Below are 121896 nucleotides of genomic sequence, written 5' to 3' on the forward strand. Positions count from 1 at the left end.
CTGTAGACAAGTCACTTCTTAGGACTTCCATTTTCTCATCTGTAAAATGAAGAAGTTACACTAGAGTAGAAGAATAAAAAGATTGCTTTGTTGTGGTAAGACCCTAGATTATTTTGTAGCCTGCAAATTTGCTAAAGCGATTAATCATTCCAGTCAGTATCTTTGCTAATTCCCTGGAGTTTTCTTAGTAAACCTTCATGTCACCAGCAGATAGGAATAGTTTTATCTCCTCCTTACCTATCTTTACCCCTTTAATTTCTTTCTCTTATTGCTATTGTTGGCATTCCAGAATCATATCAAATAATAGTGGAAAGAGTAGGCATCCCGGCTTTCCTCTCATATCGATCGCAAAAGGTTCTAATATGTCTCCATTACACATGATACTTGCTTTTGGACTCAGGTAGATGTTTTCTATGATATTAAATTAGGGTTGTTGGTTTTTTTTGGGGGGGTTATTTGTTTGTTTTTTAGCATAAATTAATATTGTATTTTTTCAAAGGCCTTTTCTTCATCTCTTCTGGATAGAGCACTGGGTCTGGAGTCGGGAAGACTTGAGTTCAAATCCAGCCTCAGAAATTTAGCTAGCTGTGTGACCCTGGGCAAGTCAGTTAATCTCTGCCTGCTTCTGTTTCCTTATTTGTAAAATGAGGATAATAATAGCACCTACCTCCCAGGGTTGCTGTGAGGATCAAATGAGATAATACTTGTAAAGTGCTTAGCACAGTGCCTGGCACATAGTAAGCACTATATAAATGTTAGCTATTATTAATATGATAAATTTGTTGATTGTTTTCCTAATGTTGAATCATATTTGCTTCCCTAGTATAAATCTGGCTTGGTCAGATTGAATAATTTTTTTGATATATTGCTGTAGTCTGTTTGACAGAATTTTATTTAAAAATTTTTGAATTGATATTCATCAATAATCTTTAAAAAGTTCTCCTTCTGTGTTTTATTCCTTCTTCATTTAATGTCCCCTCCCCCCCCCAAAAAAAAGAATCTGGTAAAGTGCTTTCCTTCTCAATTTTTGAGAATGATCCGTTTAATATTGGTTCTAACTGTTCTTTTAAAGTTTGATAGAGGGGGCAGCTAGGTGGCGCAGTGGATAGAGCACAGGCCCTGGATTCAGGAGGACCTGAGTTTAAATCCAGCCTCAAACACATAACACTTACTAGCTGTGTGACCCTGGGCAAGTCAGTTAACTCCACTGCCTAGCCAAAAAAAAAAAAAAAGGAAAAAAAAGTTTGATAGAATTCTCCTGTGAATTCATCATGACCAGGAGTCCCGTCCCCCTCCCCCCCCTTTGGTAATTCTTTTACAAGTAGCTCTATTCCCTTGTCTGAAATTGGGTTATTTAAGATCTCTATTTGCTCTTCTGGGAATATTGGTATTTCATATTTTTGAAGTTATTCCTGTATTTCTTTTGTGTTCTCAGTTTTATCATATAACTGTGCATAAGGTTTTGATTATTCTTTTTTTTCTTCTGCTTGTGCTGTGATTTTGCCTTGTTTGTTTTCTGTTTTGTCAATTGTATTTTTCTGCTTTCTTTTAAAACAAATTGGCTAAAAGTTTATCAATTTTATTAGTTTTTTCAAAGAGTAAATTTTAGTTGTATTTGTCATTTCTATAGGTTTGTTTTTGGTTTCCAGTTTATATGTTTCTCCTCTAATTTTTAATATTTCCTCTTTTATGATTATTTTAGTTTTTTAAATATTGGTTTTTTAATTTTGAAAATTCATATTCAGTACATTCATCCTTTCTTTTTCTATTTTGTTAATGTATTTTTGTAGATATGTTATTTTTTATCTGACTGCATCCTGGAAACATTGATGTATTGTTTCATCAGTATCATTTTCTTTTACATGATTATTGTTTCTATCATTTGTTCTTTGACACATTCATTATTTAGGATTTCATTGTTAAGTCCCTGCTTTGGTCTGGTTTTTTTTTGTTTGTGCTTTCTAAATTGATAATGTTTTTTATTGCATCTATAAAGGATATATTTACTATTTTTGCCTTTTTATATGTTAATAATATCTCTAGTACATATTAAGTTTTTGTAAAAATTACATATGCATTTATTCTTTAGCAATCTCATTTTTAAAACTCCATGAATCTTTTTTAACTCTGGTTTTTTCCCAACTATTTGTCAAGTTCTTTAGTTTTCCTTTTGTTCATCTTTCTACAGGACTTACTCAGAATTGAAAGAGCAGCATTGAAATGGCCACTACTGTGTTTCTGTCTGCATTTTCTTGTAATTCAGTATATCTTTCCTTTGTGAAGTTAGATGCTAAGGCATTGGAAGCATGTAAGTTTAAAATGGATATTGGTTTGTGGTCCATGGTTTCCATCAGCGTAATTTAGTTATCTTTTTATCTCTTTTTATATTTTGAATGTTTGTTTTTGCCTTGTTTGGTATCATCATTGCCACTTCTGCTTTTTTGGATTCATTTGAGGCACAGTAATTTTTTTCCAGTCCTTCATTTTAAATTCTGTGTATGTCTTTGTTTTTCTAAAACACATTTTCCTGTAAACATTGTGGGATTGTGGGATTTTCCTTTCCTATCCAATCTGTCACTCTCTACCATTTTATTGGATTGCTTAATATGTTCACATTTAAAGTTAGGAGAGTTGTTTTAATTTTCTCCCATTTGTTTCTAATTTTTTTCCCCAAATTAGTATTCTCCCCCTCCTTTATAAACACAGTACCATGTCTCTTATTTTAGCTTAATTTATTTTAAGAGAACCCTATTCCCCCCAATTTATTCTCAAGTCCCACCCCTTCAATTTGTTATCCTTTTCCATAGTTTAGGAATTTTATTTAACTTATTAGTTTTTTTCTTTCTTAATTGTATAGAGTTATTTAATCCTTCTTCTATTTTTCCTTTATTTTAAGTAAAATAAAATCAGCCTTCCTGATATCCCCCTTTAACATGTTGTTAAAATTTACTCTTCTGAACCTTTTCCCTAGAAGCATTTCTTACCCTCATTTTCTTCATTATTTATTTTCCTTTTCCTCTCTGTTCTAGACTCTTATTCTTTGATTCATGGTCCTTATATTTATTTAGTCCTTTCTGAGTCCCTATATTCTTCACAGAATAGAACTTTCTGAGGTACCTATGTCGGGTTCTTCTAAGCAGTTTCTGCTTTTTCCTTTTAGATTTTGCTCTCCAGCCCGCTCTTTTCTCTTGTGCCTCTTAGAGATGCTAGTTCTTGCAGGTGTTGGGGTTTTTCTATGTCCCTGTTTGTATAATTCATTATTGACCTTTGCCTCCCACTTGGTTATTTCCCTTCCAACTGCTTTGACATCTCCTCCTTGGGTCTTTGCCCTTCCACTCTTGTGGGTGTCAATTGCTCCTACCTTTCTCCTGAGGCCAGACGAATGGTCTTCTTGAGCTATAAATGCTTGCCTGTTATGCCTATTGTTACCCCCTTACTATTTTTCCATAGGCTCTTTTTTTCCTGAGAGACTATAGGCAGTTAATTTCCCTTCATTGTTGTATTGTTGGCAGTTTTTACTGAGCTTTGATTTTCTCACTTTTAAAAGGAGAGGGTTGGACTGGATGGCCTCTGAGACTAAATTTATGATACTCTGATGTTCTCAGGAGGATAGGTACAGTTGGTAGAGTTGTAGAATCATAGTCAAGAGATCTGGGTGTGACTCTTGCCTTACTAGCTATGTGGTCATGGGCAACTCATTTAACCCCTCTGAGCTTCAGTTTCCTAATCTGTAAAATGGGATTAAGGGAAAAGTAGGTGGCATAAATGGATAGAGTTCTGGGCCTGAACTCAAGAAGACCTGAGTTCAAATCCAGCTTCGGGCACTAGTTGTGTGGTTGTGGAAGTCATTTAACCCTGTTTGCCTTAGTTTCCACATCTATAAAAGGAGATGGAGAAGGAAATGGCAAACCATTCCAGTATCTCTACCAAGAAAACCCCAAATGGGTCCTGAGAAGTAGGACATGACTAAAACAATGGGGAAAAGTGGTATTAGCCTATTACATATAGCTCACAGGCTTATTACGTGATAGGCATTGTGCTTGGCACTGGGGATACAAATATAAAAAAAAATTAACCCTTATTCTCAGGGAAGTGCTTTGAAATTTTTTAAGGACTATATAAATGTTAGCTGTTATTATGATTATTAATGGTACTAATAGTAGTGATGAATTCCTTGAAAGCCAGATTCCACATTCCAAAACCTTGACTTTTATCACATACATGAGGTGAAATGAAAGGCTTAGTCTTTGAAAAGATGTTCTACAGGTATCAAATAAAAGTGGTTTGGCAGATAATTTGCTAGAAGAATAATTTTATAATTCTATCAAATGAACTGGAGCACTTTGTAAATGAAATGCTCCATCTGACAGTCTTCCCTTCAAGTGGAGGGCTGCGTCACCTAAGGAAAAATCATGGTAAACATTTTGCAGCTGGAGCCTGAATTAGCAATTTAATCACTTCAAACATGAAAACATCTGGCACCAGCAGACTTCATGTTGAATCTTAAATGGCTTTCAAAAATAAGTGGAAATAGAGCCATAAACAAGCCATGTTTTTACCGAGGGGAAAAACAGGTTCTGTGTGTGTGTGTGTGTGTGTGTGTGTGTGTGTGTGTGTGTGTGTGGGGGGAAGGGTATTGAGGGTGCAGCTGCACCATAAAAGTGGTTGATGGAGAAGGTGACCCAGGAAAGGGTGCCCTGGCAATGGAACCCTGGGAGTGGCAGATGCCTTCCATAGCACCTCTGGTGGTACATACCGGGGTCAGCAGCTGCCCAGAGGACCAAGAGATTAGCCGGAGGTTGTCTCATTCTGGGATAGCCCAAGGAGGAAGCATGTAACCCAGCAGGAAGCCCATTCTACTGCCACCATGACTGAAGGTCTAGGACCAAACCCTGTTTGTTCCATGTTAGTTATGCTTCTGGGCAGCCACATGTTGCAATCGAAGAACCCTGTTTCTGGAGTCAGAGAATCTAGATTATAACCCCAGCTTTGCTGTGTGTGTCTACGTACACACACACACACACACACACACACACACACACACACATATAAGTCACTTAACTATCTGGGACCTCAAGTTGCCTCACTTTTTTGCTTTTCTTTTTTTTTTCCCCCTTTTGGCTAGGCAATGGGGTTAAGTGACTTGCCCAGGGTCACACAGCTAGCTAGTGAAGTCTTATGTGTCTGAGGCTGGATTTGAACTCAGGTCCTCCCGAAGCCAGGGCCAGTGCTCTATCCACTGAGCCACCTAGCTGCTTTAGTTGCCTCATTTCTAAGGGCAGATCTTCTCTACCTGTTCAGTCCCCTTGGAAGTCTGGGAGCTTGTGTCTGATTATGATGACTCAGGGTTGGTACTGTGTGTGTTGATGAAAAGTCTTCTAGTTGGCTAAGGAGTTTGGACAACTGAGGATTCAGAAACTCCTAATCCAAAGTCGAGGGTACAGTAGGGGGAAACAAGTTGCAATTATTTCCTCCTACCTCCAAATCTCTTACTTATTTCCGTGTCAGCTTGGAGTCAGGGGAACCACTTCTAGGTGCTGAGTTGGACAGAGACAGCTAGTTGCATTCTCCCACCTGGCCACCTCATGTCTGTAGCACATGGTCCCTGTTTGTACACGTGTGTGCACGTATGTATGTGTGTATGTTTACTCTCTCCTGATCTTAGGCATGTTCTGAGGTATTCTGAGATGAGTCTTGTCAACTTGAGATGGAAGTCTTATCTTGTCAGCCTGAGTTGGTGGGATCTAGAGGTCCCATGGAGGATTGGCTAGCGACTGGAGTTGGTAGCTTTGCTGGAGCTGATGCCAATAGCCACAGCCAAGCAGTGACCTTGAGATGGATGTGTCCAGGCAGTGACCTTGTGGGAGGTGCGAAGTCTGGAGAAATTGCAGGCTGAGAAATGGAGTGGCTGAGCAAACACAGCAGAGCCATCTGGTGAGGGAGGAGGTCTGGTCCATCCCAGCAGTAGACTGACCCATCCAGCCATGCTCCCATGCCCTGGGAAGAACCAGCTCAGTTTAGCAAAAGAGAGAGACTAGTCCACCATCAATGTCCCACTCTACTGCAGACTTGATTTGTGTATTCTTCACTACCATTTACTTTTAAGTTTGAGATTACTCTCCCCAGGGACCCTGTGTATGCAAGGGGAGAATGTGCTCTAATTTGGGAGGACTCAAAAATTTTAATTAAATTAAAAATTAAATTAATTATTATATTATATTAAATTAAATTTAAAAATAACTAGTGTTCTCACTATACCTTCTCAGTAAATACCTTTTCTAAGAGTTGGTGGAGTTCATCTGGTTTATTGCTAATGGGGGGGGCACACCATTAGGGGCCAGTGAGTCTCTTAGAGTTACCCATGGAACCATTTATAAGGAGTAGCCAACTAATCCTCTGGAGACCCCAACATGTGAATCTGAATGCAAGTGGGGAGAGTGATCCCAGAGGGGGTGCTGCATATGTAATCATGGTATTTTCTGTCATTTTGACAAGAATGAATAAAGCATTTATTAAGTGCTTACTATGTGCAAAGCACCAGGGAAACAAGAAAAATGGGCTATTTTACTCAGATAAATGAAGCTCTTTCTGTGCTAACAGGACTAGAGTTGACCATGGAGACTTAGTGTCCAGTTTGAATAGATCCTTTGAAAACCCGGAAAGAGAAGACATCAGCTAGGAGATCTGAAAGCGGCAGTGGGGAGCAAGAATTATGCTAACTCCTTTTGGCTAGGGTGTAGGTGGTGGGCGGTAGGAATGAGAAAAGGTACAACCCACAGTTGATACAGTGATTAGGGATGAGCTTTATTTATTTATTTTTAAAAAGAGGCAAGTTTCCATGAGAATCAGAAGACAGAAAAAATGTGAGATGAAGTTTTCTAGGCTGGGAGGGAAGGTTCTTAAGAGTAGAGCATGAGATCCAGAGGGTATGAGGAATGGGTGAGCAGATGACTGAAGTAGGAGTGAGGTGGATAAATGTTCAAGAGCATGAGGAGATGTTAGCAGGTGAAAAGGACTTGTTTTTTTGCCTTAGGAATCAGTGACTTTGACCCACAGGGAGCAAAGGAGCAGGATTGAGGAGTTTGCTAGCCATGGGACAGGGAAGGAACTAGTTAATTAGGGCCCCAAAGTATCGGGAGTGACCACATGTTACATCAGTGATATCAGCTCCTACCCCTTGTTACTACAAACAGCGGGAAGATGGAAATAGAAATGTCCATGAGCTCTGGCTGGGCAAGTAAATCTGAAAATCAAACAATTAACCAATAAATATTCATTAAGTTCCTGCTATATGCCAGTCATTGGGCTAGGTGATGCAAAAGCGAACAATGAAGCCATCCCTACGTTCAATCTGACATTCAAATGAAGATAACAAGAACCTAGATCGGCATATGTAGCATAAATATAGAGGGCATAAATCGAAATAAGTGTGAAGCAGTTAACTACAAGACAGTTTGAAGAGGAGGGACCTAGCAGTTGGGGAGGTCATGAAAGGCTTTCTGCTTGAGCAATATTTGAAAGGGAGGAGCTCTATGAGATGGGTCTAAAGGAGGGAGTGCGATCCTGGCATATGGAATGGCCAATGCAAAGGCACAGTGATGGTATGAGAACCTCATGATTGGACCCTCAGACCTGATAGAACTCATGCTAGACATATTTACAGGCAGGAGGAAAAGAAAGAGCAGATCCAGAGACGCTGCAGATGAAAGAAAGGGTAGGAACGACATGCCATCACTCTGCAGCTTCATCTCAAGATGGCCGGGAAGGAGGCACACCTGAGAGATACCCAAATGCAGTGCACAATCAACTGCCCCTTTTCAGTAGTTCTTGGTCTCTAGCACGACAGTCCGTCTTTGCTTTTGATGCTTTTCTTGATGATTCTAAAATGTTCTAGAAACCAGGGCCCAAATTCCTTTGTTTTTTAAAATTTTTCTGGGTGGGACTAATCCTGAGGTTCTGGTAACCTTAATTATGTCACCTCTCTCTATGGAAAGCCCACTTTCCCCTCCCCTCCCCTCCCCTGTTGGGAATAATGTGTCATGAGCTTCTTAGAGGGTGAAGCCCCATGGGGTGGCTTCGATGCACAAGATACCAGCTAGGGCTTTAATCACCAGCTGTGGGGCCTGAGCTATCCTGTGCACGTGTCTCCCCAGGCTTTTCCCTCTCAGTACTTTCATTACTTGGTTACAGTCAAAGAGTAAAGATGTTCTTATTACAATTCACTGGCCTCATTTTGGCCTCCTTCCCATTTAGATCACTCTCTCTTTTCTTTTCTGTATGTGAACGCAGCAGGTTTAGGTTAAATAAATGCACATGCAGAACAAAAAGTTATTTTGTGGGGGGAGTAGGCAGCCTAGCCCTCTCACTCATCTCTGAACCTGGGTTTCACAGGTCTACCCAAAAGACAAGCATTGCCTTGCCCAAGGATCATAGGTAAAAGCAAATCATCTCCCTACCCTCAGCTGCTCCAGGCGACCCTCTCCTTAAATCCCCACTCATGCTCTGAGCCGAGGCCCCGCTTAATGCCCTCGTGGGATGGTCAGCTTCCTTCTGGCCAGTCCACAAGCGTGACTGACCATCTTCGGAGGACCTGCTGTGAAGACAAACCCCAGTGCCCCAAGGGAGGTATGAAGGACTCTGTGGTACTTTTAGAGGTTCCTCAGGCATATCTGGTGCAACCTTTTGTAATTCCTTTACAATAATCTTCTGAAACTATTTAGCCTCATGCTTCTTATTTCTTTGTTGCCTCCAGATGTGGGAAAAGGAGGGGGAAACAGGCCAGCTGCATAGTGGGAGGTACCTGTAACAAGAGTAACATCTGTGCATTTTCCAGTTATTCCCACAATAAAATTATCATCTAAGCTTGTTTTTGATGTCTACAATTTTATTTTTAACCATATTGGTATTGGTAGCTTCTATTGATGATGGAAATTTTCAGATACTCTGTTATCTCCTTTTAAACATTGGTCATTTCCCCCTCATTAGCTCCTCTCAATATTTTTTTAGCATCTTTAAAACTCATTTTAAATTTCCAAAAGGTCTTCTTTTATTTGCTCTTTCGATTTTCTTCCTGGGGTTAATTCTTGCTTGAAATCATTAATTACAAATAATATGTATTATTCACATATGTGAGGATATCTATTGATATATCTTGAATTATTTTTTTCTGTCTTCATTGCTTTTGATACTTTAACTATTTCATTTGTTCCATGGCATTTTTTTTTTGGAGGTGGGGCTAGGCAATGGGGTTAAGTGACTTGCCCAGGGTTACACAGTTAGTGTAATGTGTCTGAGGCTGCATTTGAACTCAGGTCTTCCTGAATCCAGGGCTGGTGCTCTATCCACTGAGCCATCTAGCTGCCCCTCCATGGCATTTTAAAAACTGTACTGGCACTCTGCTTTATTCATTTACTTTTTGTAATACCATTGAATACTGTTGTGGATTGTAGAATTGGCCTGCCAGAATCTAATTTCTGCTCTTTCCTCTCCTCTGGTAGATAGGGGCAGAGCTAAATCTTTCATAGATTTATTTATCTCCTTCCTGGGTATGTATGCGTATGTGGAGGGGGGGTAGGTTAGATATGATCTTTTTCTTTTTTTTTTTGGCCACCTCCCTCTATTTCCTATCATGCTTGGGAGTCAGGGTGGGGAGAGGGATTTAATCAGCTATTATCAACAGTTACATTTGTTTGGGGTTTTTTTTGGTAAAGCAGTTGGGGTTAAGTGACTTGCCCAGAGTCACACAGCTGGTGTCATGTGCCTGAGTCTGGATTTGAACTCAAGTCGTCCTGACTCCAGGGCCAGTGCCCTCTCCACTGTGCCACCTGGCTGCTGAAAGAAGTTACTTTTCAACCTATTTTTCAATATGGTGGCTCTTAGATCCATATGCTGCCCTCTTCTGCTGTTTTATGGAGTTTATAACAAACGAAAAGTTAGTGGTACCATCATAATAGCTCAGAGACCCCAGTTGGGAAAATTCTTAACATTCAAATTTCAGTTCTCTGCTCTAATTTAAATTTTTGTGTCATCTCCAACTAACCCCTCCATGTACGAGGCATAATTAAGACACAGGAAACATTTAGATAAAAGAAATGAGCACAATGTTATAGTATCTGTTACTAGTGAGCCATGGGAAAGGGTAGTTGGAGAAAGATCAGACCTGCCCTCAGTCCTTGAAGAGGTAAGTATGACTTTTAGCTGCAGCCTGAATTTTCTATTCCAAGGTGTCTGTAGGGACCCAATCTCTTCCTTCTGTCACACCTCTGCCCTCTTTTGGTTTCTCCTGTTATTGTCCTTTGCATCACTAGATGCTTTCTAGTTAGGCTCATTAATTCCTGGAACACGTTAGAGGTGCTGTCTCTCTGCTCCCTCCTCTCAGTCTGCTCCCTCACATGCAGTTCCCAAGTATGATTCATATCCTCCTTCCGAACTCAAATCAAGTTAGCCATTTCTGCTCAACACCACCTCTTGCTCTTGAATCTCTTGCCCCCATGCGTCATGGATACTTATCTCTCGCCAAACTCAGCCCTGGAACCCTCACCTACTGCCCCTACCTCTACTCAAGAGCTACTGAATGCAACGGCAAGTCTCAGAACCACGTTAACTGAATTGATCACAAATTTGTGTCAACCAGCCTCAAATAGGTTCTCATTGCAACAAAGCTGTCCTTTTATTCTTCCCTAATTTATTCCGTCTCACTCCCCTCCATAAACTATTTCAAACATTCTCTTCCTCAAATCTCCCGCAGCTCCATTTAACCCGTCGTTAGAGGTGCTCACTTCTTATTTTCCTGGGAAAACAGACCATTCAATGTGACCTGCCCCTTTTCTCATTCTCTTCATCTCAAAACCTTTCAACATCATCTCCCATTCCCTTCATTTCCCTCCCACCCCCAATCTCTGACAACGCCTTTCTTTTTGTCAAGCCAACCTCTCTGCATGTACATTTTATCCTATCCCCTCATATCTTCTCCAACAAACTGCATCCTCCATCAACTTCCCCCACCCTCACTTCAATTTCTCTTGCCTCGACTGCTTTCTATCCAGATTTTTTTCCTATTGCCTTCCAATATGCCCCATCCTTAAAAATATCAAAATCTTCATAAGACCCTACCATCCCCTCAAGGTATATCTACTATATCTCTCTTCCTCCCCCCCCCCCCCCCCCCCCCGCTTTCCCCAAACTCCTTGAAAAACCTGTCTATACCTCCTGCCCACACTTCCTCTCCCTCACACCACTCTTTTCTGGCTTCTGACTTCATCACTCAACTGAAACTGTTCTCTCTAAAGTTACCACTGATTTCTTAATTGCCAGATTAGATAGTCTTTTTCCTTTCTTAATCCTATCTGCTGCCTTGATACTGTCGACCATCCTCTCCTGGATACGACGCTTTCTCCATTTGTAGCTCCGCTCTCTCCTGGTTCACTTCTACGACTTGCTCTTTCTCAGGTTTATCATCTACACCGCATTCCTTTGAGTGTTTCCCAAGGTTTTATTCTAGGTTCATGATCCAAGAGATAAATGGAATTACAAGAAATTTTCCTAACCCTCAATAATTTCTGAGACCATGGATTCTGAATGATTGCGAAACACAAAAAGAATAGACTTAATGTTACAAATCTATTGTAACATACACACATACATATGGAAAAACATACATTTACACACATATAACACATATAGGTGATATATCTGTGTCATTTAACCTGAAACCTTCAGTTTCCTTATCTGTACAATGAGAGATAGGACTAGATTCTCTGAGATTCCTTTCACTTATAAATCCTGTGATTCCATATCCTTGGATATAAGCTTCAAGTTTTTCTATTTCACAGACATCTTCTAGACTCTACAACAAAAGTGAGGAAGAATCTTTTTTCTAAGAGCCACTGAGCCTCAGGAGAAAAAGACAGATTATTTTTTACAAATAAAAAGTAATCAACATAAGACATTTTTGTTTTCAAGAGAAAACAGAACCTCAGAATTCATCTAATTCTGCCTTCAAGAGGCTGGGGCAGGAACCCCCAAATACCAACAAACTACAGGTAGTTCCACAATCCTGTCTGCAGTCCTATTTCATTACCCTAGCTGGAACTTTCCTGGATCAGAGTAGAGTCCATTGAGGAACTCCAGATGCTCACTTAACCTCTTCTCTCTACGTGAGTTTCAGTTCCCTGCTAACTACTTTGTTCTCCCCTTTTCAGTCTGAAAATCATAGGATGTTAGCTTTGGAAGGTTATTATTGAAATTGAATCAACTTTCCTATTCTGCACACGAGGAAACTGAAGGCTATAAAAAAAAATTATTTGTACACGTTCATACTGGTTCCAAGCGGGAGAAAATTTTAACTCAGGCCTTTTGACTCCCAAATGCAGTATGGTATCATAATGCCTCCCTAAAAGTAGCCCTCTCATTCTCTCTCTACTCCACCCCAAGAATAATTCTAGCCCTTAATTACCAATCCTTTTGCTCCCAACATACCTTTGTAAAGTAGAGAATGCAACCCTTTTTCATCCTTTTGATTATCTTTGGCTACAGACCTTCAATAAATGTTTGAGAACTCAATGAGCTCAAAACATTGTACCAGGGATAAAAGTTGTTAGAACCCTGCCAGAAATTACAAGATAGATACAAAAATGCCAAGTATCTATCTCTCCCCCTTCTGTTGCTCAGAATTTAAGTTCTTTAAGGGCAGGGAGCCTCATATTTGTCTTTATAGCTTTAGAACCTAGCAAAAGCACACATAATACATAAAAGGAAGTACTTAATATATGTTTGGTAAATAGAATGGTGTAGAAACGTGAAATATGAATCTTTAGTTCCACATCTTTGAAGTGCACAGTCCAAACTGCATTTAGCATACAAACATGCTCACGTCATTGTGCACGAGGATAAGATGTTTTGTTTACACAATATCTTCTGAGAAGAACCTAATTTCTACAGCAACTTCTCACAGGCACACATTATCCTCTGAGTATCTCATTATTATTTTTGGTTTTAAACTACTATATACATATATATATGTGTGTGTATATATGGGTATTTATGTGCATATGTGTGTGTCTATACATGTCTATGCATATACACATATATGTATATGTCTATCTACATCTATATATCTCCAAAGCAACCTGATGTTTCGGCTCACTGTCAGGAATACTCTCCCAAGATTTTTCTTTCAAATCATTTCCAGTCAAACGTAAGTCTTTTCCTTTTCAACAAGTATCGTTGTAGGGGCAAATGGTATCGATTTATCTAATCTATCTCAAGATAGGTTAGATGGAAAGGGTGCTAGATTTGGAGTTAGAGGACCAGGATTCTATTCCTGACTCTGTATAAGCTTGGACAGGCCTTTCTGGGTCTCAGTTTCTCTATAATGAGGGCACTGGACTGGCTGGACCTCTGGCTAGCAGAGACTGCTAGCTCTGAGCCTACGCTTCTAAAATAATCCTACAACTGAATAAGTTTATAAAAAATCACAGGTTTTCATCACACTTACACGTTTTCCTTTTTGCTTATGCATTTCATTCAGCAGATACCTTTGTGTTAAATTTCTCTTCTAGTTCAAAATTAAGTGACCTCACCCTTATGAAGGAACCTTTCCCAGATAAGAAATCCTGGCTCAAGACTTCCCTTCACTAAATTTCTAATTGCCTCACTGATATGCCCAACCCCACCAACAAAACAAAATGACTATTAGTAGCCCTAAAGGGTAGAGCCGTGTTCTATTCACATTAAATCCAAGTTTTTGTGTGGGCATTTAATGTACTATTCAATCTGGTCACATTGGTCAATGCCAAATACTTCAGGGAGACCTTAGAGGAAAGCATCAAAGTGTCCACCACCAATTTCACATTTCTCTTCCCTTCTGCCTCTCCCCTCAGGTAAATTTTTATTTTACTAAACACACAGAACTACCGGGGATCGACATCACTGGCTCTCCTGGGGTGAGGTGGCCTAAAGGCCCTACTAATCAAGGGCCACAAGCAGTGGCTGAAGCCCAGAACCCTGCCTACCTGCTTAGTGGTCCAGATGAGAGGATGTCAGTGAGCAGGTAGAAGGTGCGTCTGTGGCCTCCAGCATTCAAAGCACAGAACTGGATATATGGTTATACAAATTTCTGGTGCTGAATACTGCTAGGGAATGGACATCAGTCAACTGGGAACCATTTGTTACTACTTATCTTTTTTTTTTTTTGCTGAGGCAATTGGGGTTAAGTGACTTGCCCGGGGTCACACAGCTACTAAGTGTCAAGTGTCTGAAGCCACATTTGAACTCAGGTTCTCCTGACTCCAAGGCAGGAGCTCTAGACACTGCACCACCTAGCTGCCCAGGGGTATACTGCTGGGTGACAGAGCTAAGTACCTAGAGCTACAAGCACCACCTATTTCCACAGCTTCTCCTTAAAGCCAATGCAGTGGCAGAGTGAGCAGTCATGACCAGTTATGGGCCTCAGGGTAAACCTGTTCCATGCATGACTCGTGTCCGAGCTTTTTCAGAAATCAGGTAGTTCTAAAGCAAAGGAGAAGGGTTTCCACCTCAACAGCTGCAAAGGCCAGGATGGAATTTCTAAAGGGACAGAAGATGTTTACATTATGAAACTGCTGCTTGGTTTGGATTAGCCCAAGAGGGAAGGAGTGGGATGAGATAGGTGGCCCTGACAGAGACCTAAGATGCTAGAATTGGTTACCTTGGAACTTGGTCACTCTCAGTTACTTTTCCAAAGTATTAGTCTAGAACTGAAATCCCAACCACCCCACAACAGTGACCTCTGGTTCTCACCATGACTTTTGTGATGAGTAAGTGATGCATCCCCAGCCTCCCTCCTTGTATTAGTCACTCATTTAAATTAATCATACAACAGAACTGATTATCTAAAAGAAAATTGAACACCACCACACATTAGCCAACATGTAATGCCCTGGGTTTATTTTGTGAGAGTTCTGTCACAATTTTTCCAGGTGGGATTAAAAACCTTAAGGATAGTGTACGCCGTTGGCCTGGGCATTCAGACTTCGGTACTGACAAAGCACTAGTCTAGTAGTTGTCTGTTAAGTACCATTCTCTTCACAGAAGAGAGGTCAATATTTCCAAAGGAAGGCACCCGATAGTTGTGGTTCTGGCCTTGCAGCCTTCTGGAGAATCTTAAAAGGAAAAAAGCTGGCTGGCTGTTTTTAGAAACTGGAATGATGATACACGTACAGCAATTACTGCATTCTTCTCCCTTATATCCTTTTTCTGAAGAACAAGTAAAGAATGAAGTCTTTTAAACAATTCGACAATTAAAAAAAATACAATTTTGTGTGCTAAAAAAAGGGCAAGACAACATAAACTCCAGTTGTAAGGACTCCATTTGCATACCTGATTTAACACTTTTTGGTGTAGAAGGAAATGGGACTACTGGGCTGTTTGCGGAGCAGCAACATAACCTTAGTGCTTTCAGTACCAGAGACCACCCACAGCTTTGTGGGTGAGTGGGGATGGGAAGATTCAAGAGACTTCATCTTTAGCTTGTTACTTATCTTAATGATAGTAGACCAGGAAGATCCCCATTTAATAGTACATTCCCCATTTTAAACTGATGCCTTTTTTTGTTTAATTCTGTATGTATGTCACCATTTTTTTTTCACATGATACACAGAAAACTCAGGGACCCAGAGGGGAACCAAGTTATGTTATACCATTTACAAAATACCAAGGAGTCCACAGCTACCTAACACATTTACTACAGCACAGGAACCAATGAAGGTACAGTGTACAAAAAACTGTAAACACGGCACAATAAATAGATAAAACAGCAGGTTCCGCACCATGCACATGATGTGATGACACTTCATCTCTATACAATCTCACATCTCACACTCTTTGTTGCAATTTGTTTCCCTCCCTCCCTCCCCCCACCCCAAGTGCAAAGCATCACAAATGAACATTTCTGTATTCAAGTAACATATATACAAGGGTATTACAAATATGCAGTACTGTACAGATAATTGCTGTATGCTTAATTTACAGATGTTGATTCTTTCCTATTAACAGTAAGAAAAGAAAATCAAAGCATGAGAGATGTGCATTGCTGTCTAGTCCCCACAGCTGCCACGAAACGCATGTGTTGCATTCCATCATCCCTTGCATTCAAAATGCTACTGATGCATAGCACCTAATCAAGTCCCCAAGGCTGCAGTTCATTCCTGTGGAAACTACGTCACCTCCATTGCTACTGTATTGTCTGCTATGTTGTTCAGTGCTGGCTTTTCTGCTTCATGGTTTTCCCTGTTAAAAAGAAGATGCATTGTTTACTTAACATATAATATAAAAATTCAAAAGACCAATAAATTTTTCACCACAAAATCTGTTAAAGTTGTACAAAAAAAAAAGAGAAAGGAAGGAAGAAACAAAGCTGCTATCTCAGAATATTTTGCTCATACTAACCCCTCTCGGGGTAAGTTATAAACAATATAAATATTCATTAATAACCAGTTAATCAGTATTTAATCCCCTATGAAACTTAGTTAACAATGTTGCTGGTAATAGTATACTTGAATGACATAGAATTTTACTAAAAAGGTAATTATTTGAGTTCTAATTCATAATCTCAATTTTCTACAAAACCTCTAGATATTGCTAAATGGCACAAAAACCATGTTGTTCAACCTTTAATTTTCTTCATTTTGACCCTAGTAAGGAGTATCAATAAATGAATGAAAAAATGTGTCTAAGTAAATAGGAGAAGGGGCAAACAAATAGCTAGACCGTTAGAACAGTCCTATCCTAAAGCTAGACTTTAGAATAATTAAGAATTTTATTTAATGGAGTTTTGAAAACATTCACTATAGAGACTCTGAGCATTTAAAACAAAAGAAAGGGAGTCCAAAATACATATGATATTAAATAACTACATTTGGGGTTCTGGTTTAATATTTATTACAGCTTACCACACCAAAGAGATTCTTTAAAAATCACTTTTCTAACATACTGTATACTTGTTTCAAAAATATATCCTACATGGCTATATTCAGAGAAAAAAAGGCTTCTTTGAAAACAACTGAACTGAAGTAGGATTCAGAAACTTGGATTTTTAGTTCTGGCTCTCCTAGCTATGTATCCTTGGACAAATTTCCTCATTTATAAAACTGACAGAACTACAGTACGAAATCCCCAAGATCTCTGTCCAGTTCTAAAATTCTATTACAGCAACAACCACATCACTTTTAAGTAAGATAGCAACATGCCTTCTATGCCATGAAAGATTTAATCCACCCTCTCAGGCATTGTAGCAATGGTACAAAGACAAAGTGAAGGTGGTGCCCTAAGGGAGGGCAAGCTATTGTTTGACGAGGCTTCATGAGTGAGTAGAGCAGAACCACTCTTGGGGGGGTGGGGGGAAGGAAGAATGAAACAAGGCAGATTTGTCAGCATCACTGTGAGAGCCAGTGAGGGCAGTCCTGACCACGACAAAAGGGAAGAATTCAACTATTACATCACTTCTGTCATTTTAAAGACAGCTGCCGCTTCTTAACAGTACTGTTACAGGGTATATTCTGCTTTGTGGTTCACCACAAACCTGAGAATTGGTTTGGCCAATCTCTTACTTTTTTTTTCTGGATGTGAATTACATATATCATTTGTTCTTATCAGTTCCATTATGGACAAAATAGAGAAGATGAGCTGAAAATTTAGATTAGTTATAAGCAAGAATTTCTTATTTTAAGGACTAGAATGTATGTGAAATAATGATGATAATAATAACAACAATTAACATTTATATGGTACGTACTAAGTGTCAGGCTCAATGATAAGTACTTAACAATTACTATCTCACTTGACCCTCACAAAACAATCCTGCTAAGTAGGTTCTATTATTATTCCAATTTTACAGATAAAGAAATTGAGGCAAACAAGTATTAAGTGATTTGCCCAAGGTCACACAGCTAGTGGGTGTCTTGAGGCTGGATCTGATCCTGATAAAGGATGTTTCTTTCCCTTAAACCACATAGAACAGATATGGGTAGTCTTGCCTGGAATCAGGGAGATGGACTGACATTTTGAGGGTAAAACTTCAAGTCAAAAACCAGTCCAGTATCTTTGCCAAGAAAACCCCAAACAGGGTCATGAAGAATAGGACGTGACTGAACATTATGTTTTCCCATTTCTGCATTTTCATACCTACTGTTCTGCCTTCCCAAAATGTCTTCTTCCCTTTTCTCTACAGCTAAGTTATGAGGCAGTTAGGTGGATAAAGCACCAGACTGGGAGTCAGAAAAACCTGAGTTCAAACTCTTCTACACAGGTTTATTGGCTGTGTGATTCTGTGCAATTTGTTATCACCTCTCTCAGCTTCAGGTTCTTCACCTGCATCATCTCCTACCTTATAAAGGGTTTACATATCAGGCTGAAATAGGTGGAGCACTTGGCAAACCTTAAAGCACTGCACACTAACCTTTTAAGAAAAAGATCAACAAAACAGGAAAATGCTAAATGTTGGAGAAGATGTGGGAAAATTGGAACACTAATGCATTGTTGGTGCAGTTGTGAAATGATCCAACCATTCTGGAGAACAATTTGGAACTATGCCCAAAGGGCTATAGAAATGTGCATACCCTTTCACCCAGCAATACCACTTCTATGGCTGTATCCCAAAGAGATCATACAAATGGGAAAAGGACCCACATGTACAAAAATATTTATCGCAGCTCTTTTTGTGGTGGCAAAGAACTGGAAATTCAGAAGATGCCCATCAACTGGGGAATGGCTGAACATGTTGTGGTATATGAATTTAATGGAATTAAGAAATGATGAGCAGGCAGATTTCAGAAAAATCTAGAAAGACTTGTATGGACTGATGCTGGGTGAAGTCAGCAGAACTAGGAGAATATTGTACATAGTAACAGCCATGTTGTGTGATGACTAACTTTGACAGACTTATCTATTTTCAAAAATGCAAGAATCTAAGACCACTCCAAAAGACTCACAATGGAAAATGCTATCCACATCCAGAGAAAGAACTATGGAGTCTGAATGCAGATCAAAGTATACTATTTGCTCTTTTTTTTCCCTTCTGTTTTGTTTTGTTTCTTCTCCCTTGCGGTTCCTCCTACTGGCTCTAATTTTTCTTTACAACTTGACTAATGTGTAAATATGTTTAATAGGAATGTGTATACACCCCATCTTGGGAAGGGAGGAGGGATGGGAGGAGGAGAAATTTAAAACTCAAAAGCTTATATGGAAATGAATGCTGAAAACTAAAAATAAAGCAATTAATTACCAAAAAAAAAAGAAAAAGATCAAATGGAATCTGGAATCTCCTTTACAAATATTTCTCTGCCCTCTCCCTCTATCCCAGACTAAAATGAAGGCTCTTTCTTCTATACAATTCATTTTGTAATTATAGTGATCATTTTAAGAAATCTCTTCAAATATCTATTTAAATATTTTGTTATGACTATTTTTGTGATTTTATCTTATCTTCCCAACAAAACTCTTAGCAGTAATACATAGTACCTTAACAATTCTTAGCAGCCCCCAAATGTTTAGCATAATACCAACACCTAGAATCCACAGTCCAATACATATCTGCCAATTTCAACCATAGCCAGATTTACTTAAACAAATATTCTGGACTCAATGAACACTGACCAGAAAACAGTATTACCAAAGGTTGTTGCAAAGAAAGCATCTTGGTAGTGGAAGAAGGGGGGAAGGAAAGGGAATAAAAACATTGATATGATATCTTTTATGTGCCAGGCACTGTGCTAATAAGCGCTTTACAAATACTATCTCATTTCATAACTCGCAAATACGATTTGTAAGTCACCTTCAACAATCTTTCACAGTTCAGAGGGAATGGAAATGGTACCTCAAAATTGGAAAAAGCAAATTCCCCAAATTTCAAGGGGAAAAAAAAAGAGGAGAATGCAATATGCAAATCAGCCCAGTATTAAGACATGGTTGACTTACCTTTCCTAATTGCTGCAGTGAGAAGGAACAAATCCAAGAAATGTACCCTAAGGACTATTATTGGCCTTAAGAAAAAGCAAAGGCAGAAATACCCCAGAATCATGATAGGGATTTAGAAAAAGTGGTAAATATTTTGATGAAACAAAGGAAAGTACACATGTAAGATGTATATGTGATGCCTCATGGTACTGCCTTAAAATCTAAAAGAGCATTATCAAAATATTCCCCAATTCAATCACCAAACCAAGTGAAGAACTCATTTTAACCTGTATTTTTAAAAAAATTGTTGTCACTGTTAGGGGTGCCTTCGGGAGCATCAATAATCAGCATCGTTTAAATTAATAACTCTCATTTCCAAGACACAGAGCATGCATTTCCTACTCACCTTGGAACTGTATCAACTGAGGATGCAGACGGGACCTTGGGAATCTGACAATTTGCTGCTGCAGACAGCTTTAAGGCAGATGATGGAACAGCACTTATAGTCCTAGGTATATGTCGTGCATTTAAGGTGGTGATAGAGTTTACAGTGGCAACTGACGAGGGCACAGTTAATCGAATGTTGTTCCCAATCAGAACCTGAGTTGTTGCAGAATTGGCAGCAGTCACTTGATGACTCAGTGCACTGTGGGAACTTGAAGTCTGTGTTATATTAGAAGGCTGTAACAAGGTTGAACCTGCTGTTGATGATGGACTTGTATGTACAAGTGCTGTTGGTGTAGTACTACTGAGGTGTAAGCCCTTATATACTCCTAGAAAGAAACAAAGAAATACTTCAGAAAAAATGTAATTCTGCTATACCTAATGCAGAAATGCATTTTTAAATGAGAAGATCAATGTGAATGTCTACATCATGTTACCTGAGGCTTGAAAGATGCCATTCATTCCAATTCCAAGCACCACATCATCCTTCATCTTGAATCCCATCAGTTGTTCTGATGTCACCAAAGCAGAAGCAGCAAACTGAGCACTAACGGAATCCAATGTCTTAGAAACAAAACCCTTAAAGAAAAGCACAAATTATTGTACCACTTCCTCACTGCTTAATGGATACTTAAAGCTGCACAGGACAGACAAACCACAGTTAGGGTAGAATAAAAATAAACTTGGCAAACCAGTAAAACCTAATGCTTTCTGACATTCAGAAAAATTTGGTGAGAGATATAATATTATTTAGGAAGACTTAAAAGCTGTGAATTTTATTCTATTATCTGAATGAATAATAATCTCTTTAAGTCAATGACCCAATGAATCTCAAGTATGCTCAAGTAGTAAGTGGAATCTGCAATAGCTCACTTTAAAGGGCTATATGAGAAATAGCTACTAAAGTTATTAAAATATTTCACAAACATAAAAACCACAAATAAATGAAAAAGTAATCCATCTTCAATTTTAGGGACAAAAATAATACCTCTTCACCCCTATCCCCCTCCATATTCCCTCCCCAAATGTACTTCTGAAGTTCCTTTGAGAATTTAAAAATGAGATAAACATCTTGGGGGCAAAGGCTGTAGAAGGCTTTTTTCAGAGTGGGGAGAGGATGTAGAGATGAAAGGGAGAGATCACCACCTAAGCACAATGTTTTACACATAGTAGGTGCTGAATGCTTTTACTGAATGATAATAACCTTTTTAAGATTAGCCCAGATATACCAGAAAATAGGCCCATTTAAAACCAAAGCCAAAGCCAAAACCAAAACCAAACCAAACCAAAATGAAAAAAAAAGTTCTTTAAAAATTCTGATTTTCATAGGCCCAAGGTTTCAAACTTATCTTTTTCAATGCAATAAGGACCAAAATCTCAGCTTTTAGAAATAAACCTATGCTATGTCAGGATTTACTATGTTCTAGGCTTAAAATCAATTTTCTTAACAGAAGAGATGGTATCATATAATAAAACCAGTAAAACAACATATACATGTCTATGATAAAACTTAAGTGCTTATGATAAATAGTATGTGGAGTTCTTTTAAGAGGTATAGTAGTGGACCAGAGGTCCACTAATCTGGAGACAAGGTTCTACCTTATTTAACCACGTTCTTAAGTTTTGTTTTTTAAAGGAGGGAGCAGAGGCAACGCCTGCCACACTCACCTGTGGAGTCCCTTCTAAACCCTGTACACAATGGCTATGATGTAGATTCAGGCGCAAGCCACTTTTCTGCTGGTTAGATGCAAGGTTCTATGACAACAGGTGACAATTAGAGATGAACTCTGGCGGGAAACAATGAGGGATAATCATAAGACAGACAGATCCCTCACCTGTGGAGTGTTGGCAGAGGAATGACTGTGTGCTTGCTGTTGATGGATTTGTGCAAGCTGCTGTTTCTGCATGAGTGCCAGCTGCTGCTGATGTTGCTGGTATTGTTCGGCTGTAAATGCTGAACAAAATATAAAATGAGAAAACACTGCATCAAAAAAGTTATAAAAATTTTGAAATCCTAAAACACAAAAGATTCCAACATCACAAAAAAGCCTTCGTGTATAAGATCAGAGTCCCTAAAAGGTTCATAATCCTGCTAAAGATCACCTCCAAACTAAATTTATCTCAGTTTGCTAGAGTTGGCAAGCACCCTGTCACATTTTACAAGAGTGGCTCAAGTCAAAATATCTTCCTGACCTAATCCTAGGAAAGTGAAATGCTCATTTCCCAGGCTCCAGACAATTAGTTCTGTAAAGCGGTGACACTTTGCTAGACAGTGTAAAAGGTTAACACCAGCTTTCATACCCACAGGTTTGGATTTAAGTTTTCAAGAGCTTAACAACAATAAATTTGTTAATTAAAACCAGTTTCTATTTCATCCACATTACATTTCCAATGTATTTGGATGACCCCTAACAGTTCTGTTACAGGTATTCATCATTTTACATTGTTTCCAATTTTACTTGTCACATAAATTCCCTCTATATGAAGGATACAAGGTTGTTGGTTTGTTGTGTTTTTTTTTTTAAAGAATTCATCCTCTAAATATAACAGGAGGAAAGGAGGCTCCAAAAGTAAAGGTTAATTACCCAATTTTCCCCACCCAATTAACCCACCTGGAAAAAATCCAGTCAATAAGAACGGAGTTGTTTATGTTGATTTACTGTACAGAATGATGTCTGAGGAAAGACACTGTGTTATGCTACTTATGTTTGTCTATGGAGAGCTCAGTTCTAAAAAAAACAAACAAAAAAATTTTCATTTATTACCCCCCAAAAAGGGTGTGTGCAATTTTTAAAGGAAACCTTTCTTGCCAATTAAAAAAAGGAAGGAAAAAAAGCATATACATTCACAATACATCAGGCTTAAAGGCTTCTTTAAGAAGTCTGTCATGGTCGGGTAAGAGTTTAAAAACAAAAAAGTTACCATGCATTTATATCTAGTGATTGCAGGGAATCTGTATTTCGTGCAGATTTCCTGAATCCAAAGGTTAATGTTTTCAAAATACGGTTTTTACTAAAAAAAAAAGAAAAAGAAAAAGAAAATAAAAAATAAAAATAGCATAATTGCATTTTGATAAGGTTAGCCAAATATTATTTAATCAAATTTGAAGTTCTTCAAATGTAACTCATGAAGGATTTCTCTTCCCCAGGACACAGCTCCAATCTAGCAAACACTACTAAGTTACTCCTAGTTGGGTATAAATTCTATCATTTTTTGATGGGATTAGAAAGTAACAGGTACGCTATATCTCTGGCCATTTGGTGTATATGTATGTGACTTTTGTATGGTTAAAGGAAAAACAATAGGGGAAAAAAAAGATCTGTCACTATCTGTTTCTACTATCTCTTATGTAACAGATCTTTGAATGATTTTTCTTCCCTAACATTTTCTTTCTATTTGAACTTCTGTAAGTAGAATTTTTGGTGTTTTATCTCTTAATGTTAGCAGATAAACAGGTCTCCCATCTAACAAGACTACTGCTATAGAGCTTTCTGAAATGGGTTGTGAGGGCTCAGGAAGGTATACAGAAAGAAAAATAACATAAGAGTCTCTAGGTGTTGTAAAGATTTAGGGTTATTTCTGCTGGCAACTAAAAGCATGCATGTATGCTTAAAATAAGGTGTTCTCAATTCCTTAGTATTACATTTAAAGGAAATGAGGGATAAATCTGAATTTCTTAATTATAACACGTCTTACTTCCTAGTAAATGACCACCTAATGGTCAATAATTTTACACTATGACTTTTAAAGAAGGTCTCCCCACTGCTTTTCTATAAAAACTAATAATGAGACTCTATTCAGTAATAACTATCAATGATTTATCTTTTTAAAATTTTGATAAAATTATTTCTCAAGAGTACCCAAATGTAAGATATGTAATAAATAAGAAGGCTGAAGTCAAGGAAGTGAATTTCAATATTATTTCTGTCCTATTTAAATAAGGGAAATAAAAATATTATTCCCACATTCATTGGTTACTATCTAAATCCCAATTTAGAAAGGCATACCTCCATAATATGGGTTTTGGGTTTTTTAATTGCTTTAAAAAAGCCATTTTCTATTAATGTGGATTTAGAAATAAAGGCACAATACATTTTATTTTTGGCTAGGCAATGGGGTTAAGTGACTTGTCCAGGGTCACACAGCTAATAATTGTTATGTGTCTGAGGCCGGATTTTAACTCAGGTCCTCCTGAATCCAGGGCCAGTGCTCCATCCACTGCACCACCTAGCTGCCCCCCACAATACACTTTCGATCAACAGTGACCATCTGTATGACAGTCATGCCTTTTTCAGTTGATGCTGGAAATATGAAAATTAAATTTTAAATTTCAAATGTGTTATCTCCAGAAAAGGGGTTACAGGACAGGGAGGCATCACAGGCAATCTTGAGGCTCATCTTCATACTATGGCAACTTGGCAGAATTTGTAAATAGAAAGGCAGGCTCATTAAAAACCTAACTGGAAGGAATATAAGAATCACAAATTCTCTAAGAGGGCTCATATCAAGCTAACTTATGATTGTATTTGGGAAGGTGGGTAAATAAGTAATCTGGATATAGGAAGCTAGGTTGTTTTTGTTTTTAAAGAATTATAACAAGCTTTAAGTCTAATGCCTGAGAAAAACTTGACATTAGATTGGGATAGGTGGATATATAGGTTTACAGGAGGAGTTGAAAGGTAGGTATAAATGTAGAAATGCTAACACTGAAACCCTACTGAGGATCTATGTTTGCCCTGTTCTCCATCATGTATATAAGTATTCTAAAGAAGGAGCACACAGTAAAAATCTCCAAGTTTGCATGTGACAAATTCCTTGACTGAGTGTGACTCCGGGCAAATCACTCTTCCTTTCTTGGCCACCAACTGATGCCACTGGACTACATGATCTCTAAGAGCCCTTCTAATTATAAAATTCTGTTTTATAAGCACAAAAAATATTGGATCAAGGCTGTGGAATCCCAGCTCTACCTGTCCTGTGTGATCTACGGCCAATTATTTCACTTCTCTGGACTGCAATTTTCTCATTTTATAATGTAGGGGCTGTACTAGATGATCCCTAACATCTCTTTCTAGCTATAAATTTTGTGGATTTTCCCGTATAGTGAATCAGGGGATGTATAACTCAGCAGGAAATGGTAAATGTGCTTTACTATAGACAAAATAAGAAAATGCTTTTAGTTATTTTAATTTTAGATTCTCCATTTTGACCCAGAAGAAGAAACTTGGAGCCTTAGAAAACTGGCCTAAAGACAACAACTGTTACATACTTATCAAATTTGTGAATGTCAAGTTGGAGGAGAGAACATGAAAAAGCAGAAATCCAATCAATACCTAGAAAGATGGTCCAAATCTAAAATCAATGTTAATAGGTATAAATGTAATCTGCTCTGAGTAAGATGACCTCTAGAAAACAATTTAGGAAGGAGACTGACAAAGTGGGGTAGTTTATAAAGGGTAGTAACCAGACTTCAAACAGCACCATACCAGGATTAGCTGAAGGAACTGGGGATGCTTAACCCAGTGTAAACATTTTTGGGTAGGAATCTGACTAGGCACAATTCCTCCCTCAGTCCCCTCGGGCAGTAGGACTGTCATCTGGAAATGAAATTAGACATGTTCTACTTGGCCCTATAGTGCAGAATTACTGTATCAATAGGTAGAAATTTCAAGGAGGAAGATTTTATCTAAATATAAGCCAACACTTCTCACTATTAGGGGCTGTTCCAAAGTAAAATGAGTTGCCTTAAAAAGTAGCAAATTCCTTATTACTAGACATCTTCAAGGGTAAACTGGATGTAAACTTGGGGATGTTATTGAGGAGATGCATGTTTCAAAGAGGGGACTGGACTAAATAATGTCTAAGATCTGTTTCAACCCCAAGATTCTATGGAAAAGTTTATACATTTTAAAAAATAAAGATCTTTTTGAGAAAAGTAAAAATAAAAGGACCTTTCAGATAATTTATCAAAAGGTCTTTGGCTTCTACTTATTTAAAAAGCTATGTTTGGAGCATTTCGGGGTATGTTTGAATTTCCACTTTGAGGACGTATACTAGAAGAAGGCATGTTAATTAAATTTACGCAGAACTAGAAGTACATCTTCTTTCTTTCTTTTTTTTTTTTTGGCTAGGCAATGGGGTTAAGTGACTTGCCCAGGGTCACACAGCTAGTAAGTGTTATTTGTCTGAGGCCACATTTGAACTCAGGTCCTCCTGACTTTCAGGGCTGGTGCTCTATCCACCTAGCTGCCCCTAGAAGTACATCTTAAAGACCAAACAATCAAGATACAGAGTGATCTGTGTAGGCATCAATGAAGGCTACAAATCAATAAGATTGAATTTTAAAATGATAACTATTAAATCATACACTGGAATTAAAAATAAAAAATACTGCACCAGTAAAGAATGGGAGAGAATTAACTAGCGTTTCATATGAAAAAGTGGAAGGAAGAGGAAAAATCATGATAGCTTTTGTCAAATATCTTAAGGACTGATTTGGGAAAGAGAACTAACTTAACCTTTGTTGCTCTAGAGGACAGAACTAGTACTTGTGGAAGTTTCAAGGAAATTTTGGCTTAATAGGAGGAAGAATTTCCTAACATCTGTGGCTTAGCTGTTCAACAAATGAACAGATAAACCACCAACACCTCATCTTGAAGGAATGTTATTGAAGGGACTTTTTTTTTTTAATTTGCTGGGAAGTTCGATGAGATAACATATGATACCCTTTTTCCAATTCCAAGATTCCAAGATTCTACCTTTTTCACCAAAACCATGATTTGCTTGAATCTGGAAGACTGTGCAGCCCTGGCTGCTATATTTCAAGACGGATAAAGGAGACCTACCAAGAAGTAATGAAGATCTGTGGGTAAAGAGACAGCAGTTGCTGTATAAATAGGTAACCAAAATTTTTGATATTCAGTGTGCAATGGTAAAACTTGCCAAAAAAATTTTCAGTGTCTATGATATGAAAGTTATGGGTAAGATGAACACAGAGTATTAGAACAAGGGTTTGAAATATGAAAAGTCAATTTAGAACAAATACAGGTTAAGTACTAATTTATATTCTATTAATTACCCCAGGAGGTGGTATAAATTGGAAAACGTCAACAGACTCTAGTAAATTCATGAATGACAAACCACAAAGAGAACAAGGGAAAAAGAATGATTTAGGAACATATCTCTTAAATTTTGGTAGACAATTTTTCCCTCTCACAAACTGTCATTCATTATCATGGTAAGAGATATAATCCTGGGCTAGATGCACTAGAGCCTCATACAGTGTTCAGACATTAAATGTTCATTTTAATAAAAGAAGATTTTTAAATCACTGCCAAGAAGAGATTTGGAGCTAATGTGCCAGACAGCTGTTACTTGTGGCAAATATACAAAAACCAGGCATCAGGAGGTACTTCTGAACCAGAATGCTCTTTTGAAGAGCTTATAAATTTTTTTAAAAGAAAAAAAAAAAGATCTTTGAGGAAGTTAAATAATTTACCAAAATGTCTTTAGCTTCTATTTATTTTAAAGTTTGGGTTTTTTGGCGGGGGAAGGGGATGTCAAAATTTCTGCTTTGGGGACATGCGTGCAAAGAATATGACCACTGAAGAAGTCAGTGCTTTTTGGAATTATTTTTCCCAATTAACATTTTATGTTACAATGTTTTATGCTGCCTGATATCCTAAAGCAGAAGTTTACCCTGATGATCACACATAAAATCTCAAATACACTATTTTGTTATGATGGTTCAAACTGATCAAGACTAACATGACAGCTGGAAAGCTCTAGGTTGCTTGGGTTATTCAGAAAGTTCTTTATTAATGGCACCATTTAAAATTTAAACTAATTTGGGTATAAATTTAATTTCTTTCTTATAACATTAGATTGAACACTTGTGATAACTGTGCTAGGTTGTCTATACTTTCAAATAACTCTAGCTAGTTCTTCCTTTTATGACTCTAAGTTACAGCACAACCGTAGCATGTCCTAACACAAAAATAGATTGTTATTCATATAGTTTACTATTTGAAAGCAAGTTTAAAATATTACTAAAATTTATAATTGGGAATGAACCAAATAATGTCATAAAACTAAGAAGCAAAATTTCTGTACTCTACAATGAAGGATTAGAATCGCAAAACCAAAATGGCATTAAGCTGAGGTCAGGAATCAAAGTGGCTATTATACACTAAACTAGATTTTAAAGTAAAATTTCTTTCTCTGTGACTTGTTTGACTTAATTTTCAAAAATTAATTTGTTCACATTCATAAATATAAAATTACATCACTGAAAATGAAGATATTTCCATCAATGGCTAGACATTAGGACTTTTAGTTACTCGGACCTGGAACAGATCATTCTAGCTATAAATTTTATTCACTGATGAAAACAAACACAACTTTAGTCAAGACACGAAGGTTAGAAAACAAGTATCTAAAACGATGATGAAATCTCATGACTGGGAGTTTGAAGTTTATACAGACAATCTATAATTTCTAAAAGTCACTATTCTATTACAAAAGTGGCTTTCCCCCATACATTTAGACTTCTATATAAGATGCCACCTAAATTAAGACTGATATTGCTGGGTGTGGTGGCACCTGTAATCTTTGCTATTGGAGGAGGCTGTGGCTGATGGCTGCTTGACTGTGGAAGCTCTGAACGTCAATCTGGTGTCCCCTCTAAGTCTGGCACCAATGTCATAAGTAAGCCTTGGAAACAGGGTCCTGTTGAACTGCCTAAAGAGGAATGAATCAGCCCAAGTTGGAAATGGGGCAGGTCAAAGTTTCTGAGATCTAGTCTCAAAAGACAGATTTATGAATTTATTAACAACTGGCATGTGATAAGCAAACAAATCAATCTATTTCAAAAGTCCAAAAATTAACAGTAATTTTCTATAAGTGCTTCTCAATAAAAATATTGCTTGCCACCTATGCGCTAGCAAGATACTAAATTAAATGTTATTAAGAATGCGATATTCTCTTCCTCCCCCCCTGCTAATATAGTTTAAAATTTGTTTTTTTGTGGATGATGAAAAATATTATAATCTGGAAGACATTCTTTGGGGATTGTAGGCTAGAATCTGAATAATGATGACCTATAAAGTTTGAGCTTATGATTTTACAGATACACAGTTATTTACCACATTGCTATTAGAAACTAATTTAAATCAGTGCTTTTAGCCCACTGATATGGACAATTAAGATAACAAAATCCACTGGATATCTAAGAAAAGAAACCTATATCAAACTTTCAACTTAAGATACCAATGATATCACTCATCCACCATGAGGACCTAACAACTGGCCTTCAGCAGTTCTGGATGTAGACTAAATAATAAGCCTGTACCCAATTTCCTTTAATATTAGTTAAAATTATGGCATCATACATCTGGAAAAATAAAGCTAATTAATACCTTGCTTATCCAGAGGTCACTTATCAGCTGTCTCACCTATCCAGAAAAATAGGACACCCGGCATTACCGGGGGGAAAAAAAAAAGTTAAGCCAAAACAGACTTTACCAAGACTATGCCATTAAAGATCATGCCCCTTGGCCAAAGGGAAGACCTTCAAGTTAGCACTTTGACACCTACTTTCCTCTTACTTTGCCTATAATTCTAACGAGATTAGTCATCCAGCTGGTTAGCAACCTAAATGATTAGGAATAGCACAAGTGGGGTGGGGCGAAGGGAAGGAGCAGTACACATGCAAATAAAGTATACAGACAGCAGAAGTGACATTTCTAGGAAGGGAAAGGAGACTCAAAAAGCCGTTTGAGATCTTTTAGCATAGGGTCAGCCAAACATCCCCTGAGAGTTTTTACACAAATGTAGTACAAGAACTGACTGATGACGAAAAGATTAAATTATGTCCCATATAATTTAAGAAGGCAATTGGGGAGTATGTAATATTTGAAATGATAAAAATTTTCTTTGTGAAAGCTGTAAAACCCCAAGTATCTAGAATCTTTACTTTGAGGAATATTTCATTCCTAGATAGTGCCAGACAAATGAAGTATTATTGTGGATTAGGTACCCATGATACAATTGCCTTAAATATACTGGGAGCCCTAAGCAATAGTTAGCAGTGATATAGAACAGATTAAACTATATAAGAAAAAAATGTTTTTGCTAGCTAGCCCACTTAAATCATGTAAGTAAATGAAGCACACTCCTAAAAAAGAGGACTCTGCGTCATTATTTAAGGCAAACTACTGAAGATATTAGAGCCAGTTTTTTGATACTTTAACCTAGGACTATCCTTCTCAATATTCATAAGAAAAGCACAATAGAATTCATCAGCTGATTATTTTTAGAACACCAATGTCTTGCTTTGGCAGCATATGAAATACTGTTTACAATGAATAGGATATTACAGGGACACCATCATCCCAATTTTAATTCCTCTATCTTGATGAGGAAGGTTTTCTTTCCTATGGTACATGTGCCTTTTCAGTAAAAAAACAGCAGAATAATTTAAAGAGATCTTTCTTAAAAAAAAACACCTTAGAAATCTAAATACTCAGGAAAAATATTACTGGATCTGTTGTCTTATGAAAGACAAAAAAAAAGTAACTTAGTCTACAATGTAACTTGTGCAAAAACGATAAACTGATTTAATTTTTAAACTAAAACAGAAGCAACAATGTTAAATTTAATAGAACTGTATGTTAATAAACATTTACATGCAAATTACAAATGGAATTGTTAGGTCAAGACAAATGACATATTCCCTTTTAAGCAGAGTGGCTTCAAATGTTGGTCTGAATTATTACTAGTTGACTTTTAAAACAGTGTTCTTAATGGTGCATGACAGTAGCAAACTTTCCCTAAAAGTTCAAATTTCTTCATAGTAAAGGTCATTAAAAACACTGGACTAAATTATTGGAGGACTTGTAGAATATATTTCTCTTGAAGTATTTAAAAAATACAACAGATATTCATGTTTCTGGGAAGACTGAAATGTAATCCTGGAAGTTGTGAGAGGGATAAGTTGGTCCAATTTACAGCATCTTTCATTCTATATTTGAATTCCTCTGTGGTGACAAAAATCTGTGGTAACATTTCTTTTCAGTGAATTTCTATATTCTATATGTTTCAAATTATGAAAAAGTTTTAGACAGAATTTATGTTTATATGGACAGTTTGTAAGGTAGAGAGTATTTATTTGCAGACATTCTCTACAATGATATATTAGTCATAAGAGAGATGTCATATGAAAAGAAGTATGGAAGTAACCTTTTATTTAAAAATATTTCATCATCCAAAAATTATATAGTTGCCCCTTTCCAAATTATTGTTATGCCTATCTTTTGGCCTATCTCAATAAAGGCGGCCATAAAAATCATTACTAATCTCTGCCTATAGCTAGACAAGGTGAAAGCCTAGAGAATTACCCAAGTACAAAAGAGTAACAGTTTAGAGACCACACTAGGGTGACTTTTGACATAAAATTAAAATAGTTTATTTATCTTATAATTTATCAAGTGCATTCTAGAGAAGAATTTTATACAGAAAAAAAAATAAAAGCGACAAATTGACTGTGTATATAAACTATACAAAATGTTCAAAATAAAAACTAGATCCCAAATGATTTTTCAGTGGCTTAGAGAAAATTAAGATTTACCTTGAACAGAGACTACAAAAATGATAAAACTGATGAGCATATTTTAAAGTGTCTACACTGAACTTTACATTTCAACAGAAACATGTATTAAAACAAACATACCAAAGTGTGCTGAAGCACTGCTACTTTTACTTTGTGTGGAGGTACTGCAGGTCTGGGTCCCAGGTTGTGCTGTGCCTGTCCGATTTATACTCCTGTATAATTTCCTACACGAGAGCTCATCATTGTCACTGTCATGTAGGGAAGGTGTCCGAGGCCTAAAATGCCGCCATCTACATGATTTGATATTGACTAGTATCTGACTGAGGTCTTTAGAGAAAGATTTGTCCGAGGTATTTGTTTCTGAGGTATTGGCAAACTGATTGATTGGAGAGTGTTGTGGGGAGGAAAGCATTTCCAAATCCAGCTGGCGAAACATACTATCATAGTCTGAATGAGTTCTGTCCAGTAATACCCTAAAATAAAAGCATAAAATTTACACAGCTATTTAATAACCAAAGGGGAATAATTTCTTCTTCTCTTATTAACTATTAAAAAGAACAATACAGTCAGAAGTAAGCTTCAAAAAATGATTACATGTAACCTTTAGTTGTATCCTGGTACATGTCCTAATTTTCCTTACATCTTGTGTAAAAGTAAATTTTCTTTCTGACTTATGAAAATTCAACTTATCTAATGCTAACATATAGTACTTATTAAAATTAATTCAAACACACAACATGTTACATGGGGGGGGAGAGAGGGAGAGAAAGAGAGCAAGTGAGCATGTGAACAAATTTATTCTGGAGCAGTGAGTCTTTTAGGCATTTACTCTATCTATGGCCTGTTCTTGTTCTATGGCAAGTCGTCTAAAAACATGTGCAGTGTTTTCTTTCTTAAAACAAACATAACTTTTCACTGTATTTTGATTTCCATTTAAAAGCAACAGCATATTTCAAAACATGCCCATCATAGTGACCCAGGAAAAAAATCCCCAAGATTTTTTTTTTCATGGGGTAGGGAGAGGGAAACTGACTTGAGAAGGGACAATGGCAAATAGGAACAGGTGATCTCAAGTCCCAGTTCCTAGGAGATATCTTTTATACTGGCAAAAGAATTCCTTTCTGTATGAATCCATCTCAAATCATCAATGTTGTAACTAATTAAGAAACTTTTAAAAAGGTTTCCACAACAAAGGACCAAGAGAATTTTCTCTCATGGACACCATCAATCTATCAACAAACCTTGGAATAGTGGTTGTTATACACAGTTTAATAACCCTTTGAGCTAATTCCAGACACAGTTCCACCAACAATGTATATTGTGCCAGACTTTGCACAAAAGTAAAAATGGAACTGTCTCTGCCCTTAAAGAGTGTACATTCTTATCACATAAATAATAATAATGCACAGCATTTCACAGCAACTACTGCGTACCAAGCACTGTGCTAAATGCTTTACGATTATTCTAACTTGATCCTCAGAACCACCCTGGGAGATAGATGCTGTTATCACCCCCATTCTTATAGATAGGGAAACTGAGGCAAACAGGGTGGCCCAGGGTCACACAGCTGCTAAGTGTCTGGTGCCAGATTTAATCTCACATCTTCCCAACTCCAGGCCCAGCACTCTACATACTGTGCCATCTGGTTGACCCTATAAAAACATATAAATACACTATAAATGTGGGGCAGGATGACTGGTGGGGAGGCATTAGCTGCTGGAGAGACAAGGAAAAACCTCCTGTAGAAGGCAACATTTAAGCTGAGCTTTGAAGAAAACTAAGAAGTAGAGGTGAGGAGGGAGTAAATTTGAGTGGGGGTGGGAAAGGGTTGGGGGGGCTGTGAAAAGGCATGAAGATGGTAGACAATGTTGTGTGTGAATGAGAAAGCCAGTTTGGCTGGACACATTGTGAATAAGAGTAAATTATAATAAAGGTAGAAAAGAAACAGAGCACTGGTTGTTTAGGACTTCTGTTGCAGGGGGGGGAAATGTGCTTTAGAAAATAAGTTTGTTCAATTTTAAAGTGTTCTTACACTTTCAATTCTGTTCAAATGTTTCTGAAATAAGTATATTTAAATGAAATAAAACTTCAAATACAAAATAAAAATTTAACAGCTTAATATCCTTTTAGCATATTATTGGGAGAAGAGAATTATCTCACTTATATACTCATTTTATTTACTTTCTCATATGCACTAGCTTCTCTTACATAATGCTGGACTTTATCTCTAAGAAAGGTAATCCGGCCAAGGATAGCGAAAACAGCTATAAATGATTTCCCTCTGATTAGTCCAGATGAAGACAGAATATAACCAAGTTATGGCCACCACAACATGGTCCCTGGAAGGTTTCTTGCCAACAAGGTTGAACCTGGTTCCTGCCCTCTCCAATCCAGTCTTGATACTATTTCTAGAATAATTTCTTTAATGTCATTTCTAAGCTCAAAAAGCCTTCAGTAGCTCTCAAATACTACCAAATCAATACAATTCTTTTATCTAGTGTTCAGAAAAAATGCTGGATTTAGAGTCAAAGGATCTGAGCTCACATTCCAGCTTTGCTCTTACTATCTTGGGTGACGTTGAGAAGGTCATGATTCTCTGGGACCTGGCTCCTCATCAACAGAATGAGAGACTAGCATCAATGGCCTGTGGTATGACTTCTAACTCTAAATCACTTTTGTTTGTTTGTTTTTTAGCTAGGCAATGGGGTTAAGTGACTTGCCCAGGGTCACACAGCTAGTAAGTGTCATGTGTCTGAGGCTGGATTTGAACTCAGGTCCTCCTGAATCCAGGGCCAGTGCTCTACCCACTGCGCCACCTAGCTGCCCTGACTTCTAACTCTAAATCCATGATCCTATCATAATCACTCCCCTTCACATGTTCTACACTGTAATAAAGAGGGTCTACTCTCTGCTATGACTCCACTTTATCTTCTCCTGCATTTGTGGCTTGGGCCCATGTTGGTCTCTGCGTTCAGGACACGTTCCTCATTATTTGCCTATTGAATGTCTGTTAAATGAATGGGCTCTCTTTCTCCACAAATTGAAAAAAAAAAGATTTTTTTTAAAGTCTGGCTCCTGTTCCTATACACTAAGAAAAATACATCTTTAAGGTCTTGGTTTTTGCTTTCAATATAAACTGCAGACTCACAAAGGGACAGGAACAAGGTGGCAAATACTTCAGCCAGTTAGTGATCAAACTGAATAGGATACCTAGAAGATGACTCTTGAAAATTACAATATAGAAATTACAAAATTATCTAAAATGGTCTTATAACTATATTAACAACTTAATCACATGTTACCTTCCACCACGCCCAACCCGTCTTCGTGCAAATCCAATACACCTCTGCGGTATGGTGAGGGTAGTTAAGCAATATCGATAGCGAACGTCCCCTAATCCTCCATCTTTAGGACTAGTCCATGGCCAATTGCCAGTTTGGTCTAAGTGAGGCTAAAAAGACAATTAATACAAACTAAGTATTTTATAGTAATGTTAACAAATTTAAATCATTAACTAAAAAGAGAAGTCTTTCACTTACAGCATAGTACTGACAGCCTGCTTTCCTACGGAAAGCAAAAGGGCCATCAGGATCATTCTCTTCCTCAGCTTCAGAAGAACCAGACAGAACCTTTGGACACATCAAATAAAGAGGGTCAAAACATGACAATGATACTGCAAAATTCCTCCTCGATGCTGATAACAAAGATGTTAAATCTTACCTGGGAGAGGGGGTCTTCATCCGAGCTGGGAAAGTCATACTGATTTAAATCTTTAGCATTAAAGACTGGCAGTGCAGCAGGGCTCGTCTGTTGTGGAGCAGCAGCAGCAGACGAGGCTAAGACTTTGGGCTTTTTCTCATATTTCCTTTTCGGTCGTATAAGATCAGCTTTTTCTTGCTACAATAAAATCACAAGTTAAGTGAAATCCTAAAGCTGTTTAACTAAGCTAAAGTTTTCTGAAAAGTCTATCAGAAAATGAAAGTGATGTATTTTGAGGTTTTTAATCACATAAACTAAAACTGGCTTAATAAAGCCCACTATGTTTGACTGCAGTGAGCCTAAAGAGGGTGGTCTGGGGTATATCACACATATCAATTATATATACACAAGACCCATAATTAGTGCTATAAAACTTTCCATTTTATAAAATGCATCATAATAGTGTATAGTCAGTTACATTTGAGTACAAACTAGGAGAGGGCAAGAAATGGCCTTTGCCTTCAAAGAATGTCATCTATATAGTGAGAAAAGTGGTAAGAAAAACTTAACAGCCATACAAAGGAACTAAAGTGAAAACTGAGTAGGAAAAGCTAAAAATAATTGTATAGTTGCTCAATATTATGGATTTCTAGAGGATGAGAATTTTGAACAGAATTCTGAAGGAGAAAGACATCAATTAATGCTGATTGACTTGAATACCAAGAAAATGATAATATATACATAAAACACACAGAGAGAAATAAGTTGTATTCAGCATAACAGACTAGACAATAATTCAATACATATTCAGTAAACGTAGCCAAAATTAGAAAGAAAACAGAAAATTGGGGATGGGGTTACGGAGTTTTTCAGATAAAGGTCTCATATATCAAATCTATAGAGAACTTTGTCAAATCTGTAGGAATATGAATCATTCCCCAATTGAAAAATGGCCAAAGAATATGAACAGGCAGTTTTTCAATAAAGAAATCAGAATTATATGTAGTCACATGAAAAATGCTCTAAATCTTTATTGATTAAAGAGTTATTAAATAGTGTATAACAACCACTATTCCAAGGTGATCAGGAAAAAACGAAAAGAAGCTACAGGTTCTAAATTACAGCAGCTGTCTTTGTGGTGGCGAAGAACTGGAAATTGAGGGGATGCCCATAAGTTGTGGCATTTGACTGTGACATAAAGAAATGATAAGCTGGTTGATTTTAGAAAAACATGGAAATACTTGCATGAAATAAGGAAGAGAGAAATGAACAGAACCAAGAGAATGTTACATATAGTAACAACAATACCATCTAAAGAACAATCATGAATGGCCAAGTTATTTTGAGTATTATAAAATTCAAATCAACTATAAAGGATTTATGAAGAAAGATGCTATCCACCTGCAGAGAAAGAAGTGTATGGATAGTATGGTTTTATACACACACACACACACACACACACACACACACATATCTGTGTCAAATGGTGGCCTTCTCTAGTGTGAAGTGGGGATAGAAAAATTTTTTATTAAGTTGCTTTTAAGTTGCTGTTATGCACAGAATACTAACTCTAGGTGGGGAGCATATAAAGCTGAAGTAAGACAGTTCCTGCATTCAAAGTTCACAGTCTAGAAAGGTAAGTCACAAACACAAATAACACAAAATAGGCTTTAGGGAGGTCTGAGAAAACTGCTATGTGAGGTACAAGGACAGATAAAAGTCATGACCAACTACTGGAGATCAGAGAAGACTAGGAGGAGGTAGCATTTGAGTTGGGCTTCAAAGGACTGGTGGGTATTCACAAAGGAAGCATATTTCACGGACAGTGTAAGTAAATACAGAACACTGAGTAGGCCTACTCAATGAGGAAACTGGAAAGGGAAACTAATGTTATGTTGTAAAGGCCTTTGAATGCTAGGCTGAGTGTGAATTTTATTTGGTAGGCTACAGGGAAACATTTAAGGACTGCAGCAGAACAACATGGATAGACACATTAAGAAAGTTAATTCTAGAAGCAACATGAAAGATAGTAGAGATAAGGGAAGTAGTGCTGGGAAGATCTACTAGAAAACTACTGCAATAGACCAAGTAAGGCAGTCATGTTGTATAAGGGTAATGGAATGTGAAGAGACAGACAAACATGGATGCAAAAGAAATGCAACAGAATCAACAGGGCTTAGGAACAAACTGGCTATGAGAGGTGATTGCGACAAAAGAATCAAATATACACCCAAATTTACACATGGAAGACTGGTTGACAACACTAGCAGATACAGTCAGAAAGAATAAATTTAAGGAGGAAAAGCTAATAAAATGGATGCTGGACATGCTGAGCTTTAAAGCTGAGGTCTCAAAGCAACTGCAGAAGACATCTCTGAAGTGTGAAAGAGAAGTCAGCACTTTAAAGAAAGGAATAATTTCTACAGTCATAATTAAGCCCGTGGTCCTGAATGAGGCTGGCAAAGGCACAAGTGTGTAGAGGAGCACTGATTTCCTATCAATTCTACCATTTTGCTTTCCAAGTACAATTTAAAGGCTTGGTCTTATTTCATAAGGTCTTATGTATGTAGTTTGAAGAATAATTAATTGAGATGTAATTTTACATGTTATGACTAAGTAAAGCAAGTCTTGTTAGCAATATCTTGACTTAAATTAGGAAGAATCTGAAGCAGAGTATTTTCTATAGAGTTCATATTTCTGAAACAGGGAACAGTGAAAGCCTTCAATCTGACAACAATAAGAGCTTAAAGATAAAGGGTACACCATTAAAATTATAAAATCATGAAAAGTATACATAAAATGAACATGACTTCATTTAAAAAAAATGACAGAATACTAGAAGTGGGAACCCGTTTTAACTCCACTCAATATCTGAATGTACACTAAAAAACAAGACAGTGTGTCGCATTAGGTAAAGGAAATAGTAGAATGTAAGCTCTTTGAGGGCAGGTAGCATTTTGATTTTGTCTTAATATCCTCAGTATTTGCTTCAATGCCTTGTTTATAGTAGGTACTTAATAAATTGCCAAAATGTCAGTTAAATGGTGCCTCTGTCCTCAAGGAGCTTACATTCTAATAGGGATGAATGAGGCAAGCATATAAATAAATAGCACAATTTGGAAGAGCAAATAAAGGCACATGGAGTTACCTTATTAACTTTAAATTCCTTAACATCCATCGCTTCCTGATGTTTAAATTGATTGCTATTACCAATAGGAATGATGGGGATAGCATAAGTAGGTTTTATTGGTTGCCTTTGTGCCATAACCTCAGACATGATCTCTCCATTGTAGTCGCCCAAATTATACCTGAAATGATCACAAAAAGACATATTTCTGAAGGTTACTTTTGTAAATACTTGAGTTGATAATCACTTTACAAATGATTAGGGTACAACTTCAAGGAAGAGCTACGTGTCACAGACAACAAATTAGAAGTGATGAATACTTTAGAAATCATATCAACTAGCACCTTTGTTTTACAGACAAATGGGTTCAATTCAGTTTATGGAAGAATCAAGCCTCGAAGCAAAGTTCTGAATTCTGAATACTAGGACCAGTGATGTTTCCCTCGCACCATGTTGTCATGATGTCAATTTAAAGCTAAGCAGAAGTCAGCCAATAAACTGTTACTAAGTTATTAGAATCACTTAAAGATTAAAAGTAACCCTCGATTATTCACTAACTAATTACTAGGCTTACGAATTTACTCAGTTCTTTTGCCTTTTTTTCCCTTCCTCTTACTTGGCTATTCTATAATTTAATGATATCTATCCTTCCAAAAGGGACAGGTATGAGAGGGAAGTAGAGGTTCAAATCAATTGAACCTGAAAGTGTAGTGAAAATCTGATGGGAAGATTAAAACTGATAACTAAAGTTGAATTAAACACAGTGAAATATTTACATGCAGTCATATTTTAAGTGTAAGACTATAGGGTCCAAAACAAAGAGTGAAACAGAGCGTACTTTAATTTCCTTGAATTGGCCACTCTGGAAATATAGATGAATATATTAACAAATATATAAATGTACAAATTAACATTTAAGGTGACAGTTAAATGAGTTTTGGATAATTACTCGTTAAGTGATTTAGATGAGAAAATACTTTTACCTTTTCTCCATAATTTCCAGTGTTAAATGTAATAGTTCCCTCTTACTTTTTTCTCTTCTTTTTATCATTTCTAGAATAGTAACAGCCCGACTCAGATCTCTACGCAATTTAAGCATTTTTTCATATGAAGCCTCATCATTTTTACGATTCTGTAAACATGAAACTGTGTTAGTTTCATTCAGTTGTATATTTTATTCCAGAAAAAAATAAAAGTATTAGTAGTAGTTTACTTTAAAAAGTACATATTGGAACTGCATAAGTTTTTATACTTGTTAAATGTAACAGGGTAATCACCAGGAAAATAACCTATTACAAACTCTTACACAGATTAAAGTGAAAAAATATGTCCACAGTCTTGAGAGAATAAAGCAAGACTTTGCTTTAATTTTGTAGAAAGTCACTTCTAAATAACTACAGTAAAAGTTAAACACAAAATAAGAAATAAATACTGTAGCTCAGACTTGCAGTAATAATTTTTCTTCTTAACAAAGATGCTACCAAACTGACTTACTTTTCGAGTCTGCATTTTTTCAGTACGCCTTCTGAAAGCCACATAAGGATCATTTGTGCTGGAGCCATCCCTCTTCTCTTGTTTTACTGTTGGGATAAGAGACAGACCTCGACAGTTTTTCCTCTTCCTAATCCAGTATTCATATACTTCTTTAATCAATTCATCATCTTCTTTCAGCAGCAGCTTAGCCTCCTGCAGACTGACTGGCTAAATGTAAAATCCACAGTGTCATTTTTATATGTGCATACATCTATGCATATGCTCATTGTACTTACATTTTAAACTGAATCTGCAATAGAGCTGTACCTGTTGGCCACTGCCTTTTTCTAGCCGGTCAATCATCTCTTCAAACTGCAAAGGAGAGATGTCCATTTTCTTCTTCAGCTTATTCACAAAGGCTTCATCTTCAGAATCCAAATCATAATCAGGCTGCTCAGCATCCAAACTAAAAGCTAACAGCATAATGAAAATCTTACATCACCATTCAATTACTCCTTAAGCCACAATAAAACTACATAAGCATGTGAAGAGAAATCCCAAAATTAAGATCTCACTTACACTCTGTTTTGGGAACCATGGAAAATCTAGACAAGACATCAATATGCTTTCAGTTTTAAAGCACAGCGTTACTTATCTTTTATGGTAGTGGTTTTATATCATCTCTTTAATACAGGTAAGACTAATGAAAGAAAAAGCCTGCAGATATGACCTTTACAAACACCAAAAAAGAAACAGGACTTACAATGCCAATAAACATTTGTTGTTACTGTTCAGATGTTTTTCAGTCCTGCACAACTCTTTGTGACCCCATTTGGGGTTTTTTCTGGCAAAGATGCTACAGTGGTTTGGCATTTCTTTCTCCAGCTCAGTTTATGGAAACTGAGGCCAACAGAGTTAAGTGATTTGCCCAGGGTCATACAGCTATAAGCGTCTGAGGTTAGATCTGAACTCGGGTGTTCCTGACTCCAGGGCCAGTTCTCTATCCACTATCCCACACAGCTGACCCATACAAATAAAATAGGGACCTATTTTTAAAAAAATCCTTACTTTATTAAAAGGGCTTCTGCTCAAGGTCTTAAAAAAATAAATGTTGTAGAATATTTAGCTATTTGTTTATAGGTTATACTATCTTAGAGAGAAAAGAGCAAAAACAGGAAGTCACTGCCAAATGAAGATCAAGAAATATAGAAATTTTAAATGTAAGCCAGTAAGAGGCAGTATGGAAAATGGAGTGGGTCCTAGCTGGGTGATCTTGGGCAATCATTCAACTTCTTAGTGCCATAAGCCACCCTACAACTGTCAATTGCACAGCAGATGCTAATCTCTAGAGAAAGTTTTTCCCTGGGAGCTCCTCATTATGCCAATGAGTTTGAAGTTAGAATATCTGTTTTCCTGTGATCAAGAAGCCAGAAGAAACCTTAGAGAGCTAGTGCAACCTGATTACTTTAAAGAAGAGAAAAGAGGCCTACAGAGGTTTTAATACAAGACTTTCCTCGGATTAAAAACATAGCAATCACACAATATTTGTGTTAGTATCAGTAAATTAGTAAACTGAATAAATGAAAATTAAGATAATTTCCCTTTTATGGCACCATCTCAGTTCTAAAGCAGCCCCTGGCACTGGTTTTCTCCTGTACTGATCACACTACACTCACTGTTAACTTGTACATGAGGCTGGTAGAAAACAAAACAAGACATCCTGAAAAAACCTTCACTCCTCATCTACTGGCTACACAACCTAGAGATTCAAATGGGTAGGGAATGGATAGGCAAGGTCCTGTTACATCTATTTAAAAATTTTTTTTTATCACTAATTATTACTACTAATTCATATTCTAGCTTAGTGTAAGCCTCTGGAAAATCTCCATTTAAAGTGCTTCCTTAAAAAAAGAAAATCAACGCATAAATCACAGCATATACATAAATCTATATTATTAACTAAAAAAACAAAAAACAAAAAACAAGCAGAGCCTTGTTGTAGCCTCTGACCTGAGTTCATCCTCCACCATCAACTGCCTATTAGATATTTACACCTGGATGCCCCAAAGGCATGTCAAACTCCAAACATCCAAAACATTATTTTTACCACAAAAAAAATTCTCATCCTTCTTCCAAAGATCCCTAAAAATTTCTGTGAAGGGTAAAAATCATCCTTTTAGTCTAGATACTCTGGAATTATTCTCTATTCCTGAACTCCCTTATCTAATCAGTAGCCAAGTCATCTTCTACTCAATCTCAAGTGAAATGATTCTCCCAAAGCATATGTGACCAAGTCACAACTTCCTTAGTCAAACTCCCCTGGTTCCCTATTAACTGTAGGAATACTACAAACTACTTTCTTAAAGTCCTTCACAATTTGGCTCCTATCTACCTTTCCAGACTTATTAAAACATCAACCCCTTCACATACTCCATGATCCAAATTGACCTCCCTGCTGTTTCTCATGCATAAAACTATATCTACATCTGTACATTTGCACAAACAGTCTTAAAGGCTTTCTCACTTTTGCTTCTTAGAATCTGTAGTTTTTCTCAAAGTTCAGCTCAAACATCACTTTCTACATGCGATCTTTCTTGATCCTCCAATCTGATAGTAAAGATTCTTTTATGTCTTCCTCATCAATGTGCTATTCTATTCCCCATGGGAATTATATTTCTCACATACAGATCTATATCTGAAGTGTATTTATATGTGCATGTGTCTCCTTGCATTTATGGGTAAGCTACTTCAGAAGAGGCTGTATCATTTTGTCTTCATATCCCAAATGAGTAGTAGGGCCACCCCTAGAACACAGCAAGTGTTTAATAAATGGCGAGTTTCCATGTGGCACTCTTCCATTTCAAAAGGCTAAAAAAAACCCAACTCGTTCTCGAATAATGAGCCATAAAGGTCATCAATCAAATCTCATTCTACTTTGGGGGGAAATGTGACTATTTTTATGCATGCTGTCAAAAAATAACTGTGGCTATTTATTTTAAGGCAAGATGTCTTTCTCATAAACACCAAATAAACTTAAACTTTGTAGGTTCAAATACATTTTCTTAATTTCTATTATTGTAGGATCTGATACGACTTCTACAAATCTAATAACCAATGGTTGTCATTTTAAATCACTGCCCAGGCTAAAGGGCAACTCTGGGCACAGGTGAGAGAACAGACACACTGAGTGAAGATCATTTCATCACTCTCAGAAACACATTGGGGGGGGGAAGAGAGTTGAAAAAGTCAGGAGGAAAGACTGAATTGTTTATTTTTGTTATCTAGAGAAATCATTCTTTTAAAAAAAACCAAACATGTCATTTACTTGTATATTTCTCTCACAGGCAACATCCCTATACATTTCTCAAAGGAAAAATCAAAAAGAATGTTTTCCCCAAATACTTTCTTTACTCTCCCCTTTCTTCTTGATAAAAAGAGCTACTATGGCTGCCAGAAGAGATTCCTTTCAGGATTTAACAATCAAGTTCAAGCTGGACATGAGCCAACAAAGGGCAGTCCAGAACTGTGAGGTTGGGGGAGCAGGAGCAATTTGGTGGAGAAGATATAGGGTGTGCACTGAAAGGCTTGCCTTAGCAAGGAAAAGGGCCACCTCCTCATGAGATGAGGTAGGTATCTGAGAGATTTGGGAGGACCAGAAAAGAAGAAAAGGAGTTCTGAGACGGTTTTTGATTAGAAAAGATAAGGTTCTTATCTGAAAGGGTGGAGTCAAGGGGTGCTAAGTGAAGCTGGAAGAGGGATAAAAAGCACAAAGAAGTTTGGAACAAGCTGTGGTGGGGAGTGGAATACAAAAAGATTAGGAGTTGTAAAAGGACTGTCTTCCAGAATTTTTGCCCAGCTGATATTATTTAATTTAAATTTGTTAGGAATGCCTTCAGCATGGTTATGTGAGTTTCAGTGAAGGCAGCAGCAAGGTGAGAGTAATCCAAAGCTGAGGTTTGAAAAGGCATGACTGATGATAGGACCAGGAGGTAAAGGATTAGCTGAATTTTGTGGAGGTAAAAATGACATCACCACAAGATGTAAAAGGTAAGGAAGTATAGCTAGTGCAAACATGATGGCTTGGTAAAGAACAGAGGAGTGGAAGTGGTTAGATGCAACAGTAGAGATGGGGGTAGCTAGGTGAGGCAATGGTGCTCAAGTGCTGGGCCTGGAGTGAGGAAGACTCATCTTCCTGAGTTCAAGTAGCTGTGTGACCCTGGCAAGCTAATTAATCACTCTAGAGTCTTTGCTAAGAAAACCCCAAATGGGGTCATGAAGAGTCAGACACGACTGAACAATAAAAAGAGGTAGAGAAGGTTAGGGGAAAAAACAGAATGACACAAGATTTTAATTAGATAAAGGAATTTGAGAGTTCATAAACACAGAACTGGAACATTTGTGAGTGAAGGCAAGGTCTCCAATACTTGTACATAAAAATCTGTAAGGAATAATTTGAAAAGTGATATACAAGAGGTACAAGCAGAAGTTCTGTGAAAGCATTAAAGTTGGGCCTTAATAAGGGTAGGCTACGAATAAGCAAAGACTGGTGGGGAGGTAATGTCAGGCAGAAGAAATATGAACAGCCATGGGGAAAAAAGGAAGGTTACTGCAATATCTGGAAAATGGCTAGTAGTCCAATTTGAGAGGAGCACATTGTTGGTATTGAAGAGCACTGAGAGGTAAGGCTGGAATGAGTCTGGGTACATACTATAAGAAGATCTTAAAGATAAGCCACAAGTTTGAGCTTTATTCTGTAAGAAATGGGAAATTACTGTAGGTTGAGTACACAAGTATTCTTACATACCCTTTACTAATTAGAAAAATAAGTCTATTATTATCTTATTAGGAAAATAAAGAGGTTAAGTAACTATTCTGTATGGGAGGCAGAATTCAAATTCAGCTCTCCACTCACTTTTAAGTCCACTACTCTTTCCATTACACTGCATTGTCTTTCCATTGAAGACTTGGATCTACTTGCTTGAAAACTGTACTTTAGGAAGAGTTAATCATCTGGTGGTGGGTATAGAGTGACTAAAGGTTGGAAAGACTACTGCAACAATCCACATGAGAGACTAAGATAACTGGAACTTGGGCGCTGGCAGTGGGAATGAAAAGGAGTGAATGGCTATATAAAACTTAACAGACATGGTATAAAACAAGGCAAGGGATTATGTGTGGGAGCAGAAAGAGGAGACAAAACAATGAATCTGAAAGCCTACCTACTTCAAGCTAAGATGGGAAAAAGGGAACTGGGAGATTGATCTACCTTGGGTTTTTATTCATAAAGTTTTGAAAAGCACATAAACTTTTCTGATTGGATCACATCCTACAGATGCCCAATGGACCGAAAAGGTTTTCCAACATATTAAAGTGATATGATAAAATAAATACCTAATGTAACAGATGGCAGGTAATTTTTTTTTAGCAAACAGTTTTCCAACCTCTTCAAAAAAAGAATGAGGACAGTACCAAATTATATAAATTCAGTAGCTCCTCCATTTCCATTTTCCCCTAACATGTACAACTTTCTAAAAGCAAGGTGCCCCAAAACATGCAGTTTGCTCCCAAACATGCTGTTTAGATGTTCCACGTTTCCAAAGAAATGTTCAGACTATCTAGAGACAGTATAACTCCAATTTAAACCACCACAGGAAATTATTCACTCAAATGTAGACTAGCTAAAGGAATATTTACTTCAAATGTCAGAGACTATTAGCACTTGAAAAGTCTAACATCACCATTACTCCAAATTTCTTTTTTTGTTAGTTTATTAAGATTTCTCTAGCATAAACTCAGATCAAGAAATACAGCTTTTTTATTCCATTAATATGATTAATTTATTATTCAGAAGAAAGATTTTGATCTTAATTACCAAGCAGCCTAAAACTATGATTAACTGTAACCAGAAATTCAGTGTGGTTAACATGTCTTTCATTAAAATCACTTTAAAGGGGGCAGCGAGGTGGCACAGTGGATAGAGCTCTGGCCTTGGAGTCAGGACGACCTGAGTTCAAGTCTGACCTCAGACACTTAATATTTATTAGCTGTGGACCCTGAGCAAGTCACTTAACCCCGACTGCCTCACCAGCCCCCCCCCCCCAATCACTTTAAATCACCATTGTTAATGAGCATCCTGTTCAATGTGGGAAAATGGCTTTAGAACTCAAAACTAATTGTGTGCTAAGCTTGGTGGTCAAATATCTTAGCATTTAAACACAGTTGTAGGAATAATTGTCAACAAAAACACCTTCACATACAGAAAAAATCCCCAATGACTTAAGAGAATCAATATTTCCTCTCCTAATTATCAATTCAATGCCAGAAGTGAACAAAGCATTAAAAAACAACAAAAAGGAACAAAACCAGAACAGCAATAAATGAAGATGCTTTGCAGAAAGTTTTTAGAAATTATAACAGAATAATTACTTACGCTGTATGTGAATTAGCTGCTTTGGCATCTTAAATTCCCCAGGATATATAGATTCATAGTAAGCAATATTACTCTCTGCCTCTGGGACGGGAATAACCATATTATCCCTCTTCTCGCCATATACCTGCTGTGCTGAAATAGCCCGCTGGAGATGATGTTCCTAAAAACAAAGGTGGAAAACAAATATAAAGCATATTTAAACATTACACACCAAAAATCTGAAATTCTGCTATTGTTTTAAATAGAGCTGGAATGTCAAAGTCAGTACAAAATGTTATAGCACATAAAAATGGATCTCAAAGTTGAATAGTCAACTTTTGAATACCTATTGGGATTGACCACATTGTAGCTCATGTGGATTGGGTAGACAGGGAAGATGACTTGCTTGTCAAGCTTGATAATACCTAAAATTTGCCAAGGTTTGATGACCCAAGGCATGCACAGTCTTTACTATAGATTCCTGTTGCTAACATTACTTAACTGGCACCAGATTTTATTTCTACCTATCACATTAAAAGAGAAGCCCTAAAGAATCAAACTACTTTCCTTATACTAGATAATGTTTGGGAAGAGGGCAGCTCTATTTCATATCAGAATCGGAAATGACTGTCTATTCAGAAGGGGAAATGAAGAAAGGAGGAGAAAATTGAGTACAACAAACCAGGGGAACAGGAAAGGCTTCCCACAGGAGGTTGGGATCTAAACACAGCCATGAAGGAGGCTAAGAATTCTAAGTAGAGGGAAAGTACTATATTCTACCAATAGGGGGTGGGGGCAGAAAACAAGGCCAGCCTGGATAGCAGCACAAGAGAAGTTATGAAATATGTTAGGAAATAACATCAATTTTTATATAGAGGGATTTCTGCTTTGAATTGTAAGCCAGACTTAAAAGGTAAAATAATGATTCCGAAACCAAAATAAATAAGACTATTCTTCAAGAATAACATCAGAAGAGAAAATTCATTTATTAGATAGATTCCAACCACACGTAAGAATTGGGTCATCTGTGTGCTTCATTCAATATCTACCTAACTCATTCTATTAAAGATCATACAATCTCCTAAATTATTGTTGAGGTTTGAGAAAACTAGACATGCTAATAAGCTATTAACTCCAAGTTGTTAAATTTAATTTTGATTAAGATGAAGATGGAGTTGGTCTACAGGCATTCATTTAGTGTAATACTCAAAGAATACTCAATATTTTGAATGTGAACCCAATGTAAATAAAGACTAATTTTCAACAAATGTACCTCAGAAAAAAGGAAGAAGCTAACTTATTTGTTAAGTTAGAAGTTAAAAAATACTTTAACCTGGAAAGACTTGCATGGGCTGATGCAAAGTGAAATGTACTGTGTACAATGTAACAGCAATATTGTAAGATGATCAGCTGTGAATGACTTAGCTATTCTCAGAAACACAATGATCCAAGACAACTCTGAAGAACTTATAATGAAAAATGCCATCCCCTCCCCAGAAAAAATGGTGTCTGAATACAAATTGAGGCATACTTTTTAAAGCTTTATTTTTCTTGAGTTTTTTTGGTCTATGTTTTCTTTCACAACATGACTATTATGGATATGTTTTGCATGACTACACATGTATAAAGCATATCAAATTGCTTGCCTTCTCAATAAGGGGGAGTGGGGAAGAAGAAAGGGAGACAATTTGGAATTCAAAGTTTTAAAAATGAATATTAAAAATTGTTTTTTGCATAAAACCAGGGAAAAATAAAATGCTAAATTAAAATAAAGAAATAAATAATGTATGAGGTTTATGCAGTTTGACACTGAGGCTCTTAGAGAGAGCTGGCACTGGAAATCAGAAGTTGTTCAGTCATTTTTAGTGAGGTTTTCTTGGCAAAGTGGAGGGGTTTGTTAATTCTTTCTCTCTTAATCACCTATCACTTAATAATGATGAGGAAACTGAGGCAACCAACATTAAGTAATTTGCCCAGTGTCACACAGCTAGTAAATGTCTGAGACCAGACCTTCCTGATTCCAGGTCTGGCACTTTATCTACTGCGCCACTAAGCTGAAATCCTATCTCTGATAAATACTGGCTGTGTAACCCTGGGAAAACGGTGTCAAAATAAATTAGAAACAGGGTTCACTAAATAGTACATAAGGGTCACATAATGACTTAGTTTTTTTTTTTAAGGCAATGGGGGTTAAGTGACTTGCCCAGGGTCACACAGCTAATATGTGTCAACTGTTTGGTCTGAGGCCTGATTTGAACTCAGGTCCTCCTGACTTCAGGGCCGGTGCTCTATCCACTGTGCCACCTAGCTGCCCCTATGACTTAGTTTTAAAATGTAATATTATCTATGTATTTTTATTTTATTAAAGACTTCTCACTCACAGTTTACTCCAATTTGGCCTCCTTAGGAGCCCTATGTTTTGACATCTCTGCTCTTGGCAACTATCTATGATTATGAATTGCAGAGAAGGTGCACTGGTAAAGGGAGTTTCCTTATAAAGGAATGTTCTATACTAAAGAACTCACAGATCCAGTCCCCATCTCTAATATCAAGATAACAGAAATTTCACTTTTGTATTACAGAGACAAAATCATTTAAATGACTCCATAACATTCCAGCTAACAAACTGAAATACACTGCAATTTACCAGGCTAGAAACAAAAAAGGATTTTAATACTAATCATAATTACACAAAATACATCCTAAATAGGATATTAATACTGCTTCATGCAGGGTTGTATTAGCAAGGATGCTTATAAAAGGCACAGTAAAAAATTGTACTTCTTTTGCAGTTTTAACTTTGAAAGGTCATATACACTAACAGGCTGAAAAGCTCCATCACTCTGTTATACTTCATATATAGCCTTTTTATTCCTTGTGTTTCCTTTCTTCTTCCTCTGATATTGATTCCTTTCTTATTGTCTTTACCCCCTCTCCCAATCCTCTTCTATTCATCATTCACCCTGTTTTAATCAGGCACCAGATGGCATAATGTTGAGCACAGGGCCTGAAGTGAGGAGGACTTGACTCAGACTCTAGCTATAAAAATGCTACCTATTATTACTATATTATTATCAGTCACCTATTTCTACTTAAACTAAACAATTTTCTCTCTTCCATCTAAACATTTTCTTTTCTTCCAAATCCACACATTTATGCTTAGCTACCCTCCCCATCTTCCATTCACCCCCAAATTTTCTCCCATCCAACATAGCTTCACTTTTTGTTTCATTTCATCACCCTGTCTTAAAAGCAATTTTTCCTTTTTATATTTCCTATCTTACCTATGACACTCATTTCTTCTCAATTCAATAAACCTTATATATCATGTGTAAAGTACTGTGAAGCCCAATAAAGAAAAAGGCACAGGACCCTGTCCTTTAGGGGTTTATAATCTAATGTGAGAACATAATATATACATACAAAAGTAGAATGCAGGTAGAATGTAATTATAGGCATAGACAAGATCCAATATTATCTGACAAAAATTTGAAGGGGAGATCGATTTCAGCTGGCTTGGGGGTGGGGGTGGGGCTGTGTGTGTGTGTGTGTGTGTGTGTGTGTGTGTGTGTGTGTGCGCGCGCGTGTATGTGTGTGTGTGTGTGTGTGTGTGTGTGTGAGAATAATAAAAGGAGCCAAAATGCAGCGATGAGGAGGTTCAGAGCACTTCAAAGGCAGGGAAGAAAACTTGAGTAAATACTCAAAGCCAAAGCAGATCAGGAACAGCTAAAACTAGTTCTGTCTGGAATATAAAGTACATAAAGAAGTTGGAGTGAAACAAAGCTTGAAGTCTGTGGTGGATCTTTTAAATACTAGGCTACAGAACACTTTATAGGCACTATGGGAGACAGTTTTGAAAGACAAATGAATGAAAATGCATTTATTAAAACAATTACTTTGTGCCAAGTACTGGGCTAAGCAATGGGATACAAAAAGAGAAGATGACATTCAATCACAAGAAGCTTACATTCCAATAGTGGAAGACGACACACATTAGAGAGTTCCACCACAGTCTGGATGGAAAACCCTGGAGATGCCAAGGATGTAGCTGCATTCAAACCTGGGCATTAGAAAATATTATTTAGGCAGCTACATGCATGAAGGAGCGGTTGAAGTGGCAAGACTAGAAGCACTTCTGAGCAGCGAAGAATACCTTAACAAGAATGGCAGGTGCTGTGAATAAGGAAGAGGAGACAGACACAAAATGTGAGCGTGTAAAGCAGACCCCGCCCCCACTTAAAACAGAATTGGGAAATATTTAACAAAATAAAAATACCACAGAACACACAGAGATAATGTTAACATGTGGTTTTCTAAGTCAATATACAGTTTAGTGGCCCTGTTTCTATATGAGTTTAATACCACAAGTGAAGAGGTAGATTAGCCATGCTTTGGCAATTGATTTTAGGAGGGAAGTGAGGAAGAATGAAGAATGATAATGAGGTTTGGGGCCTAGATGACTATAGGATGGTGGTGCTATGAACAGAAATAGCTAAATCTGGCAAATATGTTTTTGGAGAGGACGACAGTACAGTTTTGAATGTGCTGAGTTTCATGTTCTATCACTATAGCTTACTGAATAAGTTCACGAAGTGGTTGGAAATATGGGACTTGGGTTCAAGGGTTAGATGAAGATTAATATAGAGATTCTGGTGTCATCTTAATAAGTGACAATTAAACCTTCGGGAGTGGAGGTAAGAGCATGTAGTAAAAGGTATTTTAGGGCTAAAGAGTATGTGTAAGCACAAAGACCAATGGTATAAAAAGGGGGAAAGACTGAAGATGTAATAAAGAGAGAGGGAGAAATGAATTGTTAAGATCAAAGGACCTAGAGATGGAAAGGGACAAAATCAAGGCCACAATAAAATCTTAAAAATCCTGTAGATCATCTCACATACTGCGGCTGATGTGAAGGAAGAGATCATAGGCAGGTTTTGAAGTGCTGAGGACAGATGAGAGAACTCAAGACAGGTAACTACAATATTATTAGCAAATACAAGGCAATAAAGGTACGGGAGGGCAAAATTTGGAGCTTTAAGAGAACACTAGTCTGGATCACCTGCTGTAGGGATCAAAGAATCTCAGAGATGGAAACAACTTCAGAAGACATGTAGTTAAACATGTTCCTGAAGAATCCTTTGCAATATCCCTAAGTATTTATCCAAAACCTCTGCCTGAATATCTCAAAGACATATCACATCCCACAGCAGGACATTCCACTTTTGGATAGTGCTAATTCTCAGAAAGGTGGTTTTTTTTTTTTTGTTTTTTGCATTAAGCCTAAATCTGTCCTTATATAATTTCCTCTTATTTTTATTATTTCTTCTGTCCCTTGGGTCCAAAGAGCATCAGTTTACCAGTCTGTTCCTCTTCCACATGACAACTTTTCAAATGTCTGAAGACAGTTATCAGATAGGTCATCTCTCCTCAAGGTTAAGCATCTCCATTTCCTACTGCTGAGTTTCATATGGCACGAGTTCACAGTCCTTCATCATCTTCTATGCTCTCCAGCTTGTCAATATCCTTCCTAAAATGTGGTACCTATAAATGAGCATGTTGAGAATCTATCATAAATAAAATTCTAAAATGAAGTGTAGCCAGGAGGGCCCAGTTGAAGTCAGATAAGAGAGCATGAATCTCTTCATGAACTCCTCCAGAACTGCTTAGTCTATCAGGAATAGGAGTATCAAAGGCAGATGGTGGAAGTGATCCAGACAGAATTATCAGGGCTGGATAAAGGACAAAGGGATAAGAAACTTGAAACTAGAGAAGAAAGCCTTGTTGAAATGGTTATATGGCTATAAACATTCAATCAAAACAAGGATAAGTTGGGAGGATACGGAGATTCTGATAAACCAGAAGTCATTGTTGTCAGTCCTTCCTTATCAAAGAGAATCAATGACATCAGCAGGAGGAAGTCTTGATTTGCCAGTGAGTGGGATTTAAGTGAGGCAGACCTGTGCAGTCATTAGCCTTACTCTGTCCTCCATACTCATCAGAGTCATTGGCAAGATGACCGGTGATGGCTGTGGATGGAGTGGGAGACCGTGGCCTTTTTAAGCTAAGCTCTGGCAAACTAGGCCATACTTTACCTCAATTTGCACCTATGCCTTTAACTACTGAATGGACATTGCCTCAGACCAGTCCTGAGAAAGACCTGAGCTTAAAAAGGCCATGGCCTCCCACTGCATCCGGGGCCATTACCAGTCATCTTGACCTATGTCTTGCCACTAGGACCAATGGCTCTGGAGGAAAGAGTGAGGATGATAACTCCGCACATCTCTGCCTCACTTTAATCCAATTCACTTGCAATCAACATCACCCTGTTGCTAAGAAAGAATAAGTTCAGAAGAAGGCTGGAGGAGAAAGAATTGATAGGACTGACCAGAAAAGAGAACTTCAAACTGGATTTTGGCAATAAAAGTTTCTAGAAACGTTATGGTCTAGAGTGGCTATTCTAAAGGTGGCTAAAGCAGAGACAGAGCTAGAGATCATGGGTCATTTATACAAATAATGAAGCACCAAGAATGATGGCAGGTGTTGGGATGAAAAGGACTATAAGTTGAGTGCTGAAGACACTGAGGAAGATAGGAGAAAGTCCTAGAGGCTGGTAGATGATCAAAATAAGAATGTGGAAAGGTGACAACTGATGGCACAAACTTCAAAGTCAGGCTGGTTGTTGAGTGAAAATGGCTAAGCATGAGTAGAGAAACAGCACATGATGCAGAACAAAGACGATACCTTTTTTTAGGGCCCTATGATTAGTGCGTGAATGAGTGAATGAAATGTTTATTAAGAACTTACTATATGCAAAGCCCTGTGCCAAGAAGCTGAGGATAGTAATAGAAAAGACTGTTACTGCTTTCAAGGAGCTTATGGTCTAATGGGGAGATAACACATATGGAAGATCTCAGCTGCAAATCTCACGATCCTTAGGGCGCAGTGGAAAAGCAGATTGTAATGCCTCTTCTTTAATGGCATTTCCACTGGAAAAAATGAACCAGTTTTTGATACTGGATGATTTGAGAGTGCCAAGAACTTTCTTTTCTGAATCAATCATTAGCCATGGCTGCAGCATGCGCAGGAGCAGGTGTCGCTTCCCTGGGTGATGGCTGGGGCACTGGGTAAGGAGGGAAGTATGGCTAGTCCCAAGGCTCAGAGTCCTCAAGGGCTATTCTCATCAACATCTGAGGGGAAATGGTGGTCGAGGGAGCAGTGGCGGTCTGATGTGCCTGACACGTGCTGACTTCTGCCTTTCCCCTGGGGTGCCTTGCTACTTTTGTTACGCTGGTTTGCTGACCCTTTGTGGCAGCTGGAGGGGATGGCTGTGAGGGCTGTGCTGGAAGCATAACCAGTAGACTACAAAATAATGCCACTCCTAGGGCTCTTGTGCCTATTACGAGAAGTAGCAGCTAATACTGGAGAAGGCAAGAGATGCAGTAAAAGCCAGGTTTCAATCACTGCCATGAATAAAAGACATAAACGGGGTATTTGTTAACAAGAAAGGAAGGAGGATGGACACCCCTCCCATCCTCCTCCCCTCCCCCTGCCCTTTATTCTGGTGAGCTTGGTGGAAGGGGAAATTAAAGGAAGAAATATAGTTGAAGCAGATATAGAGGAGAGTATGAAGGTAGTCTGGAAAAGGGATTTTCAGATGATGGCTGTGAATGACAAGGATTATGAAAGTGTTTATTAGATCCAGCAAGGGCTAATATTACATATGTGAAGTCTTGTAGGAAAAAATCAGCCCCAACGTTTTATTTTGGAACAGTGGTGAACTAGAATCTTCCCCGATTTCGTCTCCCCTCTCACTCCTTCAGATGTGATTGTAGCAGAGAGGTTCTATGTTCTGTTCCCTTTACTTCAATTGGCATTTTGTGCCTAACGGAATAAATGAACATGAAAGACTTTCGGTCACTGATGGATGTAAGTCAAAAAGTCAACTCTAAGGATATATCACGTATACAGTACAGTGTGAGGCATGTTAGATCTGATTAACAGAGAACCTATCCGAATACTGCCAAGAGCATAGTCAGGACAAAAGGAACAAGTCTGGGTAACTCAGCGGAACATCTGTCTTTCAATACTAATTCCATAGGACTGATGATGAGGTATGCTACCCACCTCCTGAGAGTGGGGACATCAACTCAGGTGTCAGAATGGCCATACATTTTTTGGACACAGCCAATGTGGGAATTTTTTTTCTTTATTTTCTCAACTATGGAGGAAAGTGGTGGGGGTCTGTGTGCAGAAGGAGGGTAGAGGAGGGAAAGTGAGGTCAGGGAAGGAGTTGCCAAAAAGATAAAAGAAAAGATAACAAATACGTTTTTGCAGAACAGAAGGAAAGTCAGAAGGAATAAAAGATAAGCAGAACAGCTTTTAAAGTAACATGTTGAATTTATTAACTACTTTTAAAAACCTCTCTTCTATTCTGCTTATAAAGTGCTCACTTAGTTGATGTTTTTGTTATTTTCAAAATCTTTTAAAATGAAAAAGAACCTATCTTCTAATTAGTAAATGGCATCATATATTGACTGTTGGTAACTGTTTTAAGTGTCTCAACTGTCAGTGTACTCAAAAAGAAATGGCTCATGACCTAAACAAACAGTTAAATTCCACCACTAAATGAAAAGCCAATGTTATTTATTTCTCTTGCTACAGGATCAAATAATAAAGATTTACATTGAGTAAAAGCATTTTGGTTCATGAATGGTACTAACCATCAAAATTCCTCATGCAAAGAGCTATTCAACCGGTTTGCAGTGATTTCTGCACAAAGACCCAATTATGACTCACTTGATCCTGAAACTTAATTTTAAAGAAAAAGCAGTCTATTTTCCCAACAATTCTAACTAAGCCTTGCTTTGTTATTATATAATTACAATAATGCAGTTTCAACCTCCTTACATGCAAAAGATGAGTGAATATTGGTGGATATGACCTACCTTTTGTGTTTCTGAAGCTAGGCCCTTCCATTGCACCTACAGCAAGAGGCTAGAGTTGAGATGTTCTTTGGCTACTCTCTCTGCTTGAAAACCTTAAGTGTCAACCCATCAAAATATAAACGAACGACACCGGACAGATTTGAGTTCTAGGCATAAATGTAGCTTGCAATATATTGAATAAAAGATTCTATCTCCTAAATGGAATACTCTTGTTGAAAGTTTAATTACTTGGGGAAGCATGGCAATAGGAAGGCAAAGGACATCAACATTTCATGGTTTTGCTATGTAAAGAGTGAGAGAAACAGAATGACTACTTTTTCCATTCTTTCCTCCCATTATATTCTGTTATGAAATTACTGCAGTGGTGCATTTAATTTATTTTATGTCAAATTAGTTAGGAACAATTTCCTCCTAGTATTATTTGAAACCTAGTCAACATCACATGTTTTCATCTTATTATTTTTTTCTTAAAGTGTGTAACATTTGTACAGCTATTCATCTACTAGTCAAAACTTTGATACTTACCTAAGAAGTAATTAGCGACTATTTCCATTTATTTCTACCACACTAGACCCATTTAAATAAGATCATTTAAACAGAGATTGGCTATCTGTGGCACATGTCCACGTACAAAGTGATTTTGTACAGCATGACCTTATGTATTCTGACTTTGGCATCTTCTCCCTTCTCTGATATGAGCAGCCCTTTTTTCCCTCTTAGTAGTCACCACCCCAGGACATTTTCTTTAGTCTCACTCTGAAATTCTTTGTCCCCGTTACTGTTCATAGTTACCTGGTCAACTCACCCCTAACCCCCTGTTGGTGTTTAATAAGTGACAAAGGCATTTTCAAGAGTACATATATTTTAAAAAGAGATCCACAGATGAATGGGGGGGGGGGAAGTCTTTAAAAAAAAAATGAAGCTATCATGGTGAAATGACAGGTAATAGGGTTTGTAGAAGATGCCTATTAATGAAATCAGTCTTTGGTACAGCAGTCAGAATTGTAAAGAAGAAGATAAATAGGTACACGTTTCAGGGGGAAAAAAGCTTTCATCATTTCACTTCTCTCCTCAATCTATGTGCTTTGTGGCCTAGGCTCTGACTAACTCGTGCAAACGGCCAGGCCAACTTATAGCAGCAGCTTCTTGAGGTGGTAGAATGACCTATGGGAGGCTGCTACCCATTTCCACCACAAAGAGGTACATAAAGACTCTGTCACCCAACCTCTGAAGAGGCTGCCAGTTCCTGGATTAAAAACCTTCCTTCATGAGAGTGATGATTTAAGTATTCTGAACCTCTAATATTTATAGCATCATTGACTGAACAATCATGCTTTAATTGAATTCATTTTACGATCAAGGTATTTTTAGGCTGAACATCATGACTGATTGTGTTACATGGACCTTTATTCCCAGTGTAAGAACAATTTACTAAGCCTCCTCTTCCACACAGCAGAACCTAGGTTTTTTCGTGTCAAATTTAATGTTTAATACCAAATATTAAGGACCCGTGTGTTCAACATTGTGTTAGGCCCTGTGAAGTAGATACAAAAAAAATTTGGTAAACACAGATCTTGTTTTCAATGTGCTTGTCATTCTGGCTTTGCCAGTATCTATGCCAAAAAAAAAAAATCCCAAAAACCCCAATGGCGTCACAAAGAGTTGGACATGACTTAAGTGACTGAACAACAAAGCTGTAACCTGGGGGCAGTTACTTAGTCTCTCATGTTTTTTTCCCACTTGTAAAATAAGAGAGTTAAACGAAGGTCTCTCCCAGCTCTAAATCTATGAAGCAATGATCTAGCTGCAAAGATGTACATTTATATACATACATACACATATAAATAAATTGAAAGACAGAAAAAGACTACATACAAATCAAGAGCTTGTGTGGTGGCAACCCTCAATGCTACAGGCCTTCAGAAGCCATAAATATCAGTCTTGGCTCAAGTAATAAGGAAAGGCTTCTTGAAGTGTAAGTGTTTTAACTTTGGCTTCCCAGAGGACTCAGGACTATTTCGTTTGTCTTTGTGTCCCCAGGACTAGAACGCTGCTTGGCATTAAATTTTTTTTTTGTTATTTGTTTTGGTGCTTTTTTTGGAAAGTGTCAGATTTGGGTTGATAGTAAAGGATTTATTTTTAAAACCTACTTATAAATGCTTTACATCTGTTCATTTTAATAACTGAAGCAAAGCCCAGGCAAAGCCATAGAAACAGGAACGAACAAAGATCTGTATAGCGGACATTAAAAAGCTAAGTCTAAATGAAACACAGGTTTTATGTTAGGTGAGGTAAGGCTGACAGATAAGTTGGAACCCAGTGGACAAACTAAAACACCAAACTGAGGAATCTGGACTTAACTGGGGTTAAACAAGAGAACTCTTGTCTTAAAAAAATTAATCTGCAAGTGTTATGAGAGAATATAGAGGTATAAGGTAATGGTGAAGCTTCTCATAGTAAGGAAAATAGGAAAAGTTGGAGCCAATGAATATCTTTGAGGAGTAAGACAGGAAGAAATGATAAGCTCACTTTCCATTTATTTTTTATATACTTCTCTGTTTATATAGGATCATCATTCCGGTTTAAAGTGACTTTAAAAGGCCCTGTAGTTCAATCCTCTCCTTGTACAGATGAGGAAACTGAGGTTGAGAGATTAAGCAACTTACCTAAGGTCCCAGAAATAGTAAGTAGCAAAGCTGGGTTTTGATCCCAGGGCCAATGCTCTTCTCATAATACCAGGCTACCTAAATGTTATATATCTCTCAGTAGATGATAAGCTCCTTGTGGGCAAGAGCCATTTATTTATTTTTTCCTTTGTATCCTCAGCAACTAGCACAATACCTTGGTACATGGTAGGTATTTAATAAATAAATACATTTTCATCTGAAGCATTTGGCTTTGAAGTGAGCAGAGATAGCCTACAAAACATCCAGAAATAAGGAATTTGATCTGAGGGCTAGTGCTGTAGATGTCATGAACAGAAATGATAGCTGAAAGCAAAAAGAGCCCCTTTAAAGGAATACAGAGGAAGAGCAGATAGCCAAGGACAGAGCAGAATAGATACCACAGTTAAAATATGAGAAAAATGAAAAAGGATCTCATGAATCCAAGTTAGAGACTGGGAAGTCAGAAAACTGTATCATAGGAGACAAGGAATTTCTAATTAGTGTCAAGCCTAGCAAAGAATTCTGACCATTATGACCACTCATAAAAGTCAAGGGACAAGGTGGTGAGGAAACAGTAATGACACCTGTTCAAAGAGTTTGCTTCAGACACTGCCCTATTGGGCATCATAATTACTACAATCATCAAGTCACCTAAGAATGAAAGACGAAAAGGAAGAAACTAAAAGTTTTAACTTAGGAAAAAAAAGGGACAAATTTCATTCCTTCCACAAATATTTATTGAACCTCATGCCTAAATTGACATGGTCAATATGAATACACGTACAGCTTAATGGTAATAAATTGATGATCTGCACTATTCAGTGAACAAAAGCCCTAAAATACATTATAAGTCATAGCAATTTTTTTTTCATGTTTTAACAGTTTTGTCATGTATTGAAGATAACTTTACCCCACTTGTTGTTTATAAGTGATTTTTTTCCCTATTATTTTTTTCTAATATAATTATACAGATACTTCAACTGGCAAATCTTCTGAAAACAAAGCCCCTTTAACATAGGATCTTCCCGGGACACAAGGGGTAGGTAATAAAATCATTAAGGAAGTATAAGAATAGGTGAACCTCTTCTTCCCTGGTCATCTCCACATCTAACTATATCCTGATTGTCACCTAATGAAGAACATTCACTTCCAGCTACAGCAGAGAGCTGCAGCCTGATATTCGAAGGTCTCTCCATTATTTAGGTCACCAGAGGAACATATCCTTCAGTAAGTGGCTTAATTTGCTACTACCCGAATCAACTCTGTACTTTCAGCTAAGCTAACACCTCTGCCTATGCAGAGGAGGTAGACTACAGTAAAAATTGCATTCTACTACTTAACAAACTGATTACTTATGAAGAACTTACTATGGCATAAAACACTGTGCTACTTGTAATACACAGGTAGAGCCATATTGTCTTTACCTTACTAGATGAATGAGTGTCAAAATAACTGTTAAACATTAAAATTCCTATTAAAAAAGACTATTTCATATAGTCTAGAAGATGTAAAATTATTTTATTTAGTATTAAATGATATTTTAGCCCCACTCACTTATTCTCCCCTTCCCCCATCTGATATTTTGCAAATATCCTGAAGGGTCTATGACTTCCACCTCTGATAAGTTTCTGATAGCAATGTATGTGCCTGGAATATACACTCTTCATTAACAGAGGCATTAATGTATAGCATTAGTTTTATTGTGTATAATATATAAAAACCAATACACAAGAATAAGAGTGAGTCCAAGTATATCTTCCACTTTCCTATTACATCTTTGAATACCTTCCTTCTACCAATCTTTTTATTTTATTTTATTTTATATTTGGCAAGGCAATAGGGGTTAAGTGACTTGTCCAGGGCCACACAGCTACTAAGTATCAAGTGTCCTGATGCCAGATTTCAGCTCAGGTCTCCAGACTCCAGGCCCTGTGTTCTATCTACTGTTCCACCCAGCTGCCCTTCCTTCCACCAATCTTAATAAAAGAATCTTCCTCAGCATAACTCCTGTTAGTAGATTGTCACTGTCAAGAACAGCAATGCAGGACTTCCGAAGAAATTAACAACAGTAATCTTCACCACTTTTTATAACAAATTCAGGCAATGCTTACCCAACTGTATTACCCAGAGAGTTAAGTCACTGTTCTGTTAGTCTGGAAAAAGAATTAGACAACAGCACTTTGGGGGGGGGGGAGAGAAAGAAACAAGTCTCTGGCAAAGTAAACTGTCTTCTGATCTTTTTATGAATGTTGACGTTGCTTTTTTCTATGGATTAAATTTTTAAATCATAACTTCTTCCATTTAAGTCTAGATTAGTGTGTGTCTGAATATGCGTACGTGGGGGAAGAGAGGGTGGTAGAAGATTTCACAAAGCCCAAATGCTACATCGAGTACAATTTCAGAATTTCAAATACAATATAGTAATAGTTTAATGATTAATAACTTTCAGTTTTCTCATGCTAAAAGATATGATTAGAGTGCTCTCTTATAAAGACGATGCTAGCCCAAAATGTTTTTTTTTTTAAAAAGTATGCTTCCTCAATTCCTAATAACAAAAAATGTATATAGGGTGTTCCAAAAGTCTCTGTATTAACATATTGACTATAAACAACCATGTCAGAATTTAAAGACTCACTAGTTTCATTTCCACAAACCAAAGGCATATATACAGTTTTAAGAACAAGGAAACGAAATATATTAGCCTCTTCAGTTTTTTTTTTTACTTTACAAAGACAACGTAAGAAAAAAAAAGCAGCACAGTGCTGTTTTTTCATTCAATGTAACCTGTCATTAGCAAACCTACTAGCAGAGTCCCAATAATGTTTTCTGATATCAAGCCATAGCCTGGGGGGGGGGGAAACAGTTATCAAAAAAAAAAAATGCTTAACAGGCTTATTATAATAAATAAGAAACAATCTGGCTTTGCTGCCAAAGGTTCTATGTTGCTGAGATGGAAAAAATGTTAGTCCAGATGTCTGACATACCAAGTTTTTATAGGATGGAAACTCCAGCTATACAACCCACTCCAACCCTTCCACCAGGACATACAAAAAACCTGGGGGGTGGGGGGGAGACACAGAAGGACTACAGATGCATTTAGAATGATATGATTTAGTGCTAGAAGACACCTTAGATGGAATGTAACCCAGCCCCCACACCCTCATTTTGGAGATGAGGAAGGAGGCCCAGAAAGGCCACACAATTTACTCTAGGTCATAGGTAGAAACATAGATTTAGAGCTGAAATTATCTTTAGGTCATCTAATGCACCCCCCCCCCCATTTGCAAATGGAGGCTCAAAGGGTTTCAGTGACTCACTGAAAGTTACACAGGTAATAGTAATGTGTCAATGTTATAATTGCATATGGATCATCTGCCTAAAACAGCACTTACTTTCCTCTTTAAATGGAGGTTCTTAGAGTGGGTTTTAAAAACTTAAAAACATTTTGATACCTGTATTTCAATATAATCGGTTTCCTCTGTAATCCTTTGTATTTCATTTTATGCATTTAAAACCATTATACTGAGAAGAAGGTCCACAGGCTTCAGACTGCCAAAATAACTCCTGCTCTAACCCATGCTGCCTTGATCTTTCTCCTCCCCTCAGCTCCCAAAGGAGGTTGCTGGTACTTCACTTTATGCCCTTAGAAGTAATTTTATCAATCAAAGGACAAGTATTTATTAAGCACCTACTATGTGTCAGGCACTGTGCAAAAAAGGTACAAAAACATAACATCTGGGATGATAGGCTTCTAGAGGAAATAAGCACTTTCTTATTTATCTATAGCCCTTTAACAAAGTGTTAAAGGAGGAAGAGGATCTTAAATAACTAGCCTTAATCCTCTCATTCTGCAGATGGGCAAACTAAAGCGATAGAAGGAAGACTTGTGACTACTTTAAACACAATGGCCCCATTCTAATACAGCCAACAGTCCTTTTTATAGCATCAATTACCAAAGAAATTTCACCTCCGGACTGCCAATCTGGCAGGTTACTCAAAAGGTGTGAGGTAGGGAAGAGAGTTGTCTCCCCAGTGTTGCTGAAGGCTATAGACAATATTCTTGCAAATGGAGCTCTTCCGTTATCTTTGACCACTTAATCTGCCCTATATATAATAGGCTTTAAAACTTGAGCAGTGGTAGATGTCATAGAATAACTTTCTATATCTTTTGATAGCAGTAAGTTGAGATATAAGAAACTGAATTCCATCATGCTTCTCCCTGTCCTCAATGTTATTTTTGCTTTATTTCCATTCTAGCAGTGTGACTTTTGGGGTCTGGTAACATCTTAACTTGAATTTTGATGTTTATTAGGGTAGGAAGAACCCGTCCAGACTTCGCATATAACAAGTTAGTGCCTATTTTACAATATGGTAATAATATCATACATCAGATTTAAGAAACATTTCTTTGAAAATAAAAAACAATTCATCACAAAAGGAAGATCCAAAAATGGTTTAAGAATCCAATGAAATTCTACTCATTTGACAGGGGTTCATTAGTGTTTTGTGTCATGTCATGTCATGTCATGTCATGTGTATTGCTCGATCTTCCCAATTAGAAGGCCCATAACCTTCAAGAAACTTAGAAGCTCCAAGAGAATGTCAGCTCCTAGAAAGTGGGGAAGTTTTTTGCTCATGTTTCTTCTCCAGGGCCTGCCACTGTGCCTTGAACATAGCACTTGCCAACTGCCTACTGGGCCTGGAATGAATGTCATACTGACCCTGCTGCATCTAACACTGGACCAACCACACCACAGGCATCAGATTATTTTCTTACTGCTGTGGGATCAGCTAAAGTGAGGTTATTTCAAATTGTTTGCATATTTAGACAGGGCAGAACCAAGAGAAATGAGAGTTTAGTCATCTAGTTTAGTGTGGGTAAAAGATAATAAATTTCAGTAACTGGAACCTAAAAGCCCAGGATTATAAGAATTAGTCTTTAGTCTCTCTCCACCTTTGAAATAAACAATAAACACCATTCTATGGAACTAAGTTCTGGTTGATTTCAATATTTTCCTTAAAAAAGACAGCAACTTCCTTTAAGTGGAATGGCTAGGGATATAAAATTTCCACTTATAATGTGAAAATGCCATTTTTAGCAAAATATGCTTGCTACAAGTTGGTAAGGATTATGAAATACTAACTGCACTCAGGTCTTAATTTTCAAACCATTTCAAATAAGGGGGAAAGGCTTGAATTCATAAATTAAAAGGAGTAAAAACATTTTAAAATGCTATTCTTGCTTTTATTAGTAATATTTTTAGTAAAGAAAATTAAACTGGTATTTTTCAGTTCATAATCATTTATCATATCTTCTTTTACACTGAAATTAATTTCTATTTAAAATTATATTAGTGATCATACATAAGCTACATAAAAGAGGGGCTGATTTTCAGATATTATAGACAGGATATAAACACTAATTTGTGCATTGTTTACACATGTCAACTTTAAATAATTTAACTGAATCTAAAGTCATATGCTACAATTCTGCCTGTCACAAAAATTCAGAAAGTCACGCATGATAGAAATATGAAAGTGCAATATCAATCTTTTTTTCAGTAGTAGCAGGTTAAGCTTTTCAAAGGGCTAAAGGCAAAAAGATCAGATCTAAACAAGTTAACATAAAAATGGCTTTGTAAGCCTAACTACAGGAATACTAGCTATTATTAAACAACCTTTAGTGGAAAGCAAAGATGTGTTAAGTTGGAGTAAAGATATTTTGGGTCTCAGGTTAGATAATTAGCACGCAAGCAGAAAGATTAAATAATAATCAATTTTTGTCCAAGTTCCTAAACTTTATCCTAAGAAGAATACCAGCTTATCTATCTTGCAGTTTATCTGAATAGTCACTAAAGTTTTAAATTCAAAATTATATTGTTGCAATTAGCAACTTGTCACATTTTTAACTTTAAAAAAGTTAACATTTTATTTCCCCCCAAACACATGTAAAAACAATTTTTAACATTTGTTTTTAAAAATTTGAGTTCCAAATTTTCTCCTTTCCTCCCGCCCATTGAGAAAGCAAGCAACTTGATATAGGTTATATATGTACATAACATATTTCCATGTTAGGCATGTTGTGAAAGAAAACATAGCCTAGTCATATTTCAAACTGACACGAAAGGCACTATGATTTTTTCAAGATCCTGAAGATTATTTTTAAAATTAATTATCACTTGGTCAGTAACAATTTGTACCCATTGCCTTATGTTATCATCATCTATGTATCTTTTATTTCTTCTACTATAACATCAGCTCTCTTAAGGGCAATGTCTGTCTTACTCCTCTCTGTATGTGGAACTAAGTACTATTTTTATTCTTGCTCCTTTCTTTTTAAAGAAGATTAATATTAATAGTACTGTGGATATGACCCGGCTACAAATTTTTTTTTAAAGATGGCAAGCAAGATTATAGCATTAACAGTATAATACTAAACCATCTGTAAGTTGGAACATTATGTCTACAACATATCAACTACATACAGTAAATGCATGTAACAATCTAACAAGGTTAGTTCTGTTTGAAAATATGTGTTCTACCCCATCTTAATAATTTCCATTTTTGTAAATCACCTTGGGAAAAGCATGGGTAATTACGTTAGTGAAAGTTGTTAATATGCAAAGTGTCAATGTCCAAGTCTATTATAGAAATTTTCATTTTTCCTAATCTCTAACCTGTGTTTCTTCATATCATACTATCTTAATATGTTTTCCAGATTAAAAACTCCTGATCTAATGAGGTGGTTTCATATACTGCTTTATTTCCACTAGAGTACATCCATCACCATTATTAAGCCATTCTGTGGGGGAAGGGGTAGAGTTAGGGACAGGAATAGCAGAGCAGAAGCCCTATCCAAATCTAGGTATGCACAAGTCCTTGTAGATACACGAATGACAGACACATTTGCTCTTTAGATGGAAATCTTCCCAAGCAATAAAATCGGGCTTTTCCCCTGTTTCAATCAGAAAATAAGGTAGTTTCTATGTTTTAGGTCAAAATCTATAGGGAAAAAAAGCAATACTACCCTATCACACTAAAAAAGATGATCATTTTCTTCCCTAATGGGTATTAAATCATACCATAGAATACTATATAATAAATATAAAGTCAACAACAATAAAATGTTCAATATATATAAAATGTTATGCCTTCATTCATATGAATTTCTCCAGCAAATTCTTTGTTTTGAAAGAGGTAATATAAGCTACCAAACATTCTAACTGAATAGCTTTAATATATGTCGTCATGTTCATAAATAACCAACTGTGAGGTACATTTTCCCCATAAGTGGTCTTTTCAGGAAGTTTAACAAAGAAACTATTTTTAGTGGATTCAGTTCAATTAATTTAATTCAATACTCATTAAGTACCTACTGTATGTGTGGGAGGCACTGTTAAAGGAGTGGGTGATCATAAAGACCAAAATATTATCCTCAATGCCAAAGAATTATTATTATTTTACTATCTGGGAAGAGATAAATACATTCAAATCAAAGTAGTGAGGGATGAAGGACAAATAAGTCATCCAAAAAAATGCTCTAGGAAGATATAAGACAATGCTTTTTGGGAGCAGGGATATCACAGGAGAAAGCGATACCTGAGCTGAACTTTCAAGAGAAGGTTCTGGAAGGCTGGGGATTCCAGATAAGCATATATATGAAGAGGATAGAGATATGTGGAGTTTAGTGAAGAGCTACGTACTAGTCCAGTTTAGCTGGAACAGAGTTTAGAGGAGTAATGTTTCACTTCCCCCCCCCCCCAACTTAAAAACTAAGCTAAGGAGTTTTAGCTCACCTTTCTCTCTTTGAACAATTTTCAGGAGTGCTGGGTGGGTCACCTACATGCCATACTGCGAGGCATCAAAGTGGGGCTCTAGAAGAACATTAAATTACACATTTAAACGTACACAACTGAAATCTATTCCTTTCTTTTCATTTCTACTGTTACCAAGTCCTTGCTAATGGAAAGAATCTAACTGGATTCCCTGCTTCTAGTTTTCCTTCTAATTTTTCCTGTTCATTGCAAGCGCAACAACTTTTGTAAAATATGTTGATGTTCAAAATTCTCCAATAATTCTTTATTATTTAGAAGGGAAATCTAAACTTTGTAGCCAGACTGTGAGCCTCGATGATATAATATAATATATATATAATAACCAACCTATAAAAACACGGTCCTTAAATCAGGGTGGACCCATTCTCACTTCTGGGTCCTTGGTGGAGTAATATCAAAGGCATTCTAAAACAACCTCTACCTACTCCTCTTTGGTTTAAGTAAATCTTTCCTCTTCCTTCAACACCCAGCTTGAGTGTCACCAGACCATTTCAGCTCAGAGTAACTCCTAAATCCTTTACTTCTGTCCTCTAACACTCATTTGGATTTTCATTTACAGACCAATAAATATTCTGCTTCCAGGCCCTCTTAACAAAGCAACAACAACAAAAAACCCATAAAAACTGAAACTTACAACCTATCACACCTACACAATTACAAACTTTTCCTAAAAAGTATGTTATCAGGTACTAGCTCAGCATTACAATGTAATGAGACTAAAGTGAAGCAGTAGAAACATAACTGTAAATAATCCAACTTTAGATATATTCAAACATTTCCTAGGTGCACCAATGTTAAAAGTACAAATAAAAAGAAAAAATGGGCTCTTCCCACAAAGGAATTAACATTTAACCTCTGGACAATTTCCTTTTAGAAGCAGGCTCTACTAAAAATTCTAAATAACTTCATTTTCCCTTCTTGGCAACAAAAAGCAAACTTAAAGAACACTTTAGAGTATCATTTCTTTTAAACATATAACAGTCTTATTTGATCCCCATAATGCCTCTTTGAGATAAGTAGTTCAATATTCTTATCCCCTTTCCACATACTCTCACATCTGTCCCATGCTCTACAAAACTTAGCTCAGTCATCATTACTTCTTCCTACAGCATTCAAACAGCTTCCTAAATTGGTCTCCCTGTGTCAAGTCTGTCCCTTCTCCAATTGATCCTTCACACAGCTACCAAACTGAGTTTCCTTAAAGCATAAATCTGATGACTTTGTTAAATCCCTTATTCAATCTCCAATGACTCTATTGACCACCAGGATCAAATATAAACTACTCTATTTGCCATTTAAAACCCTTTATCTCCCAGTTGCAATTGACCTTTCTGGTACTCTGGTACTCACACTCAAGAGAACAAAGTTTTAATGATAGAGGAGACAAATGAAGGCAGTAATTTCAAGGAGTTTGATAGAGAGAGGAGTGATACAGGACAACCACCACCTAAGGAGATGACAGCATCTACAGAAAGTTTAGGAATTGGAGAAACCTGGGTGTACTTGAGGACCAAAGGGGAAGAAACCAGTTTGTTGTCTGAAGATTTCAGAGGGAAGTTAAGCGAGATAACAGAGGTACAATCTACTGAATAAGACTGGAGGGAGTGGGAAGAAGTGCATTTGTAAAGAGATTGGCTTTGGCAAAAAGGAGGCCAACACTTAGTGCCTGGGAGAAAAGAGAAGAGTGAGGGATGATGTCACAGGGTTTTGAAATGGAAAAGAGAGACAGACGGACAGACAGACAGTGAAGAGAGCTCATGGTGAATATCTTCAATTATTTTCAGTAAAGTAAGAGGTAAGGTCTTCAGCTGAGAGGGTACTGGGACTAGAGAGTAGACAAGGCTTGGCTGTAGCTTCTGAGGGTAGTGAGATAGGAAATCAGGGAAGAGTTATGGGACTGCTTTGCCATCAGGGCATTGAGTTGAAGGTGGATAACCTGAATTTGTAATGTAACTGGTTATCATTGTGTGATGTAGGAGTGAAGGAGAGCAATCTGTTCAAGATTGGACAAAGTATTATCTTCAAAGTACAAACAAATCACAATGATATTTAAGCTGTGCCTCAAACAATCTAATATTTGAATCAATACCACAAGAGGCAAAGGTGGGGAAAAACATAAAATAAAAAGCAGACAGCCAAATGACTTTGTGCTAGCCATACTGTTGTTCCTCAAGGCAGTTAAAATCTCACCTTCTGTATGCCAGTTTTGATCCACCCTTGATGCCAGCTATCATCCTTTCTCACCTTACTTTCCATATACTTTATAAATATCTTCTATGTACCTTGTTTTTTACATGTTGTCTTTCATTAGAAAGTAAGCTCCCAGAGGGTAAGGACTAGTTTCTGACTTTCCTTTGATCTCCAGGACTTAGCACAGTGCCAGGCATATAACCAGCTAATAAATGTTTGCTGATGTAATGAAAATCCAATAAAGTGATCATATTGCTTAAAACAAAAATCACATTTCCAATCCATAGGAACTAGTGATAAATAGGAATGAAGAGCTGGTATCTTCTTTGATATTAACAAGCAAACAATTTTTAATCCAGTAAGGAAAATGGAGTGGTTTTACATAAATCTAGAAGGTTTTTACAGAGGAGAGATCAATTTTCAGGCAGAGGGAGAGGACAAATAGAAATGTACAGAAAGGGCAGGATGAAATCATGGAAAAGCAATATAATTTGGACCTTACGCAAAACCGTTCTATTTGTTGTCATACAAGTCTAACCGAATTTCCTAAATCTTTTGACATCATATCATGCCTCCCATTAAAAGGCCTCCAGTTATCTAACAGAATAATCACAAAATTCCTCTCAGGTTTTCAACAATTATAAACCTAAATCCTCCTCCCTTGACAGAAAATGTTATTTCCCTGCACATGCACTCCCCCTTCACCTTCCCATTCCTTAACTCTCAATACCAGAAACAACAGGTAAGGACTTTCTAAAATTCAATCCATACACTTACAGCCCTCAAGTCCCTCAGAACTTTCCCAATTAGTTTACTTAATTAAACTAGACCCAAACAACTTCATACAACCAAACTCTTCACATTCTCTATGCCCATCACTTAACAGACAGTACTCTCAAACTTAAGTTCTCAAAGGCAAGTCCATCTGACATTATCAAATACAAATTTTCAGAGGCTGCCAACTGCTTTTAGATAAAATGGAAACTTTTCTTTTTCCGGTATTTAAAGCTCTATAATTTGGTTCCAAACTACCTTATTCAGCCTTATTTCATATCTCTGTCTTCCACAAAAACTACCTATCCTGAGCTCCACAACTGCACAATATGTCTTCACACCTGGAATGTATTCTCTCCACAAAGTACCATAAATCTAGAACTGGAAGTGTCCTGAGATGCCACTGAGTCTATATCCCCTCATTTTACAAATGGAGACACTGAAGCCTAGAGGTTATGTGGTTTACTCAAGGCCACACAAGCATTCAGTGGCAGAAGTGGGACCAAAGCCACAAACTTCCTGATCAACACCTTCAGAATCTCCATCCAGGATCCTAAGATTTTTCTTCAAAGCTCAAAAATTAGGTTCTACTTCCCCTGTGAAACTCTCCTTCAGGTTCTCCAGACTATTAATGCTCTTTCTCCTCAAAATTATCTTCTATTTGTTTATCTCTATTTATCTAACCCTAACTCTTCCCTAACTGATTCCCTATCTCACTACCTTCAGAAGCTAGGGCCAAGCCTTATCTACCCTCTCAGACCCAATACTCTCTCAGCTGAAGACCTTACCTCTTACTTCATTGAAAACAACTGAGGATAGTCAACATAAGCTCTCTTTTCTCTCTCTCCTTCCATTTCAAAAACTCTTTGACATCATCCTTCACTCTTCTCCTTCCTACCAGCCACTGACAAAGTAATGGCCTTTTTGCCAAAGCCAATCTCTTTACAAATGCACTTATACCCACTCCCTCCAATCTTATTCAGCAGATTGTACCTCAATTGTCTTGCCTAACTTCCCTCTTGAATCTTCAGATAATAAACTGGTTTCTTTCCCACTGGTCTTCAAATATACCCAAGTTTCTCTAATCCCTAAACCTTCATTAGATGCTCTCATCTCCTTAGGTAGAGTTTGTCTTGTATCACTCCTCCCTCAAACTCCTTGACATTCCTGCCTCCATTTGTCTCCTCTGTCATTTAAAACTTTGTTCTCTTCAGAATTACCAAAGGTATCTTAATCACCAAATTTGCTTTGTCTTTTCTTGGTCATAACCCTTGTTAATAAATAGCTAACACTGATATAGCACTTTAACATTTGCAAAGCAATTTACAAATAGTATTTGTTCCCTAAGGTTCTAGGTTCTATCCAAAGCCCCCTATATTTTCTTCTATACTCACTCTCTTGGTAATCTCATCAAATCCTATTATTTCTATGAATATCTCCCATAGTGATGACTCCCGTATCTATATATCCAGCCCTAGTGCTTCTCATGAGCATCAGTCTTTCGTCATCACCAGCCGCCTAATGGAGAGTTTAAACTGGATGTCTTAGACACAAGGTGTCCAAAACGGAATTCATTATCTTTCCTCCTAACAAGTGCCCTCTTTCAAATTTCCCTACTTCTGCTGAAAGCACCATCTTCCAGTCTCACAGGTTTGTGATGTTGTTATTATCTTGGACCCCTTTCCCTTCATCCACTCAGTTCCCAAATCTTGCCCTTCCTACCTTAACAGAGTCTCCTGTGTTTGACCTCTTTCTCTCCACTCCCACAGCTACCATTTTAGTTGTGGTCTTCATCACCTCTCACTTACACAAATCTCACTGCTCCAGTGACCTCTACAGCAGCCAAAGTAATTTTCCTTAAGGGCATATCTGACCATTAGCCCACTTAACCAACTCCAGCGGCTTCCTTTTGCCTCTTTTTGTTGTTGTTGAGTCATTTTGGTTGTGTCTCACTCTCTGTGACCCCATTTGGAGTTTCTAGGATAAAAAACAAACTCCTCCGTTTAGCTTTTAATGTCCTATACAACCTGATGACAATCTGTCTTTCCAGTCTCACTGGATATACCTCTTGCTCTCTCCCTCTGCAATCTAGCTACAATGGCTTGTCACTTTCTTCATCCGCAGCTCCTTCTTGAATTTGTTCCCTTCCTTCTTCAGTCTCAGCCTCAGAATGAGCTCTTTCTTTCTCTAAGATGCTGCTTAAGGTTTTCCTTCAGAAAGTCTTTCCTGATTCCTCAACTGCAAATGTCCTCTCTCCCAAACTACTTTGTATCTAGCTACTTTGTACATATTTATATTTACTAACTTTATATTTACGCTATATGTGAATTTTGTGTACTTGATGCCTCTCTCACATTACTCACAGACTATTTTCATTCTTTGTACCCCAGCAGCCTAGCAAAGTACCTGGCATGGAAAAAAGAAAGTGTTTATTTAATACTTGCTGATTTATGAACATATACATGTTGTAGATTCCTCCAGTAGAAAAGGAGTCCCCATAGCTACAGTTTCTAGCAGTGTCTTAATAAATGTTTGTTGAGTTTCACATGTTATGTGGGTGTTCAAATTCATGTTTCGTGGTTATGGCATTTTCCTAGAAAATGAACATTAGGTATTATTCCATCCCAAAACTACAAATCATTCCAAGACATTCTTCCTAAATTAACACTATATAAAAAGCAATTATCTCCATAACTGACACAACAGCAGGTGACTCAGGGCCCAATGTAGAGTTCTAGGCTACAGCTGTAACACAATCCAAACAATAAAGTGCATGCAAGTGGCCAAAGAGGTTTCCTTTCTGGTCTGGACCTGTCCCAAAGGGAATTCCCTTCCAAAGAAACAGAGATGTAACTCCCAGGGTACCAAATACAGTTGAGAATTGCCTGGGGACACTAGGAGATTAAATGACTTTGCCTACTGTCACATTTCAGAGGAAGGACTTGAAACTAGTCTTCTAGACACTAAGGTTAGGCTTTTAACTACATCATGCTCAACTTCTGTATAATAACAAAAATATCATAAAGAAAACGCATACTCCGAAAACAAAGGACTCAATAATTAGCAAGAGCCAAGGTTGACAGCCCAGAATCCTTTGTTCCCATAGAATGATTTCTTTTAAAAGCCCTAAAAGATGGCCTTCAATACTTTGGGTAAATTTTCTGGGAGAATTTATGAGAGGACAAGAACATCATAGGCTAAGTTATGGATGGATACAATCCTCATCACTGGAGGATATATATCCAACACTAATGAGAGAAAGGAGTCACTAGCCATCAAATTCTATGTTCGATGCCTTCCCAGCTTCTACCTCTTTCTTCTCCCAAGTGTTTGCTCAATGAAGGCAAACTAGTTTTAAATACCTGCTGCAACAAAAATTTAATTTGTTACTTGACTAAGAATGGCACTTCAAAACTTCACCAAAATTATTTCTGTTGTACCTTCATTATTATAGGCAACCAAACTGACTTTTTATCTCCTTAAACCCATTACATAAACATAAAAATTCAGAAATATCTCGGTAACAGATTCACCAACCTCAAATCAAGCATGTGAAACCACTGCCACAGATAACAATACTAAAGGGAAGACTTTTTCAAAAAAGTAAATGAATAAATTCCCCTTCCTGTACTTAAAAAATATAGTATGTTTGGAGTGCAGTACTGAAACTATTTTCTCAAGTACAATGCATATCATTAAGTTAAGGATGGAAGAAAAAGAACTAAATATTAAAGTACTACCTGTGAACGACAGGGCTTCAAGTTTTGTTACTGAATTTGAATTTGTAAACATACTTAAAAAATTATGGTAATAGTCTGACCTTAGTTTTCCAAGAAAAGCATTCTGAATTTTTGTTTTAGAATATTTGAATGTTATCATATTCTCTCCATTTTTTCCATTAAAAGTTTGAAGATCTCAAAGTAAGGTCTGATTACATTCGGGAAGCCTAGCTTTAAAGACAAAGTGAACATCTTGCTTGCATAACTTCATTTAAACAATATGCACTTTACCAACTCATATCCTCAAGCATTCATGCATAGCCGTACTTCTAGAAAAAGTTATCCATACTCCTTGCTTCTACTTTCTCATATTCTATACTCACTTACCCCCTTAATTTGGCTTCCACTGCACCACTCCCTCTCTAACACTGCTCCTACTTCTCCCTCCTTTTTATTGCTAAATCTGATAGGCTTTTTCTCAGTCCTCATTCTTCTTGACCTCTCCGCAACATCTCATGCTTCTAATCATCCCCCCTCCTCCTAAAACAAAAATTTGGGAATCCCACGTTAGAAAGCCTTGCTCTGGACGCTCTCTGTTCCTGGTATTTTTTCATGAAACTATCTTTCAGGGACCAACCCTTACTGATCTCACTTGCAGGTGAGACCAATCACGCATATTCTACCCTATGTGCATGGTTACCTTTACTTTCTACTCCCCGGGTGATCTCATCAGCACTTGTGGATTCAACTATCATTTCTATTGCAGATGACTGCCCAAGTGTCTGAATCCAGGCAATCTCTTCTGGGCTTCAGACCTCTATTTCCAAATACTTGTTAGACATCACCTCTATTTGGATACACTATAGGCATGGTAAATAAATGTCTAAAATGAATTCATTATCTTTCCTCCTAAGCCCACCCAAAGCTCCTAACTTCCTTATTCAGTCAAGAGGACTAACAGTCATCCTCAACCCTCCCTAATCTCCTAAATTGTCAACTCATGTCAACTCTATCTCCCCAACATTTCTCAAATCCATCCCCTTACCTCCACATATGTAACAACACCTAGTTCTTCAAGATTTATCACTGCTTCCCTGAACTAATTTCATAGTGTTCCAAGCAGTGTTCCCTTGCAGTCTTTCTACCACACAACTGCCCAACTGACAGTCCTAAAACCCTGTCAACTACCCTACTCAAGAAAAAGCTCTCCATTCACTGCCTTTAGAATAAAACACAAATTCCCTGTTTTGGCCTTTAAAATTCGTCATAATCTGGCTTTCCAAACTGATTACAGAGCACTACCCCACTCCCTAACCCTACCCCCATGCACTATACACTTCAGTCAAACTGGCCTATTTGTTCTCAGTAGACCAAATTTTCTCTCCTTCCTCCACATCTACATATAGGCTTCACTCCCCTTGCCCCTGGGAAAACACCTAATTTCTATCTGCCTCCATTTCCTCACCTATAAAATGGGGATAACAATAGCAACTACCGCCAAGGATTGTCACTAAGGTCCAAAAGAGATCTCTGTAAAGGGCTTAGCATAGGGTCTGGCACATAGGAGGTACTTAATAAATGTTTGTTTCCTCCATCTGTTGCTCCACTTTCCATCTTCATACCATGCTGTTTACCCTTTGGCAATGGTCCTTTCCCTCCTCCCCTTTCCTCCATTCTGTTGGTCTCTGGTTATGTGGATTCCAACAGGCAAAATCTCGCTTCATTTTTGTCCTGAATGAGGCTCTGCCATCTTCACATCAAGACACTGCACAAGAACCACACAGCCTCCCCTTGTATATGTTGTCTTTCCCCTTTAGAATGTAAACTTCTTGAGGGCAGGAATAGTTTTGCTTATTTGTATTCTCAGCCCTTACTGCACTATGCCTGACATTAAGAGCTTAATCAATTAATGCTCTCTCATGCCCCCTCCAATAACTCTGTATATATCCTGTATTTACTTCATCTGTGTAAAAATAAAAATGAAAAGCAATCTTCAAGTTTGTGGCATTCATGTTAATTCATATCATAGTAATTTTTTTACTCTAGTTACTCCACTGGGATTGAATAATATTTGAGTTGCCCTACTGCCCCTGCCATGAATTATTAGGAAGTTAAAGAGACCACACAATGAAATGTCTTTCAGAGTTAAGTAAGCTAAGCTCAGGTATACCATTTTTACTGACATTATGGCGTTTTATTTCTTTTTAACATACCCTTTGCTGCTTTGCTCTTTAACTACTTTTTACTAATTAAACACTCAACTTCTGAGTAAGAAATTTCAAGCACAAATGGAAGATTAGCGACATAACCAACTATTCACTGAACCACTGCTGAAATTCTGTGCAAAACTTTATTAAATAAACACATGCCAAGGATGCCCTGCATATGTTTACATTCTAAATGTGCAGGTGCCATGTTTTTATTAAATATCACTTGGTACAAAGCAGCAAAATATAAAGTTAAACATCTTGATAATGATCAATTCAAGCATTTAGGGGTTTACTGTGCACAGAGGACTATGTTAGGGTAAGCACTAGAGGAGATACAAAGTTTGGATGAGATTACCCCCACTTTCATAAAGCTTACAGTCTAGTAAATGAGGCGAAACTATAATACTTGTCTTTCATCTATCCCTTTCTTTCTACTCACATAATCTTCACCTAGGTTCTGGGTCAGCCTCAACTCTCACATGCACTATTGAAGTAACCTCTTAATTGATCTCCTGGCTTCCAATACATCCTGCAAATATCTGTCAAACCGATGTTCTTGGATCACTGCTTTGACAACATAATTCTGCTACTAAAAGATTTTGAGATAAATTTTAAAATCTCAAATGTCTCCTACAATAACACACAAAATCCTTGAGACTGGTCCCAAATGCCTTCCACAATCAGACTTCCATCAACTTGCCTTTGTAGTTTTATTTTACATCACTCCTCTTCTCATAAGGGCCTTTGAACTGTGGCCTGTAGACAACATTCTGTCTCCCAACTTTTGTACAGGTGATTGGTCATATAGTATCACTGATTTAGAGCTACCTCATGAAGCCATTGAGTTCAACCCTCTAATTTTACAAGTGAGGAAACTAAGGCTCAGAGAGCTTTGTCTGAGTTATGTGGGATCTGAACCAAGGTTTTCATGACTACAAGTCCAGTGCCCTAATCATTACACCATGCTGCCTCTCTGGACTCTCCCACATCTAAGATGCAACTTCTCACTTTTACCTGCTCCACAGAATACCAATATTCTTTTGAAACTTTTCCTGATACCACTGACATTATTTTCTGTTTACTTATCTGTACAGAAAAATATATTCCACCCTTTCCCCCACAGACTGTAAACTCCTTGAGGGCAGGGCACCCCCCCCATCCAAAGTGCCTACTTTACATACACTTGAATACCAAATAGCACATGAGTGCTTTAGAGTGGTAGAAAGAACCAATCACAGGAAACCTAGAACAGAGGTGACTTTGTTGAGAATCAGAAGGCAGCACTTTAAAACAAGTACGGTAAGCAAATCTCTAATTATTACAAAGCAGTAAACATCAAAACTATCTGATGGAAAGCTGGTCAGGGGAAGCAGCTAAAGATGAGCAAGACCTAGAAACAAAGGTATAATGCAGTCTTCAAACCCAAGGAGAGGGGAAATGGAGAGAAGGAACTCTAATCCTATGCCTCTCCCTCAAAAAACAAAAACAAAAAACTACCAAGGCAACTGGAAAGCAGTCTGACAGGAAACAGTTTTGGATCAGTATTTTATATAAAATATCAAGAAAAAATCCAAATGAACAAACTATCTAAATCGTAGTCATATCTCAAAAATATATTCAAGAATGTAAAGTTATAGTTTTCCAAATCATATTTAAGGGAAGAATTCATAGAGGTATTAAAAAAAGATCATAAATACATACATTTTTTAAAATTTGTGCATTAAATATCTGACAAAAATTTTGGTCAAATACCACTCAATAGACAAGATCAAAGTTTAAAAAAAATTTCACTGTGTGACCCTGGGCAAGTCATTTAAGCCCACAGCCTAGCCAAAAAAAAAATGAATTTCCAAAACAAATTTAAAAAATCAACAATAATTATCTGAAACTATCCAAAACCACCTAATAAGAAGAGAAATGCAGATAACAACCCTGAGATTCCCTCATTACCATCAATTTAGCAAAGACTGGAAAATTTAGCATGGAGGGGCTTTCAGAAGTCATAAACCATTTGCTACTGTTGCATTCTGGAAAACAATTTGGAACTATGAAAGAAAACTTACTAAATTGTTCTTACCCTTTGATTCATTTCACTGCTAAGTATAATACACTCCAAAGGAAACTACAGATAACAAGAAGAGGATCCATAAATACAAAAAATGACAGTAGCACTATGTGTAATAAAAACAAAATGTGCACCAAAATCTTAGTATCTGGATGTAATGGAATATTATTGCTCAAGGAATGAAATATACAAGAGTAAATGTTATCATGCCATAAAAAAAAGACACCCCTCCTTTGTTATCAAGAAATTAATATTTAATATAAATATTAAAGGTCACACCATAAAAAAAAAATTAGAAGAGATCCAGATCAAACACCTCTCACAGCTATGGCTTAGGTCTTAACCAAAGGATAGAAAAATGGAAGATAAACTAGGATGTTCAATTTAATGAAGCTTTTGCACAAATTTAATGGCCCAAGAAGAGAAACTATCAACTGGGGGGGAAATATCTTTGCATCATACCCAACACCAATTTAAAAATTCTAAGGGAACCAAGAAATAGGAAAGACCAAGAGTCATTCATCCAAGGATAAGCAGACAACAGATATGAACAGTTCTAAAAAGATGTTCAAATAATTAACAACCAACCTTACGAAAGAGTGCTCCAAATGACAAACAAAAGAAACAAAAATCAAAACAACTCAGGTTTTACGTGACACCCAGAAAATTTGCATAGGTGTCAAAAAGATGGGAATAGTGAATGTAGGAGGGGTAGTGGAAAGGTGGGCCCACTAATGCACGATTGTTGGGTGGTGATAATTGGTCCCACTTATTCTGGAAACCAATTAAGATGTGCTTACCTTTTGACCAAGAGGTCCCAAGGCTTAGTCGTATGCCCCAAGAAGGGCAAAAAAACCCCAGATCCCATTTACACTAAAATATTCATAGCAGTACTTTTTGTGGTAGCAAAGAACTATTAACAAAGTAGTAGATGCCTGCAACTGGGGAATAGTTAAAACTGCAACAAAACATTACTGCTCTCATAAGATTATGAATGTGAAAAATTCAGAAGCATGGGAAGACTGGAAGACTTCTATGAACTGACAAAGCACAATCAGGAAAACAATAAATAACTACAATCACCTAAATGGGAAGAAAATAATGAAACTGTACAAATATAAATAACAAAGCTAGTCCCCAAGACAAGGAAGACCGCCCTCTCTTTTCTGCAAAACTGAGGGAATGGGCACGTGGAACATTTCATCTACCATGAGACAAAGGTGATGTGCCGGCCAAAACGTTTACATTAACTGACATTTTTTTATTCGTTATTAGATGGGATAGCACAGCAGGCGAAGGAAAGGTGTAAGGATATATTAAAAATAAATAAGATATAAAACCAAATGATAGTAATGAAGTTTCTAAGACACACTAACTTTGGGAAATGTACTTTGTAGGAGGGCTTGTTCAAGAGTCTGTTTCAGCAGAACAAAACATATTAATCAGTTAAAATATATAAAACCAATAATTTTTAAAATAAAATAGTACCAAGTTCCTAAAATTTGGTTAATTTCATGTTTGACAGGAATTTATAATTTGATTTTGATAAACTGAAATTTGCATAAGAACAAAACAGATCATACTAAAAAAATAAGATGACAAGAATTTAGGAGCTGGGGGAGAAGAAAAATAACCTATTCTATGGATAGGAAGAGTATAAGATAAAGCAGACTACATAGGGTGGTATCAGATTATGAAGGGCATTTAATGTTAGGCCAAGGATTAGTTACTGATTTCAGATTTTTTACTATTTACATAGCTGGAATCACACATATATATAAAGCTTATCTTTTGGTAAAGGATCACAGGACCAGGACTTGCTTTCTACTTCTACCCTCAAAAAATTTGTTTTTCTTTTCCTCAAAAATCAAAAAGCAGAAGACTTGTTTAAAAACACTTGAGTACTGCCTTTTAAAAATTAGATTCTCTTGGTCTGTTTCAAGGAAAAAGATTCGAAAAATGGATTTCGTACTTTTCCAGGATTAGTAAATTAAGGATACTTTACTACAAATAAGGATTTCTCTCACTTTAGAAATATATTAACAGGTGATTACTTCCATTTCTTCCCCTTATTGTTTTTTGGAAGTTGTGATCCTCACAGAGTAACCAGAATTGAACCAGAGTTCAACTGAACTCTTATACTGGAGAAGAATAGCATGAGCAGACTGAAGTTTGGGGTCACTATTATCTGGAACTTAACTGTCTTGGTGATGGTGTTAAGTACAGGCTGAACTAATTAGCACAAATGTGACGTTACCACTTTAGTTTCCATCCCACAACCTCAAATCAACCCAGCTGTTATTTCTCTCATTCTTGAACTGTTATTAAGTTCTGCTAAAAGAGAATATATGTACAATCCAATTTTTAAAAAATACAAAATTAATAAATTCACACTAAATTATAGCAATTCTTATCAGAGATGAATTTGTACCAATTTTATAATTAACATCAAGAGGAAAAAATGATACAATTTGCAGAACCTTTCTAGAATACAACTCTATAAATGAAGTACACCAAATTGTAAGAGCACTCTAACAACATATGCAAATATAATTAGGGGTGTACTGAAAGTCAAACAGAGTAGCACAATGGTTAAGCAAGGGCTGAGTAACCAAAAAAAATTTGAAGGGAGATGAGGAATAGTTTATTTTTTCAAATTCATCATATAGTAGAAAGAGCGTTTGATAGGAAATCAATAGTACTAATTAACTTATATGATCTTGAACCAGTAATTTCATCTCTCCGGGCCTCAGTCTTTCTATCAATTAAATGAGAGGGTTCAAGGGATGTAAATATCTGGGAGATAATCTCTAAGGTCCCTTCCTGCTCTAAAAATACTTCAAGGATTCTATGATCTGGAATTGCCATCACAAAATAGCTTAGTTTTCAAAAAACCATTCTTGAATTTCATTGAGAAAACAACTGTTCCCACCATTCTCCATCCTAATTCTATGCACTAATTTTATCGTCCTTAAACTTGGGGACATAAAGTTGGCTTCCTAATTCAGACTATAAAATAGCCAATTTTTAACTGTATTTTTTTAAGAGTTCAAATATTCAGTTTTTATTCTGATCTTCTCAAAAAATACTAACTTTATAAACTGAAAAAAAGATCCCATAAACACAAAGCCTTTTACCTGTCCATAAATTCTTGATTTAAGAACTTGCCAAACCAAACTCCCTACTCAAAAGTAGAGTAATAATATGTTTGGTTTCATTTGTTCCCATATTTCTATCCAGTTGATGATTATGTAATAAATGTAATTCTAAATTCAGTCATCTTGGTCCACCCAGATGACTCAGTCACATCCTTTGAAACCAATTCCTTTGCAAACTGAGGCTCCTTTTCAACCCCATCATAATCAAAAGAATAGCTATGACCATAGTTCTTCTGATAAAAAGATCAGGCTAAATTAAGACAACTCACTTCCAGGTCTTATCTTTTTCCACTCCCACCAAATAGTGTTTGTTAATAAGCATGGCTATTATAACATATTGGTGTATTTAACTGACCTATATTTGCTGGAATCATTTTGCTTACATTTACAGCAGCAGTACTATGGTCCTAGTGTGACAGATTTTTGATAGGCTTAATGGTAAACAAAATTGTTTTCAGATTACCAAGTAAATCTATCTTAAGTTTCATTTATCTTGACATGAACATAAAATTGGAGGGTCCCAATTCAATTCAACCTGTAGAATCTAAAAGACCCTGAAACTAGATGTCAATGAAAGATTTATCTTATTTCCCCATATTTTAAAGGAACTGGAAAGTTTTCTGTGGTATAAGATAAAAGCTTATCCCTTAGTGTTTGGTCTAGAGGCTTAATATGGAAACCAATTACTAAGATCTGAAGATAAAGAGTATGTCCAATATAAAATTTCTTTTAATGGCTGTCTTTCCTCCTCAGTTTGGCTTTGTATTTTAAGGTCCATTGTCTGATGAGCGAAACCAGGCAAATTTTGAATTGAAAATGGAAAAAATAATTTAAATGGTAAACAGAATTTGCTTTCAATCATGCATATGCTACAGATCAAATCTACAATACTGGCACGTTGCAACTGATGTAATTTCCCTCATAAACTTAAAATTTTAAATGCAAAATCAAACATATTTGCCAACTTAACAAGCAGTTACACTCAAGACAAGCATAACTGAGGCACTCCTGGGAATGCCTAAATTTAATTCGTAAGACATTCCTAAAAGCATTATTACCTATGGAGCAAATTAAGCAATTAAGGGTCTCTCTTCTTGCTTCCATTACAGAGCTACTTATGTGTAAAAAAGGTGTAATACCAGTATCTACTAATCCCGTCCCACATCAGATCATTTTCAAAGCCTACATACAAATAAAAATAAAACAAAAAGACAAGATGCTGCAGTCACAAGAACTTTAATTTTTTAAAAATCACTTATCAAAAACAAAAATTGCACTATTCTACCCTGAAGTTAACACAAGTAAAAATTAAAGAGGTACTGTCTCACAGATAAGGTGCTGAAAGTGAGAGCTTGATGCCTCACACTACACTTGGCTCCTTGAGTGTATATGAAAAATTGATAGATTTGACACTACTCCCTTCCAAAAAACGTTAACATTCAACTTATACAACTATTTCACTTTAATACGCTAAGCAACCAAAACAATTTAATCAGTTTTTATTTTTTGAGTAACATTACAATGTGTAATCACTACTATACAATTTAAATATTTTATATTACAGTACCAAAGAAAAGCATTACAGTACAATAATACACGAGGCGGTTAAAAGTACTGTGTTCTAATTGGGTAACTGTTCCACAAACTGCTGTATGTGTGCTTCGTTGATTTCCTGGAATTGTCAATACACTGCACCCTGTTTTAAGTGGGCTGTACCTGAAAACCAAGGTATGCAATTCCTTAGGATTAGAAGTCATCAAGTTATGCAGTGAAAGAGGGGGAGGGGAAGGGGTAAAAGAGCAGAAAAGATAAAAAGAGTCTAGGAGCTTCCCGTTAGACCCAACTTATTAAAAAAAAAAGTTTCTGCTCTGCCTGTGCTTCTATGTTAGCCTAAAACAACAACAAAAAACAAAAATTGTAAGTAGGCAGCAGAAGGTAGAATGCTCCAAACCCAGCAACTCGCCCCACCGGAGCCCTTGTCACCACTACCAAACGCTCGTCCTTCCTCCCCTCGGCCAGTCACCCCACCGCGAGGGGTCCCCGCAATTCCGGAGAGCTCGGATGCCTTGGCCGGGCTCCAGAGCGGCAGGCCCCCCTCCCGGGGGGAAGAAGAAGCCCTATGGCCCCAACAAACCTGCAGCCCATTCCTCCTGGAGGCTCGGCCGAGGACAAGGAGGCATGGCTTTTACCCGCAGCGCTCCGGGAATTGGGGAGGGAACAGGCGACCCAGGGCCGGGGTCCCGAGCTCGGATCTAACCGACCTCCGGGCAGGCTGATTAAGGCCAGCCCGCGGAACCCCGGCCTTTGCGAGGGGCTCTCAGGGACGGGACGTGGCGGGGCGCAGTCGGTCCTGAGAATAAACAGAAGCTCCAGGGGCCTGCGGTAAACACGAGCCTCCGAGAGGCCCCACGTGGGAGCTGCATAGAAACGGAAATGCTTTCCCGGTCAAAGCAGAGCAAAATCCCCCAGCGCACCGCCCAGCGCGAGGGCCCCGACGACCTGACGGCGCCACCCAGCGGCGAGCCGGGAGGCCTGCAGGCGGGCGCTCCTTCGCCGCTCCCCCCCTTTCGGCACCCCCCCCCAACCCGTTCCCCTCTCTCGCTGCACAAGGCCCAACCCAAGAACTAAAGACCACAAAATGGCTGCCGGCCGCTTCGTCACGTGACCCCCTTTGTGCCTTTCGGGCCCCCGAACCCGGCGGGTCCCGGGTGGAAGCGGCCGGGGATGGGGGGACGGTGGGCAGCGCCGGTGCGGGCCCAGCGGGGCCGCGGCGGGCCGGGGGTCGAGGCCGAGGGAGTCGGGGTAAAGGCCGGGCCGGCGACTGAATGTCGGCGGGGAAGAGAAGATGGCGGCCATTTTGTGTGGGGCTGGCTGCTCCGTCGCCGCCGCTGGCAGCAGGGGGAGCGGGGCCTGGCGGTGGGTCGGGCAGGGGAGTTTACACGTACCGACTCCTCTTCCTTCTCCATTCCGGTGGGCATCTGCGGCACGGCCCGGTTTATCGAGGCGTATTCGTGCAGATCGGGCAGATCCTCACAGCGGAACACCGGCAGCGGCTTCGAGGCGTCCAGCGCCCGCGCCCGAAACGACAATTTACTCATCTCAGGCGCAGCAGATACCTCTCCGCTCTGGGGAAACGGCCCCGGCCAGCGGGATCATGGAGAACCCGGGGTTCGGTCCCCACTCGCCTGCCGCTGCCGGGGACTTGAGGGGCGGAGCGTGGAGCCCGCCGTCCGGGCCCTCACAGCAGCCGGGAGGGTGGGTGTCTGTGCCGCTCCGCTCCGCTCTCCCTCGCTCTCTTCAATACGCCATGGCCAACATGGCGGACATTAAAACTCCACTGTGCGCTCTTCAGCCAACCCCAGCCATTCCCCACACTGCATCGCGCAGCGGCGCGGGCACGCGGCGGAGGGGGGGAGCGCGGGCTCGAGGCTGGGCGCCGGCACGGGCTGCGCGCGCCCCCGCCAACCCCTGCTCCCCTGGCAGGCTCAGGCTCCGGCTCCGACTCCGGCTCCTCGCTGCTCCCGCCGCCGCCGGCGCCGCCGCCGCCTGCTCTGCTCTGCTCTGCTCCGCTTTCCTCCCCCGCTCGGGCCCCGGGCCCCAGGCCCCGCTCCCGCCCGACGCGGCCTGGAGGGGGACCGCGCCGCCGGGACCTCGGGCTCCCCCGCCCGCCTCCAGCGCGCCGCACACGCCCCTCTCCCGGCTCCCGGCTCCCCGCTCCCGGCCGAGGCTGCCCGGAGAGCCGCAGGGGCGCTCTGTCCGGTCGCCGCCGGGCTCAGGGGGGCCCCCTGCCATCCCGGCCGCTCCTCCGGCCCGCCCCCCAGCCCCGGAGCCCGCGGGGGAGCGCGACCGCCGCTGCCGTGGGAGGGCAGCCTGCAAAAGCTCGACGGTTCCGAGCGGCCGGGGCGCCGGGGCGAGCCGGCGAGCAATTTGGGGGGGGCTTCGGGGAGAAAAGCTAGGAGCGACGGAGGTGGCGGAGCGAGCACACACACAAACAAGTGAACACACACACACACACACACACACACACACACACACACGAACACACACATGGGCGCGCGCGCCGAGACAACTCTAGAGTTTCTCTACAACGAAACGGTCATTAAGTCAGTCAAGTCAACAAGCATGCATTAAGTGCTAACTGCGAGTACAGAGAAAAACCACACCAGCCCCTGCCCTCATGGAGCTCCCAATCTAATAGGGGGGATAACATGTAAACGACTAACAAAGGTAGATGCTAATAAAGAGATAGTTTAACCTGGTACTGCACCAAGCATAGCACTTAATCGCTGTTTCCCAGCCACAGGGCTTGTACATCAATATCAACCTCGGCCCCAAAACAGCAAGGCTTGATTTTATTCTGTAGATACGGGCGGACAGACACACATTCCCATCCCCCCCCCCGCCCCCGGAACTGGATGGAGGGAAGGAAATTATTAACAAGGTAACTTTCACAAGGAATTTAATCTTTGCAAAAGCAACGACCCACTCCCCCAATTTTCCTGGTCCCGAAAACTTTATTGTCAAGTGCTGATTTCCTGTTGGTGGGAGAAGAAAATGCTGTTTCCAAAGTAGCCGTGACTGAGAGTCGCTCTTGGCATTTAGGCATCTTTCTTCTAAAACATTTTATGAGCATTAAACAAATACCAGTTGTGGGAAGGATAGTAAAATAACCTGCAGGTTCTCCAACTAAAATAACAAGAACACGAGGGCATTTAATTATTTATTAGCAGGAAGGATTTAGATGGGACAGGAATGTAAACTTGTCATTTAAGGGTTATTCCAGACGCTGAAATAGGTATTCCAACAGCTCCTTCCACTGAAATGTCTTGAAACAGTCTAGTCTGGGCTGATTGGTCTTGCAGAAAAATCCCAAACATTCACTCAACAAGAATGTTTGATCAGTCCATCTCCCCAGGGTACACATCCCACATCGCATAAAAAATAAATACGATCAGTATCCTTAACTACAAGGGCAAATGGGCAAACTGCTATTTAGTGGCTTGCGTTAGCTCTAGCCCATCTTGGGGACAGGAATATCCACTACTTGCCTACAACGTGAGGATGCTAATATAAAAGAAGATTGATTCAACAAACTTGTGAAAGAAGAGTCAGGTTTCTTTTAACTTTGTACAAAAATCCTTCTTCCTCCAGAAACAAATGTGACAACTCCTTTAGACAGGTAAATCTCCTTAAAACAACAACAACCCACTGAGGATTTTATTGCTGATTCCCAAGTATATACCACAGGTGTTACTTAAAATACAAAGGCACCAAGAAGGTAGAAAGACACCTTGTGATTGAGTAAATCACTTCTGTTTCCATTTCCTTATCCATAAAATGGATATAATTGTATTATCTACCTTACAGAATTAGTATGATGAAAATGCCTTGTAAATACATAAATGTGAGATATTATACAAAGATGAAAGACACACAGTCTCTGACCTTAAGGTGCTTACAATCTAGTAGGGGAGATGAATACAACATTTAACACAAGGCAATAATAAGTACAAGGGAAGGAACAATCACTTTAAGCGAAGAAAACCTTCAATGGAAAAGGTAGTGTTTGAGCTTAGTTTTGAAGAATGTGTAGGATTTCAATAGGTTGAGTTGCGGGGGTGAGGGCTCAACATAAGCAAAGGGTTGATGAAGAAGAGAGCAATGGATGTTTGGGGAAAAGCAAGAGGTCTGATTTTGTTAGAGCACAGTTTGTTTAGCTAACTACTTGAAGGTAAGGCTAAAAACAAAGATGGTTAGTTCCAATTTCAGAGAGCCTTGAATATCAGGAATTTGGACTTTATTTGGTTGCCACTGGGCATTTTTGACAAGAGATTAATGTGATCAAAGCTATCCTTTTGGAAGAATAAATTGAGAAGTGGTATATAGGAGAGACTGAAGTATATATGGAAGGCTACAAGAGAGAACAGTTAGGAGGCTAATGGAATAGGGTCTGTTTTCAGGTAATAGCACTGGGAATGGACAGGAAATGGCAGATGATTAAGTGATAATCCTGATAAGTTATGAAAAAAAAATTTTAAACCTGAAACATAGATTCTATTCCCAAACTGAGATTTCTGCTAATATTAAATGAACAAGGAAAGCAAAAAAAAAAAGTCAAACCAACAGAACCTAAAGATAATACCCTCATATATATGTACACATATACATATATAAGCATATAACCGTGCTTACAACACTTACACAGACACCCAATCTATTACCAGGTCCTGTCACTTACTTCTTCAGAATGTATCTACAATTCATGATACAATTCATTCTCTCCTGTCCCACTCTCATCCCACTTAGTCCAGAATGGACTTCCTAACTCTTTTCCCTATCTCTACCTGGTCCTCTTGCCAGCCCATCCAACTATATTCTCTCTCTAATATTCCTAAAATACTACTTTCATTGTTCCTCCTCAGATCAAATACCCACAGTGGCTCCCTACTGACATCCTGCTCTAATATCCAACATTATTTTCATTGCTACATTTCATTGCCATTGCTGCACTCACTCTCACCTCTAGCAATCCCCCATTCTTTCTTCCTTGGTTTCCCTTTCAAAATGCTCCCTTTCATTTCAAGTCTAACCTCCATCATGAACTAATGACTTTTTCTGGGCTTTAGTTTCCTTATCAAAGGGCTGCATTTCATCTCCAAGATTTCTTTCAGCTCTAAAAATTCAATGAAAGACTAGTAATCTCTTGTATCTCTGAGCTCCTATTACTTGTAGAGTCAGTTGTACAAAACTTTGTTAGTTGATTTGTTTTATATCTGCAACTAGAATAAAACAAGCTTCTGGAGGGCAGGTGCCATATTCTCCCAAAACATCTAGCACAGGAGCACAGTGCTGAGTACACAGCAGCCATTTGCTAAATGCTTGTCAATCAACTGATGTGCATATATGTAAGCATATGTTACATATATACACACTTTAAATGTCATCAGTATTCATAAAATCCTAGTTGATGGAAAATAAGATCTTAAAATATTAGGATATCTTTTTTTTCCCTAAATAATGGGAATCTAAATGCCTTCATCTCTTTTTAAAAAAAATTTTTTTAAGGCAGTCAGGGTTAAGTGACTTGCCCAAGGTCACACAGCTAGTAAGTGTTAAGCGTTTGGTCTGAGGCTGGATTTGAACTCAGGTCCTCCTGATTTTGGGGCTGGTGCTCTATGCCACCTAGCTGCCCCTTAAATGCCTTCATCTCTAAAATTCCACCATAGATCAGTTTGTGAAAATGTAGACTTCTTCCTCCACTTCAAAAAAAAAAGTTCTTAGGGAAATTGATGCTCCTAAAATTAAAAAGTTAATATAGCACTTTAGTCACAAAACATTTCGTGACAGTAAAGTAGTAAGCACTCTAATAAGTTCTCATTTGAAGGAAAGGCAGTTAACTTATTGCTTCACATTTTATTCAAGAATAATGTTAATAATCATAACAAATTTACCCAAACTGGAGTTTCCTAAAAATGCTTTTAAAAAGGGTCATGGGGCTACTCTAAGACATTTTAATTATAGTTAAGTCTCCAGTGTTACCTTGGAGAAATCATTAAGTTCTCTGGGTCTTATTTTTTTTTTAATTTTCTAAAGAGGAAAAATACATGGGACGGCTATGAGTGTCTATATTAATTGTTAGTATCAACAAAGTGCTTTGAGTTTCTCTGAGATAAAAAACTCTATAGACACAAATCACTTTATTTTATATTACTTGAAGACTAAAGTTATGGTGAAGTTAAAAGCCAGTGAAAAAAATCTTCACTAAAATTTAGAACAAAAAAATCAGAAGTGATTGGGTATTTTCCACTACTTCCAAGTCTAACCTTAATTTCTTAAAACCCAAATTGGTATATGACCTTATCCCTGTCTTGCCAGGCTGGAAAGAAACTGATGAAAAGGAAGCTTGATAGAGGTTAAGACCAGTGTAGTAATGTTTAATGGGGATATTTCTAAGTGTAGTTGATGAGGCAGAATAGTGAGATGTACAGAGACAGTAATTTGAGACATTAAAATAACCCCACAACTGAATATTGACTGAGATGATGGTACTACTCAATTAGTAAAAATAGTCTTGGTTTTTGTTATGATCTCCATGTCCGTTTGTCTGCCAAGTGAAACCAACAGTTTAAAGTGTTGCTGGCTGGAAAGCATTATGATATTTTGGTTGCAGCTTTTCATAGATCATAGCTTTAGAGTTGGAAGGGACCTTAGAGGCCATGTGAGGTCAACTGCCTCATTTTCTAGAAGAGGAAACTGAGGCCCAAAGATGTGACTTTTCCAAGGTCATATACCTTCTAAACGCCAGAGTGGCATTCACACTCAGATCCCTAGACCCTAAATTCATCATACTTTCCGTAGAACTACCTTTCTCTTAATGCTTTGGTTAGTATTTGATAAAAGAGCTTTTGGTGAGTTTTTTAAAAAATTAAATTCCAATGGCTAATTTATTAAAAATAAAAGAGTGTCTTTGAAAACTAAAAGTTAAAAATTAAAAATCAGGCACATTAGTAGGAACATTTAAAAATTATTATACTGACTTATATAATTATGTTATATTGAATTAATATCAGTTGACAACATTTATTGAGAACCTACTGCATGCAGACCACTAGGTTAGGTAGGCATTAAATATGAAGAAATTGAAGGAAACAATCTTCATTTTCAAGAATCAAAGAATTACAGAATCTCAGAGCTGGAACAGACCTCAGGAGTCATTCATTCAGCACACGTTTATTAAGCACCTACTATGTACAGAGTCCAGTGGTTAGTACTAAAGATACAAAGTTTATATAAGACATTGTCTTTGACCTCATAGAGCTAACAGCATACTATAGGATGAGACAAAAAAAAATGACCATAATGCACTGTAATTACATGGCAAGTAAGTTATAGAGGCACAAAATAAAGGTCCAAGAAGAAGATCATCTCTGGAAGGGGACATCAGGAAAGTTTCATGAAAGTTTCATAGTTGGCATATGCATTAGATAGGAAATCAACAGGTGAATAACTAAAGGAGAGTTTTCCAAGTGAATGTGAATAAAAGTATGGAGGCAAGAAAATGCCTGTTGTGTTTGAAGGCAGAATAATCTATTTCATCTGGACCTTGGAATATGTTTAAGGGGAGTAGTATGAGATAAATACAGAAACGTAAAGGGATGAGATTGTGGAGGGCCTTGAATGACAGACAAATGAATGTCTGCTTGTGGACAGTCCTGGTTTCTGAGTCGGGGGTTGTTATTGTTGTTCATTTGTTCAGTTGTGTCCAACTCTTTGTGATCCCATGCCTCTCCTGTCTCTTGAAGTCTGTCCAAGTTCATGATTGTTGTTTCCATGACACTATCTATCCATCTCATCCTCTGCCATCCCCTTTTCCTTTTGCCTTCAATCTTTCCCAACATCAGGGTCTTTTCTAATGAATGCCATGTTATTATGTGGCCAAAGTATTTAAGCTTCAGCTTCAGTATTTGATCTTGCAGTGAACAGTCTGAATTGATTTCTTTAATAACTGACTGATTTGATCTCCTTGTTGTCCAAGGGACTCTCAAAAATCTTCTCCAGCACCACAATTTAAAGTGTCAATTCTGTAGCTCTCAGCTTTCCTTATAGTTCAACTCTCCCAGCTATACATTGCTACTAGAAAAACTCTTAACTCTGACTATATGGACCTTTGTTGGCAAGGTGGCATCTCTGTTTTTTAGTATCTGTCCAGATTTGCCATAGCTGTCCTTCTAAGAAGCGTCTTCTAATTTCATGTCTATAGTTGCCATCTGCACAGATCTTTGAACCCAAGAATATAAAATCTGACACTGCTTCCATTTCTTCTCCCTCCGTTTGCCAGGAAGATCAGTTGCCAATATCTTAGGTGTGCTTTTTTTTTTAATCTTAGGGTTTTTTTATGTTAAGCTTCAAGCCAGGTTTTACACAGTCTTCTTTCACCCTCATCAAGAAGCTTCTTAATTCCTCTTCACTTTCTGCCATCAGAATGGAATGGTCTGCATATTTCTCTTAGCTACCTTAATTTCAGCTTTTGATTCACCCAGCTTGGCATTTTGCATGATGTACTCTATATCTAACTTAAATAAATAAGGTGGCAATATATAGCCTTGTCATACTCTTCTTCCAATCTTAAAACAATCAGCTGTTCCATGTTCTGTTCTAATTGTTGCTTCTTGACTGGCATACAGGTTCCTCAGGAGACAAGTAAAATAATCTGGTACTCTTCTCTCTTTGAGGACTTGCCACATTTTGTTGTAATCCATATAGTCAAAGGCTTTAGCCTAGTCAATGAAGCAGAAGTAGTTTTTTTTTTTTCTGGAACTCTGTTGCTTTCTCCATAATTCAATGAATGTTGGTAATTTGGTCTCTAGTTCTTCTGCCTCTTCAAAAACTAGCCTGCTCTCTTGGTAATTCTCAGTTCATATATTGCTGAAGCCTAGCTTGCAGAATCTTAAACATAACCTTGCTATGGCATGTCAAAATGAGTACAATTGTTTGGTAATTTGAACATTCCTTGGTATTGCCCTTCTCTAGGATTGGGATGTAAACTGATCTTTTCCAATCTAGTGGCCACTGTTATATTTTCCGAATTTGCTGGCATATTGAATGCAGCACTTTAACAGCATCATCTTTTAGGGTTTTAAATAGCTAATCTGAAATTCTATTACCTCCACTAACCTTATTGTTAACAATGCTTCCTAAGGCACACTTCACTTCATTCTCCAGGATGTCTGGCTCTAGATCAGTAACTACATCATCATGGTTATTGGTGATGTTCTTGTACAGTTCTTTTGTGTATTCTTGCCACCTCTTCTCAATCTCTTCTGCTTCTGTTAAATCCCTACCATTTTTGTCTTTTATCATGCCCACTTCTGCCTGAAAGTTCCCTTGATACCTCTAATTTTCTTGAAGATGTGTCATCTTTCCCATTCTACTGTTTTCTTTTATTTCTCTGCATTCTCATTTAAGAAAACCTTTCTATCTCTCTTTGCTATTCTGTGGAATTCTGCATTCAGTTGGGTATATCTTTCCCTTTATCCTTTCCCTTTCCCTTTCCTTCTTTCCTCAGCTATTAGTAAAACTTCAGACAGCCATTTTGCTTTCTTGTTCTTTTTCTTTGGAATGTATTTTTGTTGATGCCTCCTGTACAATGTGGTAAACCTCTGTGTATAGTTCTACAGGTACTCTACCTATCAGATCTAGTCCCTTAAATGTATTCATCACTTCTACTTCATAGTCATTAGGAATGTTATTTAGGTCATATCTATATGGTCTGATGGTTTTCCCTACTTTCTTCAATTTAAGTCTGAATTTTTCAATAAAAAGCTCATGATCTGATCCACAGTCAGCTCCAGGTCTTGTTTTAACCAACTGTATAAAGCGTCTCCACCTTTGGCTGCAAAGTATATAATCAATCTGATTTCTATATTGACCATCTCATGATGGCCATGTGTAGAGTGGTCTTTTGGGTTGTTGAAAAAGAGTGTTTGTTATAACCAGCAAGTTATCTTGACAAAACTCTATTAGTCTCTGTCCTGCTTCATTTTGTACTCAAAAGCTAAACTTGTCTATTATTCCAATTATCTTTTAATTGCTACTTTAGCATTCCAATCCCTTATGATGAATGTGACATCTTTTGTGTGTGTGTGTGTGTGTGTGTGTGTGTGTTACTTCCAGAAGATGCTTTAGGTGTTCACAGAACTGATCAACTTTGCTTCTTTACCATCAGTGGTTGGAGCATAGACTTGTATTATTATGATGCTGAATGGTTTGCCTTGGATTCTGATAGATATCTTTTGGTCATTTTGGAGATTATACCCAGTACTGCTTTTCTCACCCTTTAAATGGCTATGGAGAGCTACTCCATTTCTTCTAAGGGATTCTTGCCCACAGTAGCATATGTAGTGATCATCTGAATTAAATTCACCCATTCCTTGGGATTCAAATCCTGCCTATGATGTTTATTTACTTCTTGCGTGACCTTAAGCAAGGTGAATAATCTTGCTAGACCTCAGTTTCCTAATTTACAAAATAAGAATATTAGCCTCTGAGGACTCTGAGGTCTGAGTCACTAAAACTTTTTGAGCAGAGCGACATAACTAGCTTTATGCATAAGAAATATTAGTCTATCAGTCATACAAAGCGTGAGTTGGGAGTACAGGAGAAAAGTGATGCAGAAAGACCTGTTCAGAAACTGGTCCTGCTACTGAGGCCTGTGAAAGTTAATGTTCTCATATGGTAGCAGTGGGCACAGAGTAAGAAGGAGAGATGTGAAAGGTATAAGGGAGGAATTGGAGGGACGTGGTACGTGACTGGATATGAGATGTGAAGGAAGGGGAAGAATCAATGCTTTCAGAGATCTAAGGCTAGGAGAAGGCGGAAGCCACAATTTGTTGAATTTATTTGCCAAATAACAACAAAAGGAGCACCACGTTTCAAGGGAATCATAAGAAGTTTCATTCAAATGTGTTAAGTTTGGGGTGGTAAGAACTCAGAACAGATCTCAGCCCTAGAAAAAGATTTGAGAGTCACCTGCATGGAAGTGGTTGTAGAAGACCATCAACAGTACGAAATCACTAAAGCCAGGGATGGTCATCAGTGACTTAACTGCAGAGAAGTCAACGTGACAACTATTTACTAAGCACCTACTATTTGGAAGACTTAGTTCTTACCCACAAGAAACTCATATGCTACTTGGGTGGGGATGGGCAGAGCAATAAGGGAGGGATGCAGCATGTACATAGGTAACATTTGATACTGGGAAGCAAAGGAGAGATCCAAAGTAATGGGGAAATTTTGAAAAATGAGCAAATACTTTCAATTGGGGATGAAGGAATGTTTCACAGTGGAGATATCATTTTAGGTCAGCAGTTTTCTTAACCTTTTTTGAGCATGATCTTCTTTGGTAGTCTAGTAAAGCCTATAGACCTCTTCTCAGAATATTTTTTTTTTAAATTATGATTGAAGGAAATGCTAAATTTCAGTTATAGGTTAGTGAAAATAAAGATGCTATTTTTTCCCATCCACATTCATGGGACTCCCTGAAATCTGTCCATGAATTCCTTGAGGAGTCTGTTCCCACCCCCTTTCAGGTGAAGAGCCCTTGCTTTAGGTAGTAAGCTTTGAAAGAAGAGAATAAGCACGAAAGAAAGATGAAATGGGGGAGAGCGCACGGAAGAAAGAGCTGAAATGTCTGGTCCACACAGTCCCTTTTGGCAGGAACATACAGTATATAAAGGAGTGTGACAGAAAACGAAGCTGGAAGGATATGTTGAAACTAGATTGCAGAATGTCTTAAAAGCCAAGTCACGGGATGTTTTATCTTAGAGGCAATAGGGAGGCACTGAAGATTGTTGAGGGGAGGAGTGACATGGTCAGACCTGTGCCTTGGGCAGAACATTTTGGCAACTCTGACTGGGAAAAAAGAGACCAATTCCACTTTAGGAAAGCTCTAATTATTAGGTAATTGTCCCCTCTGTCACAATGAAATCTACTTCTCTACAAATTCTACTCTTAGTTCATACCTCTTGGACCAAGGAAAATAAGTCCAATACCTCTGGCCTATGATAGTTCTTAAATGCTTAAAAGACAGTTCTTATGTTCTCCTAAGACCTAAGTCTTCATTTTTTTTAAGGCAGTTGGGGTTAAGTGATTTGCCCAGGGTCACACAGCTAATTAAGTGTCAAGTGTTTGGTCTGAGGCCAGATACGAACTCAGGTCCTCCTGACTTCAGGGCCAGTGCTCTATCCATTGCGCCACCTAGCTGCCCCAGTCTTTACTTCTTAAGGTTTAACATTCCCAGTTCTTTGAACCAATTTTTATACAATATAGTTGTGAATTCCTCCATCAAATCTAGTCACTTTCGTCTGGACCCATTCCTGCTGATCAATACCCCTCTGAAGATGTGTCACTTCTACCTAAACATAATACTACCTACATCATCTGTCTTGGGCATACGACAATGATATTATTACACACCTCTTTCAACTGAGTTCAGCAAGTACTTTATTTAGTGACTACTGTGTGCACAGCACCATGCTAAGTGATGGGGTAGATACAAGGGTGAGACAAGTCATGATACCTGACCTCATGAAATTTGGAATCCTTCTAGGAGGGAATGAGACAACAGCACAAATAAAAATCAAACAAGTGTTTCTTAAGCCTTTACTATGTTCCAGGCATTATAGCATAACTATACAAGATGAATAAATAATATTATATGAGAAGTGATGTGTTATAAAACACAGTGCTAAATTGGGGAAAGTATTATTGACAGAAGGGCATCAAGGAACACTTTATCATAGGAACCTGAGGGATCACCTTGTTCCTCTCCCTCATCGTGAAAATGTGGGAAATTGAGGTGAGGCCATGTATGTATGGGTCTGCAGTAGCAGGGCTGAGATTCAAATCCAGCTTCTCTGACTGGAGACCTGGGGTTCTTACCACTCTCCCACACTGAGGGACTTAGTAGACTTTCAGCTAATGGGATTTAAGAGCAAAAAGGGGGAGAACATCATGAGTGAAGGTATGGAGGTGGAAAAGTAAATAGCTTCTTCACAGGGCAAAGAATAGTCTACTTATTCCTGAGTAGGTAACAAGAGTCATACTAAGGGGCAGCTAGGTAGTACAGTGGATAGAGCACTGGAGCTCTGGAGTCAGGAGGACCTGAGTTCAAATCCAGCCTCAGCCACTTGACACTAGCTGTGTGATCCTGGGCAAGTCCTACATTAAAGAGATTAAAGCTCCATTGGAATATGGGCCTATGCTTCACTAGAGCCTGACCCTCATGATAGCATGGAGAAGACCCCAGGTTGTTAAAACGTGCATCACAATGCAGATTCCACCAAGGGGAATAGGCTTGAGTACCAGAGGAGCAGCTAGGTGGTGCGCTGGGTTGAGTGCTGGGCCTAAAGATGAGTCTTCCTGAGTTCAAATCCAGCCTTAACCACTTACTAGCTGTGTAACCCTGGACAAGTCACTTAATCCCAATTGCCTCCAATAAAAAATAAGTTTATTTTTTTAAAAAAGTCTCCCTAAGGTAGTGGTAACGGGCCTTTTAACCTCCTACATTTGTTTTAACGCAGCCTAAGATTGCCCTAGCTTTTTTGGATGCTAATGTATACTTGACGTTCTTGAGACGTACTCATCTTATGGTTCACCAAACCACCTGATGTGTTTCAAATGAACTACTGACCCATATCACCCTCAACCAGCCTGTGCTGGTATCACTGATTTTTTTTTTTGTGTGTGGAAGTGTGAGATATTCATACCCACTGAATTTCATCCAATTAAGATTTAGTTGATCATTCTAGTGTGTCAAGATCTTTTAGGACAGCAACTGTCATCTAGTTGTGCTATCTATCTCTTTCACAAATTTGATACTATGTCATTTATGCCATTTAAGTCATTTAAAGATAAAGTTTTCTTATGAAACAAAATCCTTAACAAAATATACACACAGGAACCTACTAAAAATTACTTTTCCCAAGATATATATCATCAAAGACACATAACTATAGTACAAATTGAATATATGATGAAAGTATCATAAGTAGAGGAATAATAAAATCAGGTGATAATCATTCATGAACATTCGTTGTTATGGTCCCTTACCATATCTAAATCTTATCATCCTCTGTATAGTTTCCTAGAAGGAGGTTTGGGCCAGCCTTGTCAGAAGGTAAGGGTAAAGGGGTTGGGTTAGGATTGGGACAGGGAGAAAGGGATTCAGAATGAAGGTAATCATATATTTTGATACAATACTATGGTTTGAGTAGGGAAATAATTTTGAGTCAATGTCATGACATTCTGTGAATTTAGGTATAAAAGCATCTTCCTTATAATGTAGCAAGCTTAAATTATGAAAAAGCCTCTCTGCTAGTTATCCTTAAAATCAGTTTAAGTAATGTGTCAATTGATCATTTGTACATTATGGTACAGTGAAGTCTAGTCTAGAATTATTGAATATAGGTATATACTTTAAGCTCGAATCTTCTCACTCCATTTGAGTAGAAAGAGTAAATTTTTGAAAATCTATAGCAGTTTGGGGAGAATAGCCTTCATTTATGGTCACATGGAAAGTCATTTTGCTCCTTTTTTCATGATGAAAGTCTCCCTAAGAGAGCGTAACTGGATCTATCAAGAGTGGAGCAAGCAATTGAATACAATCCAATCGTCCTGGCTCCCAAATTTTCCCCCAAATACTCCCTAGAAAGAGTTTTGTAAAACAAATACTGACATCTTAGCATCTGCTGGGAGCCTACTATGGGAAATATTGAAAGGGAGAAAGAACATGTTGAGCTCCTTAGGGACTGAGTTCTTTGAAGACAGGGATAGCTATAGGAGGCCTTTATTCATCCTCCCAACTGCTAATGCCTCCCTTACCAATTACCTTGTATTTATCTTTTAATGTATTTTGTATATGCTTAAATGTGAACCTATGGTCTTCCAAAATAGAATAAGGAAGATCTCATTTGTGCCCTTGTATCTCCATCACTTAATATAGTGCTTGGTACACAGTAGCCATTTAGCCAACGCTCTTTTGACTGACTGACTGTTTATTAACTTAGCCCAAATACTATTTATTTTTATTAATTTTTCAATGATCAAACATTTATTTTTCCCCTTTACCTTTTCCCCATCCAACTGGGAGTAAAAAGAAAAAGAAAATCCTTGTAACAAATAAACATAGTCAAGTGATACAAATTCCCGTATCGGTCAAGTTTAAAAATGTTTATCTTATTCTACACATTGGTCCATTACCACTCTGTCATGAGGTATGTAGAATTCATCACTGGTCCTCTAGAATTATGGTTGATCACTGAGTTGATTTTTAAGTCTTTCAGAATAGTTCATATTTCCCAATATTTAGGTTACAGGATAAATGATTCACCCAGTTCTGCTCACTTCATTCTGCCTCAGTTCTTACATGGGTTCACAGGATCTGCCCAAATAATATTGATATGCTCTGTTCTGAACATTCCACACTTGTGCAAAAACTTTCAGTTACTAGCCATTGCATTCCTTCCACAATCTAGCTCCAGCCTATCTCCCAGCCTTGCACCATGGTAGTGCCATTCATCATGAGAAGTTTCTATTCTAGGCAATGGGTAATCACTGAAAAGTTTTTCCAGTAGAGGGGTAGAATGTTCAGAACAGAGTATCGTGGAAGAAATGGACAAATCCTGTATTACAAATATTATTTGGGCCCATTTAATATATCAATCAATCAAAATGCATTTATTAAACACCTACTATGTGCCACACACTGTTAAGTGCGAGAGAATACAAAAACAAAAATGAAACTGACCTCCTGTTTGTCTTTTATTCTCATTCTGCTCATTTCCGTCTTTATGCCTTTACTTACACTGTTCCTCATTTCTGGAACAGACTCTCTACCATCTCTCTGTTGAAATAGCTACCTTCTTTTAAGGTGCAACTTAAGTATTAACTTCTGTATGAAGACACTTATGCCAAGTGATAGTCAATATAAGAAAACAAAAATGGAAAAGTTCTTATAGTTCAGCGTAAAGGAATTTGATCTACACATGTAAGAATTATTGTTAATCAGCACATTAGTAGGTTTCACATTCTATGGTATTTATAGTCTCAAATAAGATATTACATAAGAAACCTTAACAGTTTGTTTATTTCATTTTCAACATTAACAACTTTAGCACAAAAGAGGGGGTATTTATAGAACCTCACATTTAGGATTATAAACATAAGTAAAATTTTACTAAGTTCAAGAAGTTAAATTTTGATTTATTAGTCCCTAGTGAAGGCAACACCCATCAGTGATGCAACAATAATATTCAAAATTGGGTTGAGAAATGATGTCAACATAGGCACCATTTACTAATGTGCTGATCATTAATGGTTGAAAGTTTTTTTAGCACAATATATAAAAAACAGAAGCTGTTTACAGGTGTCTACAGTCAAAACTAAAGAAGGAAACTGGGTGGGCCAATTCTCCACTTCTTCACCTGCTAGGACACTTTGCAGCTCACCTGGCCCAACATAAAGTGTGACGCTCACCTAGGTACAGCCATAGTACTCCCCCAGGCACTTGACTCCAGGCCAGATTCTGAGGGAGCACAGAGATAAGACTCTTCCCTAATGTCATAGCTTTAGAGCGGAAAGTGGCTTTTGGGGCCACTTAGTCCAATTTCCTCATTTTATAGATCAGGAACCTGCGGCCCAGGGAGCCTCAGCAAACTCGTTTTCCCAAGGTCACTTGGATAGTTAAGTGGCTGACCTGAGATTCAAACCCACATCTCTGAAATAAACCCAGCATTCTCTCTACTGTACCTCCCCAACTTTAATCAAGGAATGCATATTCTTGAACAATCAGGGGAGAATTAGAGTTATTTAAGTTGCAGAAATGTCTTGGAAACAGAGCTGTGAGCCAAATTCAAGTCTTATCATTTTTCCTTGATTAGCTATTAGATACCAAAAACAGTTGCCTTTCTATTATTACATTGGGCCTACAAGGACAAAACAAGTACAATTCTGACTAAGATTTAATGATTCAACGATAGCAGACTCAGCGTAGCACATACTATAGATTTTGGAATACAGTATGCAAATTACTGTGATTTTTAAAATATTTTCCTCAGTTCTTTAAGCTTCTGTGATTTTATTAGTGCTGGTGGCTCTTCCTCTATGTCTCAGGCGACAGTCTTCAAGTGTTACTATCGCTGAAAAGTTAAGCAACTTCCTACCAACCTGGAGATGACCTTCTCTGAACTTAGCCAGCTGGGTCCTTGGACAATCAACTGTTATCAGCCCCATACTCAAAGCCTTTTCAGCTTAAAAGGATCTGCCAGGGCTTACTCTCCAGTAGCACAGTCTTTAACATAAGGTAACTTGTTTTATGATGAGGCATCAGAGAAGGATTTTAAAAGTATGTCTTCACACATAAATGTTTATTGAGCACCTATTATGCATAAGGTATTTGTGCTAGGTACTTTACAGCAAACAAAGTCTTATAACTTTCTAGGGGGTCTGTGTCCCCCCTAGAACTCTACATTCTAAATAAAGACTTTTACCTAAATATAATATTTTTTTCTGATTTAAGACATAGAACAAATGTTTGTTCTTCCATAAATTATAATAATGATAAGACTTGGGCCTCATATCCTTTTTCCTCCCTAATATTAACTTAATTTAGGCAATTTAAATGTATGCTAAATTTTCTGCCTGGCTCTGATTCCTGAGATAATATATACCAAAGGACTTGAAGAAGTATAAAGGGCTCTACAAAAGTGAAGTATTACCTATCTGAGATAAGAAAATTAAAGCTAAACCGGAACAGAGCTTTTCTAAAGGAAACAGGAGTAGATGCTTTCAGGCACCAGAATTAACCAATCAATTTGGCTCTAATTTTCTGAAACACCCTGGGAATCATTGTTTTCTTTTCCTTCTTTCTTCTTTTCTTTCCTTTCCTTTTTTCTTTCTTTCTCTCTTTTTTTTTTGGATGACAAAAATCATACACATTGATCTGCAGAAACAAAGTTCTTGCTGGAACTAAACTCAAGCAAAAAATTATCAGATGGTTATTTGTATAATATCCTTACCTAGTATAAAGTAAAAATGGTACAAGATACATTCGGATTGCTCAGGACTGAGCAACATCCAGACAGGCAAAAATTTAGATGGCCTAGAGAAATGGATTGGGACCCTACCACTGCAGGGAGTTCATTCTTTCCTACTAAAAGAGGAACTACAGAAAGCTTACACTGAAAAATAGTCTGAATAAACTGTAGCTCTGGCTAATTGGGGATCAGGTCAACAAGACTGTCCTGTCACATTATTATTAACATTACTGAAAGGAATGTGTTTCCTCAAGCATCATATCCTTGCACTGTCCCAGAAAATGACAAAAGTCTATAGCAGAAAGGGATAGAGATGGTCATGTTGTTGTCATTCAGTTGTGTCTGACTCTTTGTGACCCCTTGTGAGGTTTTCTTGGCAAAGATACTGGAGTGGTTTGCCATTTCTTTTTCCAGCTCATTTTATAGATGAGGCAACTGAGGCAAACAGAGTTACGTGATTTGTCCAGGGTCACACAGCTAGGAAGTGTCTAAGGCCAGATTGGACTCAAGAAGATGAATCTTCCTGACTTCAGGCCAGGTGCTCTATTCACTGCCCATAAAGCTGATCATGCACATCAGTTTAAATTCTGGACCTATAAGCAAAACTTTTCAAAAGGGGTTTCCCCTGCAAGCAGGCTTATCCTTCTACCCACAGAGAAAAAGCTTTACTGTACACTGGGGTGGAAAGAGAAGAAAAGGAAAGAATCTTGTTATTAATTCTCCCTCTTCTACTATGCCCTGGGCACCCCCACCAATAAAAAAGAAAAAAGAAAAAAAGAACACATTTCAAGAGCTCTACAGGGAGCATCTACACCAAGGTATCCTGCTCAAAGTATAAGGCTATGTGATATAGGAAAGCAAATCATTAAGTTTCTTTCATTTAACTCAGTTAACTTTAAAATTTCTAAATTGTGTCCTTAAAATGTATACACTCTCTCTATGGCTACAACCGCAACAAAAAATTATCTTAAAGGTTGCGATCTGTATCACTGATGGGGAGGACCAACACTGATGTAATCTTTTGTAGTATCAAAATTACGAGTTGGTTTTTTTTTTAACCGATACTCTCTAGACCAAAGTATAACCAAATAGAGGTGAGACCTGATCATAATTGGATTACATTTTCTCTACTAACAAAGCATGATGGACTTGGGGCATGGGATTTAGAGTCCTAATTTTATTCCCTGCTCAATTAACTTGAATGAATGATTTGACTTTTCTGATCTTCCTTTCCTCATATATAAAGTTGGAAATCCAATGGTGTTTAAAAAGACTTTGAAATTTTTAATGAGATGAAAGCATTAAAGCATCAAAAGAAAAACCATCTACAAACTAGTTACTAAAATTAGCTTATATTAAAAGGCAATAGTTATTTTCTAGATTCAATTAAGTTTCAATTTAGTCAACCAATATTTAAATATGCACATGTTTAGATACAAAAAAAATACAATTGTATATTTTCCCTTTCATATAGCTACAAAGTGACCATATTAAAAAAGTTTTGCTCCAGGACCAGGCCCCAACACACTGGGTCAAATTTCCTTTGGGATGGTACAGTGCCTACCTGCAAGAAAGAACACTATTTTTGTCAAGCATGTGTGCTTTCATTGAAAAAATGTCTTTTCTTCTAACAAGGTAGTAGGGAGAATCAAAGTGAAGAAGAACCTTGCAAATTATAATTTATATAGAGTATTTTACCTCTAACCATGTTAAATAGAGGTTATTTCATTTTATCTACACATTAGGTTGATGAGAAAGACACTTACCTATTTTTATGACCTGATAATTGGGAATCTGAAGCACTGAAAAATTGGGATTTGCCTAGGATCACATGATTGGTGGTGAAGACAATACTTCTTGGCTTCTATGGTTTTTATTTCAAGAACACAGTTTCCTTTCCAGTACATACTTAATTTCTATTTAAAACTGAACATTTTTGAAGTCTTATCTTTATTTCTTATTTGCTGGTTTAAAAAAACACCAACCAACTTTTGCTCTGGAAGGAAGAAAACATTAGATGGAGAATCTCTAAGACATACTATTACGTAGTCATCCTTTGGACTGACTGCATTATTGTTCTAACAGTTTCTAAAGGGATGGGATCATTTCTTTAGTACTTCACCTTTTAGGTGTGGCACAATGGACAATGAAGTAACTTTGCAGGGAGAGGACCCAGGTTTAAATCTTGCCTTTATCACTTTTGGGTGTCCTTACAAGTCACTTAACCTCTTTTTGGGCCTCTGTCTTTTCATCTGAAAAATGAAGAGGTTGGGCTAGATAGCCTCTAGCTTCCCTTCTAGTTCTTAATCTATGGTTTATTGTCAGACACTCCCTTAATATAATCCTCTATTTATCTTTGGGATGAAATTTTATTTAAGTAAAGGTGATAATTTAGTTAATCTCTATTTTGAAACAATGTAAAATCATCCCATTTACAAGCCTTCTCCCAACACACATAGAAAATATTGAAGAGATATCATTTAAGAGATGGATCAGAAAAATATGGCAAGACTTTTTTTGCTCAAGGGAAAAAAGGAATGGACAGCTACTCTAGCCCCAGAGGACTGCCAAAGTCTGGTTGGAAGTATTTTGTTTCCCTATCCATACTTCTCAGGGACAAGTTACCAGAGTTTACTTTCATATCTCCCCTTCACATATTTACCATAACCATATTTTTTTAAAGAAAACCAAGAAAAAATGTTTTCTTCCCACAAATTCCGCCTTCCTCTTCTTTCCCCATTTGCTTTGAAGTACAGCCAACAAAGACACCTTGGGGGTTTTAAAAGCACAAATCATTTTCATAGCTTAGAGGCAGAGCACTCACAACTGCAGGAAAGGATTAAAACCAAGGAGCAGCTACCTGGCAATGAACTATAGCCACTGGTCAGTGAATAGGCTGGACAAGGAGCAAAGCAACTCCACACCCTAGCTGAGCAATCGACTCAGAGTGTGATACCTGTGTAATCTTTTCTCCCCTTGAGCAAATATGTGCCAACCTAAACTTAAAACTTGGAAAGAAAAGTAATCCTAAATGTAAATGCTACCTCTAAATCACATTGAAAAAAATTTTGTATTATCTCCCTATCAAAAATCTTAGTGCATGTATATCAACACCTTTAGGTATAGAAGTATTTTACACTAATCTTAGGGTGATGATAGATCATGGCCTAATTGCTGGTATAATCCCCATAGATTTTAGAATAAAAATGTCTGGGGAAAAAAGAAAAATTATTTGAGAAAATAAGGTGCTCCCTGAAGACTAATTCCTGCTAGGTATCAAGCCTGAGCAAGTTTTTATCCCTGCACTGCTCCATGATCTAGATTTTTTACTTCAATAGCACAGTTTCTTTGACTGTATATATTTAATTTCCACCTGAGATTTAAACATTCTTGAAGTCTTATCTTTTCTCTTATTCACTGAAAAAAAACCCCTGACTTTTTATTCTTGAAAGTAAAGAATGTCACATCTTACTTTGTGTTTAAAAAGGGTAAGGACATTATTGCTAAAGGCTTCAAAAATCATGTTGTATTTTGAAAGACTTCAGAATTCTGATTAATACAATAAACTATGATTCTAGGAGACCAAAAACGAAGCATGTCACCCATCTCCTGATAAAAAATTGAAGGACTCAGGACACAGGATGACATACATTTTTTTAACATGGCCAATGAAGGAATTTGTTTTGTTTTACTATGCATATTTATTACAAGAGGGTTTTTTGCCCCCAATAGGGGAAGGTAGGAGGGAGAGAAAATAGATTTTTTATTAATTGAAAGAAATAAAGTTAAATATTTAAAAAAAAGTCATCTTCTGTTTCCACAGTCTTTGCCACAAATTGTTTTTTAAACAAATTAATCCTTTACTCCCTTGTTTATACAGGGCATGGAATGGAACAGGCCAATGAGAATCCAGTCAGTAGATCACAATATACATGCTCTAGGGACTAGGCTGTCATTGGCCAGGCCTGCCCTATGCCTCTTACATTTATATTAAGCAAGATGGAAGTCATTCATATTAATTCTATCAACTTATAAAGATTGTTGTGATTACAGTAAATTTTAGTTGCAAAGAGGCAACTTAACCTTAATGTAAGGAAACATTTTCTAACAATTAGTGCTCACCAAAGGCAGAAAGAGATGCCTTGGGAGGTGGCGGATTTCCCATCACTGGAGGTCTACCAGCAAAGGCTAGATGAACACTTGTGAGATGTGTTGTGGTAGGAATTCTTTTTCTAATATGAGTTGGACTAAATGGTGCTGATGCCCCTTCTAATTCTAAAATACTGTGATTCTATAATTCAGAAATTGGCCCTAGTCTTGGTTCTGTCACTGTTGCTGTAAGACTCTGAGAACGTTGCTTACCTTCTGCAAGCTCTTTTTTTCTCATCTAGAAAATGACTCTCTGAGATGCCTTCCAGGTCTAACACTCAATGACAATGATAATGATGAATATGAGAAGACGGCACAATAGCTTCAGCCCATAGTTTCTTCACAAGATGGTGTAGTATAGGGAATTCTTAACTGTGTTTTTAAAACTTGTTTTAAAAAGTATTTTGATAACTGTATTTGAATAAAATTTGTTTCCTTTGTAATCCTATATATTTTATTTCATACATTTATAAACATTACTCTGGCTGGGTGTGGTGGCCCATGCTACTTAGGGAGGCTGAGTCTGAGGCTGGTGGACTGTTTAAGCTGCAGTAGGGCTTAAGTTCCTGGGGTATCCATACTAAGTACAATTTCAATATGTTGGACACCCTGCATATCCCAAGACTAGAAGGTTTCCAGGCTGTCTAAGGGGCGATTAGGTGAACTGACCCAAGTTGGAAAAACAATAGGTCAAAGCTTCCTTGCTGATCAGCAAGGGGATTAGTCCCATGAGAAGATGCTGAACTTCTAGTCTGGATAAAATAGGGAAACAAAGTCTCACAAACACCCCACCAATACCACAACATTATTCCGAGAAGGGGTCCATATGTTTTCACTAGACTGCCAAAAGGGGCCGTGACATACACCAAAAAGGTTAAAATTCCTTGGTACAGTGGGAAAAACTACTAGACTCAAGGTTAAGAATATCTGGATTTGAGTTCTTTCTATTTACTACCTTGGGCCAGTTACCTTATCTGGCCCTCAGGTTGTCTATCTGTAAAACGAGAGAATTAGACAAGATGACCTTTAGTCTAGGTTGTCTTCAAGTTCTAAATCTAGGATCCTATTTATATTTTCCCTAAGTGTCCAGCAGATGACAGAATTTAATATCTTTTTTCATATACTTGAGAAAGAACATCACGCATTCTCATTTTAATCATTTAACATCTACAAGAGTGTGCCTCATTGTGTAGAGGTGACCTATGACTTTCAAAGGCTCTGTTGGCAGAGTACGAGTTCTGAAAGGTCCTTCAGCTAGTTGGACAGATTCAGAGTACAGACTGATGATGGTCTGTATACCTGTCATCCAAGTACCACTGAGAGCAGTTCATTCTGGGTACAGAATGAAGGTGGTATGATTAGTGACTGAATAATCTTTTCTGTACAAAAAGCACAGAATTAATCCTGGGAATAGAGTTAGCAATGGTGAGGTTGTCCTTTTGGGCAGCTAACCATAACTATAAAACTAACCTTTACTTCTAAGACTTGTTATAGAGTTGCTTCCTTTCCAAATAAAGGGAGTAGGTATGCCCTGACCTGGTCCTACATTACTCCTGGTATAAGTTTGTATGTCCTTAGGGAACAGCTGAATAGCTAGTTGCCTGTTAAACTGTGGAGCAGACTAGTAGAATGTTAAGAAGGGGAAGGAATGTTGGAGATTATTCTGTCTAATCCTCTCACTTTACAGATGAAGAAATTTAAGCCCAAAGACATGAAGGTCATTACATGCCCCAAATCACAGTTATTTACTGGTGGAATTGAGACTAGAACACAAGTGTCCAGTGCCTTTTATACTTTACATTGGGTAGGAAATGAAGGCTAAGTAGCACTGGACTTGTGCCCTAGTGGCTGGCAGGTATGTTGGTCTGCTTTCTGGAGGTAATCTAATCTTGTCCTGGTCTGACAGACCCAAAGAAATTCACATAAGGTTAACAGTGGCTCAACAGGTTTGAGGTTCATTTTAGGGCTTGAATTACATGGCTCCAGTCTTAAAAGCCCAAATCAAACTCCAGGCACGCCCTAGAATAGAATAGAAACCTCAGGCTGGCCACCATAGTAACCTTGCTAGGGTGCTTCACACTGCTAGGCATTGAGGGATGATTGAGCCAGGGGCTGGACCTCTAGTAGCATCATGCGATCTCTTTCATATTCCCAATTGTTTGGAACAAAACTGGCTTCTGGAAACATAAGGCCAAGAGCATGGAACAAGAGGCTACTCACCAGATAGTTTTTTCTTCCAATTTGTCCTAGAGTTAAAAGTGGAGTAGGGATAGGGAATAGGTTCTTGTGCCTGTGATTTCATTGCCATAGAGAACTTCTTGGCTGAGGAAACTCCCTCCACCAATGCGGAGCATCGCCTTCTCTGAAAGTTAGTTTTAGAGTTTGCTTAAGGCAGAACTGTCAACTGGTGAGCCCCAAACGGCTGAAGCCCCAACCAGACTAAAATGTTACTGGAAATGATTAACAAAATAAATAAATAAGGATACAATAGAAGACAGATGGTGTTAATTTGTGGTTTTCTAAATTAATATGCAGCCAGTAAGGATCCGTTTTTATTTGAGCTTGACACCACTGACCCAGAGCACTGGAAGTTATTTGGCCAATAGATGTCAGAGGTGGGGCTGAACCCAAATCTTTCTGGTTATACATATAGTTAACTCTGAAGATGAGGTGTTTCTTGAAAATATTCACAAGACAAAGGTCCCTGGAATTGTTTCCCAAGTACTAGAGGAAAATAGCAGGGCTATTAGATCTTTGGAAACATGCTATATTCCTCTTCAGAAAGTTGCAGTGTTTCTCTAACACAGTTTTGGAACACCTGTGTTCCTGTCAAGGTAGATGTGGAATTAATTCCAAGGGGGAAATGTGGAGGAGGCCTGAGATGTAATCAGACATCTATCATTAGCATCACATCCTCCCCAATAGTGTTCTTTTCTCCACAACACTGAAATCTTCTTGTGTATTTATTACTGAAGGGTGATATGAGGCATAAAGATTTAGAGGATAAAAATTCTAAGGCCTGCTAGTGCCATAAGTATGGAGAGTCTCCAGATATAACTTGCTATTTGTTTAACAAAGCAAGGTTATACCAGTTTTACGCTGTTACTGAATAACTTGTAAAATTTATGTAAGCACACTGTTGAAGGGCACAAAGAAGTTAAACCACACGCCATCAGTTTAAATTTATGTTTTTAAGTGTTGGAAAATAAATTCCAAGAACTGGGATAATAAAACTGAGTTAAACTCATTAAAACAAAACAGCAAACAAAAAGAAGAAACAATTTCTCAAAAATAGAAGCATTTCAGCAACTTATCAAGTCTGCGAGAAGAATAAACCCAGATATTTGTTCATGAAATCTCTGAACACAAAAATTAGTAAGAAGGGAAAACCCCTGAAATTCAGAGAAGATAGTTTTAGAGACAAATAAAATTAAATATTTCTCTGCTATGGTGGCTAGTAAATGTCCAGAATTCATTCATTGTCCTTGAAGGTTGTACAAACTGAAGAGGGTTGTTGTTTGCTATAGAGAACTTCTTGGCTTGTTGTTGTTATTTAGTTGTATCTGACTCCCTGTGACCCCATTTGGGGTTTTCTTGGCAAAGATACTGGAGTGGCTTGCCATTTCCTTCTCCACCTCATTTTACAGATGAGGAAACTGAGGTAAACAGGGTTAAGTGACTTGCCCAGGGTCACACAGCTAGTGTCTGAGGCCACATTTGAACTCAGAAAGAGGTGTCTTCCTGACTCCAGGCCCTACATTCTATCTACAATGCCACCTAGAGGATTAAAAAGGGCTGGATGGGACTGTAAAGTCTATTTATCTGACCGTCCTATGTTAAATACAAGGAAACTAAGGCCCATAGCAGGTAATCAACACACCCACAGACACACAGATTGTAGAAGGGTGCAATTCCAGTTCTAAATACTGAAGCTGATAAGGTTTAATAACCAAAGATGGGCCAGTAAATCCAAGTTAAGGCTATGCAGAATACATCCTAAATTTCTGAAGACAACTTCATCTAGAATAAAATGCTCCTTAATATTACTGTTAGAATAACGGGTTGAACAAAGCCCTGACTGGTGACTGATTTGGGACAGCATTATTCATGGTCTTATGCTATAATTCAAATATTGACTATAAAGCAAATATCAAATTTCAAATATAATTCCAATATATTCTCATAATGTTGCATTTCTTCATTGACCCTTCCTCATTACTGAACCTGCCTCCTCATTTACCTTTCTAAATTGGCCAGTTCAGGGACTACTGGTAAACATAATGTTCATCACGTTGTCATTGTGGCATTTTCTCATATTATTATCACTTTCTATAGCTATTGTGGAAACAGTTCAGTTGATTCCTGTCCTTCAAATATCAGCAACTGAAAACTTTCCACACACAAGACAGTGGGCAGCCAAAGGTGACAGAGGATGGAAATAATCAACTGAATGTCTGTGTGATTATCACGACCCAACTAGGTCTTGAAAAAGAGCTGAAAAAATGCACTCTCCTCCCTTCACTGTAGAAGGGGAAGACTAGAGGCATAAAACACTGCACACTGTTTGACTTAGTTGATGCATTGTTTGGTTTTCCTGAATGGTTATTTTTTTCCCCCTTTTATTATTTAATCTTTGTAGCAAGGGATGGCTCCCTGCATAGGTAGAGGGGCAGGGATATATCTGGAAATGAAAGTTATACAAAAACAAAAGGCATCATTTTTTAAAGGGCCAGGTTAATATCTGTCTCATTTTGGCTTAATTACCTTCCTTGCCTTACTGTTATATTGCACCATGAAAGGTTTTTAGTAGTTCTCCATCTGCTGCCTCCTGTGTGAAAAGTAAAATTTCTAGCCAATAATGATTGTCTAAACTTTTGCCAAATCTTCACTAAACTGAGATAATTCAACTAACATAAAAGGGACTCTTAAAATGTAGTTCTGTAAGTTCCTGGGTCAGTTTTATGATGTTTACCTCATTCAATTCACTAAAGTCAAATTGCCTTTCTAATTTCTTTATGTAGGACAATCAAGTTCTAAAAGTAATCACAGAAAAAACAGAATTTGTAGTCTCATAGTGATTATCTAGTCTAACCTTCTTATTTTAATAATGGGAAAATGAGGCTCAGAGAAATTAAATAACTTTGCCAAGGTTAACACAGCTTGTTAGAAGCAGAACTGAAATTAGAATCCAGATTTCCCAGTTCCTAGGTTGGTACTCTTTCTTCCACCACTGTTTTTTTCTGCAAATTTTTCAGTATCTTAATGAGTTTCAGGAAAGATTCTAGAAGGGTTGTTATGGTACTGGCACACTTTGACTTAAGTAAGCTCAATATATGAACATTAAGATTTATCAAAACATAACTTATAAAATTATTAAATAAAATATTCCTTTAGAGGGCTCTGCATGTAAATGTAATTACATCTACATACATTACCGAACATACTTATTACATAAAATGAGGTATACTAGTAGCCTAATATGGAAATTATTAATTATAAATGTGTCATGACTCAGGATTGCTTGTGCAAAGCAATCACAGAGTAAAACATTCATTTGTTCAAATTTTATTTTAAAGCATTACTTTTGATAATAAAACTCTTGAGAGATTTGTTGTTAAAATTAATAATTCTACCTTATTTCATGGTATCAGAATTTCTGGGGGTCCAGACTTGTGATTTCATTGGTAAAATGAATTTGCAGAGTAAGGAACCTCTTCCTACTAGTAAAGATCAGGAACTATTCTGCAATTTATAGTCTCATAGAGTTGTCTGGGGGCACAAAGATACTTGACTTGCTCAAGATCCTACAGTCTTGAGGTGTTACATGCTGCAGATGAATCCAAGTCTTCCTGATTCTGAGGCTAGTTCTCTGTCTACCAAGCCACACTGTCTCTCTTAGTGTTTCCCTGGTTTGTATTCACCTTGAACATCAGTTATCTAGTGTATTTTTTTACTTCTCAGCAGGAAGTTTCTGTCCTACCTGAGCCTATCTTAGGAAATCTGCCTTACAGTTTGACAAATGTACTGCCCCAGTCAAACACCCCCTCTTGACACTCTCCTTGGAGTGGGTCACTTATCACAGAAATCTGAACTAGAAAATCCTGAAAATATTTGCTCCTCCATCAATCACTCAATTAACAAATATTTATAAATTGCTTAAAGGTAATTGCCTTCAAGGAGCTCACATCTAATAGGGGATTTTTGTTTTTCTGTTGTTTCAGTCTTGTCCAACTCTTCGGGACCTCTTGTGGGTTTTTTTCCTTGGCAAAGAAATTGGAATGGTTTGCTATTTCCTTCTCCAGTTCATTTTACAGATGAGGAAACTAAGGCAAACAGGGTTAAGTGACTTGCCCAGGGTCACACAGCTATTAAGTGTCTGAGGCCACATTTGAACTCAGGAAGATGTCTTTCTGACTCCAGGCCCAGCACTCGATCCACTGTGCCACCTAGCTGCTAATGAGAGATACAACATGTAAATAACTATGTACCTAGAAGATAAATATAAGGTAGATGGAAGGTAATCCTAGAAGGAAGGAAGTAGCAGAAGGAAAAACTGAGAATGGCCTCTAGAAGAAGATGGGTTTTGAGCTGAATCTTGAAGGAAGTCAAGGAAGCCTAGAGGCAGAGTTGAAAAGGGAGGGCATTCAAAAAGAAAGAAAAGAAAAGGGAGGGCATTTGAGGCATGGAAGACAGCTAGTACAAAGGTACAGAGTCAGGAGAAGGGATGTCTATTCAGTGTGAAAGAATTAGGCAGAGTAGTAAAGAGCAATTCTGATGCCCAGGGCAAGCAACGCAAAACACAGACAGAGCAACCTGCCATTTTCAGAGAAATTTAGTTGGAGGAATAAGGGGATCTGTAGAGAAACTTTAAACTTCAAGACATAAGGCACCTTTGAGGGAATCTGGGACATCATAAGGCTACTGCTGGGAAGGCCATTTCTGGGGGTGGGTACAGACCCAGGCCAAGGAGAAGATCAATGGGGTGGGACTACAGATATAAGAGGGGAGAAAGCAAGCCATCTGCAGCTTCCTATTTTTAACTATCCTGGCTGACTATGTCTTGGGAAAAGCTAAAGAAGTACATGTATCATTAGCATACTTTCAGTTTCAGTACTCGGGGGGGGGGCCCTTAGTCATTAGAACAGGGTGACAAAGGGTCCCAAAACATAGGGGGAACTGATGTAGTAAAAAGATTGAGCTTAGCACTTACTAAGCCAGAATAATTAGTTAAAAGAAAGCTACTGGATGGTCTGATTTCTCCCAGGCAGTTCCCCCCCCCCCAGGTTATGCGCCTCCTTGGGTTGGCCCCACTAATTCCTTCTACCAGTAGCAGCTTCAAGGTGTTTCTAGATCTCCCCACTACCCTTCATCCCCTGTTCTTTGTAGCCCAAGGCCTCAAACTCTCCACACCACTCACAACTGATCTGAGGGTGTCTTTCCTCTGGTTTGTCCAGACAATTTTTTAGTGTTAGCCCGGGTGCCAGCATGGGTAATTACGATTAAACCAATCACGTCACCTTAGTTATGGCTCTGTGCAGAAGAAAAACATATTTTCATCCTGATTCCTGAGGTCACCTTAATAAACATTCTCTATTTTAGCTGGCTAACATGCCTGTCTAATACACAAGTTCACTAGTTCTAACTCCAGTGAAGCTCTGCCTGCTCCTTCTTTTTAAGGCATCTTGGTATAGAGACAAAAACTATAAGATTGAATTCTGAGAATGTGTCTGAATCCAGCTTTGTCACTTGCTATTTAGTTACTCCATCTCTTTGGGCGTACATTACTTGGTCTTCAAGATGAGAGGTTTGGAATAGATTTCTAAGTTTTCTTCCAGCTCTAAATCCTATGAAACAAACAGGGAATACCTACTTCCTAGTATAACACCATGTGGATGCCATAGCAAATAGCACCTTATTGAATATTGCAGTGCCAACCAATTTATCCACATAGTCCTCAATCTCACTTTCCTTGTCAATGCATTCTAACTAGCCATTATAAAAAATGCCCTATTATGTAATCTTCATAAATATTTAATTTATTTTCATTTTAAATATACCTCAACAACAATGTCTAATGGTAGCAATTTGGAATGGAGCCTTTAAGAAAAATTGTCTTTAGAGATTATTTCTTCTGTTTCTTCTATTTACAGATTCCACTTATTTCTACGTTTCTCCCCTGAAAATGTGCGCAAATTGCTCAGTGTAGTAGTACTTTATCAAGCTCTCAAAAACAAAATGTCTATTATCTGGATTTTCCAAAGACACACCCATGACTGCCAGAAGATTGGGCCTTGGGTTCTACCCAATCTTTTTTTTTTTTTCAAGAAAAATACTGAATCTGTAATTTCTCACCTGAAAGCCTAATTGACCTGCCTCACTGAAACTGAGAATTTAACGAACTTAAAATTCTTAGCCTGGAAATGCCTTTGAAATGAGGACACTGAGAAAAACATGAAATTAAATAAAAGTTCTTTTTAACTGTAAGTAAATAAGCATTTTAAATATATCATCCCTTTGTTGTTCCTGGTTGTTTTTGTTTTTACATCATGTAACACAAACACCATCTTCCCCTATCCCATCCTCTGTTCAATTACTCCCTTTTCAAAATTCAACCTATGATTTGAGAAAAAAAATCCCCAATTCAATAATTCATCTATATTCTCTCATGGGGAAAATAGGAAATCTCTCAAATAACAATGATATGCCCAAGAAATATTTTTTGTTAGAAATGTTCATCATTTCTTTTCTCTTCCAATCAGATCAGAATTTTCAATCACATGATGAGAATCTGATGGAATATTCCTATGGGGTTTTTTTTGGTGTTGGTTCTGGAAAATTTCAAGCTTATCCTATCTCCAGTATTTTTCCTTTTATATTAGTTTATTTCAGTGTGTTCTAGAGCTTACTTTATATATTCATCTTAAATAATTTTAATTTCTCTGATAATACTTCTTTTAGCTCTTTGTTAACTTTCCTTGGACAGACTTTTTGTAGAAAAATTCACTAGTCTTCCAGCATGCTAAGTGCTGCACCTTACCTTCTCTCCCTACTACGTGATTTAAAAATTATTTTCAAATGCTAAAGTATCTCTCCTATGAAAAATTTGTTCCTGGGATTTACCAACTCCATTCTAACTCACTCTTAAATCAAAGTTCAACTGATTTAATGGCAGTCAACTCACAGCTGTTAGAGGTTAATTGTTTGGATCATGGATTATCCATGTAGTAGGATGTTATTTTTCTCTCTTTGGATCATAGATTTAGAGCTGGAAGGGACTTTGGGAATTAATCATCTAATCCAATCCCTTCATTTTACAGATGAAGAAACTGTGGCCCAGAGAGGTTATGTATGACTTGCCCAAGGTCACACTGGCAGTAAGTAGCAGAGCTAGGATTCAAACACAAGGTCCTATGACTTTAAATCCAGTGTTTTTGCTGCCATGTCATTACATTCATTAGTCCTTCAATTAGAAGGGCTGAGAGAAATCAAAAGAGGTGAAAAAGTCAATCTAGTTTATTTCAGCTAACAGTTCTCATTAAAGACTGCTGGGGGGAGGGGGTGTTTAATTGATGAAAATATAATTTTTGTATTTTTTGTCTATTTCAGTTATCCTAGGTGACCCTTATTTAGCTCCTTCAGCATGTAATATGAAACAATATTAAAAACATGTCTATAGACCTTCATAGACTTATAGAATGTTAGAGTTGGTAGGATCCTTAGATTTGAACGCTCTCTTTTCTACCAAAGAAGAAATCAGCCCCAATAGGAGGAATGACTAAATCAGGGTCATATTGCTAATAAATGGCAGGGTTAGAATTCCTATGTCTTCCAAGTCTAAATCTAACTATCTGTCCATAACACATACTGAATGAATAATTTACTACAATAGTACTAGTCTAAACATTTTAAAACTAAATACTTTTAAAAGAGCATGTTAAATTTTTAAAAATTATTTTAAAATTATTTTAAAAAATCAGAGTGACTCAAAAGATAAAGTGAAGCATGATGACACATTGGGTTTTATAAATCGAGACTACTTGAAAGTAGAGATGTAGGTATACATGTACACATATGTAGGTATGGTCTTTATACCTCTCTCATACAATGTAATGATGTCATTTACAAATGCACACTTAAAAAGCAAATCTATACACAAGAGATGTCTTGTTTAAACTTATCTCCCTGAGCACTTAGCACAGCATTCTGTATACAGCAGGCAATTAATAAGTGCTTGTTGAATTGAATTCAAATGAATCTGCAACTGTATTGGATACTTCATAATCAGTGATGTAACTAACAATCAATGATGTAGGAGAACAAAGAGCATTGCACAGCTACATATGGAGTTCACAGCATCAGTTTGTTTTAAAAGGGTGGGAGGTTAGACAAGCACATATATTTTTCACAATGAAAAAGACTGAAAATATTACCAAAGAGTAACCAAAGATCTTTAGCAAATAAATTTGAAAGGAAGCATAATCTATTCTGTAGATAAACTTCTTTTTGAAGGCTAAACTCCCCGGCAGGATGTCAGAGGTTTAAATATATATATATATGCAGTATTTCATTCATAAACAGTCTACAAAAAGGCTCAATGTAGCCATTTAAAAGCTTTTCAAATAAAAATTTATGTGGTAAAGTACAAACAAAATAAAACTAAAAAGGAAAAGCCCCCTATGTATAACAGGGACATGATTTTCTTAGAAAAACCAAAAACAGTATTTTAAAACATTCTTCACAAATACTCTTCAAATGTTTAACTGGTGAAATGACATAAGTGAAAAAGAGCACTTGTATAGTTTCCAGGCAATCAAATCACTGAACAATCATGCCAACAGTATTTTTGGAGTTGGAGGTTTCAGTCTCTCTAGAAAGAATGTATTTTAATCACACCTCGAAGTGCATTGAGAAGTCTATTTCAATCATTTTAAAATTCTTTCATTTGGCAAAGTAATGTACTTTTAAGTCATCATTACCAATTCTTCCTTTTCTCTTTTAGAAGGGGGAGTCTGCTTAGTGCTTCTGTAAACAATAGAAATGTTTGCAGAGATCAGTAAAATCGATCTTGTATCCTTACCCATTTTTGTTCAGAACAGGCTTGGGCCTGATCTCATATTCTCTAACCAGGAGAAATTCCCAATAAGAACAGGGGTTGAGAAGACCCTATTTTTGCCCTTGGTTACATGTGTCCAAGTACCCTTAAGTCAGGGATAGCTGTACATAAAAACCTAAAAGATCATCCCAGCCCTAAAACTATTTTAAAGGACAGTGTAAATGTATTAAGACAACACCATTTTTAAAAAACTTAATAACAATCTCATTAAAAAAAAAAGAGAAAAATGAATAATCATGTGAATGCTAAAATCTACCAAACTATTAGATAATTCTATGGAGAAAACTTAGAACAGTTACTTAAGAAATATAAATTATGAAATTGAACTTTTCCAACTGTTCAATTATTTAAAAAAAAAAAAGCAAACGTTTTGGTAACTTGGGAAGGTGTGTGTATGCCTTAATGAATATTTTATGCAGCATGATTTTGGAATATAAGAAAATACAAAATCCTATCGTGAACGGGCAAGTGGGAGCTGAAACGGTTATTACTGGAGAAATCTGATCTACTGACACATCCCATCGAGCCCCTTCTAAAACACAGCTGCAAACTGTACGCCTAGCCTTGATAATCTCCTGGACGGGCTGTGACGACATGTCTGCTCTCGTCCAGGGTTCACAGAAAACATCGCTTAGATAATGCAACTGAATAATTTCCTCTGACCAAATTGAACTTTCTCTGATAAAAGGAAAAGAAAAGATAATAGATCCCATCTTGCCCCACCTCTTTCTTTTTTTCTCCCTTTTTCTTTTAGTGAAAACTGACATAAATTGTTGAGGAGCACTACAGCGCCACCAACACAGATCAATGCAAAACAAAAAAGATCTCCCACCGTGTGCAAAAAAAAAAAACCCTAGAAAAATGCCAAAAATTACAAAATGTCTCCCAAATGTACCTTTTCGGAAACAAACAAGATATCTGTGAAAGACGCCTAATGAGGAGCTTGCGAGAAATAATGCCTCCAAGGAGTAGCCCTTACAAAAGATCTGCCCTGCAAATAAAAGACCCACTATTTAGTAACAGCCATAACTTAATATAAACCCTGTTATGTCAATCTCCACCTTCATTATACCAAGGGCAGCTTTTCGGTACTTTGTATCGAAGTAATCCATGAAGAGCAACCGGAATCGTTTTAGAAATTGTTTAAACTACAACCGTAATGCATGCTGATAATTTAGTCGTGGACAAATTAGGTAATACAAGATTTTTATAAAGGAGGATATGCACATATTTGGCATTGCCAGCATTTCTGGCACAAAACAAGTCCATCTTGAAATATTTGAGTTCTTCTCAGTTCACGGTAATTAAAGTATAACCTACGTTTTAAAAATATTTTGCTTTAACGATAGAAAGAACTATTTTTTCTAATTGTCAAAATTAACCAGATTGGATTAGGTGGAATATGCAGAGACCAAAGCTAAAAAAAAAATCATCAAGATTTGTTTTGTTCATTAAAAACACAATGAAAATCCTTTTAATCTGGTGGCTCGTTTCAAAGATTCAACAATAGAGATGTTTAAAATTACAAACTTACCGTAAGTGTAGGAAGAAAAGAAGCCAGTCCTTGCAAAATAATTGTAACAATATAAGCTGGATACTTGTGCCCTCAGAAACAGCAGCCTCCATGCAGCATATGGATCTTCAAACATCTTAGAAATATTTGGTAAATAAAAAGTAATACTTTCTTTCACGACCAGTGGCTCCATGAGGTGGTTTCCCCCAGGATCTGTGGGCGTTTGGGAAAAATCGGAGCAATATCCACAGAAGATTAAAGGCAGAAGAGGCAGCCAGCAGCCAGAAGACTCTGGGGTTAACAACTTTGCAATGGCAAACAGGCGTGTTCTGATTGGTTAGGAGGGCAGTGTCCCTACAGTCTGCACTATCCCCCGCTTCCCCCTCCTGCAGCCTGGGAAAAAAAAATGCACTGTGTGTGCCATTTTACACTGGGCTTTTAAAAGCACAGCCACCCAAATGACAAAAGTCTGGGCTCGATATTAAGTGATACTGCAAAACAATAGCTCTCAATGACTGTCTTGCTTGCTCTGGAAAATACCTTCCTCATGGCCTCAAGAAATGAATTTCTGTTCTTTCTTTCTTTTTTTTTTAAACTGTGCCGCTTGCCAAGACAATATGGTTTTCTCAAGGAAGTGTTTGTTTGGTTTTTTAAAAAAACTATATACATATACATATATATATATATATATATATTATTATATTTTATTGTTAAATCACCCAGCAATTTGGACACAAAGATGGTCATTCTAAAGTCATCCGGTAGGAGTCTTCTAGATTCAACGTTGTTAGGCCACCCTTCGACCCTGAACAAAATCCACGACTCCTTTAAGGCTTCAGGTCCACAAAATTATTTTGGTTAATAAGGAATACAACTGCCTACCATGTCAGTGCTTGACAATGATACCAATTTCACCAAGCACATGAAAACGGGAGGAATAATCTGTGGTCTAAAAATTCTATTTAAAAACCCCTCCTTATACTGACTGACAGAATTCTACCATGCTGCCCACAAACAAAATGGCTGTGGCAATGAGTTTTTTGGTTCCTCCCACCGTGCCTCCCCCTGGCCTCCAGGAAGTATATGTGTGTGTGTATACACATACATACATAATATATGTATTTTTTCTTTAAATCCCAGATACACACAATTCTACAAGTACAATGCACAACTCGGACTCTGGGTGACATCTTTAGTGAGGGTCACTTTGTGAAAAAGGTTTTGCTTTTTTGGTCATCTTTCTTTTAAAAAAATGTTTGAAAGTGCATCAATCACTGGAAATTTACATGACTGTGTTATTTGAACTTCCTGTTTTACATATTTATGAGGTCTTTCACCTATCTTGGCAGGCTTTCAAATTAAGTGGACTGGGAAATTTGATGCTCTGTCTCTTTTCGGTAGTGAGCTGAGTCAGGCACTCAGTTGTTGCAACAGTGCTTTTCAAAACAGACAAAAATCTAGTCATTTAAAATTTTAATCATAAAACTCATGCAGCACCAGCCTTGAAAATATAAATTCACAAAAATCAGTAAATTCAAAAGTATATACTGGATATTGCAGATACTGTACAAAGAATGTTTTGTTTTCTTAGCTATTTGTATCTTCAATTTCCAGTTAATCAAGGATAGGCTTTGTTTGTAGAAAGAGGTGGGTTAGTAAGGGAGGGGAGGAAGAAAGAGAAGAAGAGTTTTGCCTGGAATTGTACAGGGCAGATGCCCCTTGCTCTCATGGTACATCGCTGTCTGGCAGTTAATAGCACATTCAAAGGGCTTTAGCCAACTGCAGGGTCAAGGCGACAGTTCCTTGAACTATCGATAGACTGGAGTTCTCTAGACATTGTCCTTTAGCTGACAGGCAAGTCCTGGCCTTTCTTTGGAAGCATATTTTCTTAGCTTGTAGGCAAACAGAACAGAAGCTGAAGGCACTGGCTTTCAGAGCTGGCATGTATTACTCTTCCCCTGACCATCAATTGACAGGCACACCGAAGCCTCAGAAAACACTTTTGTAAGTGGCTCAGATTCAGAAATTAACCATGGGTAACTGTGCTGTAGGCTGAATTGGAAAACCCAGATTCTAAAGTTAATAGATTCTAAGTATGAGACATGCTTTTATATTCCCATATAGCAAAAATTCCTTAAGGTCTCAATTTAGTGAAGAAAATGGACCTTTTGAGGTGTGATCTGTGGACAAACGTTTTCTTTTCATGGAAACCACTTCCTAGAGATATTTTGCTCTTTGTATGTGTATTTATATATGTGTACATATCATATATATATGCACATATATATACATTATATATATATATATATATATATATATATATATATATATATATATCTCCTTAGTTTAGTATATTCTGGGCATACTGAACTGTGAGGTCTATAGTTATAGATATTACATGTAATTATATGGACATGTTTATAATTTTATATAACTTGGTAGAAGAAGTTTCTTAGACATCTGGGGACATAATCATGACAAAAATCACTGTAGCATGTAGTGTTTGTTCATTTGAAATGTACAGTGAAAATAGCTAGAAAATTATGACACAAATAAGTAATTTATTGACAAGACATTGAACTCCTCTGAGCCTCAGTTTCCTCATCTGTAAAATGGGCATAATATCTGTAGCATCTACCCCACAGGGCTGCTGGGAGCCTCAAATGAAATAGATATGTGAAGTGCTTTTTAACTTTAAAGGATTCTGGGGCAGCTAGGTGGCACAGTGGATAGAGCACCTGCCCTGGATTCAGGAGGACCTGAGCTCAAATCCGGCCTCAGACACATAACACTTACCAGCTGTGTGACCCTGGGCAAGGCACTTAACCCCATTGTCTAGCAAAAACAAAAAACAAACAAAAAAAACTTTAAAGGATTCTGAGTCAAATACTGTCGTTGTTCTTGTTGCTGTTGACGACTTGGCAGTTGCCTTCCATGGTTTTTCTGTCTGTATTAGAGTCTTGGTGTTACTTTTTTTTTTTTAGCTAGACAATGGGGTTAAGACTTGCCTAGGGGTACACACCTAGTAAGTATTATGGGTCTGAGGCCAGATTTGAACTCGGGTTTTCCTGAATCCAGGGCTGGTGCTCTATCCACTGCGCCACCTAGCTACCCCTTGGTGTTCCATTTTTTCCTGCACAATTGTAGTCACTGATTTTATGATGTAACAATAAATAAAATGAGACTATTCAACAACTTTCCAAGACCATAAAGGCTGGAGTTACACTGGTAAAAGGAAGTGAGAAATTTAGGCAAATATCTGACTTAATGTACTACTGACCTTTACTTGTTTCTTTCTCTCTCTCTCTCTCTCTCTCTCTCTCTCTCTCTCTCTCTCCATCTGTCTCTAGCTATTGTTAGAGTAGGAAATTCATGAAATTAGTTTTCATTTTGTTCAGTTAACAGATCATTATGGCTACCGATTAGCGAGACCATTTTTATACCACATAAGTATATTTGAATTTCACAAATTTTACATTCAATACTAGGGAATCAGGTCAACTACCATTTTCAGTTTCAACAAACATTTATTAGATCTCTATAAAGCTCAGTACATTATATTATGTACTGGGGGAGATGGAAAGGACAAATAAAAAATTGCTTTCACTATCACAGAGCTAACTATCCATACATAGTATGTGCTTTTAAAAAATAAGTAAATATTATGTTCAGGCTTTGCAGTATGGGTCTTCTGTGATGCAAGGCCCAGAGAAGTGACTTCTTGGGCCCATAGGAAAGACACAGGGAACAGGGGGGGAAAAAAAAGAAAGGCAAAGAGCAAGAGACCTATAGACTTAGTTGTAGAAATTCAAGTATTAAGAAGATAATTGATAGATTTGGTAATATTATTCTTTCTTATTAATATGCAATTGGATATCTGAACCCTGCTCAAAATGTTAGAAAACCATTTTAGATCATTCATTACCAATTGAAGTATCAACATGCTTTCAAAGAGGTAATTGGTAATGAAAATGCCCGAATACCCCAACCAGAGATCCAAGTAGAAAGTAAAGGCTTTGGAACATTGCTTTATTGACTTTGGAAGTCAGAGAAAAGGAACAGAGCTAGAATCTGTCTTGCTCAGGTCAGAGTTAATGGTTTGAATGGTGTGTCTATTGGTGAATATACAGATTTCTACAGTTTGGCCATGACATACCTATACATATATAATATATATGTATGTATATGTATATATATAATATAGTTTAGTATAGAACATCTGTCTAATATTTACATAGGCCTTCACATATTATGCATATTATTTATAAGCTTTTGTAAAAACATTCCTGGATGGTGTTCCTTTCATTTTTCCCTATACTGAACTCCTCTTCACCATGTTAGGATGCCAAAGTGAAATTCTAAAAGCATGGGTCTGACCATGTTACTGCCCTCCTCAAAAAGTTCCAGTGAGTCTCTCTTTCCTCTAGGATCAAATGAAAACTCTTCTGTTGGACATTTAAAACCTTTTGCCATCTTGCTCCAGATTTCATTTCCAGACTTATCATATAATTACTACCTTTCAGACATTATGCATTCTAGCAAAACTTAACTCCTTGCTGTTTCTGACAAATGACATTCCATTTTCCATCACTGTGCCTTTGTAGTCTGTCCTCCATGCTTAGAATGCACTAACTCCTCTTCTCTACTTCTAAGCACCCTTAACTGCCTTCAAAGCTCTCACATCAACTACTGCTTCTTACCAGAGGCGTTTCCAGATTCCCTCTAACTGTTAGGGTCTCCCTCCACCCATCATTCAAATTACCTTATATTTAATTAGAGTGTATTTTGTATTAACTTATATATGCTGTTTCCCCTGAGAGAATGTAAGCCCCTTGAGTTCAGAGATATTTGGTTTTGTGTTTATATACGCAGCACCTAGCACAGTGACTGGCACATAGAAAAATGCTTGTCAACTGATTGATAAAATTTGTACCAAATATATTTGTACAAAATATATTTTAAGGCAATGCCTTACGAGCCTTGTAACACACCAATATTTCAATAATGGTTATGCCATTAAGACTTATTCAGTAGTCATTTGTGAGATGACTTTGGGTCATAGTCATGTATTGCAGTATTTTTTAAAAATCACTTTTATTTTAAAAAATCTTTCATCAGAGCAGTTTGTGAGCATTAATATAAGATAAATCTTCTAAGAGGTTTTAAGAGAACTTACTTGAATATAATTGTGAATCTGGCTAACTAGGTGTGGGATCTGATCACTTCAACAAGCATATAAGACACTCAGGCTACTCAACTTGCTGCTGGTGGAGATACA

At 37.7% G+C, this 121896-nt stretch overlaps 1 protein-coding gene across 5 annotated transcripts; it reads right to left on the reverse strand.

Moving 5' to 3' along the window:
- Window positions 1-14903: 14903 nt before the first annotated feature.
- On the reverse strand, window positions 14904-116930 carry EPC1 (enhancer of polycomb 1). Of its 5 annotated transcripts, none has more exons than XM_020990465.2 (15): window positions 116640-116930; window positions 46711-46870; window positions 40608-40753; window positions 40302-40508; window positions 39791-39939; window positions 38829-38988; window positions 35702-35878; window positions 35521-35610; window positions 35284-35432; window positions 32102-32454; window positions 22209-22327; window positions 22042-22128; window positions 20811-20952; window positions 20336-20702; window positions 14904-16266 (listed from the first exon to the last, which is right to left on the reverse strand). In XM_020990465.2, the coding sequence occupies exons 2-15, from the start codon at window positions 46808-46810 to the stop codon at window positions 16194-16196; spliced, it is 2319 nt and encodes a 772-aa protein (XP_020846124.1). In that variant the 5' UTR covers window positions 46811-46870; window positions 116640-116930; the 3' UTR covers window positions 14904-16193. The 5 variants fall into 5 exon arrangements, with proteins under 5 accessions (XP_020846124.1, XP_020846122.1, XP_020846125.1 ...); XM_020990463.2 differs by lacking the exon at window positions 116640-116930 and adding an exon at window positions 83197-83494; XM_020990466.2 differs by lacking the exon at window positions 116640-116930 and adding an exon at window positions 66097-66114.
- Window positions 116931-121896: the final 4966 nt, after the last annotated feature.

This window comes from Phascolarctos cinereus, unplaced genomic scaffold (assembly GCF_003287225.1).
Source record: "Phascolarctos cinereus isolate Bilbo 61053 unplaced genomic scaffold, phaCin_HiC Scaffold_1;HRSCAF=81, whole genome shotgun sequence".
Lineage (NCBI taxonomy): Eukaryota > Metazoa > Chordata > Mammalia > Diprotodontia > Phascolarctidae > Phascolarctos > Phascolarctos cinereus.

Coding starts and splice junctions, on each gene's coding strand:
- EPC1 (XM_020990463.2), bottom strand. CDS start 83,349: ATGAGTAAATTGTCGTTTCGGGCGCGGGCGCTGGACGCCTCGAAGCCG. Junction 35,879..38,828: donor AGGAATTTAAAGTTAATAAG/GTAACTCCATGT, acceptor ATTTTATTGTAG/CAAGAAAAAGCTGATCTTAT. Junction 22,129..22,208: donor CCTCTGCCAACACTCCACAG/GTGAGGGATCTG, acceptor CTGTTGTCATAG/AACCTTGCATCTAACCAGCA.